This window comes from Oryza sativa, chromosome 10 (assembly GCF_034140825.1).
Source record: "Oryza sativa Japonica Group chromosome 10, ASM3414082v1".
NCBI lineage: Eukaryota > Viridiplantae > Streptophyta > Magnoliopsida > Poales > Poaceae > Oryza > Oryza sativa.
Window position 1 is genome coordinate 3,879,745 of NC_089044.1, and position 143,280 is coordinate 4,023,024.

General features: G+C 42.8%; 7 protein-coding genes, 6 long non-coding RNA genes and 1 other non-coding gene across 27 annotated transcripts; 5 read left to right on the top strand and 9 right to left on the bottom strand.

Moving 5' to 3' along the window:
* The first annotated feature begins 16,117 nt into the window (after positions 1-16,117).
* Positions 16,118-19,050, top strand: LOC4348155 (uncharacterized). The gene is made up of 2 exons (XM_015757480.3): positions 16,118-17,310; positions 18,715-19,050. The coding sequence occupies exon 1, from the start codon at positions 16,262-16,264 to the stop codon at positions 16,760-16,762; it is 501 nt and encodes a 166-aa protein (XP_015612966.1). The 5' UTR covers positions 16,118-16,261; the 3' UTR covers positions 16,763-17,310; positions 18,715-19,050.
* A 19,862-nt stretch (positions 19,051-38,912) lies between these two features.
* On the bottom strand, positions 38,913-40,050 carry LOC9272652 (uncharacterized). The gene is made up of 2 exons (XR_001540417.3): positions 39,664-40,050; positions 38,913-39,329 (listed from the first exon to the last, which is right to left on the bottom strand). It is a non-coding gene; the product is annotated as an uncharacterized lncRNA (long non-coding RNA).
* Positions 40,051-45,025: 4,975 nt separating this feature from the next.
* On the bottom strand, positions 45,026-47,965 carry LOC4348156 (uncharacterized). 2 transcript variants are annotated; one of them, XR_001540393.3, is made up of 4 exons: positions 47,434-47,965; positions 47,174-47,270; positions 46,040-46,140; positions 45,026-45,735 (listed from the first exon to the last, which is right to left on the bottom strand). It is a non-coding gene; the product is annotated as an uncharacterized lncRNA (long non-coding RNA). The 2 variants fall into 2 exon arrangements; XR_001540392.3 differs by lacking the exon at positions 47,174-47,270.
* Positions 47,966-55,857: 7,892 nt separating this feature from the next.
* LOC4348157 (putative disease resistance protein RGA1) lies at positions 55,858-60,313 on the bottom strand. Of its 2 annotated transcripts, none has more exons than XM_015757565.3 (3): positions 60,162-60,313; positions 56,418-58,972; positions 55,858-56,241 (listed from the first exon to the last, which is right to left on the bottom strand). In XM_015757565.3, exon 2 carries the CDS (start codon positions 58,950-58,952, stop codon positions 56,538-56,540), a length of 2,415 nt encoding a protein of 804 aa, XP_015613051.1. In that variant the 5' UTR covers positions 58,953-58,972; positions 60,162-60,313; the 3' UTR covers positions 55,858-56,241; positions 56,418-56,537. The 2 variants fall into 2 exon arrangements, with proteins under 2 accessions (XP_015613051.1, XP_066160578.1); XM_066304481.1 differs by having other exon boundaries at positions 55,891-56,161.
* Positions 60,314-74,161: 13,848 nt separating this feature from the next.
* Positions 74,162-75,052, bottom strand: LOC107278976 (uncharacterized). Its single transcript, XR_001540235.3, has 2 exons — positions 74,678-75,052; positions 74,162-74,527 (listed from the first exon to the last, which is right to left on the bottom strand). It is a non-coding gene; the product is annotated as an uncharacterized lncRNA (long non-coding RNA).
* A 1,622-nt stretch (positions 75,053-76,674) lies between these two features.
* On the top strand, positions 76,675-80,063 carry LOC9266771 (uncharacterized). 3 transcript variants are annotated; one of them, XR_010737098.1, is made up of 4 exons: positions 76,675-76,767; positions 78,458-78,499; positions 79,109-79,196; positions 79,667-80,063. It is a non-coding gene; the product is annotated as an uncharacterized lncRNA (long non-coding RNA). The 3 variants fall into 3 exon arrangements; XR_010737099.1 differs by lacking the exon at positions 76,675-76,767 and adding an exon at positions 76,994-77,342; XR_001540234.2 differs by lacking the exon at positions 76,675-76,767 and having other exon boundaries at positions 78,241-78,499.
* Positions 80,064-80,718: 655 nt separating this feature from the next.
* On the top strand, positions 80,719-83,766 carry LOC4348158 (putative F-box protein At3g25750). Of its 2 annotated transcripts, none has more exons than XM_015757730.3 (2): positions 80,719-81,839; positions 83,044-83,766. In XM_015757730.3, the coding sequence occupies exon 1, from the start codon at positions 80,768-80,770 to the stop codon at positions 81,815-81,817; it is 1,050 nt and encodes a 349-aa protein (XP_015613216.1). In that variant the 5' UTR covers positions 80,719-80,767; the 3' UTR covers positions 81,818-81,839; positions 83,044-83,766. The 2 variants fall into 2 exon arrangements, with proteins under 2 accessions (XP_015613216.1, XP_015613215.1); XM_015757729.3 differs by having other exon boundaries at positions 83,049-83,766.
* A 5,252-nt stretch (positions 83,767-89,018) lies between these two features.
* Positions 89,019-89,858, bottom strand: LOC9270420 (uncharacterized). Its single transcript, XM_015757572.3, has 2 exons — positions 89,550-89,858; positions 89,019-89,463 (listed from the first exon to the last, which is right to left on the bottom strand). The coding sequence occupies exons 1-2, from the start codon at positions 89,712-89,714 to the stop codon at positions 89,329-89,331; spliced, it is 300 nt and encodes a 99-aa protein (XP_015613058.1). The 5' UTR covers positions 89,715-89,858; the 3' UTR covers positions 89,019-89,328.
* An 8,049-nt stretch (positions 89,859-97,907) lies between these two features.
* On the bottom strand, positions 97,908-103,230 carry LOC9266046 (retrovirus-related Pol polyprotein from transposon TNT 1-94). The gene is made up of 2 exons (XM_026020621.2): positions 101,125-103,230; positions 97,908-101,006 (listed from the first exon to the last, which is right to left on the bottom strand). The coding sequence occupies exons 1-2, from the start codon at positions 102,714-102,716 to the stop codon at positions 100,868-100,870; spliced, it is 1,731 nt and encodes a 576-aa protein (XP_025876406.2). The 5' UTR covers positions 102,717-103,230; the 3' UTR covers positions 97,908-100,867.
* Positions 103,231-109,139: 5,909 nt separating this feature from the next.
* On the top strand, positions 109,140-109,877 carry LOC136353758 (uncharacterized). Its single transcript, XR_010737173.1, has 2 exons — positions 109,140-109,324; positions 109,574-109,877. It is a non-coding gene; the product is annotated as an uncharacterized lncRNA (long non-coding RNA).
* LOC4348162 (uncharacterized) lies at positions 109,346-116,463 on the bottom strand. Of its 7 annotated transcripts, XR_010737172.1 has the most exons (7): positions 115,222-116,463; positions 111,580-115,134; positions 111,180-111,499; positions 110,219-110,374; positions 110,062-110,139; positions 109,871-109,991; positions 109,346-109,791 (listed from the first exon to the last, which is right to left on the bottom strand). It is a non-coding gene; the product is annotated as an uncharacterized protein (transcript). The 7 variants fall into 7 exon arrangements; XR_010737170.1 differs by having other exon boundaries at positions 110,062-110,374; XR_010737171.1 differs by having other exon boundaries at positions 110,062-110,386.
* Positions 116,464-123,187: 6,724 nt separating this feature from the next.
* LOC4348163 (filament-like plant protein 4) lies at positions 123,188-131,250 on the top strand. 3 transcript variants are annotated; one of them, XM_015759510.3, is made up of 6 exons: positions 123,188-123,687; positions 125,283-125,422; positions 126,429-126,624; positions 126,908-129,251; positions 129,394-129,454; positions 130,306-131,250. In XM_015759510.3, the coding sequence occupies exons 2-6, from the start codon at positions 125,333-125,335 to the stop codon at positions 130,750-130,752; spliced, it is 3,138 nt and encodes a 1,045-aa protein (XP_015614996.1). In that variant the 5' UTR covers positions 123,188-123,687; positions 125,283-125,332; the 3' UTR covers positions 130,753-131,250. The 3 variants fall into 3 exon arrangements, with proteins under 3 accessions (XP_015614996.1, XP_015614999.1, XP_015615000.1); XM_015759513.3 differs by having other exon boundaries at positions 123,514-123,687; positions 125,292-125,422; XM_015759514.3 differs by having other exon boundaries at positions 123,514-123,687; positions 125,319-125,422.
* Positions 131,251-131,747: 497 nt separating this feature from the next.
* On the bottom strand, positions 131,748-134,672 carry LOC136353614 (uncharacterized). The gene is made up of 2 exons (XR_010736940.1): positions 134,298-134,672; positions 131,748-134,090 (listed from the first exon to the last, which is right to left on the bottom strand). It is a non-coding gene; the product is annotated as an uncharacterized lncRNA (long non-coding RNA).
* Positions 134,673-139,133: 4,461 nt separating this feature from the next.
* LOC9266422 (LOB domain-containing protein 30) lies at positions 139,134-141,456 on the bottom strand. Its single transcript, XM_015758344.2, has 2 exons — positions 140,886-141,456; positions 139,134-140,054 (listed from the first exon to the last, which is right to left on the bottom strand). The coding sequence occupies exons 1-2, from the start codon at positions 141,240-141,242 to the stop codon at positions 139,602-139,604; spliced, it is 810 nt and encodes a 269-aa protein (XP_015613830.1). The 5' UTR covers positions 141,243-141,456; the 3' UTR covers positions 139,134-139,601.
* Between the last annotated feature and the right edge of the window lie 1,824 nt (positions 141,457-143,280).

A 143,280-nucleotide genomic window follows, 5' to 3' on the forward strand; every position in this document is an offset into this window, starting at 1 on the left:
AAATAAATTTTTCAAATTTGGAAATATGACTATCAAAAATAGATGGAGGAAGTATTTGGTTGGGTCTGATTAGTGTATATATTACTCTCTCCATTCCAAATTGATCTACAAATTTCATAGGCACACCAATACCAAGAAAAGCTAATACTATAACTCTCTAATACTATATTTACTCTAGCAACAAACTCGATACATGCACCATCCCCACTATTTCCTAGCCAATAGCAAATCAAGATATTGCACGTTGGTTATAAATACTTGTGTGCATGGATGCATGCATCAATGTCCATTTACTCCAATGCACAAATAACGAATAGACTTAATGAATGAACACAAATATGATGATCATTTATAAATAACCTAAAAAAAACTATATGTAGATCAATTTGGAATGGAGGGAGTAGTAAGCACTATATTTTTTTTATTTTTAATTACTATATGCAGGTTTATGTGTCGTAGTGTTTCTTTGAGATGGACTCAAGAATAGGGTCTGTCACGACCGAAAATAACCCAACAGGTTTTCCATTCGTGCATGTATTATTCCTCTTCTCACGAGGCGAGGTACACAACAGTTGATACAATATCAGAGTTTAACAAGCGGAAGCGTAAATAATACTTTTATTACATGGGCGACCAAAGGCCAAACACACATAGATAAACGAAAAAGCACAAATGACTAGGACAAAGACCATAGACACTTGACGGCAGGCACGAGCTAGACACTGAAGCCATCCTCTTCCAAGAACTCCTTTTCTAGGTTGGGGGAAAAATTGAGCAAGATTGAGTATAATCACCGTGCTCAACAAGTCACACCGATAAATGCACAATAAATGCAAGGGATACAAAGCTATAATAATAAAGGGTTAGATTTTGCAGTAAAACAACATTTTAAACCACTTAGTTGCTCAAAGCCATTTGGTAAATTCGAACACAGGTCTACAAAGTATTATAATTATTCACGGTCGTGAACCCACACGAACCTGCCTTAACCCAAGGCCTACGAAGAGTCGGACCAAACTGGTAGCCTTAAAGCCGAGCTCCAGCTCATACCAAGCCAACCCAGGCCAACCATTCCAGGTTTTAGTTGATTAATATGTTTTAAGAGTGAAATCACTAACTTGGGTATATTACTAGGCTTGCTCATAATCGAGGGCACGGCTACGTACTCGAATAGGTTATACTCTTATCAGAGGTGTACATATTTACCCACAAGACACAGCTTCCTCACGAGTCATCACGCGCCACATACCACCACAATATATGGATGGAGGGCGTGACATAGTTCTTCACTCACCCTAGCCCTGAACAAAAGTACCGACTCAACGCCCACCTACGGCCGGGGTTCCCGGGACAGGTAGGTTATGGTCGAGCCCTACGGCATCAGGATACCCTTGGGGAGTGGCCACCCGGATGCCCGTCCTGTGCCACAACATCTCGACTACCGAACACTCGCCCATGTAGCCTTCATTTGCCTCAGAGATATCCATCACCCGACTTCATCCATCTTTATCAGTGTCCTTTTGTTCACGACCAGACTAGGCTACAAACTAAGCCTTACCCATTAGACATGTGGACTTATGATAGTGCTTTGTAACAGAGGTCCGAAGACTGGTCCTTATAGTGGCCGAGGTGCTACTGTCAAAACCATGCACTCCGAGCCCAGCCTAAAACCATTTTGGGGGTTTTGAATAGAGAGAAAGGTGTATGTCCAATTCCAGCATATGCCAACCAATCACGAACATAAATATTTTTTTCATCATATCATAATCATGTAAGATCTTGTTGTACAGTTTTAATTGCAATGAACACAACAGTGTAATCGGATCGTAGATCAGATAAGTAATTTAAGAGAAAATTTTATTTGAAATTTAGATGGGTAATGAGGATGCAAGTGGCAGGTGCTACTACTTTCAGTAAGAAGGGTAATGAGTTGATACAAACTGTGACTATTTTTGGTAAAAAGGATGGTCGCTGGTTAGCACTAATGAGTGCATGCGCTCCCTGTAGTCGCGTCCTAATATTTAGAGGCCAAAAATCTAGATTTTACCCAAAAGTTGTGATGGGCAAATATATTTTTATTGCATTATTTAAATGAGGTTTAATCCTTAGCCTAGATAATTTGGAGGCGTTGATATATCTTAAAAGTTTTTTTTAAAAAAATATTCTAAGTAGACATAATGATACTTTGTTGCTCCATTTCTTTACATGACCATTTATTTTACATGAGTGGATTTTATGCCATGAAATGCTTGATGAAATGTTCTAAATATTAGTTTGAATATTCCAATGAAACACTCTTTTGGTCATTGTAGTGGTGACCATTATTTCATGACACTCATCAACATGGTTAAAGCATTTAATATTTGATTTGTAATTTGTATTAAAGAATTAATAATAAGTAAATTTCACTTCGGGCCACCTTTTGTTACCTATGTTTCATTTTGGACCACCCTTTAAGCAATATTTTCACTTTGGACTGGGTAAACTTACCTTTGTTTCACTTTGGACCATCCAACTCTCTTCTCAAGCATATGAACGATCTTGATTACGCCGTCTCCTACTCGTCGATGAACTGCCACAGTTATATGTAAGACTATTTCTTCGACATATTACAAGTTTGATGTAGATGGATAAAAGAGTAAGGGTGGTCCAATGTGAAACAAAGGTAAAAATACCCGGTCCAAAGTGAAAACATTGGTCCTAAGGTGGTCCAAAGCGAAACATCGGTAATAAAAGGTGGCCCAAAGTAAAATTAACTAATATAATAATTAACTTGTACTTTATTTGGCTTTGCTTTTTGTGCATAAATATTTACAGGGTTAATAATAAATAATGTATTCTCGTATATTATATTTATTACTCAAGCGTAGGTCTCTACTTTACTTTGTGATCATTTATGGTTTGGCAAGCAATAGCAATCATAACAACTAGCATGATGCAAAAGTTTTAAAATGTTCGAAATTTTAGTGATTTTTATTATTAGGAATTTTCAGGATGTTACGCATTCTTTTAGAGGTGAATCTCCTATGTGTCCACTACCTCATCAATTATTATCCTAACATCTGTCTGGGCTATGGTGAATTAATTTTAATTGATTAAAGAGATATAAGCATGTCATCATACCACCGCATTCCTTGTGAAAATATAAATACGATACCCTTGGGAATACTCATGGGTGAAATGCTACAGCGGTATCCGTGCGCTTGCGGATTTATATGTGATAGTAAGAAATACCAATAGCAGCATTGTTGGAGGCAGGGAAGTGTAGCTGGAGGACAGGGAAGTGTAGCTAGAGGACGTAACATAGCTTTTCTCCCTTGGGAGAGATTAGGAGGCCTGCTGGTGTACCCGGTTGTTGTTCTTCCGTCCATTCAGTGATGAAGTCAGAGAGCACTTGAGACTTGATGGCTACCCGAAGTTGGAAGGAGATGTCAAACGCCATCAGCTGTGCCCACTTGGCGATGCGTCCGGTGGCCTCTTTGTTAAACATGACATAGCGGAGGGGGTGAGAGGTGACGACTGACACCGGATGAGCTTGAAAACAGTGGCTGAGTTTGCGGACCGTGATGAATATTGCGTGGCGTAGTTTCTGAATCTGCGTGTATCGCGTCTTCGACTCACTAAGGACTTCACTAATGAAGTAGACTGATCGTTGTATCTTCTTGATCGATCCATCTTCTTCTCTTCGACACCTAGGACTGTGCTGACAACGCTTGAGGTGGCGGTAATCTATAACAGAATCGGCTCTTTTGGGAGTGTTGTGAGGATGGGTGGACTTGTTAGGTACCGCTTAAAGTCGTTGAAGGCTGCTTGGGCTTCTGGAGTCCAGGTGAAGTCATCAGACTTTTTGAGGAGCATGAAGAATGGCATGCCACGTTCGCCTAGTTGGGACGTGAAGCGGTTAAGTGACACCATGCACCCAGTCAGCTTGTGCAGCTTCTTCAAGTCGGCAAGCGGCTCCATTGAGTGGATGACGGCTATTTTGCCAGGATTTGCCTCAAAGCCGTGGTTGGACACCATGAAGCCAATGTTGGAATTTTCTACGCACATAGATAAATCCGCAAGCGCACGGATACCGTTATAGCACTTCCCCTTAGAGTGACCCAAGGGTATCGAACATAAGGACATGTGTGTACTATATACGAACGGGATTCTATCCAAGGGCAACAATAAATGCTAGGCTTAAGCTAGAGAGGATTCCTATGGACTTAATTAACTAACTTAAGTTAAAGGTAAAACTCTATCGAATGCTTCGGGCACCGGGCCTCCCCTGGTCTGCCAAGCTGAGTCCGACCTTGAGCTCTATGATGTACCCGAACATGGAGGAATACAAGGGACGGACAAGCTATCACCACTTGCCGTCTACCTCACTTTCCCTGGAGCACACAACAAACGAAGCTAATGTTGATGTGAAAACACGGTGGCCTGGGAGATCTGCTTAACTCCAGTGCAGGTCCAATGCTAGCCTCGAGTGTGTCAAGCGCGTGCCAACTGATTTGATACTGCAATCATCAAGTGTTGGCGGCTGTTAAATGCCAATTCTATGCTGCCAATGCCTGCATAAAACATCATGAATAACACATTCAACATAGTGGTAGGGTTTAATTCTAACATATTCCATGAGTGTTGGTGTATATTTGGATGCAGGTAATAAACCGTCAAAGTTGGGATGAAAACCAGACTTCAATGAAGGATTTCTTTTATCCATCTAAGAGTGGGCCTTAAACTTTGTAGAATTATTAGAAAATAGGCCCATCGCTCCTCGAATTGGATAAGACAGAGCAAGGGGAAGGCCCAGGCTGAGGCAACAGGCCATCTAGCCCAGCCTAGGTGGTGACAACCGTTTGATTCATGTTTTGGTATGTACGTTCCTGATTTGCTCCTGATGGCGGTTGGAGGGCAGATTAGACATTTCGCATCATCATACCTACCCTATAAATAGAATTCACTTCACTCATTTCAACACGCACTTGGAAGCTTGAGCTGAATTATAAGAGGCTCTATTGTACTATATTGTATACTAAAATGAAGGAGAGAGTAGAGTACAGGAAGTCGGAGGAATTCCGGAGTTATCGGTAATCCTCTTCTTGTTTCTTTTACTCTGATAAGTATTCTGCTTTAATTAAATATCATTACGAGTATTTAAAATTTATTCTATGAGAGTTACCTCTTAGTTAGTTCCTAATGAACGTACGGGATCACTGATCACTATAATCCAGTAATTTATAGTGGTTGCTTTAGTGTTTAGCTAACATTAAAGTAGTTATTAAACTGCGTAGACGTAGTGTCTGGGTAGTTAATTTCCGGTGTTTGCTTTGTATCTCACAGTAGGTTTGAGGGGGTGTAGAGGTGGTGACAGCCCTCGAAACACTAAAGTCATCCCTGTCCGGTACGTTGTAGAGTCATATCTGGGAGCCAGACTTTACAGGCAACGGTTCGATGTCGGGGCCAATAGACCACGAGCATCCCCATGGAAGGCGTAAAGTTCCAACTGGCGGCTTTTTAGTGGCAAAGGGTATTTTGGAGTAAAAGGAGATATTTGAAAAGCAAATAACATTTAAATAAATTAAGAAAATTCAAATAAAATAGCAAATTGGGTATCAAAATGTAGATTTTGAATTTATATGAATTTAGGTCCAAGTTTCACTAGAATCGGATCTACGGTTTAGGAGATATGTGCTTCTAAAGAATTGGATTTGAATTAAATAGGGAAAATAGGAAGAGTTACTGTGCTGGGGTCCACCTGTCAGGGAATATTCTTAATTTCTTCTCCTTCCCGTCTCCGTCTTTTTTTTCTCCTCCTTCCAGCCGGGTAACAGAGGAGAGAGAGGGAGTAGGGCGTCGGTGCTCCGGTGAGTGAACGGCCTCGACGGCGGCGGCCAAGCGTGTTCCTGCTTGCTGCGTATCCGGGGAGGTCGGTGGAAGGAAGAGGGAGAGAGGAGGATGGCTGGAACGGCAGTGGCAAGAGTTTGGTTGCGGTTACCACAAGGAGGGGCGATGGTGGCCAAGCTAGGGGTGGAGGGAGAGGGGAAGGTGGGAAAATGGACTCTCCTCAGTGAGGCAAGGTCGGTGGTGAAAGGTAGTAGGAAGGGGATCAATGGAGGAGGAGATCGTCCAGTGGTGGGTGGCGGCCGAACATGGCAGGAGAGAGAAAGGAAGAGCTCGAGGCTCTGTTGATGTGTGGAGAAAAGGGGAGGGCTCGCCTTCTATTTATAGGCGGCGAGAGGCGGTGGCTAATGGCGGTTCGGAGGAGAAGGACGACGAGGATACGGCTGCAGCGACGTGGAGAAAAGAACGGCGGCGCCGGCTCTGTCCTCTGATTGGCTGACGATGGCGGTTCGTCCCTGCTGCTGACGTCGGCGTGATGAAGTGTAGCTGACGTCGGGCGGCGATTCCTTCGCGTCGACGGCAAGATAGCAGCGGCGGCGGGAAAGCCGCGGGCGACGGCGCAAGACTACAAAGCGGCGGCGCCATGGCTGTGGGCGGCGGCAGCGGCGGCGTGCGCGCCCACAGAGAGAGGAAGAGCGGCTCAGCTGGGTTGGGCCGGCTTGGGCTGAAGAGGAAGATGAGCCGAAAAGGAGGGAGAAAGGAATTTCGGCCCAAAATATATTTCGTGGATTCTAGAGAATTACTTGTGGCTAAAAGAAAATTAATTTGGAAGAGGAGGATTAAATAAAAATATCATTCTAATATTTATAATATTGCTATTCTTGTGCCGAGAAGACTTAGTTGAGGAAATTGGAATGGGAGGCTAGATCAAAATAGGAGCATGACCAAAGAGTTAATGATACCCCAACTAAAAGAACAATTGAGAGAAATGGTGGAACTTTTGTATGAAGGTAAACTGGACATGAGGAGATTAAACTATGGAGTCATAACTTTGATCCCCAAGGTTAAAGATGCTAATACTATCAAATCGTTTAGACCAATATGCCTCCTCAATGTGTGTTTCAAATTTCTCACCAAGATCCTAACAAGGAGGTTGTCTGAAATTGCTCAGAAGGTAATAGGGGAGAGTCAAACTGCCTTTATTCCAGGAAGGCAGAATCTGGATGGGGTGGTTATCCTACATGAAGTTTTACATGAACTAAAAAAAGAGAAGAAATCAGGTATCATCTTCAAGCTCGATTTTGAAAAGGCATACGACAAGGTGCAATGGAGTTTTTTGTTTGATGTTCTGCATAAGAAAGGTTTCAGTGATAGATGGATTCAGTGGGTTAAAATGGCAACCATAGGAGGGAAGATGGCAGTCAATATTAATGGGGAGGTGAAAGACTTCTTTAAGACTTATAGGGGAGTAAGACAGGGGGATCCACTTTCCCCTCTTTTATTCAACTTGGTTGCTGATGCTTTATCCGAAATGTTGAATAATGCTAAACAAGCAGTACCACATTTAGTTCCTGGTGGCTTGACACACTTACAATATGCTGATGATACCATACTTTTCATGACCAACACAGAGGAGAACATTGTTACTGTGAAATTTCTGCTATACTGCTATGAGGCTATGTCTGGTCTTAAGATTAACTACCAAAAGAGTGAGATCATGGTCATAGGTGGAGATGAGATGGAAACTCAAAGAGTGGCTGATCTGTTTAACTGTCAAGCTGGAAAGATGCCTTTTACTTACCTAGGGATCCCAATCAGTATGAATAAACTGACCAACGCTGATTTAGATATTCCTCCCAACAAGATTGAGAAAAGGCTTGCTACTTGGAAATGTGGTTACTTATCTTATGGGGGAAAAGCAATCTTAATAAACTCATGTCTTAGCAGCATTCCTTTATATATGATGGGAGTTTACCTATTACCTGAGGGAGTGCACAATAAGATGGATTCTATTAGAGCGAGATTTTTTTGGGAGGGATTGGAAAAGAAGAGAAAGTACCATATGATTAAATGGGAGGCCTTATGCAGACCTAAAGAGTTTGGAGGACTTGGCTTCATTGACACAAGGAAAATGAACATTGCTTTGTTATGTAAATGGATCTATAGACTTGAATCTGGGAAAGAAGATCCCTGTTGTGTGTTGTTGAGGAATAAATACATGAAGGATGGGGGAGGTTTTTTCCAGTCTAAAGCTGAGGAGAGCTCACAGTTTTGGAAAGGCTTACATGAGGTGAAGAAATGGATGGATTTGGGGAGTTCTTACAAAGTGGGAAATGGTAAAGCAACCAACTTTTGGAGTGATGTTTGGATTGGGGAGACTCCTTTAAAAACTCAGTATCCCAACATTTACAGAATGTGTGCGGATAAAGAGAAGACTGTCTCTCAAATGTGTTTAGAGGGGGACTGGTACATAGAACTGAGAAGATCTCTGGGGGAGAGGGATTTGAATGAGTGGAATGACCTTCATAACACACCAAGGGAGATCCATTTAAAGGAGGAAAGAGACTGTATAATCTGGAAACTAACCAAAAATGGCTTTTACAAAGCGAAAACCTTGTATCAAGCTCTAAGTTTTGGAGGAGTCAAGGACAAAGTGATGCAGGACCTGTGGAGGTCCTCCATCCCCTTGAAAGTCAAAATTTTATTCTGGTTAATGTTAAAGGGGAGAATACAAGCTGCTGGGCAGCTGAAGAAAATGAAATGGTCTGGAAGTCCAAATTGTAAACTGTGTGGGCAGACTGAAGATGTAGATCATTTGATGTTTAGATGCCATATCTCTCAATTTATGTGGTGCTGCTATAGAGACGCCTTTGGTTGGGATAATATTCCTAGTTCTAGGGAAGATCTTTTAGAGAAGTTAAACATTCAAAAAGATGGACAAAAATCTGTTTTGCTTGCATGCTTAGCTGCAGGCACATGGGCGATTTGGCTGATGCGAAACGATTGGGTTTTCAATGGAAAACTAACCTCTGATCCCTCTCATTTGCCTCCAAAGCTGTTTCTTTTCTTCTACAGTGGAGACAACTGGCGCCGCAGATCCAGCGGAGCGATTTGGACGCCTCAAGGGCCTTACTGCTTGCCAGTACTCGAAGGGCAACAGGCTCAAACCCCTGATGAAGACCTGAATGATTTTCAGCTTATACTCCAGGGATGTCTTTTTGGTTGTTCACTCTGAGTAGTTATTTCTGGCTTGTCTTTTGGGCTGTGCCAGCAGCCATTGCGCTCTATCACTTACTGGGTAGTCTCCAGCCCCTTTTATCTTCATGTCTTGTTTTACTTTCTGTATGAACCTTGTTGGCTTTTTAATGAAAGCTGGGCAATGCCTTTTCTCCAAAAAGAGTTAATGATACTGTAGAAGATTTTGGATGGAGAAGAACTAAGGAATTTTAGAGGCAAACCTAGATTATGGGTTTGTCAAAGAAATAATTCCAATAGAATTGGAATTATGGTGGTTTGAGTTCAAAGGATAATATTGGAGGGTTTCTTGGACCATAATTCATAAAAGGTTTTTCAAATAATTTGAATAGAGGAATTTTGTCAAAAGAAGGTGTTAAACCAAATCAAGAAATACCTCAAGATAAATTTTAAATGAAAAATCATAAAATAAATTAAATACAGAGAGAGATTTTATGCAGGTTAGTTTTAGGAGGTTCCTTTGATTATATTTTCCAAGGTTTAGAAGGTTATTAAAAACATAAGAATCGGCATGATGCAAAATTAGCATATGGCTAATTTTTGGGATGTTAGGGGGGGGGGGGGCTGCCCACCCAGCTTAAGGGTGGGGGGGGTGAAACCTCAGCGTGGTGTGATTGGTTAGGGGGAGTTAAGCGAAGGGTCTTGTCACACTCGCATGGTGACGTGTCAGGTATAGCACGGTGAAAAATGGTGGATTGTGTCTTGTCTCTTATGGGTACAGTTGTGCACCTTTGGTAAGAGTAAAACTATTCGAATAGTCATGCTCGCGATTATAGGCGATCGACTAGATGCACCGTGATTAGTTTCACACCATTAATTAATTTGACTTAATGAACTAGTGTAGTTCATGTGGTATGGTTAGATCTGTTCAACATGGTGTAGCGTTGTTCAGTGGAGGTTTAATCTTGCCTTAATTAATCAACAATTTTATTGTTTTCAACTATAAATGTTTACAACCGCCTTTATGCAAATAGCCACAAACCTCACTTGTTTCCCCTTGCACGATTGTGTCATTGGTGTGGCTTGCGTCATACGGTGGTTATACTTAGCCTTGCTATAATTACCATTTTTCAGAAGTGTAGTGCTACTGAGTTGAAAACGAAGTTAAAGTACCAAGGCTTATACTCCAGTTGTGTTTACTAGGATCACCTCTTTTCCGTTGCTGCCTTCTTTTGGTGTGATGACTAAATGCCTATTCTGTAAGTATTTACACTTTATTTACATTTGGATCTATATATTAATTTGTTATTTTGTGTACCCTAGCTTGATTCTTGGACAAGGATTTATACACAGAATAGTTTGAAAATTTGGCTAAATTTCTGGTCGTGACAGCAGAGTTCTTCACAAATGCACTATAGGTAGAGATCCAAAAACCGCGCACTATACACATTTTGTGAACCTTAAGCCTTACTCGTTCTCTTGGTTGTGGACTCTATGCCAGCGATTTAGGAAAATGGCGGCATGGCTAGGATGTGCCGATGATGCCGTCGAACCAGCTCGACGAGACAATGAGGGGGTGGGGGTGGGGGGGGAGAGGGGTGGAGGAAGGAAAGTCGGAAGGAGGGAGAGGGAGAGGGAGAGGAAAAGGACGAGGAGCAAGTGGAAGTCGGACCCTCCCCTCCTCCCCACAATTATCAAGGGGGTCCATCTCGATCACAGTATAAGAGGGCTCAGTTCAGGGATCGGAAGAATACCCTGGACCATCCTAGTGCTCCTATGGGTAGGAAGAGGTAAGTTAGTTGGCATATCTATGTTCGAACTTGTGCGAACCTTTATTTTGGCTTCTTGTATGCTGTAAAGGGTATGGATGGATGTGGCAAGGGATGTGGATGTAGTGCTGTGTATGGATTTTGGATGGATGGATGTGAATTGATTTCGGATGGATGGATGTGTGCTAGGGGTGTATTTGCAGGTGGTGATGACTGGATATAGAGCTGGTTGTTAGTTCCTGCTTGGGGCCATACTTCATAGCTAAGGAAGATGGCGCTGAAGAGTCCAAACTTAGCTCCATATAGCTTAGCGCTAAGGTATGGCCTCTAGGCAGCCAACTGCAAGCCTAGCTCAGAGCAGGTGCATCGGCACTGAGCTTGAAAACCTTGGCGCCACGTGCATTGGCGCTGAGTTTGAACACCTCAGCGCTCTACAGCCTCGCATGACTATGTTCCAAACCGCAAAGGTAGATGGTGCTGAGGCCTTTTAGTCCGACGCCGAGGTTGGCGGCTTAGCGCCTCATGGCTGCACAACACAGGAGCTGTGTTGGACGAGATGACCTCGCGCGGCAATGTCCCGAAGGAGGTCTTTCCTTCTGGCCCCATCTACATTGGTGCTTAAGTCTTTCCTTTCAGCGGCAATATGGTTGGTGAAGAGCCCCTGCCATGTAAGTGAGGTGATTGGCTCGGGTTCCATGTGAACACGGGAGTCAGCGCCAACGGACCCGGTGTTGACGCGTACAACCTCCACAACAAGGTGGTGGGGCTGAGGTCGTGGATCATTTTTGGTTGATTTTTTTTTGCATGGTGTAATTTCAAAATAAGTTTTTAGAAAGGATCAATTTGTCAAAAAAAAGATATATTCATTCTCCGATTTTGCTAAACATCACACGGGTGATTTTTCGTTGATATTTGACAGATTTTTGCCCCTACAATTATGCGCCGAGATCAGTACACGATTCTGCGTCAATGTTGTCGTGAGGTGGAGAGGAGACCTCGTGGGTCCCACGTTTGCCGCTGATCACGATTCACAAGAAATTTACATCCTAGCTACGTGTAAATATCCTATATAACTAAAATAAAATATAAAATTACAGTCCTATTTAACTAAAATTACATATGTAAATTCAGTTGATATTAATTATAATCCTATTTAACTAAATCTACATTTGTAAATTCAGTTGATTTGACATGTAAGTGCACTGTAATTTTGATAAAAATAATGTGTAAGTAAATATGTACTTATTATTTTCTTTAAAATATAAAATTACAATCCTATATAACTAAAATTACATTTGTAAATTTAGTTGATTTGACATGTAAGTGCACTTTAATTTTGATAAAAATAATGTGTAAGTAAATATGTACTTATTATTTTCTTTAAAATATAAAATTACAGTCTTATATAACTAAAATTACATATGTAAATTTAGTTGATATGACATGTAAGTGCACTGTAATTTTGATGACATGTAAGTGCACTGTAATTTTGATGAAAATATTGTGTAAGTAAATTTGCATTAGTTATTTTATTTCAAATATAAAATTACAGTCCTATATAACTAAAATTACATTGTAAATTTAGTTGATATGACATGTAAGTGCACTGTAATTTTGATAAAAATGTTGTGTAAGTAAATTTGTATTAGTTATTTTATTTTGTAGTCCGTTGGATGCAAATCCAAGGGAGGAAAAAATCTGGGTGATTAATCACCCGAGTGATGCATAAGCTGTCCCTTCATTCTCTCAATCCAAATTTCATCGGAGTTATAGTTGATAATAGCTCGCTGCGGTTAACGGCTTTGGGTGGGGAACAGGGGAAGGCAAAACCTCTGCTTGCAAACTCCAAAACCTTCTGGAACGTTTCGTCGTTCGAATCGCCCGCACCAAAATCCCACCCCTCCTCTTCCTCCTTCCTCTGCAAGCAAAGCAACCCGGTGGAACACCACGCGCCGCACCCCTCCTCCACCTCGCTCCTCCGCTCCCGCTCCCCGCCGCCGGCCATGGTGCTCGAGCTCCAGGTCCACCCCACCCCCTCCTCTCCCCCATTTCCTCCCTCCTCTCGCTTCCCCCATTCGGCGCTCGCTCCGCGGCTACCCGCGAGTTCGCTACGGTGATTAATTTCTGAAGGTTTTTATTGTTGGCTGGAACCCAATGCATTCGCAGAGGAGCATGCAGGCAACTATGATATGCGTCGACGACTCGGTGTGGATGCTGAAGGAGGACTACCCGCCGACGCGGCTCCAGGCGCAGGCCGACGCCGCCAACCTCGTGTTCGCCACGAAAATGGCGGTTCGACTGCAACCTCGTGTTCACACAATTTTTGGGGTTTTTTTTTTTGACTCCGGGAGTTTTTGGGGGCGTCGTGTTCGTTGCAGTCGAATCAGGCGAACACGGCCGGGTGCCGGCCATGGCTGGGGACAGAGTGCGCGTGCTCCTCGCGCTCACCAGCGACCCCGTCAAGTTCCTCGCCTGCATGCGCGGTGCGTGACTGGCCCCCAATCTCCATATAGGGTGTGTTTGGTTCCCGGTCAAGGTTGGATGGGATATGGCGGTCCATATTTTCCTGGATATGGCGATCCAGTTTTTTGTTTGGTGGAGTGAATATGGTGATCCAGTTTTTTGTTTGGTTGTAGGGATGAAAGTGGATATGGTGATCCATTTTTTTGTTTGGTTGGAGGAGTGGGATGGATGAGTGGGTACAATCACTCTTCCATTAGAAGTGGTGAGTTTACCCCTATTTCAACCTACTAAAAAAATAAATAGAAATAAAAAACAGAACGAAATAAAAGGGGAAGGAGAAAAAAAGAAAAAAGAAAAAAAAATCTTCCTCTCTCGAAATCGCCGGCCGCCCCTCGCCTCCTCTCTCGTCCTCGTCGGCCGCCCTTCGCCTCATCTCTCGCCCTCGCCGGCCGCCGCCGCGCCTCCTCCGGCCGCCGCCGCTCCAGATCCGGCCGTCGTCAGCGCCTCCTCTCTCACCGGCCACCGCTGCGCCTCCTCTCTCACCGGCCACCGCTGCGCCTCTTCTCTCACCCACCGCCACCCCGTCTCCTCTCTCCCCGACCGCCGCCGTGCGTCCTCTCTCGCCGGCGCGGCACGCCGCCCCCAGATCCAGTTGCCGTCGGCGCATCCTCTTCCCGTCTCCTCTCTCACCGGCCGCCGAGCTCGCGTCCCACTGCCGCCGCGCTCGTCGCCCACGCCGGCCGCCGAGCTCGCTGCCCACCGTCGTCGCCTCCTCTCTCGTCGCCTGGCCTGGCTGCCGCCGAGCTCACGTCGTCACTCACCCTAGCCGCCGCCAAGCTCGCACTGTGGTGAGAGGGGTGACGCGACCCACTATCGCTCGCCCCCGCTCGCCCGGGCGCTCGGGCGGCTGCATCCGGCCGAATCGGCCGGATCCCCCCATCCAGCATCTGGGGGGAATATTCCCCTCCGGGCCGCCCTATCCCACCTCCGACCAGGAACCAAACACCCACAAAAAATGGGCCGCCATGTCCTATCCACCCATATCCCTCCATCCAAACACATCCATAATTGTGTGATTTCGCCTGTTCCTCCCACTATTCCAGAATGTGGGATAGTTCCTTGATCAATCCATGATCACTTTGGTTTGGTTTGGTAACTTTGATAAATGATGGTTGGTTGGTTAGCGTGCAGTCGTGCATATGGTTTATTGATCAATCCATGATGTTGTTTGCAAAAAAATGTAGTGTTAAATGAACGCTAAGTTGCCAAGGAACCATCAACTTTGCTTATCCTCCTGGAATTCAATTCTGAATATATGGTTCTGTCTTGTCCAGGATTATCAGTTCAGTTAGAAATGATGTTAGTTACTGCACAATAGTAGTTCACTGATCAATCCATCACGTTATTTGCCAAATGGTGACAAGCACACTGATCTCTTTATTTTGTAGGGTAGTGCTAAGCGCAAGGAACCATTAAATTAGCTTATACTACTGGAATGCAATTCTAAACATATATGGGTCTGATCACTTAGTCAAATATGATCAAGGATTAAGTAGGAAGATTTGTGGTTTCTGTGTTGCTTATGGAATATGTAACCACATTCTGTTGTTGTACGACTTAGCAAAATCCATACGAAGAAATGATGCTGATATATGTCTCCCATGTATGGTTCACTTGTTTTTAAAGGCAGTGTGGTAGTAATTGTACATTCGTACTGTCATAAACTCGTCATCTATATTTGCTTTCATTTTTTTTGTACCATTCTAAAATATTACTACCTCCGTTTCAGGTTATAAGACTTTCTAGGCACACATATATGTATAGACTCATTAACATATATATATAAATATGGGCAATAATAAAAAGTCTTATAATATGAAACGGAGGAAATATCTATATTACAAGGAAGAGAGGATATGTATGGAATGAGAACCGCAAAATGTTAAGTCTTCTTGTGATCGATCAGATACTTGATAGTTGATAATACTGCTGCTTTAAAGAAATCATGTGCCACATATATTCCTATAACTGAAATACTTATCTTTGCAGGGCTGAAAGTTAGTGGTGAAGCAAATTTGACTGCTGCTTTAGAGGTTGCCGAACTGGCACTGAGAAATCATGCCGACAAAACACTGAGCCAGAGGATAGTTGTTTTTGTTGGCAGGTATCTATCTATCTATCTATCTATTATCTATCTTCTATTATATACTGTCCATAAGACTTCCTACAAACGCTCTCAAGCCGCCAAGTGGCGCTCTAATAAAATAGAGAAAATCCTAGAAATTCTAAGAAAAAAGCAAAAAATCTACCCCTTGATTTTCACTTAAATTGGTGGATCCAATATTATACACCATTAGATAAAATTGATCTTAAAACAAACTAAATACTATGGGTCCCACCTATCCTCCTCCTGCGCGTTGGCAGGTGGCAGGTTCGTACGTACATGTACGTATGCTTCCTTCCTTTCTTTTCCTTTTTTTTCTTTTTTCCATATATATATATATATATATATATATATATATATATATATATATATATATATACACACATACTATACTAAACCCAGGGTGCGTAATAACTAAAATGCTCCTCCTCACATCCTACCCCCCACCCCACGCACCCCCCCCCCCTCCCGCCGGTGCACCCCAGCTCTCCCCTCCCATATTTACGGAGTAAATTGTTTACTATCAAATCTATCTGCTGCCTATATTACTCACTCCCTGTCTTGTAGTAGAAACCGTCCACCCACTTTCTCCTTTCTCTCCACTTTTTACGGATCTGGTGCTCCTCCCCTGCCCCACCGCCGCCTACGGCCAAGGAGTGGCGGTGTGCAGGCGACGGGCGGCCGACCTAATCACCGCCCACTCCCACCGGGGGTCGTCGTCGGGTCGTGGCCGTATCGGCGTGCGGCTCCGGCAGCGGCAGTTCAGGGATGAGGAGGAGCGGCGGCGAGGCGCATCCAGCCACGGCTCGGAGACGAGGAGGTTCGGGCGGTGAATCCGGTGATGGCGAGGCGTGTGGGCGGCGTGCGGCTATTGGCTCGGGCTTCCTCCGGTAGCCAGCGATGGCGACGCTTTGCGGAAGCGGCGGGCGCGGCCGGCGACGACGACGGCCTGCGACGGCGACGGCTTGCGGCAGCGGCAGGCGACCGTCCTCCACCCGGATCCGGCGGTGGCGGCCCGGTGGCGGCGGGAGGAGAGCCCAGCGGCGTAGTCGGCAATGGCGTGGCCGGCGACGGCGACGGCTTGCGACGGTGGAGGATGGGGGAGGCGAGGGGGAAGAGGCTTCGTGCTCCTCCAATCGGGCGCATTCGCCGCCATTCCGCCCGCGCTCGCCGAGGCCATCGGCGCCGCTGGGTAGGGCGCGAGCGTCTTGGAGGTGATGGGCGGGGCGCGCAGACTGCTCGTGCCGGACCCGACCGGGACCTGCTCCCAACTCCCGTGGCATGCGAGTTGAGTGGTGCCAGATCCGTTGGCTACGACTGGGCAACGGCTGATCCGGGGTAGGCTTCGTGCTCACTGGTGCTGCCTTCTCCCATGACTCCGACCTCCCTCTCTAGCCGTCGCCGGCGTCCCCTGCTGGATGCAGTCAATGTAGGCTCGGGACTCGCCTGATCTGGGGTGGATCGACGACCATTGGGCTGTCGAAGCATAGCAGAGACCCAGGCAGAGATGTACTCCCTCCGTACCAAAAAAAGACAAACCCTGGTTTCCGTGCCCAATGTTTTACCGTCCGTCTTATTTGAAAAAATTATGAAAAAAATTAAAAAGACAAGTCACGCACAAAGTATTAATCATGTTTTATCATCTAACAACAATAAAAATACGAATTATAAAAAAATTTTATATAAGACGGACAGTCAAAGTTGGATACGCAAACCCAGGATTTGCCTTTTTTTGGGACGGAGGGAGTAGGTTGCTGCTTGCAGGTCCGCCACTGCCCGTGGACAGACAGTGCTCGTCGATCGCATTTGCTGTAGGCGCCAGCGACTAGTCCTGCCAGGCCTGACTGGAGAACGGTGGGATTTGGTGCTGCTGCACCCTCAGCGGCGCTGGTTAGTTCCTTTTTTTTTTTATTGGATCGATGGAAGTTCTGAGCTGAGCTTGTTACTATTGTGCTTTTGGCTTTTTGTGGTCTCGATCTAGTTGAACAGAGCTGTTCTAAGAGCATCTTAATATTATTCCCTTGCTTAGCAGTAACCAAGTATTACAAATCAATAGCGATAAGTGTATGAAATAAAAAATTTGCCCCTTTATATCTTTGTAGTTTGTAATAAGCCTGCTAAATTCTCAATGTTCATGTGTTCTGTTCAAAATTTATATGATTCAGAAATTATCCAAACCACTTGTGCTAGCGTTATTCATAAATTAAGATGTCATGGCTGATATGATCTGTGTATGTTTGAATTTCGACAGTAATCTCAAATTTATACAACTCAAAACTTGTATAAACCACCGGTGCTATCTGTTAGAGCTTGCATTTTCAGAAATAGCTGTAATTGGACATATTTTCATAAATGATCATGTATTCTTAGTGAATTTGGTTCTATGTATTGTTGTGATGATTGCTGCTTTTGCTGGATCAAGCATCATGAGTGAATAGCCCTGATACCAGAGGTTTTTTTTTTTTGCAACGCATGAAGAACCATGCTCTCATCTTAATTTTCATTTGTTCAGTCATGAATTGTTTGTGCAATATATTCAGAAAAGTGTTCCCATGTGAATTTCATTTGTTTAGTGATATATTTGTGCGTGCAATATTTGGATAACTGCCAATAGCATCATCATCAGGTTCTCTGATATGTTTGATAAATGAAAACTCTAGAAGCTCAATTAGGTAGCAGTTCTATGAAGTTTTGTGGTTCAACAGAGCATATCAATTGATTTTCTCTGAACTACTCTCTGAAATTTTGTGGTTCAACAGAGCAAAGGTGTTTGAATAAAATAATCTACAACCTATTAACGTGATGATGGTAACGTTTTTTATCAGTGAAGGATTAAAACTCCTTGATTCCCATTTATTTATGCGAAGGAAAAAATGAGCCATTTTTTATCCCAGTTTTGCATCGCGGAGGAAAAAAAAATCTATTTTTCAAATGTTATTTACTGATGTGTCATGATTCATGATCTGAGAATTTATCATTGTTTTAGACGGATCTATTTGGTTTTACTTAAATGCTCACCCTCTAGTTTTAACCCTTCTAGAACTGTGCCATCTGCCCATCTGTAATATAGTGTAGTGGAATGATTCATTCGGCTCAGTTGAACTAGAAAATCTAGAAAATGAACCTTGCAGCTGAATGATTTATTCCGATCATCTTGACCAAATAGATTTATTTCTGGATTTGGTATTTGCTTTCTCATTCTGCTGAGTTGCACAATGTTCAATTGTAGGCTGGGAGTAAGGCGAGCCCAAGAACATTATAGTCCGGATTTAATTTTTGCTTTCTCATTTTCAGGTATAGCAGAGTACATTATGCTCATGTGAATACAACCAAGTACATTTTCAGATCCGGTTGCTAGCTAGTGCCATGGAGGAGCAGCAACGGCCACCTCCATGACGCGACTCCGTCAATGTCCAGCCAGCGCCAGCCATCTCCGCCACCAACCACCGGCCGGTGTCTAGATCTATGTTATATTGTCATGGAGTAAAATGTTTACTCACACCATATGATTGTTTCATGCCGTGTAGGCTTATTGTAAAAAAGTTACTATTCTCATATTTCTCATTGTATTCATATCGTGTAGGTTTATTGTAAAACATTTACCATGTGCTAATAAGTGTCCGTGAAAAATACTTGAGTCTATTTAACTATATTTAACTAGATAGTAAAATTATTACTCAACAATAACGAATTAATCTAACATTATGTTCACGAGTAATTGATTTACTTAGTGAGGCTCTAGTGTGAAAAAAACCAATAACTTATTGACGAAAACAATATTGGGCGCGGACGTAATCTCCTAGTAATTCTTTTACTTATGGTTCCACGTTAGAAGGAAAACAACATAAATTAATTGGGTGTGCGGGAGTGTTAGTAACTCGTTTACTCATAGGTTGATAGGCTCTTTTACTACTATAAGTAATTTACTTACTAAAAGATGGTCGCGAAAAAAAAAGAACGTGGCATCAAAAAGGTGCGGGTGTGGGGCGGTTGGGGGTGGGGGAGGAGAGAGAAAGGTGGTTTTTCTGGGTGGGAGTGGGGGTGGGGTGGGGGTGGGGGGTGGGTAGGGGGGCATGTGAGGGGAGCATTTTAGTTATTACGCACCCTGGATATTTTTTTAAACAATCATAATTTTACAAAACAAAGAATCTACCGTCATATAACAAAGAAACTTCCTTTCAAATATTGCACTATTTTAAAATAAATTTTACACATTTATATTCTGTACCTATTAAACGCACTCAAGCCGCCAAGTGATGCTCTAATAAAATAGAGAAAATCCTAGAAATTCTAAGAAAAAAACAAAACATCTACCCCTTGATTTTCACTTAAATTGGTGAGTCCAATATTATACACCATTAGATATATCGATCTTAAAACAAACTAAATATCATGGGTCCCACCTATCCTCCTCCCGCGCGTTGGTAGGTGGCAGGTGGAGTATATACGTACGTACATGTATGTATGCTTCCTTTCTTTTCCTTTTTTTCCTTTTTACATTTATATATATATAATGGATATATTTTTTAAATAATCATAATTTTACAAAACAAAGAATCTACCATCATATAACAAAGAATCTTCCTTTCAAATAATGCACTATTTTAAAATAAATTTTACACAATTATATTGATATGTACCTATTAAATAAACAATATCTATATTAATTAATTTATACATGCACATAAACTGATGGCCCCATTACATAAATCATCAGATCTACTTTTCATTACCTTGGTCTATTATTCACTGTTTCAAAATAAGGTCTACACCATTATATTGTGTACCCATTAAATTAACAATTTAAAATCTATATTAACTAATTTAACTTACACTAGAACTGGTGGACTTATTATTATAATCATCGGATCTATTGTTTGCTAATAAATAAAGTGTCCGAAATTCTCTTTTTGCCCGCTGCACAATACACGTCTGCACCTTTGCCTTTCCCATGTGTGACAAAGTGTAGTGTCTGAGACATATAAGGTGATCACAACCGCTGTAAAGCTTCCACCTTGCCACAAATCAAATCATATATGGAGATGATTAATTTTGTTATAACATGAAAAGAAAATTAAATGTGTGATGCAGTGAGAGAATAATTAAGTACCATGGATTGTGTTTTTCTCAACACTAATTAGCTCTATTTAAATTGAAACCGAGAGTTGATTACATAATAATTATAATGTATCTGTGTTATGTCGTATTTGGATTTTGTACTATTTGTTCGTATAGGTGAAAGGAATCATTATGTTATAAATATGAGCGCAATATTGACGAATATTAATAGAACTCTTACTACGACAAGGGTGATAAAGGGAGTTTAAGGCCCTCTCTTTTTTTCCCGATTCCATATTTTGGAATTTTGTTTGCATGCTTTCTAAGTTTCTAAATAGTGCCTTCTTTAAATTAACAACATTCTAACTTTTTAGAAGTCAATTCATTCATTTATACCCTCAAAAAAAATATCACATAAATTATATAATTCATCAATTTCAAAAAAACTATCACATAAATTATATAATTCATCAATTTCAGCTATCCTAAACCTTAAGTACTACATATTTTTTTTCATGCGAGTCATGGTGATAAATTATTAAAGTCGTAAGATGAATATGTAAGAGTTACTCTGAACAATTGTAAATAGGTGTCAAAATTAATTGCTATTAATTAGACATCTAATGGCTTGCAAGCCACAAAATTAATTTCACTCTACATGTATATAATCATGGACGAAGCTGGAACAAATATTACCATATGTCCCATACATATATATTGCACAGTTAATATTCTAATTACATGTGTTAAGTCATTTAAAATTTCTTAAAATGCTCTCAAGCTGCGACGTGGTGCTCTAATAAATTAGGGAAAATATTAGAAATTCTAAGAAAAAAACAAAGTATCTATTTCTTGATTTTCACTTAAATCGGTAGGTCCAATATTACAAACCGTTAGATTAAATTGATCTTAGAACAAACTAAATAGTACGAGGTCCCATCTCTCCTCCCGCGGCATAGGTACGCACCTACGTGCATGGGTACGTACGCTTCCCCTCCCTTTTTCATTTTTTCTCCTTCTTCCTTTTTTTCCCATGCATATGCTTCCCTCTCTTTATTACTATATCATGCGCCTTCATGAGACGATTTAATCAAAAGAATTTTGAGTATCTTGCACTCGTATTTTTCATTTGCGGTCGTACTACACGGTATGCGTATAGATGGATTATATGATAATTAACTAGCAATAGTTTTTTATTTACTCGAGAAAAAAGAAACATGATTCAAAAATCGTAAGTACTTAATCCATCTCCTACTTAAGTTTGTGAATGGTTTTTTAAGATACGTTAAGAAAAATAGAACCCTTAAATTATTATAAAATAACATTATCCAAACTTTAGTTTGCCCTTAATCTATGAGACAAAATTTCTGAACAAACAATAATCTTACCTTTTAATAATATAAGTGCCCGCGCATACGCGCGAGCCACCTTCCTAGTTGCAAAAAAAGTTGCATGATAGATTCTGTTCCAAACTTCTCCTGTCACAATTCTATGCTGATGTGAATTGGATGCTGTGGATTTGTGACTGGAAGGAGCAATAACAATTTGAAATTTTTATCTGAGCTGAAATTATGCTACATTGTCCCTTGCAGCCCTGTAAAAGATGAAAGGTTAGGGGACATCGGAACAGTTCTGAAGAAGAATAATGTTTCTCTTGATGTTGTTGAATTTGGTGAATCTGAAAACTAGAAGCTCTTGTTGCTGCAGTTGGTGGCAACAGCCACATAGTTCACATCCCACCTGGGGAAGATCTTTGTGTCGTCCTTTCGAAGTGAACATCTATTATGTTATCTGCTGGTTCTTACCCAAATTCCTAGTGCTAGAATATGCTATCACTAATCAGTAATAACCCTATTCCTTTCAAAGGTCACCAATAATTACTGGAGATGAAGGAGGGGGTGCTGCGTTACTATCCTTATTGAGATCACCTCTGCTGTCAAAAAAGGATTATGAGGTAGATTACAAGAAGGAGGCGGAATCTACCTCAGATACACCTACTGACAATGAGAAGGCAAAGGTATGCTACTGCGTTACTATCCTTATTGAGATCACTGGCTTTCTTTGTGCACAAGTTTAACTACTATCAGATCATGAACTCTGTGACTGCAGAATTCCATCAGGGATATATTTGTATTTGTGGTATTGTCTATCTGTTTATTGCTTCGGAGCACCCATCCCTCAAAATATCCCAAATCACTGTTCACCCTTGTAAGTTAGTGCCTATAGCTACACACTATGAACTTCACTAACTTAACTGCCCTTGGGAGTGGTAGTCCTGTCCTGTCTAGTATTCTCCAGGACAAAAAAAAAAAAAAACAACAACAACAACTCCAGCAACAATCTATTTCCATGTCAATTTTTAGTAAATAGTAACTGAATTATATGAATATGAATAAACAGGAACTGCATTTAGACTTGTAATCTTGGATCTGTTTAGAATTTTATATTAACATTTTCTTATCTGGGAACTTAATTTTCTTTTGAGGCTGGCCTTGAATGTGTTGCTAGGAACCTGAGCCACTTCCTCATTTGTTTTCTTCACCTTCTAACGATGCAAGTTGTCTTGAAAAAAGATCGGAATGATCATGATACTAACCATCATTATTTGATTGCTTTTGTGCTATTTTAGTGGCACTGTGGCAGGACAACGTTAACAGTGTAATTGGTGAGATAACTATAAATATTATTATCAATGATTTTTAAGCTTTGAAATCTATAACATATGGTTATCACCATCTTTGTAATATGCAAAATGTAGTAACACTAAGTCAGGATTACTTTTATGGCTTCCTTGCCTTTTATTTTTTAGATAATGGAAGCTTTATTAAGACTCAGTTAAATACATCAAGATGATACATTCCAACTGAGTCCACCCGGGGCCTCTGCATAGAATGCACACAGCCAAAACACTGGATCTAAGAAGACTTCCCCATCACAAAACACAAAAACTAGTGGCTATCAATCCATAGACTAGATCGCCACCCATGCTCCTGGGTAAAAAATTCTTGTACCACCTAGTCCAACTGTTGCAATACCACCGCAATAGTATCCCGAAGTCCCGGTTTGTGGAGGATGGCCCAGGTGCGTAGCCACCGGGTGACTAAAGTAGTAACCTGCAAAGGAGAAGACAACACTTTGTTATAAAAAATTACCCCGTTTCTGCTTAGCCATATGGACCAACAAAGAGACGTTGCACACATCAAAAGCAGATTTCTCATGTCTTTAGGAACACAAGTAACCCAATGCCCAAACAAGTGAGTAATATTTTGAGGAGGTTGTATGTTCGAAGCCATATGAACAACATACCATACCAAGCGAGAAACACTACATTGAAAGAACAAATGTTGAATGGTCTCTTCCTTGTGACAAAAGCAACATTTTTTACTACCTTTCCAGTTTCGCTTGGCTAGGTTATCCTTGGTTAGTATTACTCCCCGACGTAAGTACCATAGGAAAATCTTAACTTTGAGCGGTATTTTTACCTTCTAAATACGTCTATTGATATTTGGGATCTTTTGTGTGTTGTGAGGTTGGTGGTGTAATTTTGTTTTATCTTCTATTGGTCGTTACAATGTTATCAAACAAGCTAGTTATTTATGTCATGCATGAAGAAGGGCTCCATACGATACAAGAAGCTCTTTCAAGGTTTGAAAATGCAGAACATGCAGGAATATCCGACGATTCCTCATCCGGGCAGGAGTTGGAATTAGGTTAGTTATTGGCTTATACTACGTATTTTCTGATTTTACAATATCGTTTTCCTCTTCAGCCTTGCTCTCTTGGTGCTATATACGTTGGAATACGCGTAGGCTACGATAGCATAATCAAAATTTTTCTACTGCGTAAACCTGGTGTTTACACCCAAATTTGGCACCTATGAACGAAATAGGGGAAAATTGGCAAAGTTTGGAAAGTGACGGGTTTACTTACTCGAGAAGGCAGGTTTCGTGTTTCCTTTGGTTTCTATCCCGAGTTGGATGTGGAGAAGGGCCTGTAGAGGGCAAGACCAACCCCTATTTAAGGGACAAGGCCGGTTCATTGTAAAACCCTCCGAATACAATATACTTGAATCGTTCTTTTACTATGTTTTCTATTTTACCCTAGTTTAGTCCATCTTTGTCGGTTTGCGCCGTAAACCGTCCACCGCCGCTGCGAGAGTGCGACACCCCTTTGTAGGTTTGTCCTGAAAACCTTCTGTTTTGCCCACGAGACGGGTAGTTATCCTCATATCGACTTAAATCGGCCTAGAGGCTGATTTTGATCTCTAAATCGGCTCCGCTAGCTGGTTTATCTTTTCTTTTTGTAAAGCCCATCTTGATTTGGCCCTTTGGCTAGATCGAGGTGGTTAGCGACTCCATATCACCGCAAGGCGTTTAGGTGTTGCGATCGTGCTTGTCGACTTGTCAAAAAAGTTGCCAACACCAGGAACCATACAAGTATTAGACCATAGATCGTTATCACTCGACGTGCGACCCTATAGGTTCATGTACACTCGGCTGTAACCTGAAAACTCCTTTTCGGTCCACGTGTCAACAACGGCCCCTAGCAGAACGTATTGACCACCGGGCATACATAAAGATTATATCGCCTAAACCTCTAGTGCATACTTGTATGAACTCCTTTGCCTCACGATATCGATTAAGCTCAAGGCTAGATATGTGCCATCCTCTATTAGCTCAATCATTCACTCGAACCTATGATAGATTATATAACTTGTGATAGACTCATCAATCACCTTTGGCATGGCCATGCACTTCCATAATCTATGACATCGAGGGGCCCAGAGATATCTCTCCATAGGAGGGGCAAATCCCATCTTGATTATTCATATCCCATTACATGTTTCATAGCATACCCCAAAACTACTTTTATAGCTACCCAATTACGGAGTAGCGTTTAGCAGTCCCTAAGTAAGCTACTACAAATGTTGGGAACCATGATAATCTCGGGTCTAAGAATTCAACACCAACACTAAATGAGATCACTGATGACACAACACATATGGCTCTTGCAGTGTCTCATGTTGGGTCTATCCAACAACATGTTCCCCAACATGTGTCCACATTATCAATTTGGTATCTCTATACCATAATGCATGAGACATGATCATCAATTAATACATGTGCTGATCATTTAAACATTTTTTGTTCCACATATTATATTTGATCAGGGATCCTTTAGAAATAGTAACATACAACATAAAGAGTCTCATGAAAGAATCACATATTCATTAACCAATAATGAGTTATCTATTTCAAGGAACAATGTTGGATAAATATGAAAACATAGTATGTGATAACAATCATCTCTATGATTGCTTCTAGGGCATATCACCAACAATATATTGAGCAAGAAGTGAGGAGATTTACTACCATCTTCTTTCTCTCCTCTCTCTTCTCTTCTTGCACTCAGCTCTCGTCCTCTCCTGTGCTATATATCTGCCTCCTTTCGTTCCGATTCTACTTCAGCAAGATTTCAGTCTTGAGTGCTTCAGTAGATTATTCTGTTCACATTGCCTGAGTGACGTATGTGGGCTCTGCTGCCCAGAGCACGTGCCCACCCACCATGCCGACGGGAATGCCGTCGTTATTGAGGTGAGTGGATCAAGAGCGCTTCTTGTCTTCAATTTACTCTTTCTTGCTTCTGAATTGACCTTTTTTGCTTTCTTAGAAGGTACATATGGTGGAAGGTTCCTCTGCTCTAAGCCACCACACGGTCAGGAGTAATGGACTTGGCTATAACTGGATAAAAATACGGAGAGTAGACTATCAAGATAATACGTGGGTCATGATCGGACAAGGCCGACCAAGAAGCACTCGCTCTAGCATGAGAGGGTAATGCAAGGGATGTCATGGTCTTATTTCTCTGAGGAATGAATATTGTAGCCCTGCATGCAAGGTAATACCAACACAGATGATTTCTATCGCAGTATTCTTGTTATTGAGTTGAACACTAACGAATTGCAGTTCAGTTTTTGCCGGAAAAAATAATTTGCATTGTCTATCGCATTATTCTTGTGATTGAGTCCCAAATTTCAGTTTCATTGGTTGAAGTTATTGTTGAGTCTACAGAGGAGTCATAAATTAAATTTCCATTGTATGACACTGACAGATTGTTGTTTGCTTTAAGTAATGGTTGTATAAACCTGCCGTAGCAGGAACATAATGCAAAGCCTTGTGAGCATTGACTTCCATGGTTCACATACCAGAGATAGATTCTGTACCATTTGTTTGAGAGCATTTTCATCTGAAAGGTGTCTAGACCACTCAATGCATCATCCTGTTGCTGAGCAACCGAACGTTTATGTCCTTCACGTTATTCGACGTGATGGATGGCTTCTGATACCATATCAACAACTACCTTCAGACATGATAATTGGGATTAGGGTAAGTACCCTTCTAATGCTATTTGTGCTTGAAATTGAGATAACTTCTACTATTGTATGTATGACTAAAATTGATATTTGCTAATTATAGAAGGTACAACTCGAGGATGGAAGTTTTGGTGTACCACTAAGGCCACGTCTACCCCCAATTCAAGATGGAGAATACATATGTAGCAGATTGGATTGTGAAGAGGGGGTCCAATTTGCTGCTGACATATGTAGCATTTTGTGCAAGCATCATGTCCCAGATTAGGACGTCAAATCACTGATGATGAAGGACAACATTAACATTCTCGGGACTTATCACAAGCTGTTTATCTGATTACAACAAGATATATAATTTCTCTCTTTACTCTTTACCGTCAGGAATTAGCATTGTGTGCAAATACATACTCAACTTTTGAAATTCTGAATCCAAATACATACATTTCAATACTATTAAACATTTCAATACTATTAAAAGCACATCCTTGAACAGATCCAGTGCAATCTCAGGCCAACTCTCGTGAGGGTATGTTTGAGAAAACTTATTGTAATAGATGCAAGAATGTTGGTCACCTAAATAGAGATTGTGTTGCTTTTGTGTTTTGATTAACTGCCAACACATAATACTGAGGACTGCATCTTTGATAAACAACCTAGACCCATAGGAAAACTTGTGGGATATGGAGCTCCTGGGTTATATTGCATCATGATTCAGAATACCAAACCTATCTCTTTAATGGAACACTCTCAATCATTTCTGATGGAGAGATGTCCGATCCTATGGCTTATATCAATCATTTCTGGTGGGGAGCTAGACATGGAAGATTTCCCAATAGGTTGAGATTTGAGGAGCTCTCTAATTTTGATCATTTCACTGTAAAATGGACTAATGTGTATGAGAGAATGGATTTCCCAATAGGTTGAGATTTGAGTAGCTCTCTAATTATCATTTCACTGTGAAAGGGAGAATGGACACAACAATGCTGTGCATTTAGTTTGGGTTAATGTGGGTGGAATCCCTAACGAGATGAAAAATTACCAAGCTCTTTTTAAAATAGATTCAAATTTGGGGCTGGTAATGGAAGTAGGTTTAAATTTGGGGCCAGTAATGAAAGTAGATATGAAGCTAGCAATACCATTAGAGTCAAAGTAGGAATGATGGAGTTGGGTGTGCTAGCTTTGAAGTTGGTGCTTACAACCCTAAAAGGTTTTTTTTGTATTAATCTGTTTTTACTCTGAATGAAGTGTTAGAAAAAGGATGGTTCAAGGATGAATGTTTTGAGGAGGGACATACATAAAGGAACTTCAAACATAAGACAGAATTAGAGAGAAGGTAAGCAGCCAGTCAATGAGGAGAATAAGAGAGAAGACAAGCAGCCAGTCAATAAGGATTGTGACATGGATGCAAGAAGTCTCAGAGTATATATATGTCAGGGAGGGAGGTTACTTGCGAGTCTGTTTCCAGAACTGATGAACAAATAAAACAGTGAGAAGTGTGTGAAGATACTTCAAGACAAGGAGTTGGCTATAAGATTGTAAAAAGCATAAACATGAGGGAGCAGTCAGGAAGCTTTGAATAGACAGAAGATGACTGAAAAGATCCATATGCAAGATAAAATGGAAACACATGGTAGATGCATGATGGGTAAGGAATTCAGTCACAGGACATGGTGAGAAAAAGGTTCTGACATGCAGGAGACACACAAGGATATAAATATTGAGGTTAGTGTGCAAATGAGGAAGACAGAGAAAAGGTAGATTTTGGGGAGAGTGAGGTGTTTCTTGATTTACAAGATTCTGAATATAAAACTAACTCTGAACATTTCTGGCAGTAGTAGAAAGAAAAACAAAAGAGAAAACCTTGAAATTATGAAGGTCACTTCTAAAGTTGTTAAGAGAAATGGGAGAATATGAAAAAAAAAGAGTTGAAATGTTTGTTCTAGAATATTAGAGGAATGGGTGCTATAGAAAAGGAATATTAGAGAAATGGTGCTATAGAATAGAAAAGGTTGGAATGTTACAAAATCTGATTAGAGAAAATAATGTGATTTTGTTGGTATAATGGAAACAGTGAAACAAGACTTTTTCCCTACAATGCTGAGGGGATTAGTGGTCATGAATCTTTGTGCTGGAACTGGATGCCAGCTTCTGGCAAATCTGGAGGTATTCAGTTCGCATTAATACTAAAACATTTGATATCTTGGAAGTTACTAAAAAAAATTTGTTTCAAAGTAAAGCTGATGAATATTACTACCAAGTTTAAATGGGATTTGATGGTAATTTATGGAGCAGCCTAGAAAGAGGAAAAGAGTAGTTTCTAAACTCATTTGGCAAATCTTTTACAACAACCAAAAAATGGAAGTAAAGAAAGTGAAAAAAAACAAAGCTAGTGGCTATAACAAATGGAGTTTCATTTTCAATGCGATTATTGAACAAGCTAGTCTAAGAGAACTTTGTTTGGGAGGAAGGCAATTTACTTGGAGTAATAGCCAGGACAGCCCAACCCTAGAAAAATTGGACAGAGTTTTTATAAGCAATGAATGGGAGGTTCAATTCCCACTCACTGCTGTTAGATCTTTGCCAAGGGGCTTGTCTGATCATAACCCTCTGATAGTTACCACTGGAGAAAACACAGTCAGTCAATCCATTTTTCATTTTGAACAGAGCTCATTCCTTAGGGAAGACTTAAATAAAGTAGTGGAGGAGGTCTGGAACAAGAATTATTCTGGGACCAGTATAGAAAAATGGCAATTGAGGCTTAAAGCCCTTAGGAAAAAACTAAATAGGTGGAACAAAAACTGGGAAAGCTTATATAAGGGAGAAAAGAAGGACATTCTAGAAAGAATTGATGCCATTGACATTAGAGTAGAAAGCATGGGTATGAGTGGTTCTGATAGAGAGGAGAGAAAGGAACTTGAAAATAGACTCAAATTTGTTATTAGGGAAGAGAAACTGAAGTGGATTCAAAGAAGTAAAGGAAGTATTACAAGGGGATTGTAATACTATGTTCTTCTATGCTAAGGCAAATGGGAGGAAGAGGAAGAGTCAGATTCATAGTTTGGTGCATGAAGGAGAGGTGATTGAAGGATAAGATAAGTTTGTTGCTTCATATTAGAAATTTTTACAAAGATCTCTTTGGACATTCAAAGGAAAACATGTTTTCAATTGATATGGCAAATGTATCTAAGGTGGCAAAGGAAGATATGAAGATGTTAACCATTCCTATCACTTTAGAGGAACTCAAAACAATGATTTTTGAACTAAAAAAGAACAAAGCCCCAGGTCCCGATGGAATAACAGGAGAATTTTACATGCATTTTTGGGACTTGGTCAAACATGACATGATTGACTTGATAAATGATTTTATCAAGGGTTTAATAAATATTGATAGATTGAACTTTGGAGTGATTACATTGATTCCCAAAACAAAAGATGCCTCTCAAATACAAAAATTTCGTCCCATATGTCTGCTGAATGTAAGCTTTAAGATAATAACTAAAGTCCTCATGAATAGACTCAACACAATCATGGCATACATTATCTCTAAACAACAAACAACTTTTCTGAAAAATCGTTTCATCATGGAAGGAATGGTGATATTACATGAAGTATTGAATTCAGTACATCAAAAAAATGCAGAGTGGGATCTTGTTTAAAGTTTTATTCGAAGAAACATACGATAAGGTGGACTGGGTCTTTATCTATCGAATTCTGAAAGCAAAGGGATCCCCAGATCAATGGTGTGAGTGGAGCATGAAGGTGATTATGGGAGGGAATGTGCATGAGCAAATTGGTCCTTATTTCAAAACTCACAAAGGGTTAAGGCAGGGAGATCCCCTTCCCCCCTACTTTTCAATTTGGCAGCAGAAGCTTTGACTTTGTTAATTCAGAGAGCTGAGGAGAATGGTCTGATTGAAGGTTTGGGGACTAGTGGAGATAACAAAATTGTTATCTTGCAATATGCAGATGACACAATTTTCCTTATTGATGATAATCTGGAGCATGCAAAAAATTTGAAGTACATCTTGTGTCTGTTTGAGCAACTTGCTGGACTTAAGATAAAGTGAGGTTTTTTTTTTTTTTTGCTTTGGGAAGCTAAGGAAAAACAACATGTATATAGCAATATTTTCACCTGCAATGTGGTTGATTTACCTCTGAAATATTTGGATATTCCCATTGACCAAAAAAGAATACTAAACAAGGACTGGAAGGTGGCTGAGAACAAAATGGAGCATAAATTGGGTTGCTGGCCAGGTAAGCTGCAATCTATTGGAGGAAGGCTGGTGCTGCTTAATTCAAGTTTAAGTAGTGTTCCTATGTACATGCTCTCTTTTTATGAACTGCCAAAAGGGGTGAAAGATAGAATGGATTACTTCAGAAAAAGATTTCTATGGCAAGAAGATCAAGGTATTAGAAAGTACCATCTAGTTAATTGGCCCCTAGTTTGTTCACCCAGAGACTAAGGAGGTCTTGGGGTGATTGATTTGTAAGCAATGAACAAAGCTTTGCTGGGAAAGTGGATCTGGAAATTAGAGAATGAAGAGGGTTGGTGGCAAGAGATCATTATTGAGAAATATTACAAAAACAAACCACTATCTGGTCTGAAACTCAAACCTGGTAATTCACATTTTTGGCAATGGATTATAGAGGTGAAAGATGTTTTCTTCAGTCTGTGAATAAAAAAGTGGGAAATAGAGAAAATATTCTTCTTTTTTTTTTGGGAAGATAGCTGGATAGGTGGTAGACCTTTGGCCTTGCAATTCCCTGAGATTCATAACATAGCCTTGACAAAAAAAAAAAAGATCACCATTGCTGACTTGAACAAAAAAGGTATTGGTTCTATAAAATTCAGAAGGGATCTGTATGGAGCCAAACTGAGATATTGGAGAAAAATTATACACAACTGGGAAGAGTTGAATTTGAAAGAAAATTGTAGAGACAAACTCTGATGGACCTTGTCCAAAGATGGGAAATTCACTGTGAAATCTTTCTGTAATGCACTTAAAATTAAGCAAGTGAATTACCCTCATAAAAAAATCTGGAAGTTCAAAAGTACCTTTGAAAATCAAAGTGTTTCTTTGGCTCTTTACCAATAATAAAATCTTGACAAAATGACAATCTTTTCAAGAGGGGCTGGAGGAAAGGTGATAATAAATGTCAGTTTTGTGATAAGGAAGAAACAATTCAACACTTTTTCTTTGCTTGTCCCACGGCTAGATTGATTTGGAAGATTATTTCTTGTGCTCTAAATTTGAAACCTGTTTTGAACAGGCATGAACTGTTTGGTTCCTAGATTAAGAATGCTGACAAATTCATAAAAAATCTCATTGTGGTTGGGATTGCTGTTGTGATATGGTCTAAATGGAAATGTAGAAATAAAGCTTGCTTTGAGAAAAAACTTCCAAATGATCCCACTGATTTAATTCACATGGCCTATAATTGGATGGATGCATGGTCAATTTTGCAGAAGCAGGAAGCAACAAAGAGGCTGGTGGTGCGAGCAGACGACGATCGGTGGCCTGCGGCGGCGGATCGGCGGATGACCACGGCAGCGTGGCTTGAAGAAATTGAAGACAGAAAGTGATTTGGGAAAAGGATGAGCACAGCTACCTTGCCTGCTTAAATAGTTGGGCAGCGGGAGATTGACGGTAGCAGTGGTGCTTGCTCGGTTTTAAGATTTGTGCGACAACGTCGGCACCATCTGATCGAGTTCCTTCGAGCGACTTCAAGCGCGTGTGTCGTGCGCGTGGCGGCACGCGGAGCAGAGCAGGCAGGTGCGAGGCGGCACGCGGCTAGCGCGGGCCAAGCGCATGCGGGCAGCGGGCGCAAGCAAGGCGCAGGGAGGTGCGAGGCGAAACGCGCGTAACGCGAGCGGTGGCTGGAGCGAGCGAAACGAGCAGCGTGTCAGTTGGAGGCTCGGCCAGCAACGGCAATGGGCTGCTAGCTGGGTGGTTGTGCGGGAGATGGGTTAGAACAGCCCAATACAGAGGAGCAATGGAAAGTAAATTGGGAATATGGGCTAGATTGCAAAGAATTCGGCCTGAGGAGAATCATAGTGATCTATTTAAATTTTTGAAGAGATTTTTTAATCGAATTCTTGTAAAATATTTCCGAATAGGAATCTTTGGGATTGGGGATCTTAGAATATTTGCATGATGACTTCGGGCTAACTTAAAAATAAACACGAGAACTTAAAAATAAACACGAGCTCTTCGGATGGTTTTGGGAATTTTTTTTTGTGATATCTTGGATTTGGTTTGGAGGGAAAACTAAACGAAGTTACGAGGGAGTTGGAAAATTAAAAGGAAACAAAAGGAATGTAAGGATTGGGAGGCTTCAATTCGAAAGAACAAAGAACAACGACTTTAAAGATTTTCGTAAAAAAATTACCCTGAAAAATATAGTATGTTACAGGGGCAGTAGATAGAGAACTACCTCAACCTAAGCACTTTGAATCGCAATAAAGAGAGGCTCCCAGCAAAAAGAGGTGCCCAACTCACATGACAAGCTCACACTCCCTGGCTGGATGTCATATATTTCAGAAAGACATTGTATAATATACTCATCAATGATTTACTAATATTATTAAATTTTCATATTTTTTAACGCGAATTTGTTCCTTAGCACAATGTAGGATAAAAATGAAATTTTCTCATGGTATTCTTCCACTCTTCCATCTCCTTGTTATCTCATTTTTCTTTATTATTGATGATGATACTGATAGCTTTAGCCAATAAACACTGCCAGTTGGTTTGTGTGCCCATGCTTTGTATTATATTATTTGTAATTTTTACAGGAGTTAGTAGTAATTACCGTGACATATTAATTACACTGTATGCTTCCAAGTTGATTAATTAGATTTTAGAATTTGAGAGATATTTTTTCTTAAATATCATCTAGAATGCTCTTAACTAATATATATATAATTGGTAAGTAACATTTGTTGTAAATCTGATGATCATAGTGCGCTATAAATATTGTTCAACTGATTTATGACTTTCACTATGTATAAGTATATATTATGTTATATTATATAGTTTAAAATTAGTTATCTCTAAAAGTTAATTTCCTATTCAACTGGGTGGTGGGACATATATTTCAAGGAGTGCTGGCTCGAAAAACTCCACACAAAAGTTGATTAAAATTTACGTTGACAATTGCCACCTTCGACCGTGTTGTACTGCCGATACCTAAAAAAACAGCAAACATAATTTAGTCACGCTCTCATGTCACACAACGGAATTCAGCAGACATCAACCAAATCATGGAAGAAATTAAGTAGGGAATTAGGCACTTTGATCCAAACTTTGCGAGGAAGTAGGTATATTAACGCAGTTATCGCATTAGTAATCAAACTCATGATTCGACCATAAAACGTGATTATTCCAGTGTTCCATGCTCATCCATATACACTATATCACTAGAGGGATTAAAACACAGCCAATTATCTTCCAATATTAGAAGGATTTCCTGTCACTAGAGGGGTGTTGGATTTTCTGTCACTATAGGGGATTAAAACACTTACTGCTAATTTAATCATGTGATGATTAAGTAGATATATTTGATAATTACAATTTTATTTTGTTATGGGAGACCAGGCCTCTCCCTTCTCCCCTCCCTATGCCACTAATCCAAACCTGCCACTGATCCAAACCAAATACAAATAAAACCATGTGAGACAGTAAATCTTGGTAACGCACTATACAAAACCCAGTGCTGCAACGACACAAGTTTTCCTCGTATGAGGAAATTCCACACAAGAATCATAACAAAAAAAATCGTCTAAGTCCATCTAAAAATGAGGACTCAGAGTTCAATCAATAAATCGCACACAAGAACCATCTAAGTCCATCAAATAAGGCTCAAACACGGACAATGATCTATTCGGCATATCCCTCCGGAACATCTTGCATCATTTTTGGTACTCTGAACGTGGTTACAGTCATACTCATCCCGTTGGTGCGTAAGGGCGGGAAAACTCTCCATCATGACTAGATGTGAACAAGCAAAAATAAATAAATAAATAAAATATAAATCCAATAAAGATAGCGCATGGAGCAATGTTAATCCAAAAGATGGCGCATAGAGAGGAAAAAATAGAGGATAGTTTGATCAATCCTTCGACCAAAACCGTATTTGTGTCAGGGTGATGGGCAACGGCGTGGTTTGGGCAGCAATATACACAAACCTAAAAAAAGCTTGCGGTATGCAAGGCATGGCAAAATCCTCTGCTAAGAAATAGTCTAGTAATGGTTGAGATCATCCATGATTGGAGAGGACAAAGAGCAACACGAGAGCAATAGAAAGAGAGGGGTGGGCGCCTGGGCGGGAGGGATAGGGCAAGGCATGAAATTTGGGGTCTTTCTGTTAAAAGGGATGACATATAAGATGTGAGTCTTATAGGAGGTCAAAGGGTGGGCGCCTGGGCGAGAGGGATAGGGCAAGGCAAGAAATTACACTAATGCTAATAAAAAAGAGTATAACTCTCTACTAGGTGGAGTCTTTATGTTAAAAGGGATGACATGTAAGTTGTGAGTCTTATAGGAGGGCCCAAATGTAATGCGTCTTCTTCTCGATGAAGACAAAGTCCGTCTGCACGCTCGCCAAGTGTTTGACGCGGGTGTTGACGGTTCTTAAATCATGATATCTGACCGTCAATGCTTGCATATAATGGAATAAAATATGGTATCCAACTTAGTGGTAGGGATTATTACTAATCGTATCCACTAGTATTGGTGAAATATGTTGCTGATGGTTGTTATCAATCAGTTTTGACCGTCAATATTACCAAAATAGAGGAGAACTAGTGATACTTGCAATGCATAAATATGTTAGAATAATAATATTACACTAGTATTATGTATACCAACCTTTTGCAGAGAATGACACTAAAGTGGAGGAGAATCGACATCAACATAGACGATAAATCAATCGGACGGTGTCGAGAATTAAACTTATGCATGAATGGGCAAAGAACTCAGAATTGACACGATGAATTGGGCCAAAATTCACAAGTCTACGAAGTGAAGCAACGGAGGAGGCCACCTGCCGATTTTGGGCTAGGTTGGGCTGGCCTTGGATGTGGGGTTGGCAGTGACGCTCCAGATCTTCTCTTGATGACGGTTGCGGGGCACTTCAGACATTTTGCAGCGGTTACAACCGTCATACCTGCCTATAAAAAGACTTCGCCTTCTCACTTCACTCACACACCTCAAGCAATATCTCTCTCATTTCTCTCAAGTTCAGTTTACTAGTATCTAGCTGGTGGAATAGGAATAGAGTAGGAATCAGGAGTCCGGAAGCCTTTGTAAAATCAAAGGTGTTTTTGATTATTATTCTATGATGAACAATTGGGCATTGGAGATTATTGGTTTTGATATTTGGAATTTATTCACGAAGTGGTTTTGGAGATGATTGGATTTCATAGATGAATCTGCAGGATTTTATCATTTTGTGCGGACCGGTCAGACCGGGCTCTGGTAGCCGGTCAGACCGGCGGTGATCGAGCGGTCGGACCGGTCAGCCCACGGTCTGACCGGCCGACACTGTGTCGGTTTCGGTTTCGTGTTGTTTATTTGGATATCCGAGTTTATTCCATGATTATGACTTCTAGATGGATACTATACGTATGTAATACTATTGTTTGCTGCTAATGAGTCAAGTGGTTTTGGAGATGATTGGATTTCATAGATGAATCTGCAGGATTTTATCATTTTGTGCGGACCGGTCAGACCGGGCTCTGGTAGCCGGTCAGACCGGCGGTGATCGAGCGGTCGGACCGGTCAGCCCACGGTCTGACCGGCCGACACTGTGTCGGTTTCGGTTTCGTGTTGTTTATTTGGATATCCGAGTTTATTCCATGATTATGACTTCTAGATGGATACTATACGTATGTAATACTATTGTTTGCTGCTAATGAGTCAAGTTGGAGATAGCTTGGTCTTGGAATATGGTTTCTTTGTTTGTTCCATGTGTAGGTGACTCGATGTCTCGGGAGAGTATTTGCGGTGATGGACCGGGAGTCGGCTTGGGGATAAGACGACGTCCGTGGTGGTCAGAGATCATGCGGGATACTTAGGCTAGAGTTGATGCACGTGGTTGATGGAGTTTCCATATGGCATACGATAGAGTTATTGTGTGCGTGTGGGATGCGGAGTCGAATTTGGAAGGAGTCCAAATTTGGTACGTTTGGTTATGTAAAGTTTCTTTCTTGTACTAGAGGGTTTCCTAAGGTGTTTAGGACTCCTAGTATGAGTTTGGTTCGTGGCTTTAGGCTACCTACCTCACGTATAAATAGAGAGGGAGCGTGAGGATTCCCGGCATCGCTTTTGAGAGCAATATAGTTAAGTTTTGAGTTAGGGTTTCGAGTTTAGTCGAAATTTTTGTAAGGAGTGTTGTTGGTGCACTTTGTAAACACAGAGAGAATCAATAAAGTCGTCATCCACTTTAAGAGTTCTTCGATTTGTGTTTCACCGGGTTTCGGCGGTCTAACCGGCGGCGCACCGGCGGTCAGACCGGAGGCATCTCGGTGGTCCGACTGGCGGGCACACGGCGGTCAGACCGGCGGCGACAGGAATCGGCGGCAGGATTTCTCGGCGGTTCGACCGATCGATCTACATCGGTCAGACTGACGTTCATCAGGCGGTCAGACCGGCGCAACTACTTCGGTCAGACCGCGATCCATCGATTTCGAGGGTAACTTTTATTTCCGCTAAAAGTTTTCGGTTTTTGGGTATACCAACCATTCAACCCCCATCTGGTTGGCTTAGTTCTTGTGATTCGATCCTACAGCCTTCGGAATAGTTCGGGTATGGCTCTAGTAGCTTTTCTCTTCTCTTTTGTAAGCTTTGTACTTTTATTAGAATACTCTTCTAAATACATTTATGGTATTGAAATACTTTCCAAGTATATAAGTACCTACTTTACATTATGTTCTTGTTATACTGAATATACAGCTAGCTTATCTGGGAGATGCATTGGTGCGGGTATAATGTTTGCATATGCAATTACTCTATGTCATGACGATGATATTAGAGTAGTATCTGGTAGTTTAGACGTGGTGTCTAGCTTACGGGATATTATTATTTGGGGTTATATATTGCGGATGAGAGGTGGGCCGCTGATGGTGACAGCTCAGTACGGGTATTCCTCCGTGCCGGTATATAATCCTAAGTTAATTCCCTGGGGAGGGTATTTCTTCGTATTTAGTCCCGTTTGTATGGTCATGACGGGCTGTCGTAAGGAACTCGGCAGTCAGGGGTGACTTCCCGAAGTACCAGGAGGGCATCGGATAGAGGGTCTTAGCTAGTATATCGGTTAACTAGAATGTATGTATACTATGTATATTAGAAGTATAGGAATAGATTATATTTCTCTTTTCCATCCACTTAGCTTAGATAATATATTATGATAATGAGTAGTTGATGCTTGTGTGTCATTCTACCCTTGGATTATCTTAACCCCTGCTTAGAATGTGATTATCACAAGTAATATATAAATTATTAGTCAAGTTCTCTCTACATGATCTTCCCACGGGATAAAATAAATACGATATCCTTGGAATACTCTCGGGTGAAATGCTACAATGGTATATCTGTGCGCTTACGGATGAACTCTAGAGTTGCGGCTTTGGTATATAGCCGCCTATCGCCGCTCGGGGGAGGGGGAGGGGGGCGCCGCTCGCCGGTCGTTGCTCCGTGTCGCCGCAGTCGCTCGGGGGAAGGAGGGTGGTGGGCGCCGCCGCCGCCTCCGCTCGAGGAGATTGGGGGCGGGGGAGAGGGGGAGAATGAATCCTAGGGTTAGGGTTAGGGTTTAGGTGTATTTATTTAGGTTAGGATTAATCTAGACCGTCCATTCGATCGGACGGCTCCAGCTGCTCCCGCGTCATGCCGCCGGCATATTGGGCCACCGAATGGAGGACACAAAATGGACTTCAACGGAGAAAGGAAACAGGCCAGGCACATTGAATAGACAAAAGGGAGAAAATATAAACTTTTCTATATTCGGCCCAAACCTAGAATGAAGGATTTTAATTCTTTTTCCAATTAAATAATTGTTAAATGATGTTTGTATTATTAAACATTAGCAATTAAGCTTTGATAATTCCAATAAAATTTCAAAGAGCGTAACTAATCGTGGAGAATTTAGTAAAATTAAATTTAACAATGTCATTTTATTTCTCACACTGGCTTTACTTGTAAATTGATTTAATTATACACTTACCTACTTAAAAATACCAAATATTTTAGCAAATTTGTATTTTAATTAATTACATAATGTAAATTTTTCTTAAATTTTTCTTAATTTTCTAGTCTGTACACTTTCCGTTGCAACCCACGGACACTTTTTGCTAGTAATATATTTTTCCGGTCGTCGCATCTTTTCACCCGCGTGATTTTTCGTCACATCTTTTTCACCCACGTGATTTTTCGTCCGTCACTTCTTCGTCCGTCATTCATCACCGCGTCGTTCATCACCGCGCCTGCAATGCCGGTGTCCGATTCAGAAATTTCGAAGAATCGGACTCTAATTCACCCAAACAAAATCAGTAGACGGATTCATGGGAGAAACCAGGAATCAAATTCTAATCCACCCTAATAAAATCAGCATAGGGATCCATGAGGAACTCCAATCCACCCAATAAAATTTGTCCGTCACAACACCCCCAAATCCCATCCCAATCGGAATTCAATCAACCCCCGAAAAAATCCCAATTGGAATTCAATCGCACAAATAAAATTGGAATAGCGGTGCATCCACGAATCATGTGCAGCAAGCAAGCCCACCAAGCCCACCAGTTGCAGATCGATGCTAACCACTTCTAGATCGAAGAAGTGGCGTGGGGAAGGAGGTCTTCTATCTGCCCGCCAACGTCACGCCCTTCCTTCCCGAGCGCCGCCGAGCCGCCCGACGCCGCCCCCATCCTCCTTCTGGCTCCTGGACGCCACGCGTGCGTCGAGCTCGCACCACGCCATCGCCGAAGCCGAACCAAGCTGCGCCGCCGGCCCAAAGCCACCGCGGTCCTATCGTTGCCGCGCCCGCCGAGCACAGCCGCTCTCGTCGCATCCCCAACCGTGCCGGAGCTCCCTCCCTCTACCCTGGCGCACCCCGGTGCCCTGCCCTCCGGCGCCCTCCTGCCTACGCCATTTGGATCGCTGCCGGCGCTCTCCTGCCTGCAAGCAGCCGAGAGAGAAGAAAAAAGCGAGAGAAGGAAGGGAAAGTGTGAGAGAGAAGATAAGAAGAGGAAAAGGAAAGAGAGAAAAACGGTGGGACTGGGACCTACCAGGGGACCCACTGCTCTAACCCCATCTCCGTGGGACCCACCATTCTACCGCTCAGCTCGAAAAATAATTTCCAAAGTCCACATAGCCTCCCTCTTCCTTCATTTGGCCAAGCCCAGTAGATCAATCAATCTCTACAAAAGTTTATAATATGTCTCACGTCCAAGCTCTAGGCCAAAGCCCATCAGCAGCCCCTCCCCTCCACCAAAGTCCAAATTGAATCCTTCTACATCCAAATTAACTAAATCGACCGTACAAATCAAATTAACTAAAACTTGTATAGGAGATTAGATCAAGTAGCAACTCGTGGCATGCTATTTTATCAATATATATTGCCCATGATCAACGTCTTGTTGTAGGAACCAGAGCACTTGTTAGGTTGGCGCGTCATACCCATGGGCATCGGCTTCTGGCAGTAATATTGTGCACCACTTTAATTCAGCCACGGCACATGCCTCACACAACCATGTTCCCATTTCGTTGATCAACTCAATGATCTCCTTACACTCTCAGCGCGCACACACACCACGCCGACCACCATCTTGGAGTCACCTCTCCAAACGCATCATCACGGCATTGCACACACCTCATCTCCAGCTTTGTGGTCATGTCCGAGCACCGTAAATTAATTATTGTTGTGCTGATCAGCTCCGTATGTGTGGCTCGTGGCCGTAGTACACACTGATATGGTTATGATCCCGGTCGAGTTCTTATAACATCAAACTTCAAGCCTCATTCACCAAAGTCTTCGTCCGTTGCAGCCAGACGCGGCTGCTACCTACCATGCTACGGTCATCGTTCGGCCGTCAATTGGTCTAAGGGTGCTTGCTGATTTGCTAGTCGATCGTGCTACTGAGCCACCCCATAGATCTACCTATATCTTCAGAGTCCATGTTGACTCGCGTCGTGTAAAGGTGGAAATCAAACCGGCTTTGTCTTTTTTTATCTCCCTTTCTTCAGAATAATAATTTATTATGAGCTACTATATTTCTCTCTATCATTTGATACTTTTTCTAGCGAGCAAAAGTACAGAAGCAGTGCGAAAATAACTTCGGTTAAGAACAAATATTTTTAGTTTTAATACACCGTGCGAAGCACGGGCATTTTGATAGTAAGAATTAAAAGATTAGTATTTTTACTTCCGTCACCCTTTGATTTTCGTCCGTAGCAGCATCATCTGCACGATGCGACTGCCAAGGACTCCGCTTCCTTAGTTGCTTTCCCTCCTATCGCGCGTGCGCACGCTTGACGCGCCTCTGTGCGACTGGATTTGAATACGAGTGCAAATACAATATGGAACAAACAACACGCGCTTCCTAAGCAGGCCGGGTTGCTGACACTAAGTTTTTGATTGTTGGGGTTAGGGGAAGGGTGCTGCCGGCGAGGATTTGATCCGATGGGCTTAAAGGAGAGTTGACATCGGCCGATGGGGAGGAGGTGTGGGCATAAGACGGTGATGGGGACGCCGCTCGGCGCGGTGCTGTGTAAGATAGCCGGTGTGGTGGTGCTGGTGCATGGATTGAGCGATGTCCTGCCAATCGAGGACAGGAGTTGCCACTTGTCAGGCGAGAGATGGGGGAGCTTGCCCTAGCAGGAGAACGAAAATAGAGAGAGAGAAAAAAGAGGCGAGAGGAAGAAGACGATGTGGAAGTCGTTTGATCAACATCCAACGGCTGAGATCGTCGACCGATAATAATGAAAAGAGAAAAGAATCCTCCGCAGCGTCGCAGCTGAAGACCGGATTCGCTGCGTCGGGCTCATTCGGTGCCGTGACCCGTGATAGTCGACGTGTTGTGCTGGTATGGATACACACTCACAAATTGTCACAATTTCGGACTCGACATGCCGGCCTATATATATACCCTAACATGCACGTACGTCATCCATTAACGATCGAAGCGCATCCTTTTAGCAGGCACAACTACAATTGGGGAAACCCTCCAGGCTCTAGCTAGTCATGCCGCCGCTGCGACGAGCCCGCGCACGTCGCGACGCCACGCCGTACACCGGCGGGTGGCTGTCGCGCCGGCGTTGCCACCAGAGAGGCCGAAACGACGGCGCGCTTCTGACCACTCTGCCAGACCGCGTGTTCTCCGACGCCACCGACGTCGCGCGCTTCGCGTCGACGTGTCCCCGCTAGCTGGGGCAGGTTCGTGGCCACGCACGTACGCCGCTACAATCTCCCGCGCACTGCCGCGGCCAGCTCGGTTCCCCACTCGGTTCCTCCCAAGCCTCGCCCTTGGCTGCTTCCACCAGGAGAACGACGTCGGCCGCTGCGCGTGGGGGCGGAAGTGGCTCGCGGCTTCGAGCTCGCGGCAGCCGCGCTTCTTTCCGGCGGCATCCGCCTCGCGGTTCCTAGGCCCGTTCTAGCTCCCGGACGGCGAGGCCTTGCTGCTCGACTACGCCCAGCCAGTGGCGTCCCGCAAGGCCGCAACGGCCGCGTCATTGGAGCTCCGGCGCGACGCGCGCCCGCGCCAGCAACGGCCTCACGCTCGTCGTCTCCAACCCCATGACCGGCGGCGACTGTCCAGGCTACTACAGTACTACGCGTGTGCGCAATACTCACCGGTGACGACCTCGACACGCCGCCATCGCGCTCCTTCTTCCGCCTGCTCATCATCTACAACCGCCCCGGCTTCACGGCTATGCGGTGCTACTCGTCTGACGACAGTAGCTGGGGCCCGGAACGAAGGAAACCATACTGCGCCCGGCTAGGCCATGCCTTGGCGGCGGCGTGGCCTACTGGCCCTTCCACTGGGAGGCGTTCGTCGGCGCGCGCTATCGGACTCAGCCATGGACGTGTGTTCGGTGCCTTACACGTATGGGGCAATGTTCAAAATAGCCGGCTAAGGCTTTTAGCGGCTAGTATCTAGGGAGGCTAAGAAAGGCTATAGCGGGCTATAGCCCAGCTAACCCTATTTAGCGGTTTTGTAATTGCCAGACAGAAATCAGTCAACAATTATGCATATGAACATGGAATCAAGAAAAAATCACGGACTGAAACAAATTAAGTGTTCTTTCATGCCTTCATTACAGTCTAGACAACACAGATTGCTGGCTTGATCTTCTACCTCCCCTTTGGGCCACTGGCGAAGGCCCAAGGCCTGCTCTGATTTTGGCCCAGGAGCTAAACTACAAAGTGAGTGGCGCTAAATGATCTGCAGTTTAGCGGATTTAGCCGGTTAATTGCCGCTATGAGCGGAAAAAATCGTTTAGCGCAAAAGGCTAACTATCCTAGCTCCAACCCTGCCCAAACGCTATAGCCCGCTATAGCGGTGGCTATAGCCGGCTATTTTGAACATTGGTATGGGGGATACTGGCCGGTTCTCCGCATACTTGGGGGTGTTGGCGGACAGGACGGAGTTGCGCTACATCAACGTGGGGACTTCTCGCCGAGTGTCCCAGCTTGTATTCTGCTCGTTGAAGACACAATTAGACGACACTGATGCATGGAGAGTACAGACACGACGTACGTGCACTGTGTACGTCCGAGTACCAGACCTCAGGCCGGCGAGGACGACCCCGATCGAGCTCCGGTGGTTCGGTGAGAAGAGCGGTACGGTGGTGTACACCGTTGGGGAGGCCAATGGCGGTCTTCGCGGTGAACATGGCGGATGGGACAGTCCAGAAGCTAGCAGACGGTGGCGGCTACAACACATGCAGGAATATTTAAGGTTACTAGAAAAAATACCCGTGCGTTGCAACGGGTACAACAGTACACGAGTTACAATTCCGAATAGGACTCCAGCACCAAGCTGGAGACGGACTCCGTCTCGGACTCGCCTTGCACTCGCACTCGCAGGGTAGCCGGGTAGGGCCGCAGGGGTGAGGTTTTATTATATTTATTTATTTGTAAGAACTCATGCATTTAAGAACTCACGAGGTGGATCCTGTTTGAGAGAGTTTGGTTTGTTATTTTAGGATGGATGGCGCCGAACGCGTCACAACAGCCTCCGCATCCGCCTCTGGCTCCTCCCTCGCCTATAAATTGAGCAAGCGCGCCAGCTAACTCCCCACACCACACTCGTTCTCCACCATGCATAGCCGAAGCTCAAACCCCTCTGGGTAGCCGGGAACGGCCGCACCACCACCACGGTCTGCGCCGAACAGAGCACCGCCCCCCAACCCACGCCAATCAAATCTCCACCACGGTGATTTCCCTTCCATCTCCTTGCGCCAGAATGACCCTAGGAGACCCTTCAACCCATTTCATCAACTAATTATAGGGCCCCCTCTCTAGAGCGCCGTCATGTCACCACCGTCACCGACCTCTGCCGCCATGGGAGCTCGTCGTCACGCCGCCTCAGACCGCCTCAACTCTAACCGAGCACTGCACAGGGTAAGTCTCCTAGTAGTCCTTCCTTAGGCCATCCCCTATCCCTTAATCGAATCTCCATAGACCGTGGCACACCGCCCGCCCGTCATCTAGAACCGCTGGCACCACCGGCCATGGCGCTCGCCGACTCCAGCCTTCCCCGGCCTTAGGCCGAGCCATCCCCTCCACCGCTCATCGCCGGCGAGCCATTCCCGAGCCGTTGTGCCTCTCTGCCTATCGAGCTGCCTGTAGGTTGAAGAAGAAGGACCTAGTCCTGTTATTAGGGTAAAAGGGGTTCTTTCTGCAAAGCGCCAGACACTGACAGTTAGGCCTAGGACTTATATGTAATTTATGAAAACTTTAGTGCTTGGCTGAAAGTTTAGAGGAGTGCCCCTCACTGAGAGATGGACCCCACAGTTTTAAAATGAATACAACCGTGTGAAATGATGTTAAATAATCATTGAGTGTAAATCGGCTGTAACAAAAAATCTTAATATAGAACTAATAATAATTACGTCACATATTTATAATTTTCACATCTTTATAGTATTCACATGCTAGTACCACATATAACAAAATTAATGAATGGAACAGCACATTATTGGCCACATATTGATACTACTTTGGAAAGTTTGTCTATAGTTTCATCTGATTCTCATTCCTAATGCTTATAGACAATTGCTAATCATATGTGTAAAAATTAAAAGAAATGGTAACTAATCCTTTTGGAAAGGAATGGATCTGCATTTGCATGCAGAGAAGCAATGGTTAAAGTTGTTTACAAAATTCTACACAATGGTTCTCATTACATAGCAAAAGAAATACTCCCTCCTTCCCAAATTGATCATCATATATGTTTATGCACCAAGACCAATGATAATTTAAATCACATCAATCAAGATACCATGCACACATTCTCCCACAATACATGCATCGATTAACACCATGCCAATTACACCTTAGCATGCACACATTCTTCCATGTTGTATTAATGGTATTCTGATGAAATCCGTGTCCATGCGGTTATATGATGATCAATTTGAGAAATCTTGAATTTCATAGTGTGATGATCAATTTGGGAAGGAGGGAGTAACGGAATGGTTACCATGGAAGACAGGGTTGTTGTGGAAGAAGTTAGTGCTTGACACTTGCCTCAACACAGTCATTTCCTTACAGTGCTAGCTCTGCATTGCCAGGAACTAACACATACAACAACCCAACAAGTCAGAGGCTTCATATATTTGTATCCTTTTCTCTTCATGCCAATATACATATCTCAAAAGTTTGAGTCCCTGGACAAATAAGACAACTTTGAGCTTAAGGTGTAAAAGTCATAGTAATGTTCATGCAAAGCATTTTAGTATGTCAACCTCTTTAGTTCTTCAAATTTTGAAAATACAATATGCAACTAATACCATTGTCAAACAATATGTGCTTTCTAATATAGTTAAATGAAAAAAGAGAAACATTTCAGTTCATTCTGAGACCAAGTAAAGAAATATGCAATCCCATTGTTGACCCATCTAGAGTAGGTTTTAAGTCATAATGAAAAATCATGTATTGTTTAGGAAAAAAAACTAGTTATTTGTTGCATACCCATGAGGCTCTGTTGTTCCGTCTAATTCATCTCTTCATGAAAATGATCGGTTGACTTGCTCTCATTTCACCCAAGAGCCACCGGTGTCTGCCCAGCCATTCTGTCAGGGGTGCAACAACCATAAGTTGATGACCGAACGTGGAAATATTATCATGTAAAATAATTAACCAAATTGATAAAAACAAAAAAAAAGTATTTTGGTTAGTATTTTCAGGAAAACCAATCAAATTATATATACCTATAGGCTTGCATGCTATTTATAAGGCTATGTTCAAGTCATCTAACTATTGGGTTGCTCTCTAGCTTATCTTGATCTAGCTATGCACTTCTGTCCGAACATGAAGAAGAAATTCACTTTGACGTGTTTAACTTGGTTGTAGTGGAACCACAATGAAATTTTTGGGTCACCTAGTGGGAGTTGCATGTTGCTCTGGAACTGAATTTGGCAAGGGCACTACTTTGATCAGATATATGAACCTGAAACTTGTCTCTACTTTGGTCAGATATATTATGAACATCTGAATATCGAGGCTGGAAACCTCTTATATTGGTATATTTTCATTCCAAATTACTATTGCTCACTTTGGAACAGCAGTGAACCAATAGCAGTTATGCACAGGGAGCACCCGATCAGACCCTGCTCCTACTGTGCTGGCCAAACAATTGTAAACAAGCTTGCAGTCAAGGTTTTTTTTTTATAGAATTTGGAGCTTGCAAACAAAAGGTGCAGACAGTATTAAGAAATATAGATTATCATCAAATGTGCAACATTTGATAACAAAAACAAAAATTCTTTTGGTACATTCTCTAATTGACAGTAAATAGATTAGTGTAAGGATTGAAATACCCCTGGGCAAAAGATTATAGTTAGTTGTTATAAAGATTGAAGAGTACAATTTCATCTGTGGATTGCAAATAAATTATGAAAATTCCTCAGTGGATTTTCTTGAAAAATCATCATTTGATACTGTTAGACAATCAAATTAAAGGGTCTGTTTGCACAAACGTATGCTGAAATCACATCCAGATTGTTTCAGAGGCATTTAATAAAAACATCTACTGGGCATGCATTTTTAATCTAACATTCTAATAGTAATATCATCATGGCCTTTCTGGAACAACTTAGAACTTACAGTGAAAATGGAAAGTGATTGAAATTAACTGTGCATTATGCCTCTCTATGAATGAACAATATTCTGCCCCGTATGCCTCCTCTGAACAGGAATGGATCTATTTAAAAAAATAAGGAACAGCAAATTAAATAACAAAGCAAAGCAGACCAAGCCTCCAAAGTCTAAATCAACAAATTGAGGATGGAGTAATCAGCCACTCCTTGCACACAGGATCCCAAATCATAGCTGAGAAAACAGCAGTGGCGCTGCAGCCGCGGTACCTCGTGTCGGTGTGGGACCGAAGCGAAGCCTCGAAGGCCAAAAGGGGAGGAGAGGGTGGGATGTGGCGCTGGGGGTAAGGGCACGACATTGGTCAGTTGAGATCGGGGAGTGGCGTCGGCAGCGTGATCTGGGCAGGCGTGGATGCGGGCGCTGGCGGTGGCGGAGAGGAGCAGATTAGCGATGAGCGTCGACGGCAGGTGATGCGGGGTGGAGAAACGCCGGGGACGGGGATGTGGGGCGGGGGACTCCACAACGGTGGAGGTGGATATGACGACAACGCTCGATCCAATGATGGGCGCGCGGCAAAGGGGATTCAGCGACGGTGGAGGACGCGGTATCGGTGGCGGCGATCTAGGAGGAGGTGCGGGACGGGAGGGAGGTGTGGTGCCGCGGCGTATTGCGGAGGCCGAGGGGACTCGCGACGAGGAGGATGAGCCGTGGCGAAGGGGGAGCGGCGCGGCGATGTGGGGCGGCGCTAGCGTGTTTTTTTTTCCCGCTGATTGCGGATTGCGAGCAATCCGTAGGAATCGCGCGTGGGTGGTGCAGAGGGATGCGGAGGAGTAGTGTGCCGCTCTGAAGCGTGTCGATGTACATTATGTTGGATCGCATGTCGGGAAAATATGTGCTTCACCATCACCACTACGAATTTTTTAAATAAAAGTAGAGTAGAGATATACAGAACAGAAATGCGTCTTCTCTTCCCTATAGGAAAACGTACTTCAAGCAGTGCCCTTTAGTTTCTTTTATAAACAAATTATTAAATCTGAGAAAAGATTTTCTGTTAATTATTTATGCACTATAAAATGCTGAAAATTTGGAAAATCATAGAAAATTCATTTTAGCTCCGATTGAGGTGAACCAGATTTTGTTAGTTTCCAACTCTCTTTTTAATACTGCACACTCAAACTTAGAATCACTGTTGTAAAAAAATTCACTAATTTAAATTCGAATAGTACGTACCGTATTTTAATATCTTAGAAACGTGATAACTTGCACATTCAACATCGGATTTAGGCGAATCTTTCTCCTAAATTTATATTAAACCATCATCTATACACTGAACATGTTCATGCACCGTGCATGATATTTTATCTTGGAGTTTTATTGGATTTTCATTTGAATATAGGTTTAAATTTAAATAGAGGACAGATCGATTGTTGCCGTTGATGGGAGTGTGCAGGATCAAGAAATATTCGAGTAACTCTTGAGCAAGCAAGTACTATTAGATCAATTCCTCCTTCGATCATGTTGAATCATATATTTTCGCAAATGCTTTATTATGTTTAAAATTGCATGCGGTGTTTGCAAAAATGTGGGACTTTGGTAGAACAACTCCTAATTGTTGCATTATCCACCTTGATTATTGATCACCCTATTGTTGATGGACCTAGGATGGGTTGTGGTCCTATCCAAGCACCAATATGGGTATATTCGAGCTACTACTATAGCTATTGCTTAGCCATGCTTAGAAAATTTGCTATGGTTATAAATGACATGATATTAACTCTTTCAAATGGGTTATTTTAAAATGTTGTACAGAGCGGTTGCCTCTGTTATTATGTGAAAATTGGAAACTGAAAATGATGATTTCAAACTTGGGCGGCAAGTGGTGTGCATATGGTGATAGTTCTACGCTGATAGGGGGAGTGTTCGCCCGAGTCAATTAAGGACCGAACTATGTGTCACCAACTAAGCTTACCGTGCAACCACATCTGTCGGTTATGGGGCAACCTTGGCTTACTAAGTTGTTTACTGTTTAGCATTGCATTGGAAGGCCGTTGTAGTAGGGACTAGTCTGAGCGATAGCTCATAGGAGCTACCCATGTGACCCTCTATGGGAACGATCGTGTTCTCCATATGGCATGGGCATCTAAGCATATCCAATATAATGGATAGTGCCTTGTTGAGGGAATAGATGTGTTACAACATTAGTATTAGGATGGGGCCCACCTTTCCTAGCGGCATTGGTTCATGGCCAATGTGGAGAAACACTCTCCATGCTCATGCAAGGCTAGACTTTACGCAATGTAACGGCTTCGTTGTGACCTCTAGACCGTGCTCAATGTGTAGAGTGTGGGTTACCGACGGGTACCGAAACAACTAGAGTGTAGCCTTTTGGCTTCTATCACATCATGTGGGTAAAGTTGTACAAACTCTGCAGAGTTTAAAACTAATCGATTAGCCGGTGCTCACGGTCATGAGCGACTTGGTGAAATGATACAAGTATAGTGTTGGTGATTTGTTAAATGAATTGCGATATGGGTATGGTGAATAATGGTGATGATTTTGCCTGGTGTGGGCTGATAATATAATGATTACTTGCTACCATGGAGGGGGCACAAGGATGATATGATGATACTTATATTACTATTATTATGCTTTACTCTTTGATTTAAAAATTCCGTTTCAATATGTTATATTTATATTGCGAAACAAAAATTGTTTTACACTGAAAATGAGCTACAAATATAGCCATCTTTGGGGAGAATTTACTATTTGCCACTCTCTCAAAATGCCAGTGCTCAAATGCCACTCTCCCAAATTTTCATTCCCAAATGCCATCCGGACCCACATGTCAGCCTCACTCTCCATTCAAACAAAAGTGATGCGGGACCCGATGATGAGTGAGGCTGACATGTGGGCCTGGGTGGCATTTGGGAATGAAAATTTGGGAGAGTGGCATTTGAGCACTGGCATTTTGAGAGAGTAGCAAATAGTAAATTCCCCCGTGTATTGACCCACCGCTCATTTTGATCTCAGCTTGCAATAGTCCTAGGTTTCCCAAGGTTTGGGTAGGACTTGCCAGTACCTCGTGTATTGACCCACCGCTCATTGTTGTTTTTAGTCTTGTTTACAGGAATCGGGTGTTTGCGCTGCTAACCGACGTTTCCTTGGATAGTTCTTTCTAGGGTGATTATTAGTCGGTTGCCTGTGTCATTTGGTAGATGGGTATACTGAACAATTTATGTATCTTTTCCGCTGCGTTTTAAACTCATTTCAGTGGTCAGTTGGCCTAACCACTTTGCATGACTCTTACACTGCTAAGTTATAAGAGCTACATTTTTTTTACTTGTGTGCCATGTACATGGTATGGATGTGGTAACAATATATATTGTGGATGCGTGTACTACGCACTGATCATGGGACTAGTACAGTGTACGCTCCAGGTATTCGGGAATTCAATCCCTGGGTGCCGACAGATTTTTAGGAATTGGCTGCACGACATGTGATTATAATCAAGGGGGTCCAAGACGGTATCGGTCCGTACTTCAGGTAGAGCAATAAACATATGTAATGATCGCTATGACGGTTCAATTAGTCACAAACCAAAAAAATACAGATATATACATTGAAATTTATCAGACTTACTTAAAGTTGTATGCGGTCATTATGACTCTTTTTTTTTTTTTGAAATCTTAGGAATGCGTATCCAATATATTGTGTCACAGTAAGAAACTTGGTCTTGTACAAGCTCTTCTTATATTCCGTTATATGTTCAGGCGTTTTGTTCTTTAGCTGCTCAGACTTTTCTGATAGAGTTACGATATGATCAAGGGTTGTTGCTTTTCGGAGGTTTCTTCTGGTTCAATAATGTTGCAATCGATTGAACCAGAAGAAACCTCCGAAAAGCAGGAACCCTTGATCATTCTAGCACTAGGAAGGATGTGATTTTGCCTAGCTGATATTGACTGCATCATTCTGGGGGAGAAGGAGCCTACCTGCATGTGCGTCTAATGAGATCGGCACTTCTGTATTGGATGAGAAGGCATGCATGGACAAATCCACCCGAACGAAGTCACCAGCCACTACCATTGTGCTCACCACCGGTCGATGGTGTCAGCCATTGGGCAAGCAGATCAGCTACTACTAAGCTTCTGCCTGGCCAGATCTGCCACTCCTGATGACCGCCATCTCCCCACATGTGAAGAGGATGAACAGTGGAATCACCAGCGTAGTAATCACCAGAAGGTAGCATTGGCAACTACTGACCTTGTCAATCTGCCATGGCTAGAGATCGGAGCAGATTAATCGACCGCCTCCGGAACTTGCCACCATCAGATCCATTATTAGCAAGTCCAGATTCCATAGGAACGACTCCGGCGACCTCAGTCAAAACAGGACATTGCACGAAGATACGGGAAAAAGCCCAAGAATGGGTGGAACCCAACACTATACTGGCTAAACTACTACTAGTAGGAAGGGGCTTGACCCCTCTTTCAGCCATCACTGGCAGTGAGCTGCCGGAACCGAGTAAGAGGGATCGAGAGAAGGGGATTTTTCTGTTTGTCGCCTTTCTTATTGTTTCCAGAGAGCTCCCCAACCTCCCTATCTTGGGAGAGCGCCAGAAGAGCACATTGTGATGAGGACATCACTCCTTTGGATATACACAACAATCATCCATCGGTCATTCAAGAACCAATCACAAGAGCTCGCACGCAACAATTGAATTTAGATGTGAGCTCGTTCCTATGTTTATCTTTATATGATTTTGAGAACAGATTGCTACCTAATGATTATATTATGATTAGGAATAATGGAGAGGACAAGGAGACACTTAGAGAGGGACTTAGAGGTGTGGAGGATCAGCAAGGAGGTCCAAGTCAATATGGAGGCCCAAACCAAGTCAACTTCAAGTACGTTTCGTAGTCTAGGACCAGTCTGCACTAAAATGGGTGCCTAGGTCGCATACGTGCTCGGATTGGGGCTTTCTTTATATGGATGGAAAGCTAAGAAGATAACATTTCCAATGGTTTGGTCCCATATCCAAATTCTTTCCGAGTCATTGGGAATCGACCAAACAAGTTGACATCTAGAATCTGTTTCGGTGTTGCGTCGCCGTATTTTGGTCTTTGGGCTATGTATCGTGTTGGAGCCCATTAGGGTTGCGTCAAGGGGTATTTGCATGACCCTAAACTCTATATATTAGTAGCTGCTGCCACCTTTAGGGTTTGGGTTTTGCTTAGATTAATCTGTCAAGAATAGTTTCGCTGATCCTTCAGTTTGTAAGACCCCAACTTGTGAGCTTAATCATTCATATACATTTTGAATGTATTCTTTCTTGTTCTTGTTTGTGTTCTTCGATTCACAAATAGGGATTAGCCTTCTCGGTGAGGTCAACCGGGTTTCGACACGTACGGTTGATAACCAGAGTAGACGTGGTGCTGCGGTTGCGGGGCTCAAGAGCATGTTCGTTCAGAAGCCAGATCAATTTGTGCTGTGACTCCATAAAATCGACTGTTTATCAAAACCTTTCAGAAGATCAGGAACCCTTGTCCGCATCACATTGGTTACTAGGAAAGTATAGTGGAAACTATATCTTACATGAAAACTTGAACAAGATATTTTATAAATGTTCGCAAAAAATTAAAAAAAATCACACATGCTATATGTAAATAAACAACCATACGAATAACACTATTATTGTTTTTGTCTTTTTCTCCTATGTTTTGGTCTTTTGAGTTTATCCATCAGTGTTACCAGTCTATGTGGGAGATTCTGATTCTCAAATTGGACTTTGAAAATGCTTTTGATACAATTGAACACTCTACAATTTTGGAAATAATGAAGCATATGGGTTTCCCTGCAAAATGGATAAACTGGGTGAAGATGGTTTTTAGTTCTGCAAGTTCATCTGTTTTGTCAAATGGAGTCCCTGGGAAAATTTTCAAGTGCAAGAGAGGGGTTAGGCAAGGTGATCCCCTTTCTCCTTTGCTTTTTGTGCTTGGTATTGAATTACTTAAAACAGTCTTAAATAAAGCTATGAGAATCGGACTGTTATCTAAACCTATAAATGTGCAAGATGAGGGGGACTTTCCAGTGGTTCAATATGCTGATGATACCCTCATTTTCATAAACGCATCCTAGAGAGATTTTTTTTTTCCTTAAGGATCTTTTACACACTTTCACTCAAGACACTGGTTTGGAAATCCATTATCATAAGGCCAGTATTTACCCCTTGAATGTTCCTAAGGATAAATTAGAAAATTTGCTCTGTTGCTGGGATGTAAAGGTGGGCACCATGCCTTTTACTTACTTAGGTTTGCCAATGGGTATACTACAAACTAAGAGCGGTTGACATGGCACCAATGGTGGATAGAGTGTAAAGGAGATTAACTGCTAATGCTTCTTTAAAGCATCTGCATAAATTTTACACTGTGCAAGACTTTCCTTGGGTTAGACTTATATGGACTTCTTACAGCAGAACAAAAGTGCCTCACATGATCTTTAATAAAGGATCTTTTTGGTGGAGGGATATTATTCAATTGGTTAATATATACAGAGCTATCTCTAAATGCTCAATCCAGTCTGGTACTACAATATTGTTTTGGGATGATATCTGGAATGGGGAAGACAGAAAACTTAAGTTCTAAGCTCTCTTTTCCCAAACCACAGTGAGATGGGAATCTGTAAGAAATTTTTCTGGCTTCCATCTAGAAGATTGTTTCAATCTTCCTCTAGAAGCGCAGGCTTATGGGCAGTTCCTTCAGTTGCAATGAGTAGTTTATCTTTCAAAACTCAAAGAGGAGATTCTTGGTCTTTCATTTGGAATTCTCAAGTGTACTCTACTCAGAAGTTTTATCCATCTAACTTTTTGGGAATTTCGATTCCAAGGCTTTTCATTTGGATCTGTAAATCAAAGTGCATCAAAAAGAATAAGGTTTTCGTGTAGTTACTTCTGTGGGATAGACTCAACACTAGAGATGTGTTGGACAGGAGGCATTGTGCCCCTGAAGATGTTGTTTTGTGTTGTGGTGTTTGTGGAGGACCAAGAGAAACCTTGCTTCACTTATTCTTCATTTGTCCTTTCAGTAAGATGTGTTGGGAGCGTCTGGGAATCAGGTGGAATACTAATTTGAAAATTTGCCAAATGCAGGTTTTGGCTAAGGAGGAAAGGTTTCTTGGACTTTATATGTTTTGCTTGTTGGCGCATTTGGAAGCAGCGAAATAGCCATGTTTTTTAACAATGTTCAGCCAGATCTTAATAGGTGGTTTGTTGCTTTAAAAAATGAAATTCTTCTGCATGTTTGCAGAATAAAGGATTCTCTTAGCATTCTCATTCTTAGCTTTTTTTTTTGGTTTTTTTGTTCTGGGGCCTTTGTTTTATGTTCTCTGTACACGCGTTCTTTTATTTTAATATATAGCTACTGGGCAAAGCCCTGGTAATATTTTCCATAAAACTTTGTATGGTTGTCTAATTTTACCTTCGCTATTTTGTGACCACCATTCTTCGGCAATAAAACAGGGAAAACAATGCCTCGACCAACTAGGCATTTTGCAAGTATCATTCAAATAAAGAAGAAAATATAAGACTTAGCACAAACTTTTAGCCTCTTCCTGAAATACTAACCTATGCAGGTAATATCAGAAATCTGAACATTGGACATAAACATTCTGCTAGCACAAACTACTACTACGTACAGAAACTACAAAAGAACAAAGGTTACAGTCACCTACAGAAAACATAAACTAATCTATAATAAAATTACTACGCATATGAAATTCCACGGTAAATTCAATAACATTATGATGTAAGACATACAAAAATTTGGCTATGAATTCAATTTTGTCAGCTGCCAAATGTGTGAGCATCATGTAGAACATCGTATGGAAGGTGCAAAATTAAGGTCTCACTACCACACAAATACACAAAGAGGACGACACTATAGGTGACGGATGTACTAAAACTGGCATATATAAACCTTTCCCTGTCTCCAAGGGCTGAAACATTAAATAACCAACACATTTGAGCAATTATAAGTAACAGTTCTAGAGAAAAACCAGTACTGTATGTGCTGATTTTTTCTAAAAAAAGGAACCTTTAATTTATCATAGGTACCATTTCATTAAAAAAATCAACATCTATAATATATTATAGGTGATGGTTTTTTAATAAACCGACGCCCGTAAAACCGAGCCGAGCCGAACCGGTGGGTGGGAGGGAGATACTTTTTGCCGAACCCATGAGTACTTGTACTCGGCCTTATCCTCTCCTCTCTCTCTCTCTCTATCTCTGTCTCTTCCTTCCCTTCCCCACCCTCCCATTCTCCTCCACCAACACCCGCCGCCGATCACCACCGGGATCCACGAGGCGATCTGACGTGCATTGGATTGGGATCTCCTACATCCTTCCTTTCCCCTATCCTTCGAGCTGATCAAGCCGCCTTTTTTTTTTATTTCTGGAACCTCAAAGCTACCGGTTCCTAAACTGGCACCTTTGACTACCTCAAAGGTGCCCCCTGTTATGTTATGTGTCATTTGGGAAATTTAGCATCCATGGGGTTTTCCCAACCGGTACACATTGTTGTTTCTGTAGCAGTGTTTGAATTAATAAAACATATAAAAATGAGAAACTAAAAAACTTGTACGGATATGGAATATTTAATCAGCTGGCAATATATGAGTATAATAAAATTTCAAGCTCGGGAATTAAACTGAAATTTCTATACAAACAGGACTTCGAACGACCATATAAGTTCAATTAAGGTCTGAAATAATTAAACATGTGAAAAACATAAACTGAATTAGACATGGCACATTTGAAATGCATCATTACAATTTAGAAACAGGGACATGGTATTCAGAGCATCACTATACATTTCAAAAAGAGCAACCTTACAATCACCCTAATGAGCATCGTAATTCAAACTTGTGGCCTATTCGGTTAACAAATTATGAGCAGTCTCAGTTATTGTTTTTCATCCCAGCTAGTGTGTACTTTGGTCCTCTCTGCAACAAAAGGAAATCCATTGAATTGGTGCCTAAAAGGGATTTCTTAGCTTCACTGGTTGCTATACTTCCATACATACCTATAATGCAAAAAAAATAAAAATGAAAAATCCATCTCCCAAACTGAACTGAATTATATTAGACAAAGTAATCATACAAGTGTGGAAGCTTAACACCCAAACCTAAAATCTAGCAAACACTGCAATTCGTATTAAATTATAAAGATTTAAATTTCTGAGAGAACAATGCAACTTACCTATTTCACTTCCTGTGGGGCTTTTCTTTTAGCATAAGCTCTATACCTCCATGAAGATTTTATGGGGAGATAGTAATCAACTAATTGTCATCCCTTTATATAATTATGCTCGGGAAATCCTTAATGAATACCCCCCTGCCTCTGATGGTTAGTGAGATCTTGCATGAAGCTTGGAAGCTCCCTTAGATTGGGGCATTGCTCAATCAATAAATACCGAAGAGAACCCGAGGCAGAACAAAGAGTGTCAGGAAGACGCTCTAGCTTTGGAAGTCCAATGATCTGCAATGATCGAAGACTCCATAGCCCATCCATGGCCTCCTCTGGATGCATCAAATCCAGCTCCGGGCAATTGTCGATGAACAGCTCTCGCAGACTGGAGAGGTGTGTCATGCTGGCTGGGAGAGAAGGAAGCTTTGGGCAATCACTGATCCACAGCATCTGTAGGGCAGTCAACGAGCCAATCCCTTCTGACAGTGATGTTAGTTCACTACATGAGTGAAGCTGCAGGGATGTTAGTGAAGCCCAGCCACGAAGTCCTGCTTCTGGCAACTGCTTTTGCTTCGATGTCAAACTCAGGTACCTGAGGCTGATTAACTTGTTTACATCTCTCGGCAACTCGATTAGTTGGTCACTTCGATAAAGATCAAGTGTCTGAAGGTTTATGAGCTTGCATAGGGAATTGGGAAGGTATTTTATGGTTTTGTTCCAGGTGAGGTCAAGATACCTCAAGTGCTTCAAATTTCCAATTGAATCTGGGAGTTCGTCAATTCTAACTCCGGATATAATCAATACACGTAGAAGCAATAACTTGGACAGCAGCACTTCCAGAAATTTTTTGCTTAAAGAACCATGATTACACGAACTAATAAAAGTTCGAGCTTTTCTTGCTTTGATTAAATGCCTGGGAAATTCTTGCTCGTGTGTGAAATCCTTAAGGTCCCATACTAGATGCCTGACTGTTTCTGAGACTTGTTGCCCTTCACAGTTCACAACAGCTAGGTCTGTGTCCAAAACATATCTACCAAGATCATGTACAATGTCATGTAACTTGCAATGTGGCATGCTTCCATCAAAAGTAATTAGAGAGTCTTGAAAAAGGGAACTTCCTATCAATTCAATAATGTACTGATTACCAACATCTATTTCTTCACTCAATTTGTTCGAGTTCAGTAGCCCATGTGCCATCCAAAACATGATTATGCATCTTCTGTAATATTCGAAGTCCTTAGGAAATATGGATAAATAGGAAAGACATGGTTTAAGGGCAGCTGGAAGAGCATTGTAACTTAACTTTAGCACTGGCATTATATCTCTGTCACCTTGTACAATTTTGCACAAGTGGTCTTCTTTAACACGTAGCCATTGAGTTTCATCACGCATGGTAAATAGTAGAGAACCCAATGATTTTATTGCCAGTGGTACTCCAGCACACTTCTTCACAATGGACTCTCCAATTTTCAACAACCACGGATATTTATTTTCCTCACCTTGTCTGAATGCAACTCTGGTAAAAATTTGCATGCACTCATGAAAAGGGAGTGCACCCACCTTGTACGGGTCTGAGGTACCAACCATAGATGCAACAACATTTTCGCGTGTAGTAACAATTATCACACTACCCCTTGCACCACTTGACAACAAATTCCTCAGCTCTCTCCATTCATTTACATCACGAGTCCACAGATCATCCAATACCAGGAAATAATTTCCATTCTGCAGAATTCCCCTGAGCTTATTTTGTAAATGTTCCAAGTTTAGATGCTTGCAACTCTCACCACTGGCAGACTCGATTATATCTTGTAGTATATTTTTCAGATTAAATTTATTAGAGACACAGGCCCACATCATCTTGCTGAACCTCTCCCTGATTTGTTGATCATGATACACCATATTTGCTAGTTCAGTTTTCCCAATGCCTCCAAGCCCAAGCAGAGGAAGCACAAAAATATCATGATGTTCTGCTGCTCTTAGTATCTTACTAACAATCTCATCTCTAGCATCATCCCTTCCAATTATATCAGGTTGATACACAAAAGAATATGATTCTCTTTCTGGTTCTTCAGAACACTGACCACCCACTGTCCAATCGGTCAGTCCAAAGTCCTTTTTACTAGCGGCTATTTCGTTAAGCTTTTCATGAACTTCTCTTATTCTGCTGCTCCATTTCTTCTTCCTTTTGAGCAATTTTCTTCTCAATTTCAATCGAGAAATATGTACACAATTGGTTTGAGTAACCACATCTTTGCTAACTCTGCGCTTCAAAGTTTCAGTTGACGCATCGTCCAAAATGTCATCTATGTCATACATGACATCTTTCAGTTTTCGCAGCCATTCCTTGAGTGCACTAGAAGTACTCTGCTTCCTCTCTGCGTCTAGAAGAACTCCACTAATAGCTTGCAACGAATTCTGTAGCTTCCCCAGTTCTTGATGCACACTCCTGTCTGATTTAATCCCCATCAAACCGTGTTCACTAACAAACAAAATTATTTTTCCAATAATTGACACGGCAAAACTTGACAGAAGTACTTCGGCCATAGTTGTAAGAACTGAGCCTTCTGAAAAAAAGTAAAATATGTGACAGACCTGTGGATGCCATACAATATAGGCCACTCGATAAGGAAGGAAAATGAATCAGCACATGACTTTTAAGGCTAAATAGTGAACTTTTGTTAGAAATGGGTGATTTCATAGAAAAAGATATTATATAAGATTCAAGAACACTTGCGTTATATTTGTGAAGATTAATTGATTGACACAAAAACAAATACTAAAAAGGAACTTGGTATCAAATTAATAGAGAAGAAATAGAGACCCAAGTTGAGTCCAAGAGGTTTCTGAACTTTGGTGATGGTGGTGTACATCCACACCTCTCACCAATTGATCTGGGCTTAGTCCCTATCTGCATGCCTTATGGCAAATATATACTATGAACTAAATTACCTGTTACCTGTGCCATGTAGCTGCTAGTGGTCAAAATTTGTTAGGGGATGATGACTGTTATATTATGATCCGAATTAGACTGGTAATTCCACTTCCAAATATGAAGTTCTACTTCTAGTCCAATTCTGGATGATGTAACTCGTATAATATAACCCTTAAGAGACATAGTGCAAGACAATGCTAAATATAAAGAGCAAACAAGTTCCATTTAACATCCTCAACATAGTGATTATTATTTTGTAAACATCAGCCCCCAAACGCACACAAGGGCACGAATTTCCTTATTGCATAGTCACCTAAAATCCTGTATCACTAAACCAGAAATTGCAATTCAATAAAGCAGAATCTGATTACAGTAGAGCTTTACTGAAACTTCTGTTATATATGTATGAAAATCATGCTCTAATAGTATACCTTTTGGTGTTTGCAGGTGCTCATAGTGCAGTTAGCCAAAAGAAATATGATTTAGAAAATGAATGCCTCAATTACAAGAGAATTAGGTGGTAAATAATCTAAATTCTCCAATTACAAATACAAAAAAAGAAATACTCTAAAAAAACTCAGATTCATCCTCCTCCCTCTTCCATGTTGCTTTTCACCTGGGAACCTAGAATCCTGCCCCTGTGAGCTGTGATATCTTTTTGAGGCATTTCCACAAACAGGTCACAGGCAATAGAAAAATCCTAAATGGCTTTAACAGCAAAGGTAACAAGAAAAGCCTACCAGCAATACAATTTACAGGAATGATCGACTTAGAGATAGGGAGAAAGATAGCAAGACGGAGAGATGAGAGATCGATCTCACCAGTCACCAGCCCTGAACCCCTCGCCTGCTTCCGCAGCCTCGCTGTCAGCAATCTCCAGAGAGAAACGGAAGAAGATTTTCAGGGATCGAGCGGGCAGGTGATGCAGATTGGCCTCGCCGTGGAAGCCTGATGCCAAATTGCTCCATCCTCTGATGTCAAATCGCGTAAAAATTATATATAAGGAAGAGAATTGGCCTACGGTAAGATGAGAAAAGCCGAGAGCGGACAGCGGTGGGTTTAGCACAATTCTATGTGCGCATGCCCTTGGTAAGTTGGTATGTCGTAATTGGAATTTGACAACGGACAATTCATGGAATACCTGTTGACATCACAATTTTTGTCACTGGGAATTAATACTCTGGTTGGTTAGATTATTTTAGTTAGTAGCGTGATCCCACGAAAGTGAATATATCTTTACTTTCTAACTAGCATGGTGGCCCGCGCAGATTGCGCGGCTAGTATCATTATATTTTCTCTCATATAATAGCATATATGATTTTTATTATATTATTCAAATATATTAAAATGACAACATAATTTTAAATTTTGCAATAACTTTACAAAACTACTAATGTGTAATATTCATATTGTATTTTATATACGTGTTAGTTATTAATTATTTTTAATATCAAATTTTAGTTATTTGTAAATTATATATATTCCTATATGGACTCTAGACTCGTCTTTCAATATTTCTTTTTTTTAATTTCGAATTTTCTGTAAATTGTATTTCTATATAGACTCTATACTCTTCTTCCAACATTATTTATTTTTATTTCTGAATTTTTATTATTTCTAATTGTATTTCTACGTGGACTCTAAACTCATATTTCAATATTCTTTAATTTTTAATTTCGAATTTCAGTTACTTCTAAATTGCATTCTTATATTGACTTTAAATTCTTCTTCCCATGTTTTTCTTAATTTCGAATTTTAGTTATTTATAAATATATTGTATTTTTATACGGGCTCTAAACTCTACTTTTAATTTCATTATATTTTTTCAAATTTTAGTTAGTTTTAAATTCCTATATGGACTCTATACTCTACTTCTAATAATCCTTTTTTTAATTCTGAATTTCAGTTATTTCCTAATTGTATTTCTATATGGACTCCATACTCTACTTCTAATATTCCTTGTTTTTAATTCCGAATTTCAGTTATTTCCTAACTGTATTTCTATATGGACCCTATCCTCTACTTCTAATATTCCTTATTTTTAATTCCGAATTTCAGCTATTTCCTAATTGTATTTCTATATAGACTCTAGTCTCCTCTTCTAATATTCCTTATTTTTTAATTCCGAATTTCAGTTATTTCTAAATTGTATTTCTATATGGACTCTGTCTTTTCTTTTTCTCCGATTAATGTGAGAATTTCTAGGCCATGAGAGCGAACGTGAATGCTCCTTTTTCTACTAATTTTATTTCTATATGGACTCTATACTCTACTTCTAATAATCCTTATTTTTAATTCCAAATTTAAGCTATTTCCTAATTGTATTTCTATATGGACTCTATACTCTACTTCTAATATTCCTTATTTTTAATTCCGAATTTCAGCTATTTCCTAATTGTATTTCTATATGGACTCTATCCTCTACTTATAATATTCCTTATTTTTAATTCCGAATTTCAGCTATTTCCTAATTGTATTTCTATATGGACTCTAGTCTCCTCATCTAATATTCCTTATTTTTTAATTCCGAATTTCAGTTATTTGTAAATTGTATTTCTATATGGACTCTAGTCTCCTCTTCTAATATTCCTTTTTTTTTAATTCCGAATTTCAGCTATTTCTAAATTGTATTTCTATATGGACTCTGTCTTTTTTTTTCTCCGATTAATGTGAGAATTTCTAGGCCATGAGAGCGAACGTGAGGGCTCCTTTTTCTATTCCTTTAATAATATAATAGATAGATTTACTTTTGAGTTAATTGGATCCATATGCCATTGCAACTCTACCAACTCTAATTTACTTTTGAGTTAATTGGATCCATATGCCATTGCTGCCAAAGTGCCACTCCCTCGCCCAGGCTACCGCCGCCGTGTGAGGGTAGGGGCAAAATCGTACTCTCACCAGTGTTTCTCTCTCTCCAAATTAACAAGAAATAATAAAATAAGGCCCTGAGTGTCCAGGAGCTAATTACACGACTTTTGTGATGCCCGACGGCAAATTCTCGTTTTTGTGGTGTCCACGAGCTAATTACACGTTTTTTCAATGTCCTGTAGCAAATTTTGCCATTAAACAAATATCACTACTATTCGTAATATTGGTTCAATGTCATTAGTATTTTGTAAAATTTAAACAATGCGACTGTATACATCTCGGATGCGGATAGACTAGATATTTTCATGCCTTACAGCCTCATCTTCTGGCCTTATGGTTATAAGTCAAAATTTGAATTTTCAATCTTAAATTTCGAGTTGATTTTGAGGTATTTTTTCGTTGTAGTTTATTTTCCAGTCTTTTCGTTTCTTTTCGATTGCTAAGAACACGTATATAAAAGTTTAATTTACAAATTATTTTCTTTTTGCAAATATGTCGTTTCGCTTATTCCGCCAATAAGCGAAAGGATGGAGTCTTTATTGTCGTACAAACCAAAATGCACACAACCCACCTCCTCGTGTTCTACGTGCATGCTTTTCAAAATGCTAGACGGTACGTTTTTTGCAGAAAGTTTTTATATGAAAGTTGCTTAAAAAAATCATAATAACCTTGCACGCTAATGGACCTCTATGTTTTCCGTGAATGGGAAATGAGTTCCCAGCACACAGAAACAAACACAGCCTTAGAGGTTAACAAGTGGGACCCGTATGTTACACTTATATTCTTCCTCGACTCTTCTTGCTCGGTGATTCTAGCCGTGGTAGGGCAGCAGTGGTGGAGCGGTCGGCAATGGGGCTCGCCGACGACGATGCCCCCGTGGCTGGCTTCCTGACAGCGTGGTGGCGAAATCGAGGGGGGGCCAGGCGAGTGTAGGATCACACAAGACCAAACAAACCTAACAAACCTACCAGAGGAGGGTGAATGGTAGGGAAAACCGAAAACCCAAAAATCTTTTTCGGAATTAAAGATTACCCTCAAAACGAATTAGACGTCGAAGCCCTATCACCGCTGGTCGAACCGCCCTCCTACCGCCGGTCAAACCACCGAAGCCTCGCCGGTCAGACCGCCCGTAGACCTGCGGTCAGACCGCCGCTATCCCACCGGTCAGACCGCACGCACACCTGCGGTTAGACCGTCGGGACCCATAAACACCGGTAGATGACAAACTCGAAGATGTAGATTGAAACTTTTTGACATTATTGCATCAACTAGTGTTTACAAAGTGCACCAACAACACTCCTCACCAAAATCTCGAACTAAACTCGAAACCCTAACTTTCTCTCAACTCTAGTATCTCTAAAATCGATACCGGGAGGCCTCATCTTCCCTCTCTATTTATACATGAGGTAGGCTGTGCATAGCCCACGAATCTAACACAACTTAGAACTCCTAACCCACATAGGAAACCCTCTCTTGCAAGTATCCAACTTATCTCTTTCCTTATCTTAATCAATCTTCCTGAATTCGGACTCCCTTCCAAATTTGACTCCTCTTACCATATGTACACAATCCCTCTTGTATACCATATGAATTTCTTCATCACCATATGCATTGTCCTCTAGCCTTTAATATCCCTCATGATCTCTTGATCTCTGGACATCAACTTGTCCCAAGTTGACTCCAATCTATCACCGGCAACACTCTCCCGAGGCCTCAAGCAACACCTGCACATGCAACAACCAAGAAACCATATTCCGAGCCCAAGTTCGTCCCAACTTGACTCACATTAGTATAACAATAGTATCCATACGCATAGAAACCATCTAGAAGCCAAATCCCCGAAGGAAACATCCAAATCCAACAAGACAACCCGAAACCGACATCGAACATGATCCTGCCGGTTAGACCGTCGAGCCGGCTGGTCTGACCGCCGCAACATCTGTGGTCTGACTGGCGGCACGCGACCAGTCAGACCGCTAGGGTCAACCGAAACTGCACACTTCACAAAATCAACCGTCTTATAAAATCTCCAAAATAACATTAGCAAACCACCAATATTTTCATCACAAAATCTAAATCAACTCCTTGATTTTACAGCGAGTTCAGGGCGCCGAGGAACAACAGAAGCAGCGGTGCACTCCTGCTCGAACTTTGAGCAGCATGCAGTAGCAGCAACAACAGCAACAGCCTAGGGTCGCTCCTTGTCTCGTCGTTGCACCTAGAAGTGGCACGCGGTCAAGGAGTACCTACATGCCATGAGGTAGAAAAATGGCATGTCATTGTAAGACTTTATAGGATTTTCAATGAATGTCATAACAAAATCCTTGAGATCACTGATGCATCTGTCATACGAGCCTTCAAGGTAGGCGTCCGAGTTCAGTACACCATCCAAGAGTTGGCGACACAAAACACACCCTTAGCAATGAGGCTTTTCCAGATTGCCGACATATGTGTCCATGTTGAGAAAGCTATTCGACACAATGATGGTAAGATAAAAGCAGGGGAGGACAATGCGCCGAGCACAAAAATAGAAGCAAGCTACTCAATGAAGCTGAAGCAGCTAGCCCATGAATAATAATAGGAAGCGCATGATAGATAGAGTGGTATTGCAGTGGATACAAAACTACCTCAACCTAGGCACTTCGAATCTCAATAAAGATAGGCTCCCAGCAAAAAGATGTGCCCAACTCACATGACAAGCTCACACTCTCTGCTGGAAGTCATATCTTTCACAAAGACATTGTATAATATACACATCAATGATTTACAAATATTATTAAATTTTCATATTTTTCAACGTGGATTTGTTCTTTAGCACAATGTAGGGTAAAACTGCAATTTTCTCATGGTATTCTTCCACTCTTCCATCTCCTTGTTATCTCATTCTTCTTTATTATTGATGATGATACTGATAGCTTTAGCCACTAAAAACTCCCGGTTGGTTTGTGTGCCCATGGTTTGTATTATATTATTTGTAATTTTTACATGAGTTAGTAGTAATTATGTATGCTTCCAAGTTGATTAATTAGTTTTTAGAATTTGAGAGATATTTTTTCCTAAATATAATCTAGAATGTTCTTAACTAATAACATATATAGGTGAGTAACATTTGTTGTAAATCTAATGATCATAGTGCGCTATAAATATTGTTCAACTGAGTTGTGTCTTTCACTATGTATAAGTATATCATATGTTATATTATATAGCGTAAAATTAGTGATCATGGTGTAACATATATACTACCTCCGTTTTAGGTTATAAGACTTTCTAGCATTACCCACATTCATATAGATGTTAATGAATCTAGGCACACATATATGTCTAGATTCATTAACATATATATGAATGTGGACAATGCTAGAAAGTCTTATAATATGAAACGGAGAAAGTATTTATTTATTGGAATAGATGTCAATGCATTTTTCTCTAACTTTGGTTAAAGTTAATTTCCTGCTAAACTGGGCGGTTTGGTTAAAGTTAATTTCCTGCTAAACTGGGTAGTGGGACATATGTCTCAAGCAGTGATGCACGAAAAATTCCTCATATAGGCAGCTCAATTGATTAAAATTTATGTTGACAAGTTCTGCACCAATTGCCAGCTTTGGTCGCATTGTACCACCGCTACCTAAACAAACAACTAATAGAATTTAGTGATGCTTTTACGTCATACAGCGGAATTCAGCGGACATCCAAATCATAGAAGAAATCAAGAAGTATGACATTAGTAATAATACTTTGATCCAAACTTTACAGTAGCGAAGCTAGAATATCAATTTGAAAGGGGTAACTTACTGAGTAATAATAATACTTATAAGTTTTAACTAGTTAGTTTAACATTTTATAATAGTTTTTTTCTCGTCTCTGCCGATAGACTCTTTTCTTCTTCCTCGCCTCTCCTTCTTCCTCCCGTCCACCCCGATCGTCTTTCTTAATTTCTTCACCTCCTCTTCAACAAAAATGGATCTTTCTCCCTTCATAGAACAGATTTTGCATGAGGATTTCGTGTCATGAGAGGTTTTGTTCCCGCTACTCAGCCATGGTTTGTTTGTCCTGTTGTCCGGAACACGCCGCCATCCTTCACCCTGGCACCAATGCTGTTACAGTGGAGGTAGTTGCGTTGCGGCAAGAATCTTTCTTTCAATCATCTACATGTCCTGTCTCATGCATCTGAACTAACTCCACATGTTTCCTTCTTTTTGACATATTTTCATTGTTAATGGTTTTCCTGTACTGAGCCATCGAGATGCCAAAAATAAGAGGATGGGTTGTAATTGGACAAGATTCAAAGGGTCAAGCACGAAGCAAACACCTAGATAATGCTAGGAAGAGATAGGCTGAGGAAAACACTTTCGGGTCTGAGGGAGAAATGCCGCTGCGATTACCAATAGCGTCAAGATACAACTTTTGTAGCCCGAAATCCAAGGTGGGAATAAATTGTTTGTTTCTGTTGTTTCTAACTGTTTTGTGAGTTCGATGATTGATCATTTTCTGTTATTGCCTTTTCTTGCGGGCATTTCCTTTGCTCTGAAATTGGATTCGTTGAATCGAGTTCAATTTCTTCTGCAAAGAGTCCTGATTTCATTTTGTGAGTTCGATGATTGATTATTTTATGTTATTGCCTTTTCTTGCAGGCATTTCTTTTGCTTGGAAATTGGAATCGTTGAATCGAGTTCAATTTGTTGTAGAAAGAGTCCTGATTTCATTCTGTGAGTTTCGATAATTGATTATTTTCTGTTCTTACCTTTTCTTGTGGACATTTCTTTGGCTTGGAAATTGGAATCGTTGAATCGAGTTCAATTCGTGCTACAAAAGAGTCCAGATTTAATTTTGTGAGTTCTTGATTTCTCTCCCATATAGGTTGCGGAGGTACAACGGGGCCGGAGCTGGCAGACAGTGCAAAAACTCGTAAACTCGAGTTATAATCAAGAACATTTAAAAGACCGGTTCTGTTTGACATGCAAGCTCAGCTTCAGCTCACAGAAGTGTTTGGACCATAGGCTTCATCATCCAGTTAAAGAGCGAGATAACCTTGTGGTGTTGGAGATTGTGATGGAAGATGGATGGAGTGTCAATGTCTTATCTCTGGGGAACAACTCCCAATAGGTTCTTGTGATAGCATAGATGTAAATTTTTAAGACCAGTTTCAGTTCACTGGTAACTTTTCTATGCAATGCAGAAACAAAAAAAAAAAAAAAACTAGTTCTGGATTGATTTGCTCAATTTCACCGCGCGTCAAGCTTGTGGACGGCCAGTGGCGGAGGACCCGGTATGGCGAGGTCTGGCGCTCGCCATACCTTAGGCTGCCTGCGAGTACCCCCTGCTCCGGCCTTCAGCTCCAGGGTCAAGCCGGGCAGCGGCCATGCGCGGCGTCCAGCCGACGTGTGACGCGATGGCGTCGGCGTGGTGTTGACGAAAAACACGAGGCCTGGGAGATCTGCTTAACTCCAGTGCAGGTCCAAAGCTCGCCTTCGGGTGTGTTAGCGTGCCAGTTGATTTGATCCTGTAATCAACAAGAAATAGAGACAAAGAAACCACGGTTAAACCTATAAATGATAGCCGGTCGGCTAAGTGCCGATGACATATCATTTATCTTTGAGCCGATGTCATATGTAAATCGATCGGCGGTTGTAAATAGGTAATAAAGAACTAAATCTACCCGATCGGTTGTAGATATTAACAATATGTAGTTCTTATATCGGTATATACTTAAATCAAGTGATTGGGATAGATCGGTCGCCATGCCGAAACAGTATAAATCACTTAGATCGAAATATATATTAATAAAAGGACTATATATGTTCATGGCATAGCCGATCAGATTGATCTAGCATGTATCGGCTAATACTCCGATACAACTCTATGTTTAGATGTTAAAACAAGCAGAATATGCTAAACAGAAGCTTAGTATACTTAGATGCAATAATATCTTGACATAAAGGGTGGATTTAACATGTCAATGAAGCATATAGAGCAAATATAGTTAAATCAGATAAGGTAGGCTGAAACTCCGATACTACCCTAATTGGCAACCAGAAGGCATGCTAGAGATTGATATGCTAAGCACGACTTAATAGATCAAACTCAACTGATGCAGCATTAAGTATGAAAAGAAGAACAACATCTAAACAATCAAGCCGCTGGAAATTTCATAGAGTGGTAGATATCTTATATAATTTAAATCAACGTTGAAATCTAACCTAATCGACTGCCCTTTACCGATAGATGTTAGCCGATTGTAGGTTAGATAACGATATTGCCAGAAATTATGTAAGATATATGATAACTCGACGAATTACATAAGCAAGATTAGAATATCATAAAGATGGAAGCACTAATCCCGAGAACGCAAGCCGTCATAACAAGTTTTATCTTTTGTTGAAGATCGAAACCGATGCAGCTCAACCCGAAAGCAAGAACTCGTCGAAATAAAACTAAAGCAAAAGGGTGGTGATGCGCCGAAATTGTAGTGAACATGTGTGTTAATTGATTACACGGGGTTCGGGGTCTATTTATACCCGAAAATTACAAACTATGTCCATATCGGACACGACTCTTATCTCTAACATACTCTAAGATACCATAAGTCTTTGCGGCAGACTTTTGCCCAAACATATCTCTATGGAAATTACATAAAATATCCAAATTAATAGATACAATTGCCTTCTCAGGACTCTATCCATGTGCGGCAATCATCTTGAAGTACCTCAATTCAACCCGATGTCATACACCAAGTCGTATTGTCGGAATTGGCTGTATCGGCTTACCTAGTCCGACTCAGACCCAGCCGATCCTATTCGTAGCCGATCTGGACTCCAGCCGATTCTTGCTCTGTTCTCGAATCGATCTCCGCCTTCGACTCCACTTCGATCTAATCTTCTTTTCCGATGCCGATATTACCAAATTTGGTTGTTAACACGTGGGCAATGCATCTAGGCTAGGCGGCGAGCATCTGCAGGCTGCAGGCCGGCATGGCGGTGCTCGTCTGCTCCTAGTGTCGCGGTGCCACCTGGCATGCACGGCTGCGCCAGGGGTGAACCTAGCATGGGACATGGGGGTACATCTGTACCCCCAAAATTTTTGACTAATAATCTTTGAATTAATAGGTATATTACCTATATATATCATTAGTTGGGTCAAAACAGCTATTCTTTAGCCTAAAATCACAATACAACTCATAGAAAACGGCTCTGGCAGAACAACACAAGCTCCTCGATCTCGTCTCATGACCCTGAATCTCTGGTTTGTCTATGGGGCTTACAACCAGAATACCGAGCATATTGCATGCCTTCCTATGGTTTGGGACAACCAACCAATGGCAGCCGTGTGCAGGCGCTGCTCGTGGTCACGGAGAGAAGCCGAGAACAAGCAGCTGATCGACAAGCCACTGCACTGGAGAAGCAACCTCATGGCTCAATGGGTTGAATGTGTTCGTATCATATATATTTTTAGGCTCCTAACTCATCTTTCTGTAGTTAATGTTTGATTCAATTGATGGTTGCTTTTAGGAAATTTGATTAATGTGCATATCTGAATTTATATGGTAGAGCAGTCAAAAAGTTAAATGGTAGTGCAAAAATCTCTATGGAGTGTTTGGGATGAAAACATACTATCTCTTCTCCAAGATTTAATTTTTCTTTAGCTATTTTGCAATGTTTCTATTTTTATTTGTTCTAGCAAGAAAAACTTTCTCATTACTTTTCCTACTATTAAGCTTTAGTTTCTTTATGGAACAACGATTTGATAACTCTGTACACCATCTTCAAAATCCTGTGTCCGCCACTGGGCTGCACGCAGCAACCCAGCTCTAAGCCGAGCAGGGCAGCTACACCAACAAGTCAGCAAGGGCAAGGCAGCAAAGCAACTGGCCCGATTCAGCACAAATGGATAGAAAGGGGAAAGGAAAGGCTTTGGCATCTTAAAAAGATAACATTTGTTGAGTATTTGACAAATGACAAGTGAAAACATTGCAATTTGCAAAAGTTAATGCACAATTTGTCATTGATTCACATGTGTGTAATTTTGTTTGTAGATTTGAAGAGCTATTTCACCAGGTAGTCTAGTAGTTGTCGAGCAGTATGCTTTTACTGTTTTACGTTTCATTCAACTTGTTTTTAAAGTCGCATAAGTGGTGATGCCAATTTAAAGTCACATATTACCACTTATTATAAAGGTCTTTTTGGCCCTCTTGATGAGTCTGACCTTCAGTTTGATGAGAATTATGTTACTGACATTCCTCAAGTTTCACAATTGGAGAATGAAGCCTTAACTAAGGATTTTACTGAAAATGAGGTTAAGGATGCTATTTTCCAAATGGAACACAACAAAGCTCCGGGTCCAGATGGATTTCCTGCTGAGTTTTACCAAGTTTTCTGGAATGTCATTAAATTCGACCTCTTAGAACTGTTTAAGGACTTTCATTCTGGGAGTTTTCCCTTATATTCGCTGAACTTTGGTACTATCATTCTTTTGCCTAAGTGTGTTAAGGCTATGAAGATTCAACAGTATAGACCTATATGCTTACTTAATGTTAGCTTTAAGATTTTTACCAAAATTGCTACAAATAGAACAATGGATATCGCTCAAAAGGTAATTAGTCCTACTCAAACAGCGTTCATTCCTGGGAGAAATATTATGGAAGGGGTGCTTATTTTACATGAGACTTTACATGAATTACATCGCAAAGATAAAAGCGGTGTAATTTTTAAGATTGATTTTGAGAAAGCTTATGACAAAGTTAAATGGCCTTTTGTACAACAAAAAACTTTGAGAATGAAAGGCTTTTCTCCTAGATGGTGTGAGTGGATAGCATCTTTTATTCAAGGCGATGATGTTGGTATAAAGGTTAACGATCAAATTGGTAATTGTTTTCAAACTTACAAAGGTTTTAGGCAAGGGGATCCTTTATCTCCTATTCTTTTTAATATAGTAGCTGACATGCTTACTCTATTGATCAAGATGGCTAAAGAGGTGGGACTATTGAATGGGATTATTCCCCATCTTGTTGACGATGGTTTGTCTATCTTGCAATACGCATATGATACTATCATCTTTTTGGAGCATGACTTGCAACAGGCAAAGAATCTGAAATTGATTTAATCTGTCTTTGAAAAGTTACCTAGCCTAAAAATAAATTTTCACAAGAGTGAATTATTTTGTTTTGGTCAGGCAAAGGAATGTTATGAGCAATATTCTGGTATCTTTGGTTGTAAGTTAGGTGCCTTTCCTTTTAAATATCTTGGAATTCCGATGCACTTTAGGAAGCTTACTAGTAAAGATTGGAAACTTATTGAAGAGAGAATTGAGAAAAAGCTTAGTAGTTGGAAAGGCAAGCATTTATCTGTTGGTGGTAGATTGGTGTTGATTAATTCTGTTCTTTTAAGTTTAGCCATATTTATGATATCTTTTTTTAGGTGCCGAAAGGGGTTCTTCGTAAAATTGATTATTACAGATCGCGGTTCTTTTGACAAGGGGATGATCATAAGAAAAATTACAGGCTCACTAGGTGGGATGTTGTTTGTCAACCCAAGGACCGGGGGGTCTTGGGATTCATAATCTGGAGATACAAAATAAATGTTTTTTAAGTAAATGATTGTTTAAGTTAATTAATGAGGAAGGGGTTTGGCATGACTTATTGAAGAGGAAATATCTTTATAATAAGTCTATAACCCAAGTTGATAGGAAACAAGGGGATTCCTATTTTTTGCCTGGTCTTATGAATGTCAAAAGTACTTTCTTAAATATGGGCTCTTGGATTGTTAATAATGGGGAACAAATTAGATTTTGGGAAGATAAATGGCTAGGCAACTTGGCTTTCAAGGATAAATATCCGTCGTTATACACTATTGTCCGAAGGAAAACATACTCTATTGCCACTGTTATGGGATCTGTTCCGCTTAATGTTTCTTTTAGGAGAGCTTTAGTTTATCAGAATCTTGTTTGTTGGCATGAGTTGTGTGCCTCTATAGTACATATCCAGTTGAATAATTCGTCTGATAGTTTCATATGGAATTCCCATCAGAATGGCTTGTTCTTGGTGAGGTCTATATACCTAGCTTTAATTAATAATGGCTATATCGAGAGAAATAAGTGTATTTGGAAGCTTAAGTTGCCACTTAAGATTAAAATTTTCATGTGGTACTTGCTTAAAGGGGTTGTGTTAACTAAGGATAATTTGGCAAGGCGTAACTGGAATGGCAGCTTGAGGTATTCTTTTTGTTTGAAGAATGAGTCTATTCAACATCTCTATGTGAATTGTCATTTTGCGAAGTTCATATGGATAGCAGTTCAGTTCTCTTTTGGTTTTTAATCTTCCAGTTAGCATATCTCATATTTTTAAGAAATAAGTTCATCTGAGGTCCCTTAACTTGTCAACGAATCCGATTTTCGTCCCTAATTCAGAAAACCAGACACAACGGGTCCCTCAACTATCAAAACCGGTGCAGATTAGATCCCTCGGCGTTTTTGAGAGTGGTTTTGGCTGACGTGGCTCCTACGTGGCTAATTTGACTCGGTCTTCATCTGATGTGGATTGACGTGGCGCTTACGTGGCAATTCGATCCCGAAAAATAATAAAACCCGTGGGACCCACATGTCAATCTCACACATAAATAATAAAAATGGGGGACCCACGTGGGCCCCACATGTCAGTAGAACTCACCCTTCCTGTTCTTCCTCCTCCCTCCCAGGGCGCTACAAGATAATTGAGCTATTGCCACCAAATTATTACAACAAAAAATAATTCGTAGCAATATATTATAGTATTGCAATGATAATTTTTCTGTGGCAAATAATTATTTTTTATTGCAACGATCTACAATCGTTGTTTTATTTAGTACTTTTGTTGCAATAGAAAATGAGATATTGCCACGAAAAATCGTACTGTTGCAAAAAAACATGTTCTATCGCCACAATTTTTATTTTTGTGGCAATTTATATAGTACACAGTACTTTTCACTATTTTTTGTTGCCATGATCAACAAAATTGTTGCAATAAAAAAATTGCCATCTCATAATTTAACTTTATTTTTTCATATGGACACGGATTGAGACAAATTTTATATGGAAATTATAGCTCTCGACGAGATCTACAATTTTATAGGTGATAACTTTTTCATTTGAAATCTTTTAGATATCAAATCTATGATTCAAATCTCAGTTAGCTAGGCTCAAATAGAACTATATGCATTTTCGAACAGAATTGATGTGTAGTTGAGTTGGTAAAGGAGAGCACACCTGAAGGACAGGTCTTGGGTTCGAATCCTAGCCAAGACACAAAATCAAAAAAAAAGAGTAGATAAATAGATAGGATGATAGACTAATATTTGAACTTTTAACTTGGTACGTAAAACTAATGCTACATATGGAGTGGTGGCAATAATTTTTATTACAACGATGTGAAGTGTTGCAATATGACTTTTTGCCACATCCATTCCGTGGCAACATCTAAATTTATTACCACAAAATAAAAATCGTTGCAATAACCTATTACCACGCTGTTTATTACTACGGCTAGCAACGATTTTACAATTGTGGCAACATGTATCTATTTCCACAATTTTAGTATTGATGCCACGATTTTTTTCGTGGCAACAAATGATTTATCTAGTCGCGATGTGCTCCAGTAGGACATGGCGGCGCGAGCACATGGTGCAAGAGGAGCGGAGGAAGACGTCGGGAGCCGCGAAGACGGTGATCGACCCTGGCCACGCCGCGAGCAACGTTGAGTTGGCGAGGAGCGGCGCCGCGGAGGCCATCTCGTTGTACCACAGCGAGGAGAGCACCCTCGCCAGCTGCTCCAGTTGCTGCTCGTCGCCCAAGCCCGCGACCCCGGCGTGGACTGGAGGCGGAGGGCTCGCTACGTGGCAGTATCTCGGGAGCGGAAGTGTCGTCGTGGACTCGTGGTCGTGGCCGTGGCCGCAGCAGGTTCGTCGAGAACAAAAATGCCTGGATCTCTATCAACTGGTTCACTCAGCTCATTCACTGTACTTTTTATTAAGCATTCGACTGTCTCCAGAGCTTCAGACTCAATACAGCAAGAAGAGAAGGCTCTAAGTCTGTCTTTCCCACAACACCCTCCTCGGCCAAAATAGCCTTTACACGATATAAGTTGAGAAACACAGTCCTGCACTTCATCCACTGACATAGCACCACCAAGGATGACCTTGATGAGCACTGGATTTACTTCAAATTTGTATTCTGATTCCAGACCAGCAATCAGGTTTGTCAGAGCTGCCTCAATGTGTTGGTCAGTTAAATCGTACATTCGTATCCCAAGAGAAGGCATTTCCATGGCCCCAGCCATGATTCCTCCATGTCTCTGTTCAAAAGGAACATAACATACCAGAACCAAAAAGTTATTAAAAATATGATCGATTTCAACAACAGAAAATTCAAACATTTTTTTAAGGAATGCATCAAGCGTTGTGGAATCAATTTTCAGTTTTTGCCATAACATGAGAAATCTTACTTCAGCATCTTATCAAGGTGGTTGTTGAGCTTGCTGAGGCGTCGATCAGCGTCGGGGTTGCCTCCTCCGCCGCCGCTCCGACAGCGGCGATGGCGGCCTCCCCGGACGGAGCCTCGGCAGCGGCGGGCGCGGCAGCGGCCGCGAAGGGGTCGAGCATGTGCAGCGACCGCGGCCGCCGCAGCCAGAGCCACTTCCCGCCGCCGATTCCTCTTCTGCCCACAACCGCCGGAGCCGTGCCTCCGCCGCTGCGCGCCGCTCCCTTCTCTCCCGCCGGCCGCCGGCCGCCGGCCGCCGCTGCCTCTCCGTCGCCTGGAGAGAGCAGAGGAGAGAGACGAAGAGAGGAGAGATGGGGAGGGAGGAGGAAGAAGAGGAGGGGTGAGCATGATATGTGGGGCCCACGTAGGCCCCACCATTTTTATTAATTTGTGTGTGAAACTGACATGTGGGTCCTACCGGTTTTATTATTTTTCCTGATCGAATTGCCACGTAAGCGCCACGTCAATGCCACGTCAGATGAAGACCGAGTCAAATTAGCCACGTAGGCGCCACGTCAGCCAAAACCACTCTCAAAACTGCCAAGGGATCTAATCTGCACCAGTTTTAATAGTTGAGGGACCCGTTGTGTCTAGTTTTCCGATTGAGGGACGAAAGTCGGATTCCTTAACAAGTTAAGGGACCTCGGATGAACTTACCTCTATTTTTAATGGGTGGCTTTTGGGAATTGATAAGAAAAAGAGTAAACTGATACTTGTTGGAGCTTCTGCCATTTGTTGGGCAATATGGCTAAGTAGGAACGATATGGTTTTTGAAAAATCACCATCATTTTCCTATATGCAGGTTATTTTCAGGGCAACATATTGACTCCGGTTTCGGGCACAACTACAAAAGTGTGATGAAGATGAAGAGTTTCTGAAAGTTGCACGTCGAAAGTTAGAGACTACGGTTATGCAACTTTTTATCAATTATGGTTGGAGATTTACAAATAGACTTCAATAATTGTGATCTCCTTACGTTAGGCTGGATTCTTTGTTATTCTCTAGATTTACACTCTGTTTTTGATTGCTACTATGTAATAATTGGTTGTAGCTCTTTTGAGTAAAGGCCATCTAAAAAATTCAACTTGTTTTTTTTTAAGTTAATCCATGTTAAAGGTAGTCTTTTAATCCATCTTTACTCTTTCTTTTGCATATTCTATATATATTTATCATATCTATCGATTATATATGTATTGCTAAAAGTCTGAAACATTATTCTTTCAAGTATTTTTCAGTGCCTACCCTTTTATTTATGCATTTATGTAGATGAATTGTGGTTTAGTGGTTGTTTCCAGGTTGAATTTACCGTTTTGACAACTTGACATAATCACATAACGTAGACTTGCTGAAATTCTTGTGTGTCCTCTCGGTCTCAAGACCTAGTCCATATGCCACACCACTTTTTTTTCCGTCCTCCTGCAGGGCGCTAACCACCCACGACGGACACGGATGCAGGCACATCGATTGCCAGGAGGAGGTGACAGTTTACGCCCATTCGATTTTGCTATATATTTGTCGACAAATTTTCCCTCAAAAATTTGACAGATGTAATTACAGTACAATCGTAGTGTAATTACACTGTAACTTGCATGTAATTACACTGTAACTATAGTGTAACTTATATATAACTTTCAAAAATCTCTCCGTAACATGTTATTTCGGTAAAATGGAGGTCGTGGGAACAAATTCTTTCATATATGTGTGTGCTATGATTTGTTTTCTTCCTCACCAAAACAAATCTTGTAATAAATCTAATAATTCAAAATTATGTGAAACTTATATATAAGTTACAATGTAGTTACATGCAAGTTACAGTGTAATTATATATAAGTTACAGCGTAATTACATTATGATTGTACAATAATTACATCTATCAAATTTTTAGGGAAAAATTTATCGACAAATGTATAGGCAGTCCAACGGCCATTATATTGGTGCAGCATCTCCTGAAGAAGGAATATTGCCGCACCGGTGGTGGCAGGTGATTGAATCGATCTTCTCATCTTCCCTGCACTGCAGCAGACGGTCTTCCTCGACGACGCCCATGGAGTCTAGGTGAGTACTTGCGCTCAGACATCCTCGTCCCCTTCCCTCACTTTCTACGATTCTACTCGGCCATCACCGGCAGCAAGCCGGGAAGAAGTCGCTCGCGGTCGCACCGCGCCATGGAAGTCAAGCAGAGTCAGAGAGGATGACAGGTGGGCTCGTGCCCTTTACTTCCACTGGCACGTGGGTCCCACCTGTATCCTATAATATCAGCCCTTCTTCTTCCTTGGCCAGTAGCCTCTGACCGCGCCGCCGCCACTCCACTCCACTCCTCTCCACCGATGGGTTTCAGCCACCGCCACATGCAGGCAGCTGCGGCCTCCCCTCCTCCGATCCCTTCCAGTTCCAGCACACCACCCGCCCCTCCCTCTCCTTCTACACCCCGCGCTGCCTCCTCCGCCACAGGCCACCAGCCTAACCCCCGCCGACGGCCACCGCCTCTACCCTCTTCATCTCATCCAGCGTCTCCTTGCTCCTAGCCGAAGACGCCGAGCACCAGCACCCCAAGCCCTAGATCCGCCGCCACCTGCGGGATGTGTTTGTGCGGTGGCACTATCTTTGCATTTCCTTCCCATGGAGGCTTTGTGCGTTGTACTTTTGGGGGCTTCAATTTGGTGGGGGTTCAGGGGGAATTTAACTATTTGCCATTTTTACGTTTACCAATTATCCAAATACCCTTCTTTCTTAGGTTTGTCCTTAATTTTTTTTTGCCCCTATAATGTGGTGGCATCTTAACTATTTGCCACTGTGGCATGCCAACATGGCAACACAGTGTAAAAATCGATGTGGGACCCACTTGTTAGCCGCACAGCTATCCTCTTTCCCCCTCTCTCGCTCTCCGACATACCCATCGGCTTCCGTCGCTACTCCTCTCTTTCCCAGCGGCGGCGGTGGCGATGCGCCGGCTCGCGGCTGCGGAGGAGGAGGGGGAGCCGAGCGCTGCTCCTCTCTTTCCCAGAGGCGAACCATGTCGGCAGCGGCGACGGCGTGCCGGCTCGCGGCGGCGGAGGAGGGGGAGCCGAGCGCCACCGTAGTCGAGGATGTACGCACTAGACTGGACGTGCGAGGTCATGCTCACGTTGTTTGCACCGACGGTGGTCGCCGTCCTCGCCGAGCGCCTGTCTCTCTCACCATGGAGCCATGGAAGGAGGAGGGGGAGCCGAGTGCCGTTGCGAGTCTGACCTCCACCTCGTTGTGCTCGGCCGCAACCACGGCTTTCAATCGGCCGACGACGGCGTCCCTCCCTCCTCGGCCATCCACTGACAACGCGGACGGCTCCGCGGATCTTGGCGAATCCTGCGGTTGCAGCTGAGCGCGGTGAAGCGAGGTCGGACTCTCGGCGGCGCTCGGCTCCCCCTCCTCCTCCGCAACTGCAAGCCGGTGCACCGCCGTCGCCGAGAGGAGCAACGCTGGCAGCCGACGGGTAGGCCGGAGAGCGAGAGGAAGGGGATAGCTGTGCGGCTCACAAGTGTGTCCCACGTCGATTTTTACACTGTGTTGCCATGTTGGCATGCCACATGGGCAAAAGTGGCAAATAGTTAAGATGCCACCACCTTAAAAGGGCAAAAAAAATTAAGGACAAACCTAATAAGGGCATTTGGATAATTGGCAAACCTAAAGTGGCAAATAGTTAAATTTCTCGTTTCAGAGAGATTCATTTCCTTATCATCTGAAACAAATTGTGAACTTTTCTTTGCAGGCAACAAAAGGATCTAGAGAATAAGAAACAGTAACCTCTGAGGTATGCATCTTCAGATGGGAAACATCTATGTTTTCTTCTGATAGGTGTCATAATTTAGAGATACTACTATGTCTGATTTTATCCAAGAGCATTGCTTCAGAAGTTGTTTAATTATATTTTACAGTGTTGCTGTGCTCTTCTTATTTCCTAGTCCTCTGCATGACACTTGTTTTAGAACTCTGATCCAACAGAACTATGTGTGTGCTGTTTTATGCTATGCTCTTTGTTTTTTCCCTGGGGAAAACTACGGACTTTGCTTGATATATATGTTGCATTGTTCTCCTGTTAAATTTGACAATGCCATGTTATCACTGAATCCTAATTTCACACACTACTATAACATTTTTTTTTTGCTTGCCAATATTCTTGCTCTAATGATATTTTGATTAATGTTCTCCTTGCATAAATCATGGCTTTTCATCTCAACATATTTAGATGCAAATGGTAACTTAATCTGAGGGATGCTTCATCTTCTAGCATATATTCACTTTGTTAGCATTTTACTTTTGTTACAAACTGAGGAACTGAGAGGTCTTATTATAGAGGATTCCGACTTCCTATGTTGCTTGACAATGATGCCAAAGCACAATAAGCTGATCTCTTTCACAGCTATGTGCAGCCATTGGCCTTGATTTCAAAGTTGAAGGAGGAGAAGAGTTCTGCCATTCAACAGAACATGAAGCTTCAAGAAGAACTGGTTAGCTTGATTATGCAAACATTTAATGACCCATTATATTTTTTAACTTTGGCAGTAAGAACTAGATTAACTTACCCCCCCCCCCCCCCAAAAAAAAAAAAACTAGTTAGGTTTGAGTAACAGCTTTGTCGCTAAATTTGCATCTCCAATAAATAATCACCACATGATTTACTCATTCCCTGTTCTTTTACTGTGGCCAGCAGTGACCAGTCCACCGGAAAAAAACACTAATACAATTTTTAGCTTTGAGTTAGATAGATAGAATAAGCAGTTTACATGCGCTTTATTTATTTTTTTTTAACTTTTTTGTCAAGTTTATTTGCAACCCACTAATTTCTACAAGTACAGATGTATTTCGTTATCTACAAATATCATCTTGTTTGTCTATTATGGCTTTGTGCATCAATGAAATCTGAATCTGAACTGCAACACTCACGTAGTTTCATTTATCTTCTATTGGAATTGAACAGGATCTTCTAAGGAGGCAAATGGGGAGTCAGAACGGTGGTTTCTCACTAGTTTTTGTGCTGGTTATTGCTATTCTGAGAATCCTGCTTGGTTTTCTCATTAAGAGATGAGCGTCTGTGATCATATATCTTTGTTCCACTTTTCTGTGAAAGAGTTGATAGTCGTGGGTCTTGTCTGTTGTGTTAGCCATTTGTACCAACTCATGATCGTCTTATCTTAGGACCTGATTCATCTTGTAATTTCTGACTATCAAATTCCAATCAGTGGCTGCTGCATCCAGTCAATAAGTCGTCTGTCCATTATCCTGTTCGAGTATAAGCTTTTTTTTGGTCAATTGTATTCATCTTTTGACACCTGTAAATATGACACTTCCCCTAATATTGTGGCTTGCGATATGTATATGCTGGATCCTTGTGAATCTTACGGAGCAGGATTTTCGTTACTGTTGGTTTTCAATATATATGAACAATGTTGCTTCAACATTATGGTCCCAGCTTTTGTCATTTGTATGTGTTTGTTCAACTGGTTAGCTTTATACCAAGAGGGTTTCTCTGTATAACAAACAAAACAATGGCTGTGTTTAGATCTAAAATTTGGATCCAAACTTCAGTCCTTTTTCATCACATCAACCTGTCATACACACATAACTTTTCAGTTACATCATCTCTAATTTCAATTGAAATCCAAACTTTACGCTGAACTAAACACAGCCAATGGGTTAAAGCATAAAATGGCCATGCTAAGCTGTCAATTCCTCCTTTCCAAAATACAAGCATCTCAGCTTTAATGGTCCCTCTGGCTCGTTAATTGATGAGACAAGTATAGCCGAGTTTAGTTCCAAAATTTTTTCTTCAAACATCTAACTTTTTTATCACATCAAAATTTTTCTACATAAATAAACTTTTAACTTTTTCGTCACATCGTTTTAATTTTAACATATTTTTAATTTTAGTGTGAACTAAACACATCCTATCATCAAAACAAATCACGCGACAGATTCGTAGCAAAATGGAAAAAAAGAAACAAAAAATAGGAGCCATTTCGCCGTCTCCCCAATCTGAAACATTCAAGACGCGCTGCCGCCGTAGCCTCCGCCGCCGCGAATGGACTGGTCAGGCCTCCCCGGCGACCTCCTCCGCCTCTTCTCCGGCCGCCTCCACGACCCACTCGACTTCCTCCGCTTCCGCGCCGTCTGCCGCGCGTGGCGCGCCGCCACCGCCGCCGCAGCGGCCTCCCCTCCTCCCTTCCTCCCATGGCTCCTTGCCCGCCCCGCCCCCATCAACCCCACCGCCGGCCCCGGCCCCTCCCTCTCCTTCTACTCCCTCTCCTCCGCCGCCCTCCGCTCCGTCGCCGCCCCCTCCGCCACCTGCTCCCTCCTCGGCCACACAAACTCCCACCTCCTCTTCTCCGACCACGGCCCCCTCCTCCTCCTCGTCAACCCCCTCACCGGCGCCGACCTCCCCCTCCCGCCTTCCCCCTTCGACGCCTTCTCCCCCATCACCCAGGGCTACTACCTCCCCGGTCCCGACTCGCCGGTGGTGCTCTACGACACCAGGAGGATCTTCTTCCACCACCCCGCCGGCGGCGGCGGCGGGTGGACGACGGTGCCGGTGGTGGACCTCGTCGCCGAGAACATGTACCACGCCGGGAAGGTGTTCGTCTGCAACGACCGCGGCCACCTCACCATCTTCGACGCCGCCACGCTTGCCGTGCTCGGTGACGCTGCGCCGCCGCCACCACCGCCGGTGACCCTGCACAGGGATGCCTTCAAGTGCTCATCCTTCGTCCCGTCCGGCGATGATCTCCTGTGCGTGATTCGGTACTTCAGGCGCAAGAACACAGAACAAGCAGGAGAATTGCTGGAGGATTGCCGTGCATTGGAGGTTCACCGGCTAGAGATTGCGGGGGAGAAATCGCGGTGGGTTCAGATGAGGAGCATTGGAGACAGAATGCTGTTCGTTGGTCTCTACCAGGGATTCTCGCTCCGCGCCGCGGATTTCGCGGGGCTTGAGGGGAATTGTGTTTACTTCTTCAAGATGGACAGAGCCAGCAGGTCTTTCATCTACCGGTTCAGCATGGAGGATGGTCAAATCGAAGAGTTGCCTGGCCCCTCAATGCATGCTTGCACTTGGTTTGTGCCAAGTTTGTCATAGCCCTCATTCGTGGACTTATAAGGTAATCTTCAGATAGTTTTGGTCAGGCGTTCCTCTTTTTGGTTTGAATACATTGCTCCAAAATAATTCATGAAAATGCTGCTTTAAGACATGCAATTTTCTTGTGATATGTTAATCGAATGAAATGTTGGCTGATAATTTGCAAGTTTGCATCATAAATTAGAATAGCTAGCTGATTAGCTGTGTGATTGGAATGTAAAGTTTGGGTACTGCTAATCAGACTGATAATTGCCTTCATTCTCTTCACAAATGTGTAGAATTGTGGATACTTCTTGGAGTTCGAGATAGTCAGTTATTTTCATTACCTGTGAATTCTTCTTGATATCAGTGCCAACCTTGCGACATTGAAGCAAATTCATGTATGCAAATATCTATGATTAGATAAATGGGCAGAGGAACCTAACTTCTGACACAGTGTTAACTTGTGTTAGATAGTTGCTTATTGAGTTATTCCCGCTGTCATTTTGTGATTTTGAATTAAAAATTATGAGATCTCTGTTCACTTAAACTTGTTAAGAAGTCCTATACTTTCATTCAAATTTTACCGATATGACCATAATTTCCGAAATAATTTGAATTCTTGAACAAAATTTGGTCAAATATGAACATTTCTTTTTATCAAATTCACAAAAAATTCCAAAAGTTTTAGTTGAAATCATTTCGTGTTGGGGGGTTCACAATTTCGAATCCTGCTTTAATGTTAAAATGAAGTGATTTGCCATGGTGAAATTTGGCAACATCTCTAAACTATAGTTTAGTTTATTTATTGTACAATACATATTGCCATATTCCCTATCAGAATTAATCAAGAGCTGACACTCCATATTTAATCATTATTAATCTTGTGGCACTATCTTTGCTGTGACACTCTTCTTGTAGCATATGTGTGGTCTAGGACCTCAAGGTCCAACCTATTGATGCCAAAATAAAACTTTCCAAATTTTGGTAAGTTACCAACATGGTAGGCTATTTTTTATGTGTTTAGTTTAGTGCCCAGATATACATTACCAAATTTTGGCAACATTTGGCCTGTCCAGATTTTGGTAACTTACTATGATGTTGCCAAATTTCATAAACATTAGTGCATAACCAATGTCTGGTAGCAAACCTAATGCATCCACATGTTAGATTTTATCAAAAAGATGGTATGGATTAAAATGGCATCAATCTGAATGGGTCCTGAATGTTTTTATATGCTATGTCAGCACAGATAGTGCCTATTCCCGTCCGGCGATGATCTCCTGTGCGTGATTCGGTACTTCAGGAGCAAGAACAGTGAACAAGCAGGAGAATTGCTGGAGGATTGCTGTGCATTGGAGGTTCACCGGCTAGAGATTGCGGGGGAGAAATCGCGGTGGGTTCAGATGAGGAGCATTAGAGACAGAATGCTGTTCGTTGGTCTCTACCAGGGATTCTCGCTCCGCGCCGCGGATTTCGCGGGGCTTGAGGGGAATTGTGTTTACTTCTTCAAGATGGACAGAGCCAGCAGGTCTTTCATCTACCGGTTCAGGATGGAGGATGGCCAAATCGAAGAGTTGCCTGGCCCCTCGATGCATGCTTGCACTTGGTTTGTGCCAAGTTTGTCATAGCCGGGCTATGATAGCCCTCGTTCGTATAGACTTATAAGGTAATCTTCAGATAGTTTGGGTCAGGCGTTCCTCTTTTCGGTTTGAATGCATTGCTCCAAAATAATTCATGAAAATGCTGCTTTAAGACATGCAATTTTCTTGTGATATGTTAATCGAATGAAATGTTGGCTGATAATTTGCAAGTTTGCATCATAAATTAGAATAGCTAGCTGATTAGCTGTGTGATTAGAATGTGAAGTGTGGGTACTGCTAATCAGACTGATAATAGCCTTCATTCTCTTCACAAATGTGTAGAATTGTGGATACTTGATAATGGGCAGAGGAACCTAACTTCTGGCACAGTGTTAACTTGTGTTAGATAGTTGCTTATTGAGTTTTTCCCGCTGTCATTTTATGATTTTGAATTAAAAGTTATGAGGTCTCTGTTCACTTAAACTTTTTAGGAAACCCTATACTTTAATTCAGGATTCAAATATTTGTTTTCGCTATTTTTATCGGGATCACCGATATGACCATAATTTCCGAAATAATTTGAATTCTTGAATTTGAACATTTCTTTTCATCAAATTCACAAAATCCAAAAGTTTTAGTTGAAATCATTTCATGTTGTGGGGGGGGGGGGTGGTTTCAAAATTTCGAATCCTGCTTTAATGTTAAAATGAAGTGATTTGCTATGGTGAAATTCGGCGACATCTCTAAACTATAGTTTAGTTTATTTATTGTATAGTACACAACTACACATTGCCTTATTCCCTATCAGAATTAATCAAGAGCTGACACTCCAGATTTAATCATTATTAATCTTGTGGCACTATCTTTGCTGTGACACTCTTCTTGTAGCATATGTGTGGTCTAGGACCTCAAGCCTCAAGGTCGAATCTATTGATGTCAAACAATGGCTGAAATTTGATAGCCTGTTCAGATTGATGCCAAAATAAACATTTCCAAATTTGGTATGTTACCAACATGGTAGGCTGTTGTTTATCTGTTTAGTTTAGTGCCCACATATACATTACCAAATTTTGGCAACATTTGACCTGCCCAGATTTTGGTAACTTACTATGATGTTGCCAAGTTTCATAAGCATTAGTGCATAACCAATGTTTGGTAACAAACCTAATGCATCCACATGTTAGATTTTATCAAAAAGATGGTATGGTTTAAAATGGCATCAATATGAATAGGTTCTGAATGTTTTTATATGCTATGTCAGCACAGATAGTGCCTATTCCTGTTTGAGCTGAATATTTTATGTTGAATGATGGCCAGTTATGATATACTGTATATCTGAAATCAAGATTGCTGCAGCTACTCTTCTACTTGCTTGCCCAAGGTCCATAACCTATGTCCTAGGAACAAAATTCTGAAGTCAAACACAAGAAATAAGTCACAGGTAGGTCTAAACATGCTATTATAGGCATATAGAGTTTGTCATGTTCAGAAATTTAGCATATAGAGTTTGTCATGCTCAGAAATTTAGCCCACATTTTCAGTCTATTGTGTATAAACCTTTGTCCAGGAAACTATGTCAGGGTACATAAAACGACAAATTAATATACAGATCTAAATGTAAACAAAGAGTAAAGGGGGACTCATGTGAAAACTCCTTTTTATTAGCGTGTTAGGCTGAAATCATCTCTTGGGCTTGGCGAGCGTGCGGAAGATGAATCAAACCCCACCCCTATACATTAAGAAAACAAAATGTATTACCTCTCTTTCATATTTTAAGTCGTTTTGATTTTTTTCTAAGTCAATTTTTTTATTGATTTCACCAAGTTTATAGAAAAATATACCAATATTTTCAACACAACACAAAAAAAATATATGTTCAACCTTAGATGTAATGAAACTAATTAGTTCTATAAGTGTTGCTATATTTTTCTATAAATTTGGTCAAACTTTCAATAAGTTTATCTTAGAAAGTCAAAATGACTTATGATATAAAACGGAGGAAGTATCTCCTATTTTTTTTTAAGAAAACGAACTATTACGTATGCAACTAGTGAATCAATGAAACAAAAATAATTAATAGCTAAAGGTGGTTGAGTGAAAAAAAATAATATGAAATGAAGGGAATAATCACAGTCATAAAATTTATATACACTTGAAGGCAGATTCATGGAACCCACTAGAAAAAGATCTTTGTTAGCTCAAAAGGCAACTGACCGCCATGGGTCTCGTTTTTATGACAAGGGAGACGCAGGTCGCAGCTTGGGATCAGGATCCTCTGCAGTCACTGCACCGTGCCTTTATAATTGACATGTGGTCCCGATGTGTCGTCAGGCAGGATCTCAATCCTGCGGCTTGAGGCCACAGGTAGCGGTTGTGGTGTTGCCGTGCTCAGATTGGAAACGAGTTTTTTTTATTACTCCATCCGTCCTAAAATAAGTGCAGCTATGGGTTTCAGTGTCCAACTTTGATTGATCGTCTTATTTAAAAAAAATTTATGATTAGTATTTTTGTTGTTATTAGATTATAAAACATGAATATTATTTTATGTTTGACTTATGTTTTTTATTTTTTAAAAAAAATTAAATAAGATGGACGAATAAAGTTAGAAACGGAAACTCATGATTGCGCTTATTTTGGAACGGAGGGAGTAAGTGATTGTTTCGTTTCACATGTGAGACACGTTTTTCTAGGCAAAATTTGCTCTAGGACACTCAAAAAATGTGTAATTAGCTGTCGGACACCGTAAAGACGTGAATTTACTCTAGGACACTCCAAAAATGTGGTAATTTGCTGCAGGACACTGGGCGCATTAAAATATAATATATGCCCAACTAATGAGAGAGAAACCACGTGAAATGACTATTTTGCCCTTATCTTCTTCCTTCTCCTAGTCTTCTTTTGTTGTCGGAGGGTGTGAGGTGCCAGCACACGGGGGTCTATGAGCCCTGCCTACGGGAGCACACAGCAAGGAGGAGGAGGAGAAGGCGTGTTGCTTCTCGAGGAGTCCTCGGCGTAGCATCCAGTGGCGGCCGGCTGCCACCGAAGCCGACGTGCACGAGATGCAGCAGGTGGTATCCATGGATGCGCTCTGTGTGGTGTGCTACGCCGACGATCGCCACCATCGTTACCCGCCACCGCAATGCTCCTCGCCGCTGTCAAGCCCGCACTCGTCGAGCCGCTCCTTCTCCCGGAGAAGGTTCGAATTAAATTTGAAAATATACTGTTTATTTAATTTTTTCTCAATAATATTCGAGATGCAAAACTTTTTACACAAATATACCATCGGTCTCGCTCAACCGTTGCGCGAGAGTGATGTGGGAATGACGTCGCGAGCGGTATCGCGCAGAGAAAGCGCGAGACCGCGCGGTCTCGCGCTGCAGCGGCGCGAGACCGCGCGGTCTCGCGGAATGGAAGAGAGAGACCGAACGGTCTCGCAAAATCAAACAGCGACACAGTCGGACGGCTCGATTTGATTAGTGATTAATTACTTAATTAACAATTAACTAATAATAATTAGTGATTAATTATCCTAATTAATGATTAATTAATAATTAATTAATCACTAATTAGAATCATTAATCACTAATTACATCGGCACTGGACCGGTATCGCTCGTGCAATGAGCGAGACCGCGAGATGTCTCTTTTAGTCCGCTCGGTCTCGCTATTCCAATCCGCGAGACCGTGCGGTCTCATGCTTTCCCTGCGCGATACCGTCCACGACGTCTTTCCTATGTCACTTTCGCGCAACGGTTGTGCGAGACCGACGGTATATTTCTGTAAAATATTTTGCATCCCGAATATTTGTGAGAAAAAATCGAATGAACAGTATATTTTCAAATTTAATTCGAGAAGGTTCTCCATCGTCTTCGACTACTCCGTCTAAAAATTTTTGGAGGCCTAGTAAAACTAGCAAGGAGTAATTAGTTAATCAACACCATAATCTGTTAATTAGCCAAGAAATCAGCAGCATCATCAATTCTGTACTTAGGTGTAATTTCCCTCACTGTACGTTAATCTAAGAAATTTGCACACGTGAGAGGAGCGACGGAAAAAGACAGGAAGAAGAGATAAGAAGATGAGAGTAAAACTGTCATTTTATTTGGTTTCTCTCTCATCAATTGGGTGGATATTATATTTTAATGCGCCTAGTGTCCTGCAGCAAATTACCACACTTTTGGAGTGTACTAGAGCAAATTCACGTCTTTGCGGTGTCCGACAACTAATTACATATTTTTTGAGTGTCCTGTAGCAAATTTTGCCGTTTTTCTATTACCGACGGTGAAAATACTATTAATAAGATAAATATTTGCTTGTCTTTTCCCGCAGTTATGAATAGTAGATTTTGAAAATACCTGAATAGGTTCTCTTTGCTGTTCTTTTTTTTTAAAAGAAAAAACTCATACAGCACGAGAGGCATGTGTTATAAAATCGATTCCGTCATACTGGTTTGTAATTTACAATAGAAAAAAATACAATCAATTCTCCAGCCAAAAATAAATTAAATCATGTGCACATGCGGGCATGGCTAGGGTTTCCCAAACCGCCGGGGCCAGGGTTACCGCGTCCCAGCGGTAAGTACGGTTACCGCGCGGTAACCGTGAAAAATCGTATAAAACCGTGCAAAATTTATCAAAAATTCAATTTTTTTTAAATTTATTTGAATTTAAGAAGGTTACCGTGATATTTATATTACCGTACCCCGCGGTAAGCCCGGTAACCACGCGGTTATCGGCGGTAAGGTAAACCCGGGCAGGGCAACTTCATCCTTGGATATTCCTTTTCAGGCCAGCCAATTTGTTTGTACAGTGTAAAGAACTGTCCAGTTTTTGTGCTTCCACATGTACCAGGCTGTTATAATCAATAACTATGAAAAAAAAAAGTTTGGACACTACAAATATGAAAAAAAAAAAGTTTGGACACTACAAATATGAAAAAAAAAGTTTGGACACTACAAAATTTGTCCAATTTTCTTGCCTTCCACTACATGTGTCATGCTGGTACAATAAACAACGAAAGAAAGGGTTTGGAAAAAGGAAGTTGGGAGGAACATGCTCCAGAGTCCCTTCCGTGATCCTGTCCCATTCATTTGCACATAAAACGCAGCCCTAATCATCTCCAGTACTGTACTTCCTTTCCAGCAATGCCTCCTGCATCCATTCTGCCCATCAATGTCACCAGCTTGCTGATAAACGGTTCAATTCGGACATCCTGCTCAGGTTGATCCCATCCATTCGAAATCTTGATCACATACAAATCCAATCAAGAAAAGCAGGAGTAGAAATGGAAAGCATGGAGAGCAAGCAGCCACATCACATGGCCCCTTGCCACAATAACATCACAATCACAGGTGCCAATAGCATCACAACTCTTGATGAGTGATGACAAAGCACCAATTTGTTGCCACACACACATGCAGCAATTCAATCCACCAACATGGAGGGAAAGAGATCACATCAAGAAAATAATTAAAAAAAAAGAAACCATATCAAAGAAGAAAAAGAAGGGAAAAGAAACAAGCTGAGAATAAGGACAGACATGGGTAAGCAAGGTACAGCAGAGACACCCACATCCCTTGGGATGCTAAGATAGAGGAGGCGGATATCAACATCATATCATGAACAGTCCTAAGAAATTGGATGAAGAATCAATCATGGCTCGCAATTTACATAAATCATCACAATTATCGCCTCAGCTTAACAAGGATCACCATAATTGTCAACAGCAATAGCAGTAACAATAGAAAGGGGGGAAAATAAGAAGAAATTAGAAAGAAAAGCAAACAGAAAGAAGAGGAAAGATTTCAAAGCCTCAATTTCTCAATTGTCCTAACAAAACTTCTTGGCGCTGCATCTAAATCGCCGAAGGATCACGCGCGCATCTGGCGTCTCCTCCTCCTCTTCCTCCGCCGAATCACGGGAGGAAGGAAGGAAGGAATCTCAGCCCCAGTTCAGCGGTGCGCCGTGACGAGCGTCTCGATGAATCGGAGGCCGTCGAACCGCGGCGCGAACTTCTTCCCCTCCACACGCTGCTCCCCCGCCGCCGCCGCCGCCGCGCGTTCCGCGTCCCTTGACAACGACGAACCCTGACGAGCCAAAAGGAGAAAAGGGGATCAGAGGAGATCGAGGAAGAAGAGAGGGGGAGAAGAAGAAGGGGATCGGGGAGGCAAACCTGGTTGTGGCGGACGAGGAAGGCGTCGCACCTCCCGACGGCGGCGGCGGCGGCCTCCTGCTGCTGCGGCGGCTGATCGGCGCAGTCGCAGGCGAGCAGCTCGGCCCCTGACGCGGCGGCCACGGCGGCGGCGGACGCGACGGCGGCGGCGATCCCCCACTTCATGGCAACGAGACGGCTCCTCCTCCTTCCTCCGGCGACGCGCCGACCGAAGCGCGGCGTGGCCCACCGGCGTCCGGTAGGCGCGGAAGATTCGGGTGCGTGGTGTGAACGCGAGGAGATGCGGTAGGCGGTGGAGGAGGAAATGGCGGAGTGCGCCGTCGGCTAGTCGCGTTTTAATTATAGCGGAGGAGGGGCGGATGTGGCGTGTTGGGGGAATTAATCGGATTGGAGTTTTTTCCGCGTCGCGTCCGGTGGGGCCCACCCGCTCGGCGCCCGGAGCTCGTCTGTGCGGGTGGTTGAGACAGAGAGCGGCGATCCGCAGACGAGCGGAGCGGAGCGGAACCTCGGTGAATGTGATGGCTGCCTGCCACGCCACGGCCGGTCTGCATTTGCTGCTCCTCCACGTACTGTACTGTACATTTCGTTGGGTCAACTGCTCGTCCACTCCCACCTCGCGTTGACGAGCTCTGCCTCGGGGGAAAAATCTTTCCACCTGTACTGTTACCCTTTGTACTGTGGCTATAAGGTTGTCCATGCGAACGTTTCTTTTAGGACCGGATCCATCTCTCGTAAGAGGGGCACGACTTCTCTATGAGACACACACCTCACTGTGCTACTCGGCCCCTTTTCATCAAGCCACGGAGCTAGGCTCCATGTTGGACGATGTCGTGGCTAAGTCTTTCATGGTCTCTGCTCCGCATATGTATCTTTCCCTTCTACCCTTGGCCGGAGGTGGTGAGGTAGTGGACGAGCTGGAGGCGGTGCAACAGCGACAACCTAGCGACAACGCAGCAACCCACTAGATCCAGCCTCCCGACCAACCGTGGAGAGAGAGAGAGAGGCGGTGACTGGCGGAGGAAGAAGGGAACCAGCAACCAGCACTGTCAGCCACCCCGCGCTGCCAGCCACCTCGTGCACCGCTCGCCCCTCTCGTTGTGAGGAGGGAGAGAGACAGCGGTGAGCGGCTGGAGAGAGAGGCAAGCGGTGGCGAAAGAGATAGAGAGATAGGCGACGGGTGACGGAGAAAAAGAGGCCGGGCTAAAATAAAACGTAGGGGTAGGATAGTAAAATGCACATGGGCTCCATGGGCTAGAGAACACACGTTGTGGGACATTGTGGGCTAGTGTGTCTTCGGACACTTGCCTCAGATTTTTTGTAGGGGCATTTGGAGTGTCTTCTATTGGGAGATATGTTTCTCATGTGTGGTCTCAGCTTGTATGACCCATGTGAGGCCACTGATAGGTGTGGCTTCTATTGGGATACCCTAACAGCCCCATCGTTTGACATACTGGAGGAAAATGCGAAACGGTATATTTGTAAATAAAAAAATAATTTATGAATAAAACTTTTATATACGTGTTTTTAGTGATCTTAAAGCAAAGACCGAAAATAAACTATGATTGAAAAATCCCAAAATTAACTTTAAATTTAAGGGTGAAAATTTAAATTTTGGCTGATTAGTATAAGCAAAAGCGAAAAGATGATGTTGCAAGTTTTTTCAGACTAGGATATAACCTCGGTTTGTGTTATTATACTTTTCAAATAAATGATGTGGTTTTTTTAAAAGAAAACTATATAAAACTTGTCTTAAAATATTAAATAAATATATTTTTAAATTTATATTAGTTAAAATCCAATTAATCATGCCTTAATAATTTTTTAGTTTATCTTTCCCTTAATCTTTCTCAAACACCGTCGTTTGTTTGCACGATACATTGAAACATTGAAAATTTGTGGGCTTTAAACATGTATTTGGTCTGAGGACCAAGTAGGGTATAATGGAACCATCACTGTTTTTGGATCGAATTAGACTTTTTTTTTTTTGTTGGAGAGACAGGGATGGACTGGAGCTACTTCGATCAGTGATTTGTGAATGGAAAGAAACTAACGTCCGTGACCAACTTCTCTGTGGTTTTCGATAAACCCATACCTATTTCTGATCAAGTGATCGATCATATTAGGTTGGATCCAATGATGCCAAAGTCGGGAGCGGCAAATGGCAGAAATGGATGAAGTGCTCGAGGAAGAAGTTGAATGTGTGCGGTAAGGAAGAGAAAGCGGAGACCGCCTCCATCTGCGACGCGCCACTGCCTTCACTCGCCGTCCTACCTTTCCGACGCCACTGACTGCCCCCCGCCTCCGCTCGCCGTCTGCGTTCGTTCGTGACGCATCCCAGCTGAGATGAATTGAATAGAAGAGAAAATCTAATCGGCTAATCAATAAGGGTCTATTCGGTTCACAGGATTTTAAAATCATAGGAATATGAAAAACGTAAAAATAATTTAGGAATGCACGTGCAAAACAAAGGATTGGAACACAGAAATTTTTCCTATACTTAGCTAAACAAAAAAGGATGGAGTGGATGTTGTCATTTCTGTGGAATTAGTATATTTTGGAGGATTTTTGGAGGATTGGCATAGCGTTTCTATGGAAAATTTTTCTTTGAATCCTACAAACCGAATGCATGGATAGTGCTTATTGCATAGGAATTGAGATTTCCTTTAGGAATCCTTCGAAACGAATAAGGCCTAATCATCTGCCCTGCCTTGCTTCCTTGGCTCGGTGCCACTTTCCGCCGGCCAACCACCGTACGTGCGCCCGTGCCGGTGCCGGCTTGCCGCCGCCGCCGTTGTCCTCTACATATGCACGTCGCGTGGCCACCCCTTGCTGCGGCCTTGCCGTCGCCACTCGATCGTCGGCCCCGATCACCGCACGTGGACGCTGGTCACCGAGAAGGATCAGGCATGCCAACCAGGCCACCAGGAGCCCTAACAGTAACAAGTAGGCCGATACGCGAGGCGAGCAGATGATACGCGGAAAAGCTAATTAGCACGCACGCACGCACCGCTAACGCGCATTTTGATGAGTTAAGTAGCTAGTTAGTTAGTTAAGAATAATGACAAAATTAAGAGGATACTATTTTTTTGGAGAAATTTTTTACTAACAAATTGAAAACTTTCAAGTTAGATTTGAAAATTTTGGACTTAAGATTTAAACTTTAAAGTCAAATTTTAAAAACTTTCAACTCAAACTTTAAAAATTTTCAACTCTGTCGGAGATATGGGCCCGGGGGTATGCGGAGTAAAGGAGTATGCGGAGTAAAGGAGAGCTGCTTCCCTTTCCAGCCACGTGGCTCTGCGAGCTGGTCCCACCTGTATACCTCGTGAGTCACTAAGGCGATGGGGAGAGCCTCGGGGGTCGACGACATCCCCTCGGGGGTGACGTCACCCCCTCGGGCTCTCTCGTCGTTTTAGCCCGAGGCCCTCTCTCGGGGGGAAGTGTGAGAGGGGAGTCCAGGCTAGGCGGCCATAAATGTGCAGCGCCCCAACCGTCCCTTGCTGCATTCAATGCGGCGAGGGCAGACGTGCGGCGTGCCCGACCGACTCCTGTCAGTCGGATGCGACCGGTCTGTGACCAGTCTATTGCCGGTCATGGTCGATTGAACGGGTGGTCGTGCCCCCACGTCGCCTCTGTCTCCGCGGAGTGGCGGTAGGTACGCCCCGTCACATCCGGGCGTCGGTCGATGCAGGGCTACCGCAAGTCCTCATTCATTTATGAGGGAATGACAGGGCTGCCCCCCGTGTCAGGCGGGAGACGGCGCTGGGCCCCACTCAAGGACCGACCGATGCTTAGCTTCCAGCAAAAGGCACGGGTTGAAACCCGGTGGCAGTAGGGAGAAGGGCCCCCTCCCCTCCCTCCGATGGAGGGGAAGGGTAGAAACGGCGCATGTGGTATCCCCTTAAGCTATAAAAGGAGGACCTTGCCCACCAAAAGAGGGGGGCTAGAGAGAGAGGAAGAGAAGGAGGCAAGGGGAACCTTGTAAAAAAGTTCATTGATAATCCCAAACGCAGGAGTAGGGTGTTACACTCCAGAGCGGCCTGAACCTGGGTAATCGACTTGTGTGCTTTCTAACCGGGAATCGGAGGGACGAACACGCGACTTCGGAGAGATGAGTCTCTGACCTCGGCCGAACTCACGAAAGGGGGGTCACGCGACTCCCCGCGATCGGGGGTCTTCCCTCGACAAACTCGAAATTTAAATTTGTAACACAAATTTTGAAAACTTTCAACTCGGATTTGAAAATTTTCAGCTCGAGATTTGAAAACTTTCGAAACCAGATCTGAAAACTTTCAACTTCAAATCTAAAAACTTTCAACCCAAAGATCTAAAAATACATGTGCTGAAGATTAAAAAAAATAAAAAAAAACACCAAAAAAGTGAAAATCACAAAAGGGAAAAAAAAAAGAAACAGAAGGTACCAGCTAGGGCGCGCGAGACCTCCGTTGCTGACGTGCGCGCGCCAGTTAGCAACCCACATGATACGGCAATATATTTTATGGGATTTTTTTTTTGCCGTACCTACCTACATGGGCCTTGGGTCGGCAATTTTTTAGGTGGTCCGGGGACCACCAGACCATCCATCAGATCCGTCGGTGATTACATTTCCTAATAATACGAATCTAGACAGATAATGTCCCATTCATCTAAAATTCCTTATATTTCGAGAAGGGGAGCGTAATTAATATGTCTATAGCACAGCAGACCCGCCTAACCTCAAAGACCAAGGGAGGATGTCGGCAATTGGCAATTTAGCATGTTTCATGGGCCACAGTTCAGTGAGACCCGCTAGCTGAACATCATCTTCGGAGAAAAAAGAAGACGGGGAAAGCGAGGGGAAGTAACGTCGTCGTCGCCGTGGAATGTACGCATGGCTGGGAGCATCGCGTGGGGAGAAAGCAGTCCCCAGCCGAGGAAGGCGCCCAACCGATAGTAGATATGCTCCATATTTGCATCATACGCATACTTCCCCGTTATGTTAATGTTAGTGCCGTTCCATTCGATTGATCCATTCACCCGGCGCCTCACGCAAGCGCTTGCGTCGCCACGGATTGTGACAACCGGCCTCATCCAAATTGCCAGTTCCATGGGAGTTATTTTTATATACAGTTTCAGTTTTAGCTTCTTTCGCTTTTGTTATATATTTTTTTTCAAGCTTGATGAGTGGACCACACATGCATCATGGCTAGATAAATGAACGACCTAATAATCATAAAGAAATGAAATTAAGGCCCTATTTAGTTTACAAACAAAATCTTTTCACCAAACAAAACTAATTACACAGATTATATGTAAATTGCGAGACGAATCTTTTAAGCCTAAGCGTTCTATGATTTGATAATGTGGTGCTACAGTAAACATTTGCTAATGACAGATTAATTAGGCTTAATAAATTCGTCTCGTAATTTACACGCAATATGTGTAATTAGTTTTTTCTATGTTTAATACTTTAAATGTGTGTCTGTATATCCGATGTGACACGCCAAAACTTTTCGTCTAGCGAAATAAACAGAGCCTAAAAGTTGTTGAATATAAATATGTAAGGATCATGCATCGATCAACCGGGGCCGTCGCTGTTGTTCCGTCATGCTGTCCCTCCCTCGTCGGCTTTCTGGTTTGGTTGGACGTGCTTTTCGGAGATAGGGGCAGTGCGTGTGCGTCGAGAATATACCTCCCTCCAAAATGCATTCCTGTACACATTTTTTATGTGCAAAAGATGGAGTACTAGATTAATTAAAGGAGAGGAAAAACAAGATGAGGCTGCATGAGAGATGCTATATGTCCATTCAAAAGTGCGTGTTGGGATGAATTATCCAAAATATATGGTGCACCTCGATCGATCGCCTTGCACCTTTGTGATGCGTTGTGATGGATAATTGGATACTGTGTACATTGTCATCGCTAGCTTATGTATGGTCGAACTGATTAGACATGCATATGCATCCGCCGGTTCTATATCCAATTTAGGATATCCAGAGATTAGGGATAAGATTCAACCAGATGTTATTCATGTATAACTAGAAAAATATCCGGGGAAAACCATTAAACATAAAAACTGAACCTAACGGTTTCTCTAAATTCATGGAAAAAATATTAGTATAGGCATGTATACTAGATAACCAACTAATCAATACTAAGTTAATGTCAACTTTATTTGGTAGGAAAATAAATTAGATTAAGTAACATGACACTATTAAATAATCATCACTGTACTGCTGTTAATTTCTAATTGTCGATGAAAGACTTGTCGAAAACAACTATTACGGGCGAGGAAAATAGGTGTGCTCGCTTTGACTTGAGCAAACAACTATTATCCTTTTCTTTTCAAATTCCTTTACAGTAGACAATCATATAAAAATTTTAGAGAAAAATCAGTAAGAGCTGGTACCTTTTGAAAAATTTTCTTTAAAGTCTATCCCTTTTATTTGATTCCTTCATTTTTTATGTGATATACTCAAATATTATTTCTGTAATTTTTTATGTTTTCTATTTCTCTATTTTATAGTCGTATTTCTGTTAAAATTATATGTTGTTCTTTTAGTTTCTATGGTTTTTTCAATCCTAAATTCGAAGAACCACCCAAAAACAAACTGAGAGGCTGTTTTGGTACAGCTCCAACTCCTAAATTTAACTCCAGGAGTTGGGTATAGAGTGGAGTTGTGGAGCTGCCTAAACCCAGCTCCACAACTCTAGTTCATTTTGTGAGAGAGTTTTACCCAGCTTCATTCCCAGTTTTGATAGAGCTAAAACTGTTTAGCTGAGCTCCAGTTCTAGGAGGGATGGAGCTGGAGCTGTGCCAAACTCGCCCTGAATTCCAAATTCGTGTGGAGAAGAACCGCGGGGAAAGTAGGCAAGGCAATTTGCAGAGTTCCAGTGGTGGGAACAGCGCAAACGTGGACAGAGAAAGAGGCATAGGAATACAGTGGATCACGGGGCAGAGAATCTGTCTGCGTTCACACTCACTTGTGAAGATTTGGCTCTCTTTGCGTGGTCGGCGCGAGATGCCCCACATCCATTTTCACCTTGGGTTACTTTATTTTTCACACTGTTACCATTAGTATTACTCGCTCTCTTGCCAAATAGTACTAAGTTGTTTAATTTTTTCTTCTTCTGTTTATTCCAAATACTAGTAAATTAAAGTTAGTGAAAATAAAAATAATAAATGTATTAGAAGCTGATAAAATAAGAAATAGTTAATTTAATAAAGTGAGCATCTTTTTAGTTTTATAATGAACGGACGGGAGTAGTATTCACTTTACTAGCAGGCGAGGCGACCATGTCATGTGTACTTGAAGCCTGACATTTAGCGGAAAGTCAACTTTAAGTAATTACTCCGAAAAAAACAAACCCTGAGTTTCCGTATCTCTCCGTAAAAAAAAAGGCAAAACCCTGGGTTTCCGTGTCCAATTTTGACTGTCCGTCTTATATGAAATTTTTTTATAATTCATATTTTCATTTTGTTAGATGATAAAACATGATTAATATTTTATGCGTGACTTGTCTTTTTATTTTTTTTTATAATTTTTTTAAATAAAATAAATGGTCAAACGTTGGACACGAAAACCAGGTTTGTCTTTTTTTTGACCGGAGGTTTGTCTTTTTTTTTTTTTTTTTTTTTTTTTGACCGGAGGGAGTAGGCAGCAGTACTTCTACTAGGCATCGAATACTCGAAATGCGACGCGAGCCAAATCAATATACCTGCCCAAGAAAAAAAACGTTTGCCAAAATTTGCACAAAATTCAAACTCAGATTAAGCAGGAAGAACAGCACAGTCAATTAATGATGGTAGTAGTAACTAATTCGTTCATCTTTCACCCATCCTGAGGCTAACTGAAATCCATTCTGCTCTTCGCGAATGCTAATCTAGCTACCTAACTAAGCCATGAATCCTGCTCTGCCATGGCGGTTCAACGGTGAGCGGTGACGAGGGTCTCGATGAAGCGCAGCCCGTCGAACCGCGGCGCGAACCGGTCCTCCGCCGCGCTCCTCCGCCCATTCCCCCTCGACGCCGGCGACCCCTGCAGAAGTAACAAACAAACACGCGCGAGCGTGAGCAATCCACACCCAGCCACAAGGAACAAAGGTCTCGGGATGGAGCGTGCCGTGGGATTGGAGCATGGGGTGACGCAGCGCTCGGTGGCGGCGGCGGTGGCGGCGGACGCGACGGCGGTGGCCGCGGCCGAGGCAGTGGCGGCGGCGGCGGCGGCCCACTTCATCTCCGGCAGACGGCGAGGGGGGGAGGAGAGACCGCCGCCTCCTCTGGAGAAGAGCGAGTGAGCTGAGACTGTGATGGCGGCTGCTGCTGCTGCAGTGCTCACACACAGTCACACTTGCGGCTATTTATGGCGGGGGAATTCGGCGGCGGAATCTTGCGGGGCGGATTCGGGCGGATTGGATGGCGTGGCGTCACGGGCGGTCGGTCGGTGGCGCCGGCGCCGGCCACGTGGGGGCGGCGGTACAGTCGAGGCAGTGGACTAGTGGTGGAGTGGGCGGCTGTTAGCGGCAAAACGAAATGTAGCTTGTCTAGCAAAACAGAAAGGCAGCTTTTCTGGATTAGAGCTTAACATTAAATAGCAAGTTACAAGAAAGTTAAACGTGGCCATAGTGGCCTCCTAATTGTGCGTGCCACACTCCTTGCCACTTCGCGCCATCCCACGAACTGGAGCACACCACGCACGACACCACGGACTCCGCACGAACGCAGCGTGCGTCAAGCCCACTATGAACACAAACAGGATGAACAGATCATGTACAAGACTCAACGTAAAAACGGAGGGAAACTAACTACTCTGAGCAGCTAGACTTATTACTAACAAATCACCCCCTTAAGTCTGACCGCTCTTGTCAAGAGAACAGACACCGATCTTTAAACGAAGCTCCTGAAACCTGGTTCTGCCCAGAGATTTGGTGAATATATCACCGAGCTGCTCCGCAGTTCCCACGAACATCATTTCGATCAGTTTCTTTTCTGCACACTCCCGGATATAATGATATTTGACATCGATATGCTTACTCCGGTCATGATGCACTGGATTTTTTATCAATGATATTGTGGACTGGTTGTCCACCTTCAGCAGCGGTGCGGCGATCTCGTCGCCCAGCACCTCCGCTAACAGCCGCGCGAGCCATACTCCTTGACATGTTGCGGCGGCTGCGGCGATGTACTCGGCCTCACAGGAGGACAATGCCACCACCTTCTGCTTGGAGGACTGCCAAGTGATAGGCCCGCCATTGACGAAGAAAATCTGGCCGGACGTGCTCTTTCGCTCATCTGGATCGCCAGCCAGATCACTGTCAGAGTAACCAACCAACATTGGCAAAGCGCACCGTGCACCTGGGCCAAATCGAATTCCCCAGCAGCGAGTGCCTGCCACATAGCGCAGTATGCGCCGAACGGCTGCGAGATGATCTTCCCTGGGTGACTCCATGAAGCGACTGACATACCCAACAGAGAATGCCAGGTCGGGTCGCGTGTTGACGAGATAGCGCAGACTCCCAACCAAGCTGCGATACAATGTAGCATCCACAAGTGGAAAATCTGAACCCTTTCTCAATTTCAAACGTACCTCCATGGGAGTCTGACAGGGATTGCAGTCCTTGAGTCCTGCCTTCTCAAGAATCTTGCCGGCATATGCGGCTTGCCCCAGCGTGATCCCATCACTGTCCTGGGTAACCTCGATGCCGAGGTAGTATCTGAGTGCCCCAAATCACTCATCTTGAAGAGCTTCATCATCTCTCCCTTGAAGCTGCGGATCTCGTCGTCGTGATCGCCGGTGATGATGAGGTCATCGACGTAGACGCCCACCGTCAGTCGTCTTCCTCCCCTGGTGCGTGTGTACACACCATGCTCGGAGCTGCTGCGGTGAAAGCCGAGTGACAGCAAGGAGCTATCAAGTTTGGCATTCCACGCGCGAGGCGCCTGGCGCAAGCCGTAAAGAGCTTTGTGCAGGCGATACACCTTGTTCTTGTGGTTGTCGTCGACGAAACCCAGCGGCTGCGAGACATAAACTTCCTCGAGCAGCTCGCCGTTGAGGAATGCCGACTTGACGTCCATGTGGTGGACTTGCCACCCTTGGTGCGCGGCGACGGCGAGAAGGAGGCGCACCGATTCCAGCCGGGCGACAGGTGCGAAGACCTCGTCGAAGTCCACCCCCTGTCATTGGACGTACCCCTTAGCGACGAGGCGCGCCTTGTAGCGCACGATCGCCCCCTGTTCGTCACGTTTCAGCTTGTAGACCCATTTTAGCCCAATTGCACGGTGGCCATGGGGTAGGTCAGTGAGCGACCAAGTGTCGTTGTCGACGATCGCGTTAAGCTCGTCTTGCATGGCGCCACGCCAGTTTGGATCCGCCTCAGCCAGTGAAGCAGGTTCGTCGGCGCTCACAACATGGAGCTCGAGCTATTCCAGCACCCGCGGAGCGTGTCCAGGCGGTGAGGCATTCCCCAGCAGGTTATCCACCAGGCGGTAGCGAGGCACGACGTCGTCATCTGCGTCGGCGTCCAGGATGGAATCCTGGGTAGGCGGCATGACAAACTCAACCGCCTCCGGCAACGGAGGCGACGGAGGTGCCGGCGTCGTGGGGGCCGACGGAGCCGGCGATGGTGGCGAGGGCGGAGTCGGCAACGAAGCAGGTGCCGTCCCGATGGTGGTCGTCACCACCTATTCGACGGTGAACGGCTCGAGCTGGGGAGCACCATCGGGCGTCACTGGTCCCCAGTCCCAGGCGGCGTCTTCATCAAACACCACGTCCCTGACACATGGACGCGCTCGCTGACTGGATCATAGAGCCGGTAGGCCTTCGAGCCTTGCACGTAGCCGAGGAGCACCATTGGCGCACTCCGGTCATCGAGTTTCTTCAGCCCGGGCTTGGTGATCTTGACGTGCCCCCTGCACCCGAAAGTGCGCCGGAAATGCATAGCGGGCCGTTGGCCATACCATGCTTCATAGGGCGTTTGGTTGTCCAAGCTTTTCGTCGGCGAACGATTCAAGAGAAAGACCGCTGTGGACATGGCCTCTCCCCAGAACCGCCCAGGAACACCCTTCGCCTTCAACATGCTGCGGGCAGTGGCGACGATGGTTTGGTTTCGATGCTCCACTACTCCGTTCTGCTGCGGGGAGTAGGGCGCCGTCAACTGCCGACCAACTCCGAGATTGGCGCAGTATTCCCCAAATTCGATTGAGGTGAATTCGCCGCCACGATCCGTGCGCAGTGCACGGAGTTTGCGCCCGGACTCCACCTCTGCACGGGCCTGAAAGTGCTTGATGGCGTTCGCGGCCTCATCCTTGCTCCTGATCAAGGTTAGCCACATATAGCGGCTCATGTCATCGACAAGCAACAAAAAATACCAATTACCAGCCGGCGTTGCAGGTTCGATCGGCCCACAGAGATCGCCGTGGACGAGCTCCAGGTGTTCGTCAGCGCGGTACTTGGACTACGTCGGGAACGCCGCTCGCCGCTGCTTCCCGAGCAAACAGCCATCGCAGACTTGAGTGACTTGTTGCAGCAGCGGCAGCCCACGAACCATTTCCTGTTGCGCGAGCTTGCGGAGAGCAGGAAAGTTGAGGTGGCCGTACCTGGCGTGCCACCGCCACGCCGGCTCGGCGCTCCTTGCCGCGAGGCAGACCGGACGGTCGATGTACAGATTGATGGTGTAGAGGCAGTCGTCGGAGCGTCGGACACGGACGAGTAGGTGCCCTCGAGGATCCCACACGCGCAGGACGCCGTGATGAATCAGTACCTTGCTGCCGGAACGATCCAGCTGTCCAAGGCTGACGATGTTCGCCATGAGCCGCGGGATGTAGTAGACCCCGGCGATGCCGCGGTGTTCCCCGAACCTGCAGGAGAACAGGACGGTGCCGCGGCCCTCGATGCGAACCACCGAGCCGTCGCCAAACCTGACAGTGCCGGTGACCACCGTGTCGAGCTCGGCGAAAGCGGAGCGGGACCCGGTCATATGGTTGGTTGCGCCAGTATCCAGGATCCACATTGCCGGATCATGTTCGCCACCGTCGTCTAGCTGCGCGAAGACCCTTGCCTCGACTACGGCGAGTTCGCCCATCGGCGAAGGCGCCCTCGGCGCGCTCGGTGGCGAGACGACGTTTGTCGGTGCAGCGACGCGAGGACGCGGCGGATCCAGCTGCACCTTGGCTAGGAGCAGAGCAGGCTCTTCGTCCTCCTCCTGGGCTACGTAAGCTTGCTGGGCCTTGGGCTTGCTGCGACAGTCTTTGGCCCAATGTCCCCTCTTGCCGCAATTCTTGCAATTTCCCGGGTTACGGCCTCCCGGGTTGGCTGGCTTGGGCTGGGCCTCCTTCGGGGCTCCACCGTCCTTCTTCCCACGCCCTCGACCCCGGTGGTCGCCGTTGCCGCCGGAGGAGTGAGCGGCGTCTTGCAGAGAGGCCGCCTTGCGGAATTTCGCCAGCCATTCTTCCTCGGTGAAGAGGAGACGGCCATTGGCGTCGACCTGACTCGATGCCGCCGCAGTCTTGCGCTGCTTGCGTTGCTCGACGGAGCGCAGACGCCCAGTAACCTCCTCGAGAGACACCTCATTGACGTCGAGCAAGGTCTCAATCGAGATGGCTATTTGCTGGAGATGTTCTGGGACAACCTGCAACAATTTCTGAACGACCTCAGCTTCAGTGATATTATCACCTAAGGTGCGAAGGTTGTTGGCGAGGCCGCCGATCCGCATCGAGAAGTCGTCGACGGTTTCACCGTCCTTGAAGAGGATATCACCGAATTCTCGGCGCAGCTGCTGTGCATTCACCTCACGCACGCGCTGCACACCGATACGGCGAGTCTTGATCGCTTCCCACGCCTCCTGCGCCGTCTCCTTGACAGCGAGCGTGGCGAGCATCTCGGCGGGCACGGCGCGAAGTATCGCGGCGAGCGCCTGCCGGTCCTGCCGATAGTCGACGAGATCATCGCCCTCCGGCTCCACCGCGCCCCACAGACCTTGGGCCTGCATGTTCACCCACATTACCAGCGCCCAGTCTTGGTAATTTGTGTGGGTGAGTGTCGGGTAGACGACGCTGCTCGTGGTCGCCTCGCGGACGACGCGTTCCACCACGACTTGGCCGCGGCTGCCATGACGGCCACGGCGCGGAGACGGCGAGCGCCAGCGACGACGCGGTGGTGAGTGGGAGACGCGTGGCGTTGGTAGCGACATCAGGAACCCCGGCGATCACCGAAGGCTCTGATACCAATTGTTAGCGGCAAAACGAAAAACTGTAGCTTGTCTGGCAAAACAGAAACAGAGCAACACAGAGTATTTTGGCGCTGCATTAACTGGCAGCTTTTCTGGATTAGAGCTTAACCTTAAATAGCAAATTACAAGAAAGTTAAACGTGGCCATAGTGGCCTCCTAATTGTGCGTGCCACACTCCTTGCCACTTCGCGCCATCCCACGAACTGGAGCACACCATGCACGACACCACGGACTCCGCACGAACGCAGCGTGCGTCAAGCCCACTATGCACACAAACAGGATGAACAGATCATGTGCAAGACTCAACGTAAAAACAGAGGGAAACTAACTACTCTGAGCAGCTAGACTTATTACTAACAGCGGCAGCGGTGGGTGGCGTCGGGAAGCCGCGGGCGCGAGCACCGCCGTGGGCTGGACTTCACTTGACTTTGGGCTCTCTCTCTCTCTCTCTCTGGGCCCTGTTCACTTAGATGGTCGTGTGGGCTCGGACTACGAGGGCCCGTCAGATAAAACTCCCTCAACTGTCGTCCGAGTAGCATTCATGTTCTCCAGCCATAAAATTAGATATATCAACTCCTTCAATTATTAAAATATGTGCAAACAATATTCCTAGATGGTTTTGGAGGTGGTTTCGGCTGACATGGCGGTCTTGACCGATTCTTTGTCCTACGTGGCGCTTACGTGGTATTAAAATAAAAACAAAAATCTTATCTTTACTATAGAGTTATAACCTACTAATTCTAAAGCTCAACATGCCACCTCATCATCCACTAGCAATAATACATACAAAACTTATCATAGTGTAACATGCAAGCATGCAACATCATCTATAATTCATTGAATTCTACAAATCAATATCCAATCATCTTCCTTCACATTATTTTTCACAATATTTTTAACATATATATATCCATTATTTTTATAATACTTAACAAATATTCATCCATATAATCAAAGTGCGGAATATTATATTTCATACAGAGTCTACTAAATTTATTTCTCTATTAACATAGTTTCACAAATCAGTTTTATTTGTTTTTAATAACTAATAGAATTTTTATTTTTAGCTAGATTATTACAAAATATAAAAGTTACTTAGTAATTTCCGCAGCAAAGCGCAGGGAATCACCTAAGTTAAAAAAAAATGTGGGACCCGTATGTCATTCACACAAAAAAGTATTGTGGGACCCACATGTCATCCTCCCTCTCGCTCTCCCTTATCTCTCTCTCGGTAGCTGCGGCGGTGATGGTGGGGACGAGGCGGAGGGGAGCGACGGCTGCGGCGGTCAGGAGGAGGAGGAGAAGGCAGAAGAGGTGGTTTTGCGGGGACGATGCGGCGGAGGCGGAGGAGGAGGAGGACGGTGTGCTTCTGGGAGGAGCTCGTGCTTCGACCGCTCCCGACCGCCGCTGCTGCCGCTCCCCTCGGCCTCGTCCTCACCTCCACTGCCGCCACTCCCGACCGCCGCCGCCACCGTTGCCACCGGTCCCCTCCACCTCGTCCCCACCACCACCGCTGCTGCTCCCGAGAGAGAGAGAGGAGAGAGAGAGAGAGGGAGGGAGATAAGGGAGAGAGAGGGGGAGGAAGAAGGGAAGGAGAGGGAGGATGACATGTGAGTCCCACAATACTCTTTTTTGTGAATGACATGTGTCGCACATATTTTTTATTTTTGTTTTTATTCTAATGCCACATAAGCACCACGTAGGACAAATACTCGGTCAAGACTGCCACGTAGGCGCCACGTCAGCTAAAACCACCTCCAAAACCACTTAGGGACATTGTTTGCACCGGTTTTGTGGTTGGAGGACATGAATCATACTCGGGCGATAGTTGAGGGAGTCCAAGTATACTTTTTCCTTAGATAAAATCATAAAAGGTGGTCTTTAGGACTTGGCAAACTCTTCTTGGAAAAAGTAGACCGAAGGTCCCTCAACTTGTCATCGAGTTACAAAATCGTCCCCCAACCGCAAAACCAGATATCCGGCGTCTCTTAACTAATCAAAACCAATCACAATAGGTCATTCTGTGGTTTTGACCCCGGTTTTGTCCTACGTGGCGGCTGAGTCAGCGTGGGACCCACGTGGGACCCACATGTATGGATGCCACATCATCCTTCTCTCTCCCTTCCTCCTCTCTCTCACTCTTGTCACGTTCTCTAGGCAAAGCCGGCCGGTGGCAAGGGAGGAGGCGCCGGGGAGAGGCGGGAGAGGAGGAGGTGGCGGGCGACATGGCGGCGGCGGGTCCTAGATGATAGTGCCAACTCTTTTATCTTCTTTCTGTCTCGGCAATGGTTGCCGACAGAGAGGGGCTGTTGCCGGCCTCCTTCCCCTTCTCTTCTCTCCCTAAATGAAATCGACGGCTGGCAGAAGATGAAGAAGATGACGCCGGCCTCATCGCCGACCTTCCCTCCTCCTTCCTTGAGCTCCTCGCCGGCGCCCATGGCCACCCCGCCTTCCTCTTCCTTCAAGGCGCAGCTCGCGTCCGTGCTCGGCTGAGCGTCGGCTGGCTCTGTGTGGCGGCAGCAATGAAAAGGTGGGGCCGGCGCCGGGGTGGTCGTGGAGGCGGCGCCCGTGCGGGCCGGCCTGGCCACGCGCGGGGGGGGGGGGCGCTTTTTCAAGCCCCACATTAGTCCTACGAGGTGATCAAATAAAATATAAGAAAAAAGTACGAATTACCCCCTGAACAATTACGGTCGACCTAATTATTACCTCCCTGAACTTGAAACCAGACATAGCTCACCCTAAATTTTCAACACCGGACGAATTACCCCCCTATGCAATTTAGAGTGGTTTTATCCTACGTGGCGTACGCGTGGCAATCCAGTCAGCATTTTCTTTTTTTTAAAAAATGATGTGACCCACATAACATACCTCCTCTTCCCCAATTCCCCCCTCTTTCTCTCTCCTTGCGTCGTCTGGCGCGGGTGCAAGTCGGCGGTGGGCGGGTCACGGTCGGGCCAATCGACACGCTGAATCAGGGGGTAGCAGGATCAGCTAGAGTTAGTCATCCTGCTTCTTGAGCTTGTTGACACGCTGCTAGAGCTGGTCAAGCCTGACGACGAGGAAGGTGACAGGGAAGAAGGATCCAGTAGAGGACCAGCGCAGTGGCGATGAGGAGCGCGCTGCGCTGCGGCTTCATGATGGATTTCTGGTGGCGGAGGTGCTCGGACGGGGTGCAGTGGTGCTCGTCATTGTAGGTGGGCCGCACCTCGTACTTCCAGTAGATGTCCATCAGCAGGAAGAGGCAGAAGAGCACCATCAACATCATCGTCTTCAGCGCGCTCCGCACCACGGAGATCATCCCGCACCGGGAGCCTGTCCAGCACTGGCAGCGTCAGAAGCAGCACCATGATCGCCTCAAGCACCACCCACTCCAACGTCGTCGCTGCCGAATCGAAACTCTCGGATTCGAGCTCGTGGAGGAAAAGGAGGCGAGGGATATGGGGTGAGCGCCGCGTCATCGGCATGGGCGCAAGTCGAGCGGCGCGCGGCCCCATCCCCTACACCTCCCCGCGCGCCGCCCTCCGCTCCTCCTCTCTCCCTCCCGCCCCCATCCCCTCCTCCTCCATCTCCACCTCCTCCGACTCCCTCCACCACCGCGCACTCCTGGCCACCCACTCTGTCCTGGCCTTCTCCACCTCTGCCTCGGCAGCGGCGGTGGCAGCCGAGGGGCCCACCGCCTCCGTGTCTTGTGCGTCGACCGCCCGCTTTCGCGCGCTGCCGTGCGCCGCTGTGCGCGCCGGCGCGAGGAGAGAGAAAAAGAGGGGTAGAGGAGGTATTACACGTGGGTCTCACCATTTTTTAAAAAGAAAATATTGATTAGATCGCCACGCGTACTTCACGTGGGACAAAACCGCTTTGGATTAGATTGAGGGGGGTAATTCATCCGGTATTGAAAGTTTAGAGTGAGTGACGTCTGGTTTTTAGGTTCAGGGGTAATTGGGTCGACTAGAATAGTTTATGGGGCAATTCATACTTTTTTTCAAAAAAATAACTTTATTCCCAATCTACATTAAAACAATATACTAACAGATAAGATTATATCCTCGAATCTGTACTAACGTGACAACAAATTTCCTCGAAACTGTGAGGAATATTTGATACAATATAAACTATCACTAATACAATATGTCTTATCTAGTTGATGAAAAATGCCACTAAAAATAATAAGAGGATGATACTAATAGGATGAAGATGGAGGAAAGAAGACAAAAAGAAATACCATGACTTACATATCCTAGCACGTTTGCTTTATAGACAGAGAAATTACTATATTAGCAAAATATCATAGTTAGTTGAGTCATTTTTTTACTAATCACACTAAAGTTTGGTTCAAAAGCTTAAATATGCATAATATTTATAGGCACCAGATTTGAATTCTGCTAGGTGGAGTCATGCAGCCACAACTCCACCACCACGCCACCACGGTCATTTGAGACAAAAGTTTAAAATTATATTGCCATTTTAAAATGTTAAATTATATATGCTATTATATGAGAAAAATATAACGATGCTAGCCGCACAATCTGCGCGGGTCCTATACTATTTTAGTCGGTTTCCTCTCCACATGATGAAACAAGTAGCGTCATCTGTTGACTGCCCTGCCACGGGCACCTCCCCCGCGCGCACGTCACGCTTTTGTGCGAGTTTATTCAAATTCTGAGGCTTGCCGATTTGTTCGTCAACAAAACAAGCCCATCAACACACAATCGTTAAAATGGTAGCCCAACTACCTGATAGCGTCACACCTGTGCCTCCTTGTCTCCTAATCACATCATCCTTTTATTCAGAGCAAGCAACATCAATGGGGATCAATCTATATACACACAACAAGCATACCTTGTTTGTAGAAGATCTGCAAACATTACAGAAATTAACCTACTGTACTAAGCTTGTCAGCCTCTTTACTTCTTTAGTTCTTCCCTCATTCTGATAGGCTGCTCCAATCGATCCCGCAAAGCCAGTCCGCAGTGTCCTCTTCCGACTATCGTCTTTAGCCTTCTGTGTCTTTTGTTCAGAGCATTAGCAATGGTCAGCTCAGATGTGGTACTTTCTTGTAGAAAAGAATTAGTTACTCGGTTGACAAAACTAACATAACCTTGATTAACTGTTACTAACTGACAAATTTCTCCATCAGGTTAGCATATGAGGGTAATGGGGATTGTTTTGTTCAGTTTTTACTATCCACAGACATTCCAATTGAATCACCATGCATGGGTGCTGTTAAGGCTATCAATGGACATTTTGCCCTCTATATAAGCTGTTAGAATGCGCAGCCCGACCCATCAACCGTAGGCCACCCAGATCATATTGGGCCTGTTCTACCACAGGCCCAACTAGCCACAACTTTAGTGGTGCTGGGCCTACACAATCCAAAAAAACTAGTCGATATAGGTGAGGACTGTCCCCACCTTTTAAGTCATGCTTCCCATCATCAATTACCAATTACAACGTAGCTTCCTTTATGGATTAATACTTACACTGACAAAACTGGCATTGTTGATTTCGGTTAGTTTAAAAGGTACTTAGTGACATATGCTGCTACATGCTTCTACTAATACTTTACTAGTTCAGGAATCTAAAGTGCCTAACCTAGAAAACTGCAAGCTGAAACTTTAATCAAAACTACAAGAACTAGTGAAATGTTGAAATAGGTAGCCGACAAATCTAGACTTTAAATAAAAAGGAAAACAAAGTATTGTTGCTAAAAACTAGGTGCTGTTCATACGAAAAAGGACAAAACTAATACGGCTAGATGAGAGCTGTGGTACAGCTGATCCTAACTTGAATTAAATTTAAAAATATACTTTTTTTAATAATTTGCATTTATATACCTGGGTGGTAAAGTTTAGCAAACATATACCTCCTCCACGCGCTGGAAATGCGGGAGTAAGATAGTAACACAGGGCACGGCGCGGGAACGCGGTACCGTAGCCTGGGAGTGCAGGACCGGCACGGTCGCGCAGACCGGGGGTGCGGAACCGAGCCGGTCCCGCGTCACGGCTGTGCGAGTTGGTGTTGCACGCGGGACCGGCCACCGGCCCGACCGGTCACACAGAACGCAGCCCCAAACGGTAGCACCGAGCCGGTCCCGTGGGGCATCGATGCCACATTCCTAGCGCGCGGGATCGCACTACTACTCCGCACCTCCATTCTGCGGGACCGCATCGAAAGTTGTTTTGTCCACCGAAAGTTCTTTTGTCCTCTTGCTCCATTTGGCATTCTCAGCCAGAAATAAAGGAGAGAGTGATTCTCTTCTCTAGTCCTAGCATTTTTCAGGGGATGTCCGCCAAAAGTTTGTTGTCGTCTGGTTACAGAGCCTACTCGTTGAGTGCCTATAAAATGAAAGTTACGAAATGAAAGAAACAGACTCAAGTATAGCATATAATTCATATTCGTAGAGTCTATCATTGGTGTAAGCTTCAATAAGTTAGTGCGCTTTGCGAATTCACAGGCCCTATCTTGTGGTATGAACTGAGTACGCGATGATTTATGGCGCATATTGGGGGCTTACCAAAAGATAATGCTGTGAATTTGCAAAGCGCTCAAACCCACTGAAGTGTTGTGTAAAGGTAAATATCTGTAAGTGTTCGTGAAGGGAAAGCGGGTAAATATTTCGAATTTATTTCTTTAGAAATGTAGCTGACACATTAGAAAGTTTGAACACACAACATTACATATTAGTTCGAAAGAGCAAAATATAAAATCGTTCCACTCATTAGCCTCATCATCAAAATTTCGTGATGTGCTAGTGTCCTTTTTCTTTCCCTTTCTTCTAGCACTAGCTGGAGGTCTGCGTCTTGACAAAGATAATCTTTCAGGTGAATGTCACTCGCGGACAGACCTATGTGCCACCTTAACACCGCTGAAATCAACATGCCCGTAGTCTTGGGTCAGCTGAGTTATTGGAGGTGGTTCATCAATATGCGACGGTCCTATCTCGTGTAGTGCTGTTGACGACCCCCACCGTAGCTACATGGTTCTCTGTAGGACTGTGTGCTGTCGGCATATCCTATCATTTGGTCGGCAGTGTACATTCCTACAAAACATGGAATCCAAAGTTGTAGCCCACTAACATACTGGAGCTAAAATATTTTAAAGTATATTGTAATTTGTACATGTTGTTTGTGGTTGCATGATAGGTGATTGACTGAACAACCAATCTCCTTGGCCTAACATGTCCAAAAAGCTTGGTCCTTGTGGTTGTACATTTTCAGTTATGGACATTTGGTAGATCCCCTGCAGGTGCAGCGCTAATTTAATATCGCAATATAAGGATCGTCAAAAATGAAACACATTATGTACGAACCAGTGTTGTATGTGGAAGCTCCATACCACTGATCGTTCATACCCGTTGGAAACATGAGCATGTTAACTTAAGGTACACCTGCAAAATTAAGCAAATATGTTTGTGACTAACTAAATTACAAAATGATGAACATTAACATGCGTGTTTATTGAACTACCGGAAAACGCTACGTGCCCTGGAAAGAACTGTAAGCTTCCATCTTCTGTACACATCAGAGGGACCATTTGGCTGGATCCTGCGAACCACACAAACCCTCCCTGCCATTCACTGGAGGTACTTACACGCAGAATAGAAGGGATCACTGCTATACTACCTGCAATAATCTCTATAGGTGAACATTGAATTTAAAAATAGCACCAGTTGATCCATGTCGGAAAAAAAAATAGGACCATCTAATGGACAACAAATAATTAAGCTTGGTTTTTCTAGAGCTTTTCAACTCCTGCCTCACATATATGAGAGAGCAAAGAAAAAAAATGCATAGGGAATAGAACTTGCAATAGAACTATAGAAATAAAAGGCTTTCCAAGCAATCCATTGTCCCACACAGCGCATGGCTGTAGAAAGGTTTGCAAAGTTCAGAAAATAAATGGTAAAACGACCACCTAATTTCAGTATATTCTGAAAATTAGTCCATAAAAATAGTGTGTATTGTACTTTTAAGTCCATAGATTAAATTAGCATTAGGCGGAACAATTAATTCTATAAGTTAGGCCACTTGTACTTAAAAAAACTGTGCATGAAATGAGCTAAATTTTAGGACGATTTTCATAATAATGCGTAGAGCTTTTGGTTTAATTTAGAGAAAGGTTACCATAAGTATAATGATTAAAAACAATTCGTGCATCTAATATAATTCATATATTTTCATATACATAGCTTGTAACATGTTGATTAAAGTAGTGTGAATGCTAGACTATATACAGTTGTACTAGATGAGAAGTTAACAAGTCATCCATGCAAAAATATTTTGTGAAACAGTTTCTACCCGGTACCGATGTGAACCCTTGATGCCACTGTGATCCTCCTGTTATTGTTGGTATAGGCCTAACCACTTGCGTGCTAACAAGTTAACAAGTAGTATGCTCGAAAACTATTTGTATCATAATAGGCTTTACCTGCATTGTCCGATCGGTTTATCGTAGACGGTGCCACAGGCCTTGCCGACGTCCAGGACGTGTGGAAGCTGAGGGTCTTGCCGATGTGGAAGGCCTAGAAGAGGTAGACGGTTGTTCCGGTAGGGGGTCCGCAAACCTGTGTCCTGTGGGACGGTGGACTTCTGATGCATGCCTGTACTATGCCCCCGCATAATACGTTTGCATTTCTGTCGCATTCGGTCTAGAGCAGACATCATCTCCTCGAGGGACCCAGCTATATTGTCACGCAGCTTCTCCCACAGTGAGGTTGTGTCAGAATATAGTTCCTCCACAATATCGCCCTACGAAAATAAATGTTACAATGATTACAGGTTGCGGTAAGATTATTGTTTCATTAAAAATTTAGTGGATAATATGTTACCGTCAGGTGGGTAACTGGCGCTGACTGCATAGGGTACAGCGTGTCCACGTTGGCTATTTCAGGAATATCTGGATCCTCTATTGTCACAAGACGTACATGTGTTTGTGCGATGTACCACTTGGACATACCACTTGGACAGCTGGAAGACATCAGCCGTGCACGGTGCCGTGCATCGATGCCGTGCACCGTGCATGGCTGATGTCTTCCAGAATCCTACCCGTTACTCAGTAGAGACATCGATGCATGGCACCATGCATGGCTAATGTCTTCCAGTCGTCCAAGTGGTATGTCGGTCTTCATAACGCGGACTTTCCCAATGTGGGGAGTCGACGAACGTTGGTTACCAAGGTAACTAATTTTTTTACACACTTACATGAATTTTTGTTAATTTTTTTGCTGCAATTATTGTAAATTTTGTCTGACGCAACAACTCGTTATGCAAGGATGTCTTGTTGCAGGCATTCTTCTTTTTGTTAGGATGTTGCAGGCTAGAGGGCATTACGATTACATGGTAGCAAGACAACAAAGTGCACGCCGACGGAAAGCAAATAAAAGGGAAGACACTGACGAGGAAGATGAAGATGTGTCATCTAGAGACACACGCCGATAGATTATACACAAGGGACTTCTAACTGCATTGGTCGACAGATGGAGGCCGGAGACTCACACTTTCCACCTCCCGTGTGGAGAGATGGCAATTACACTGCGAGATGTATCCATGCTTATAGGGCTACCACTTGCAGGACAGACAATTGTCCTCCCCGACCCACCTGTGGAATGGAGGGATGATATTATTGGAAGATATGCTTACATTGTTCCAGAGGATGATAGAGACATGAAAGGACTTTTCTATAAAGATGAAGCGCGCGGCCCTACGTTACACTGGCTCATCCAGTTCGAGGAAAAACTAATTCATACAAAAAACTTCCATTGATGATATTATGTTTTGTTATTGAAATTTTCTGTGTACCTTTGTAGGTTTCTTTCACGAGAGAGGACGTAGAAAATTACCATGTGGAATTGCATTTGGAGGCTTACCTTCTATGGCTTTTTGGATGGGTTATGTTCACAAGTGGACACGGATACATAGTGGATGCGAGAATGATTTCCATAGCAAGATTTATTGTGCAGGGCAACATAGAAAGTTTTCCCTAGTGGAGTTGGGGATCAGCAGTTTTGGCTACAACTTACCGAGATCTATGTGAAGCATGCACAAAGACAAGCTTTAAGCAACCTATGTTTACTGGTTGTCCGTTGTTGTTCATGCTATGGTCTTAAGAACGCTTCCCATTGGGACGACCATACGTGCCTGGAACTGTGGCATATTCTAGCTTATTTGGTAACACTACAGATGATAGGCCTACTTATGGCATGCGTTGGTGCTAGGGACCGGTACGTAGAAATTTTTTTTTGTACATTTGCATTTAGTTCGTACAGCTATAATCTTACTATTTATTTAATAACATGCAACCACAGTGGACGAACGTTCAGGCTCGAAGCGTGTACGAGTACTTCACTGAGGCGTTCGATCTACTTAAGGAGGATACGTTCAGTGGTGTCCATACACGGAAGAGGAGACACAACGTCGTGCCCCTGCCGACCTCAGTATACTCTACTTGCGTGACTCGTCTTACTGGCTGATGAAAAAGATGCTTGTCTACGATATAGCCGTTGAGGCGTACAATCTACAGCGTGTAATGAGGCAATTCAGCCTTTACCAAGAAGTGCCTCTCCTGCTTGGTGAAACAGTCCCCCCCTCCAAAAAAATACACTTATAAGTTAAATTCAATTGGATTCCCATTAATTACCGTGTGTCCGAATTATACTACTTAACTCAACACCTAATGATGAGTTTTTTTGTTAGAAAAGAGGAAGGGAGATGCTAGCGTGTGGCGAAATATCGTTGGTAAGATGACCCCTTGGGTCGAACAATGTTCGAGGGCAACATTCGATATATTAACGAATCCAGACCGTACGACCGTCGTATGTACGCGTTGTACATGCGGTGGTACATCGCATAAACACGCGTATGCCTTGTGACAATAGAGGATCCATATATTCCTGAAATAGCCGACGTGGACACGCTGTACCCTATGCAGTCAGCGCCAGTTACCCACCTGACGGTAACATATTATCCACTAAATTTTTAATGAAACAATAATCTTACCGCAACCTGTAATCATTGTAACATTTATTTTCGTAGGGCGATATTGCGGAGGAACTATATTCTGACACAACCTCACTGTGGGAGAAGCTGCGTGACAATATAGCTGGGTCCCTTGAGGAGATGATGTCTGCTCTGGACCGAATGCGACAGAAATGCAAACGTATTATGCGGGGGGCATCGTGCAGGCGTGCATCAGAAGTCCACCGTCCCACAGGACACAGGTTTGCGGACCCCCTACTGGAACAACCGTCTACCTCTTCTACCTCTTCTAGGCCTTCGACATAGGCAAGACCCTCAGCTTCCACACGTCCTAGGTCGTCGGCAAGGCCTGTGGCACCGTCTACGATAAACTGACCGGACAATGCAGGTAAAGCCTATTATGATACAAATAGTTTTCGAGCATACTACTTGTTAACTTGTTAGCATGCAGTTGGTTAGGCCTATACCAACAACAAAAGGAGGATCACAGTGGCATCAAGGGTTTACATCGGTACCGGTAGAAACTGTTTCACAAAATATTTTTGTATGGATGACTTGTTAACTTCTCTAGTACTATTGTATATAGTATAGCATTCACACGACTCTAATCAACCTGTTACAAGCTATGTATATGAAAACATATTAATTATATTAGGTGCACGAATTATTTTAAATCATTATAGTTATGGTAACCTTTCTCTAAATTAAACCAAAAGCTTTACACATTATTATGAAAATCGTCCTAAAATTTAGCTCTTTTTCATGCACAGTTTTTTTACGTACAAGTGGCATAACTTATAGAATTAATTGTTCCACCCCATGCTAATTTAATCTAGGGACTTAAAAGTACAATACACACTATTTTTATGGACTAATTTTCAGAATATACCAAAATTAGGTGGTCATTTTACCATTTATTTTCTGAACTTTGCAAACCTTTCTACAGTCATGCGCTGTGTGGGACCATGGATTGCTTGGAAAGCCTTTTATTTCTGTAGTTCTATTGCAAGTTCTATTCCCTATGCATTTTTTTTCTTTGCTCTCTCGTACATGTGAGGCAGGAGTTGAAAAGCTCCAGAAAAACCAAGCTTGATTATTTTTCCCCATCATATGGTCCTTTTTTTTTGCTGGCATGGATCAACTGGTGCTATTTTTGAATTCAATGTTTACCTATAGAGATTATTGCAGGTAGTACAGAGTGATCCCTTCTATTCCGCATACAACTACCACCAGTGAATGGCAGGGAGGGTTTGCACGGTTCGTAGGATCCAGCCAAATGGTCCCTCCGATGTGTACAGAAGATGGAAGCTCGTAGTTCCTTCCGGGGCACGTATCGTTTTTCGGTAGTTCAATAAACACACATGTTAATGTTCATCATTGTGTAATTTAGTGAGTCACAAACATATTTGCTTAATGGATTTTTCATTAATCCGGCAGCCCCCACATGAACAGATGTGATAAATTTCAACGCATAAATCTCCATGGGGAATACTCACCTTGGGGATCGATGTGGCCTCGTTGTTCATTGATGGTCCAAGATTCAACTCTTCAGCGGCGAGATCCAACAGAAACACCTCTGCTGCCTGGCCCTGGCTGCGCCACAAGCCCACAACCAGGAGCTCCAACCGGCGGAGAAGACGCCGACAACATCGAGGTCGCTGCTTCTTGCTTCGCCGCATCCTCTCTCGATCTCTCTCTCACCGACAGCTTCTCTTGCTTTCCTCCCATTCATGCAGGAGAAATTGGAAGATGAGGATTTATGTTTTTGAACTGTAGCTTGGGCTCGTTTGTGGCTGAAGGGAGGACACGCCTTGGGCTGGCTTGTGCACAAATCTTGAAGAAAAATCCCATGGCCACAAATCCAGCTGACAAAAGCGCAAAAAAAAAAAAAACAGCAGGCAGCTGTCTAACAAATCCCTAATTTTGTAATCTGCTCCCGGTAATAAACCCTTTACTAAACTAGCGGTGAAGATGCAGCTCTAGATCCAATCCGTCCATCTGGGCTTTCCCCTTCTTCCTACCATGATCACAGCCGTCCATCCCCCTCGCCCTCGTGCCTTCGCGACCCTGCTCTCCTCGGTGACCGTGTAGGCTTGCCGCCGGCACCATCAGTGACTCGACCAGAGGCTTCTCGTTCCCGCGCTTGCCACCGGAGCCCAGCCGGAGCGTCACATCAACCGTGGCACTCGCCGGCTCACCCGTCGTCGGCGAGGACGATGGCGACGGCGACAACAAGCTGCTCTTTGGAAAGAGGGATCCCGGCGGCCACCTGTGACCAATCTGCGACGGCGGCAGCGGCAAGAAGCTGAGTCGCACAGGTGTAAGACGCCAGAAGAGCACCGCAAGTTGCACGGTTAGAGCAACCACCGGAAGCGGTGGCGGTGGCGACAACGACGACTGCGGCGGCGGTGGCAGCAGCTGCCTCGCGGACGTGATCCTCGTGGCGGCGGCAGTGATCCTCGTGGCCGGCCATGGCTTGCTGCGACGGGAACCTCTTGCCGCACACCCTGCACGCGAACGACGACGACCTTCCCTTGGGCGGATCGCGAGCACCACCACCAGCTGGCTTCGTCGCCGTCTTCTCCTTCTTCCCCGCCACCGGCGACGTCGAGCTCGCGCTGGAGGAGCGCGGCCTCATCGGAGACATGGCTGCCGGCCGCGATGGATCGATGAAAATGGGTAGTCGTAGTGTAGTAGAGTACAGGAGGGGATTTCGAGGCGATCATCGTGATCTACGTGTCATACGATGTGGTGGTGCTAGCTGCTTGTCATGCATGCCACGCGAGAATTGGCGGTCGGATCCGCTGGTCCTTGCGTACGTGCGTGTACGCGTGTGCAGTCAGGGAGGCCATCTGCAACGTACGTTGGCACGCATCGGTGCATGCATCTGAGCATATATATACGTGTACGGAGAGCCAGAGGCTGCAAGCGTATCTACGGTTATCAACAGGCGTCACCAGTCAGCGCCTAGCGGCAAGCATGCATCTCATGTTTAGTGGTGGCATGAGACAGCTAAGCTAGTGTGGCATGCATGCTTGTGGGCTAGGCCGAGCTCGACGCTGCCCGCAAACACCAGTGATTCTGTTGGGCTTTCACTTGGCAGTCAGCATACTTGTTTGGGGGAATAAGTTCACTTTGAGTCCCTCAAATATAGGTTCAATTTGATACGCATCCCTCAACAGTAGTACCAGATATATTGATCCTTCAACTATTAAAATCGGTGTAATTTAACTTCCTCCTCGATTTCGAGAGTGGTTTTCATGAACGAGGCATGTTGACTTGTCTACCGGTGTTGGTGTGGTAGCCCCATCACAAAATATCAGTGGGTTCCACATATAAGTGACTAGTGAAAAATTTAAAAACTGGCGGGGCCCACTTGTTAGGTCCCTTCTCCCCTCCTAATCTTTTCTTGGAGAAGTGGGACGGGCGGCAGCTAGCAGCGGTAGGGCGACGGTGGCAAACATTGTCATATGCCTCCTCCGCATGCACCGTGGCTATCGTGACACATCTGATACGTGCTTGATTCGACACAGTGTGGTGGGCCCATCGTCGCACATGGGGACGCTGCAGAGGTGGCGGAACAGCGATGACGTGTCGTGATGTCTCCTGGTTGGTGTATCTATCAGCCACGACGAGGACAGCCTGTTCGGCAACTATGGCATAACGACAGGAAAATATAAGTGGAAGGAGGAGGAGATGATGAAGATGTTGCGGCCAATCGCCCACCTTGTTGGATTTGCTCCCTTGCCCACGACAAAATCTACGACGGCCTCAAGCCAGTTGACGACCTAAGTCGGCAAGAGCATGATTTGTCCTACCTCCTCGCCGTCACCACTGGCCTACTGAAGGGACCCCCACAACGCCACGGTGAAATACGAGCTTGAGGAAGTTGGGCGGCTTTAGGGTTTTCTTCTCGACAGTATGATTATGGCTGTTAGGGTCTGCTCACCAGGGTGTTGCCAAGTGGTGGTCACCATGGAACCTGCCCCCTTCTTCCTTATCCTACTCCACGCCTTGCGCGCTCGCGCCCGCTCTCCTTCTACGTGTCATCACCATCGTCGTTCGTTTGTGTCCACCGACCACGTCATCTGCCATCATGACGAACCGCTCCCTCTCCCACAGCTGCAGCGATGCTAGGACGAGGCCACCGGTGCTAGACATGAGCTGCACTGAGTGTGGAGGATTTGGGAAAAATATAGAGGGGAGGATTTGGGAAAAAAGATATTAAGTGGAGAAAGAGCCTGACAAGTAGGCCCTATAATTTTTATTTTATTTTGTCCCCAGTCACTTACACATGGGCCTCACTTCTATTTTGTGATTGGGATGCCATGTCAACACAAGCGGACCAAGTCTAGTTTGCATCCCTCAACCAGAGACGGAGGCTCCTTGACTTATGTCGTGATGCTCCTTTCTCCTCTCCTCCCCCAAACTGTTATGTTGTAGGAGTTTGTCGGCGCCTCAGCTTCTATTTCCAGCTTTACTCTATTTGGGCAACACCTACATGGCTCGAGCATAACCTATTATCGGCTCCGCGTCATCACATTGAAGCTCTTACACCATTGAGCCTCGCCCCGAATCTTGCTATAGACGCTGACCAAACGCACACCACTCCCTGCTCCTCTCTACTCACCGTTGTAAGTCTCGGTGCCACAGCATTGGCTTCGAGGAGCCACACACCAACAGGTCCTCCTCACCTCCAAGATAGTGGAACTTGCATTCTCTCGTTCGATCCACGGTCTCCTCCTAATACTGTGCTGAAAGAAGTTAAGAAAAAAAAATTTATATATGGCTAGAAATGAAAACAATAAAAAACGATATTATTTTCTTACGAAAACTATATTGGTACGGGAGGAATTTCCCTACAGTTCTCATCACGAATCTAAACACCGTTTTAGATAAGGATGAAAACGGCTCGAAAACAAATAGAAATCACATCTACCACAGTATGGATTGTCTCTCGCAGGAAGTTAAAAACAGTCCCACCACCAACTCTATGTTGGCAAAAGAATGCGACCAGCACAGGATGAGTTAACGAGCTTAGGTGGTGTACTACTACTAACTCTTCTCTAATCTTATCCGTATCTGTATATTTGCAAGTGGTGGAGAGACAAAATTAAACGGTACAGGTCCCTGTATAACCCCCTCCGATGCTAACAATAAATTAGGTAGGTGTCGAACTGTCGACCGATATATGGATCCGATCACGTGTCACGCGATGCACGATTGTACCAACACACAGACACAGTTACGGGTAGTACACAAGTTAGTTAGCTAGATGTGAGAGCTGAGATCTGCATATTGCCTTGGTGAGCCAGCGACCGTACCCTGGAAAGCTGAGGCCAACACATGCATCTGCAAAAGCTTTGTGCAGCATATGCAGCTGTGTGTGGGCGCGTCGCGTATATGCGATGCGAGGCGTGCAAGACGCTTCGGGCCAATCAAGGGCAAATCTTTAGTTATGCTCTGAGCTGGGGTTCGTTTCTACCGTTGATGAAATAGTATGAGGTTAGGTGGTAGAAAACAAAATAAAAATCATTAAGATATGATTAATTAAGTTTTAATTGTTATAAATTTAAAAGTGGTTTATCAGATATTTTAAAGCAACTTGTATATTAGAAAGTTTTCGCACGAAATATACTGTTTAGCAGTTTAAAAAGCGTGCTAACGGAAACTAAGATAAAATCCATATCTTAATGAAAAAGAGACAACCTTATCAAATTTAGACAATACCAAATTTTTTTATAAGTTTTGACGTTACCTAAATTTTGATAGTGTTGTATGTGTTTAGTCTGTGCCTTTTCAAAATCTACCTCCGTTTTAGGTTATAAAATGTTTTAACCAAACTGCTTCAAGTTTGACTAAGTTTATAAACAAATATAGTAATATTTACATTAACAAATTAGTTTTATTAAATTAATAATTAAATATATTTTTAGTAAATTTATCTTGGATAAAAATATTACTATTTTTTTCTATAAACTTTATCATACTTAAAACAATTTGATTTTGACCAAACTTAAAACATCTTATAACCTGAAACGGAGGGAGTAGTGGCTTTGTGAGAGAAAAGTTTGGGAACTACTATCAATTTTTTGATATGGACATCTGTTTAATTTATTAGCTTATTAAAACTTAGTAACATAAAATTTTCGTTTGGTTGAATGAAACAATAATAAAGTGAACAAGTCCTGCGTATCTGAATGCCGGTGACCCCTCTTCGTGGTAGCAGTCATGATTACGCCCCTGGCTGGCCACCATATGGGCCATGGCCGGTGCAAGCAGGGTGGACAGCACAGCAGCAACAAGCTTGAGAGAAAAAGCTTCAGGATGCACGTTGCAATGTATGGTAGATGGTGACTGCTTGGTGATTGGCAATTTCCTTGGTATTTTTAGATCCTAACCAACCAATAATATTTATAAAAGTAAGATATTTTAAATAAAAATAATTATATATTATGATATTTTGTTTAATGATAAATCTAGTAACATCAATTTTACATGATTGATCTTTTTTATTTCTTTGCAATTAATAGTTAAAGTTAAAAATATTTGACTTGTCACTATGCTACAAATGTTTATATTTTAGGACGGAGTTAGCTCCGTGGGGAATTCCGATTAGTTATTTTGAGAAATAATCTCTCTGTCCCAAAATAAGCGCGACCATAAGTTTCCGTATCCATTTTTTATAATTAGTTTTTTTATTGTTATTATATTATAAAACATGAATAGTATTTTATGCGTGACTTATATTTTTTTAGTTTTTTAAAAAATGAATTTAAATAAGACGGATGATTACAGTTGGATACAGAAACTTATGGCTGCGCTTATTTTGGGATTGAGGGAGTAATACTACTACCGTACAGCTGTATTTTCCAATTACATGGGAAAACATAAATGCATGTACGCTTTCATTCGACCAGGGGATGTCCTGGCCGCTTCGTTTGTTAGAAACCATCCTAATATTTATGAAAATTAGCAAAAATATATATGTACTCTCCTCGGCCCATAATACACTAATCTATGATTAAATGTGTTATTATTTAGGACAACGGATCTAGACATGAGAGCATGTCCACCACCACTACTAGAGACTTTTAAAGAAGTATAAAACATCTTTCTTTTAAATTTTTTTTGATGACATATACTACATATACCACTTCACAAAATCCTAAATCGACAATTAACTCACACATATGGAGTGAAAAAAATAAATTCATCATATCCAAATTTATCTTTTCTTTTCTCAAACTTGTTTTTTTTAAAAAATAATAGATGCCACTTATATTCTATATTGTCAATTGTTTTAAATTTTTTGTAAATATTTATATTGAGTTTGGAGAAAAAAATACCCATGGAATATCTGCTCGAGGATTAGTAGAATCCATTCCCCATCATTCACACTATGTCAGTTTAGTTTGCAAGTTTAAGTTGTGTGTATAAGTTTAGATGACAAGAAGTGAATTAAATTGGCATAAGCGCAATGTGCACATATGCTGTACAGCTGCCTTAATTCGTTGGCTAGCTTAATTAGCTTGCTCCTCAGTAATATAATTAAAGTGAGTAACATCTAGCTGCACATTTTTGGTTTCTGCCGGTTGTTCGATTCTTCCTCGTCCATAATGATAACGACAATCCTAGTGCTTAATTAAACGATCCCCAAACTTTGTCAATTAATTAATGATGAAACCAAACAAATTTTAAGAAATCTAGTACTCCGTACTTACTAAAACTACTAGTAAAGCAACATTTCACAGTAATTACCTGCTGACGCGTGAGGGAAGAAGTGTCATAGTCGTTTGGCACCCTACATGGATGATTAAATTCCTCCCATGGCTGACGGCTGTATCACACTTACACACAACTGGAATATAACTATATTTACTTTTTTGGCAGTATCACACTTACACACAATTGGAATATAACTATATTTATATTTTTGGCATTTTCTAGCTGTCCTGACATCCCTTAATCTAACATAATGCTTTTCTGGTCACAGTGTATTGCATGGGTTTCTTGCATGAGTAGCCGATTTGTGATGGCAGCATGTGGTGGAATTTTTCGTGTTAACAGTTGTGGACCTACTGTGGACTTTGAGTGCATACTCACTACCTTTTTTTCCTTGTTATGATATAGTGGCCAAATCCGAGTAGAAAAGAATCTGGGTACTACTCCATAGCATGGTTGTTCAAACCTTCCAAGGAAATAGTTTACACTAGGAATAACTTTGTTAGTCATGATGAACCAGGATTTTCTTCGCTATATGTGTCTTGGTACCCATCATATACATGTGACTCAAATAGTTATAAAAATATAAAAAAAAGTAATACTAATTGTGATGATATAAGTTTATATACAAACATGCAAGACTATATTTGATCTATAACTAGAGAAACAAAATAATAAAATTAGATAGTGAATAGTGCCCGTACAACGCAGATAAAAATTGTTATTTTTTTCTTCATGTGTAGATCGCATTTAGAATTGCATGTTTTGTAAAGTGTTTTATATTATCATCGTCTATATTATTAAATTTTACGAAATTTTTATATAACTGGTTAAACTATATGCATTTACCTAGTTGCCAATACTTCTGTAGTCATGATGCCGAGTTTGAAACTTGTCTTAACGACTCAGGTTTAGTCTGAAATAAATTATTAATTAAGTGAATTGTTACGTTGAATTATCTACTTTATTATGGGGAATAATTTAATATTTAATAAATAAAATTAAGAAATAATATAAAACAACTGGTCCTATATTGGAAGAATTTTTTTTTTTCGAGAAAATGTATTTTTCAAAGCGTAGAGTAGTAGATAATTTATTTAAATAATTTAAGTAAGTAATCCAACAAGAACTAAGCCTTAAACTTTCTAAATTTCAAGTGTTATTGCACCCGAGTGTGTCTAATTGCAGTCATCAAAATCTAAAGTTATGTACTTATGATGGACGCAAACATGCAGTCATGTATTCACGACTTCTTCCATGTGGAGGCTTCCTTCCCCTTTTATTGAACAAGCTTATTGTTTTTAGCAGTAGAATCAGACGTAGACGTATAGTGTGGTTGCCTTGTTCTTTTTTCTGACTATAGTCTTCAAAGATTGTAGAATTGTATTTTTTTTCCTGTATCAATGGAAACGTATATTGTTTACACTTAACTGCTACACGCAGACAATGTCAATGGGACAGTGAGATCACAACCAGCATTACCACCTAATACCACAGCAAAATTCCAAAGGTAAAACCCACAAGCAATTAACCCAGCAATAATCACCAACCATCAGCAGCAGCAGCAGCAGTGCCAAAGCCAGTGAGAGTCAGTGACCATGTGGCCACACACACCATCATCATGAGCAATTGAGCTTCAACAACAATTCACTCCACTTTTCCTTGCATTCTCTCTCTCTCTCTCTTTCCCTCTCCACCTTTCCCCTTGCTTTTCTCTCTCACCTTCCTTGAGCCGCTGAGCCCCACTCCTCCTCCATTGATCCATCCACTGCTGTTGAGCTATTTTATCACTCATAGAGAAGGCACAAGAAGCTTGAGGAGGAGACAGATGGGGAGGGTGGGGGAAGGTGCATTGCATTGCCAATTTGCACACCAAGATTGATCGATTGATTGGCATTAGGGAGATGAGATGAGATTAGATTAGAGAGAAGAGGGAGAAGAAAGGGTGGGAGACAGGTGGACAAAAAGGGTAAAGCGAGAGGAGGAGTAAAGGTGGTGGAGGAGAGTGAAGGAATCCAATCCAATCCAGTCTTGATCGATCCGTCGCGCGTGCGTGCGTGTGCGTGCGTCGTCTCGTCCTCCTCCCCAGATTGGGAGCAGAGCAGAGTAGAGCAGGAGTGCGCGCGAAGCAAAGCGGGAGGAGGCGCCACCGACACCGATCGGATCCCGCATTCCGCCGCCGCCGCGCACGCCCGGAGTGGGTGGTTCGAAGCTTCTTCAAGCTCGCTTGCTAAGCGGTAAGCATCGCTCTCCGTGTTCTTCGCTGATGGTTTGATGGTTTCTTGGGGGGTTTTCTTTGCTCTTCTTGCTGCGCGGTTTCTTGGGGAGGTTTAGCTGCGGCCTGCGGGTTGCAGCAATCTTGATTCTTGAAGTTGAATTCGAGGTTCTTTTCTTGATTCACCTATGCGATTTCTTGTGTCAGTTTCTTGGCCGATTCTTTTTTTTCTCTCCTGCGAAATTGATTCAGTCTCATCAGAATTTCGTGCTGTTGGCTCCGCAAAAACCTTGATGAAATCCCTCCATTTTACTGAAAATCTTCCGATTGTTAGATACAAGTGCAACGCCAAATCCCGTTAATCTCCCCAAATCGACAAATGAATTAACCAGAAATGGCCATTAATCCCTGCCATTGACGGCCGTACATGCGGGTTTTACTCCAATCCTACGCTTTCCTGCTGCTGCTGCTGCCGGTGGCAATTGATGCATTGCCTCCCCAGCAGAGCAATCACCAGTAATGGAGGGTGCAAGTACAGGAGAAAGTGGCCGGAGCAAGGAGGAACACATGGGGGCATGTTCTACATTTACTCATCCATGCCATGGCCCCCGGCAACTGTGGCTGTGGTCTCTTCCATTGGCTGCGTCTGCACCCATGGTGTCCTTCCCTGTGGGATGCAGCCTGTTCTTGCCATGATCTGATGAAAGTGTGTGTGTGGTTGTACAATTGATACTTTGATGCGGTTGCGGCTAATTGACGCGACAATGCCCGCACGCTCGTGTCGTTGTCAATCTTGTGGCGATGATCGGATCAATGTGGCTGCTAATCGATTGAGAAATTGATTTAAGGTAGGCTGGATGATGGTGACATGCCTGTCTTGTTTTGTTGTTAAAGGCCACATTCTCTGTGTGCCTTTCAGGGTTTAGGAGGAACAGTGTGGTGTTGGTGTACTAGTGACAAATGAATGATCCGTGCCGCGTGACCAAACCGCGGATCAGTACACATTGACAGACAGATGCATTGCCAGTTTGATTGCTCATGGTGTTTGCTTTAAGGATCAGTTTTTAGGGGGGGGGGGGGGGGGTTACTTTGCTTTAAGAAGGTGGCTAATTGTTGTCATGTATAGGCGTACTATATGATTGTGGGTGCAATTTGACTAAAGTATTAACCACTTGTTTAATTACATCTGCTTTGGATGCGTGTGCTTCCTCCTGCAAGGTCATCTGTCCTATGTCTGAAGGTGTATGCTTGTGGACGAGGCAGAAGTTGTTGAGTCGATTATCTGCATGTCCTTGTCTTGATGGTAGTGAATTGGATGCCATGCGTGCCCAGCAATAAACCAGGTCTTGACTGAAGGACTTGTATATGCAAATTGATTTCCTGCTGCGGTGTCTTCCGTAGAATCCGAGTCGCCTAAAATTATAGTAGCTTGTTTGGTGCTTGCCAACTTGTTTGGACTTATATGTCAGTTGCATTGGTTGTTTATTCCTTCGTTTCTGTTTTCTGTACAGTTGGTTGCTGGTTACTGGATAGGTTAGTTTTACTTACTTTTGTAGCCTTCTGAATCCTGCATCGTTATCTTGCCGCCATCATGTGATAGATCTTCATTTTCTTTAGTTTGGCTAGCTGAAGGTATTGAACATACTTGATCAGAGAGATAGCGGGGGATGGATCGAAGAAGCTGGCCTTGGAAAAAGAAGTCTTCTGATAAATCATCAGCTGGAGATGTGTTGAAGAGTTCCGGTCAAGCAGAGCAGGTTTGTGTCCATTCTTTGGCTTTCCTTCCTTGCAATCTTGATCAGTTGATATGCTGATTCATTCAGTCTATGCATCACTCATGAGAAAAAAATAGCTTCTTTCTTGTCTTCCTTTTTTTTAAGTCAATGATCTTCGTAAATCTAAACAACATATTTTGTTTTTATTCTTTTATTTAATCTGGTCATCAGTGGCTACTATGAAAGGGTTCATTTATTCGCCAACTGTACTCACTTTTTTTAACAAGAATCCTTTTGTAAACACATATATACAACTGATGGCTCTTCTTTAATCTGCCCTTTTTCTTCCAAAGAATTATACTGTGCTCCCTTATACTCTGTACTTTGTGAAATTGATAAGCATCCTACTACACATGGTGTGTGTGGCTTTGTTGGGAAAATTGTGCTTCTTTGTTATATATCTACTTGATACTTTTCATGCTTTTATTTTTCCGAAATGAATATATTGCGCATCAACCCAAATAATTATGCTTGTTTTTATTTGCTATCCAGTATATTGACTTGTTTTCTATTTCAGTATCTCTGCATATTAATATGCTATGGTTACACAGCTTTGTCCTGCATTAGTACCAAATCATCACCTGCCTGTCCATAGGAAAATAGAGGGAACTAGTCACAAACTTTACTAAGAGATGCTCTTTTTCAATTTGATTTTTAACTTTATGTGATACTGATACCCAACTGATGTACTCAAATTTAAGTCTGTGTCATGTACCACTTTTGTTATGGTAATGTGTCATGTACCTTAGATTGTGAACTAACATAAAATTGCTTTTTGGTCAAGCCTGCTGTTACCCTTTAAGTAGCAGGCAGTGCATTTACTCGTTAGACTTAAGGTACACTGATTTTATCGTTAGTGCTAAATGCCATCAATTACATCCATTCATTTAATATGTCAAAAACTAATGCTGTTTGTTTGATCAACATGGTGGTTAAATACTCATCTTGATTGATTATCCTTTTCTTAAACTATTTTCCTGTTTTTCAGGATGAACAAGTACCAAAATTTGTGCAGATTTCACCAGAAAGATACACAAATCTTACTGAATCAGAAGAGCAAGTGAAGATTCTATGTGATAAGGTGAATGTGTTGAATGAAAAACTATCTGCAGCACAATCAGATATTACTACCAAAGATAGCCTAGTAAAGCAGCATGTCAAAGTGGCAGAAGAGGCTGTATCAGGTTTGAAGCTGATTGCTGCTATTCTTTACTTTTTTTTTTGTTGGATAGACTATTGAGTAAATTGTACTGTATCATGATTTCTCCCCAGGATCTTGAACTTGGTCATTTCTATTATATACCTTAGTAACTACTGGAGGTGTGCAACATAACATTTTATTTGATGCAATAAAATCTGTAGTAACCATAACTAGTAATCTAGTAGTAAGACTCCCATAATAAAAGTAGTAAGACTGAATTTTCTCCAGGAGCATTTTGTAAATTAATGCGTGTACCATCATTGTAGGTTGGGAGAAAGCTGAAGCAGAGGCCTTGGCGTTGAAACATCAACTAGAAACTGTTACATTATCTAAGCTAGCCGCTGAGGAAAGAGCTGCCCATCTGGATGGTGCTCTCAAGGAATGTATGAAGCAAGTGAGGACAGTGAAGGAGGAAAGCGAGCAAAAGCTGCAAGATGTTGTCTTTGCAAAAACCAAGCAGTGGGAGATGATGAAGGCCGAACTAGAAGCAAAATTAGCTTCTTTTGAACATGAGCTTATTAGAGCAGGTGCTGAGAATGACGCACTCTCAAGATCTCTTGAAGAGCGGGAACACTTAATGATGAAGGTTGGTGGGGAAAAAGAGCAAGCAGAATCTCAGATCGAAGTGTTGAAAGGCACTATTCAATCTGGTGAAAAAGAGATAAGTTCATTGAAGTATGAACTACATGTTCTTTCCAAAGAATTTGAAATTCGCAATGAAGAAAAGAACATGAGTGTGCGTTCAGCTGATGTAGCAACCAAGCAACATGTAGAGGATGTCAAGAAAATATCAAAACTGGAAGCGGAGTGCCAAAGGTTACGTGGTCTTGTTCGGAAAAAGTTACCCGGGCCAGCTGCATTAGCTCAAATGAAGCTGGAAGTGGATAGCTGGGGCAGAGACCATGCTGATAACAGATTGCGACGCTCCCCTTCAAGGAGTTCTAATTTCCATCATCCTTTGTCACCATCCCCTGATAATTCTCTTGAAAACTTGCAGCACATGCAGAAAGAGAATGAATTTCTGACTGCACGCTTGTTATCGATGGAGGATGAAACAAAGATGTTAAAAGAGGCGCTGTCAAAGCGTAATAATGAGTTGCAGGTGTCAAGAAACACATGTGCTAAGACAGCAGGCAAGCTCCGCAGCATGGATGTTCATATGGTGAGTGCTAGGCAGTATAAGAATCCAACAAATTCAAACCTTGATGTTCACCATGATGGTGCACTGAGCCTGAATGGAAGTAACCCACCAAGTCTGACTTCCATGTCCGAAGACGGAGTTGATGATGCAACAAGTTGTGCCGAATCTTGGGCCAATGCTTTGATATCTGAGCTCTCACACATCAAGAAAGATAATGGAGGTAAGGGCAGTTTGACAGAAAATTCCAATCAGATGGTACTCATGGATGACTTTCTAGAGATGGAGAGGTTGGCGTGTTTATCTCCTGAAGGAAAAGAATGTGGAAGCTTTATTGACAAGAAGAAGGCCACTAAAGTTCACACAACTCTCACTACCATCACTAAACGGGAAAGTGATAGAGATTCATGGCCATCCTCGCAGTTCCCAGATACACCATCCAGCAGTGAGCATCTGCCTGAGAACTCCCCACTTTCAAAATTGCACTCAAGAATTTCTTCTCTCTTAGGTTCTCATTCACCACAGAACAATGTTGGCAAGGTCCTAGAGGGTATCAGAAATATCCTAAGAGATATCAAGGAAGAAGCAGAATCAGTGAGTGCAAAAAAGAATCAGCCTGATAACATGAATGGACTTGCTGATAATGGATCTTTGACAAAGCAATCCAAGAACCTGAGGGATGTGGATCATGGTCTAAGACATGCTATTTTGGAAATTCTTGATTTTTTCCAGCCATTTAAAAGACAACTATCTGAGGTCCAAGGTAAAAGTTCCCACCAAAACACAATCCTTGAGAAAATAGAAAAGTTCTCCACTATAGCTGACAAAGTTGTGCTAAACGAAAATGCTCTTGCCGAAATGGTGATTGCATTAGCGGAAATTTTGGCAGGAAATTCTGCTATTAAACTCACATTGCCGAGAGACAGCATCACTGAAACCGAGAGCAATAATCTGGACTATGTTGATAAAGTGACCTTATTGGAAAACAAAGTGCATCATGAGCCAATTAAAGATAGCCTTGCTGATATTTGTTCACTTGCGCCTCATTCGTCTTCTGATCCTGACTTTGAGGGTTCTAGGGATGCATTTGTTGTCAAAACCACAGTGCAGATGTGCTCAATGGAGGAATATGAACAACTGAAATCGGAGAAGAGGAAATTGGAGATGGAATTAGCAAAGTGCAATGAAACTATCGAATGTAGAAAGCTTGAGTTTAGTCTGATGGAGAAAAACATGGAAGAGCTTACGTCAAAGTTATCTGCATGCGAGAAATCGAATAGCTTGACTGAGACACAGCTGAAGTGTATGGCTGAATCATACAAATCACTTGAGTTACACAAGTTGAAATTAGAAAGTGAAATAGAAGTTATGCATAGACAAATAAATACTTTGAGAACTGAACTTGCTGATGAAAGACAAAACCATCAGGACGATTTGGCGAAGTACAGAGATCTTAAGGAGAAGATTGAAAGGTGAAATACCTGTCTTTCCATTTTGGTATTTCCTTAGTTTTTCTTTGTTGAAAGGACTTAGATAGACTATTTTATCATCTTGTTTCCTTTAGTTTGTTGCATGTTTAACAGATTCTTCGTTGACTTTGTTTATGTCATGAAGGTATGAGAATGAGAAGAATACTTCATCTGTAGATGAGGATGCAGGTGTTAAAATAAAGCAGGTAAAAATTACTAAGCCTAAACTTCATGTTCGTAACTGATTATAAACCTATGTAGTTTGTTTACTCCAGCTTCTTTCATTAAATATAGAATAAGCTGGTCGAGCATTGATACCACGAGAAATTCACCTATGTAGCGAGCTGGCTGCTTGCAGTTAGGGGGACCTTGTACTGCTGAAACTTCCTTCTCAATACAAAGATACGCGAGTCTTTTGCGTATTCCCCAAAAATTAAATATGGAATAAATTTCATAAATGTACAGGCATAACTATTAACGCTCATTTCTCTGAACTTTAATATTCCTTGTTAAAGTTGCAATTGGTTCTAATAGACCTGGCCACTGACAGCCTCAAATCATGCGTCCCAGTGCATCCAACAGCCTATAGAAAAGTGTCCATGTGTGTCTATGGTGTTGAGTGATGAGAGGCAACATTAGACCCTTTTTAGCTGATCTATGTGCCCAATACTTATGACATGCGTGTGTCTGTGTCAGCAGCCTGCTATGCACAAGCCAACATTTCAACAAATTGGTGAAAACTTAGAAGGTGCCAAATAGTGCCAAGACCAATTGCTTGTTGCATGGGCTCTAAATCTATAGTTATGCACAAAACATTGCACCCAAATCTATAGTTTCGTAGAATTGGTTCTTAGAAATCTGTGATAATCTCTTATACTATATCAGCTCATATAGTGCCAAACACATGAATTACACATTTATTCCCTTGTGCTCTCCGAATAAATACTTCCTGGACAATAAACGCTTCAGTGTCCTTCAAATTCTTTCTTTTAAACATTATTTTTTTTCTGGTCATGTTGTGTATTCCATAATATATTCTTGGTTAAAATAATGGCAGGACAAAGAGATCGCAGCAGCAGCAGAGAAGCTTGCAGAATGCCAGGAGACAATATTGCTTCTTGGCCGTCAGCTGCAGACTCTTCGCCCCCCTCCAGCAGAACCACTGGGTTCTGTGTTAAACCAACAACCTGTGGGGGTGTTTTCTGAAGATCAAGCTAGAACAACCCAAGGCTTGCATTTTAAGAAGCTGTCAGGTCAATTTGATACAGATCACACATTCTCAAGTGCACCGGGAACAGGAAACGTATCTCCGCTAAATGGATATAGAACACACAAAAGCCCCTCCAATCTTGATGGAAACACTTACTTCGCTTCTCCAAACAACTCCAAGCGTCCAAAGCACAGATCAAGGTCTTCTTCCTCTTCCTCATTTACTAACCAGTTCACAGAGAAACAGAGCCGAGGTTTCAGTCGGTTATTTTCGAAGAGCAAGAGCGAATACTAACCGACTTTTGAGCTTGTTTTGCTTGTCGTGGCAAGCACTGCAGGTGTATATTTTTGCCAACAAAACCTACCACCTATTTGTGTATTATGTAGATGATGCCTGCACTTACCAGATTCTAGTAGTTTTTGCTTGAGATTTTAGCTGTATCCATATTCAGTGTGGTTGTCAGCCGTCAGTACTAAGAACCATCCTTTGCCCTGGATTTTTTTGGGTTGCTGTTACTGCTTATACCTCATGGAACCTCACTGTAAATTTGCCTAGCTACCTCGATGAAGATTGAGAAGGTAATGTTGTTAGCGTGAAGAGATTTCTCTTGCCAAGGTTCAGTTAACCGCTAGCTTGTGTTGTGGTTGGTTAGTTCTCTGTACAGATAACCTGAAAAAAGTTTGGAGTTTGCTGTCAAGTTTTTGATTGTAAAGTATTTGGATACTCTGTGTGCTAACAGTTTGGAATGTAATGTGTTGCCCCAGTTCAAACAATATCAGTTTTATGCTGCAACCGAGTTCAGTTTTGTATATTTTCCCCCTTTTTTTCGAGAACACAAGTTACTTATATATACAACAGACAATCAAGATTTTTTTTTCTCATTTCAGTGCAATATTTATATTTAAATACGTAAGTTTATTGCTCGTGTTTCCCAATGTAGACTTAGAGAATAAAAAATTCAACAACTTTATCGTAAGTTATTATAGTGATGAATTTCTTTTGACCCAAATACAGTGATGAAATTTGAGATACTAATTATTCAGATGCACTTTATTGCTTACTGCTGTACTATCAACAAAATTCTCTTTTTTTTAATCAAGAGACAAACGTTTCTTTTTTTAACTTTGATGTATTATAAATTTAGTTAATAAGGAAAATGATTCGAAATTTCAGTAGAAAAAAAAAGAGAAAAGAATTCGAGATGGCCCAGAAACAAAGTGAGCTAGGTGGCACTGTTGATTTGGGCCAACTTATCCAGGCCATCCCATGCATGCGGAAAAGCAGAGGGCTAAGCGGAAATAAGTCCAATTTTACTCTCTCAATATAGCTCCAATCTAACTTTATAACCCTAAACTGTAATATCAGATATCTTGATCCCTAACTATTAGTAAAACTTTATAATTTAACTCTCTCAACAGTTTTACTAATGTGGCGCTTGATCCGGCCTATCTTGCTAAGTCATCCTGTGTGGCCCACATGTCATTCTCTCTCTCTCCCTCGTTTCTTTCTTCCTCTTCCTGTCTTCTTCTTGATGGTGGTGGTGTCTGCCTCGAACCCCGCCGCGCGTCTCCGGCTCTGCCACGCCTTGGTGTCTTGGTGATCAACACCTCAAACGCCGAGCACCTGGCGACGGCCGCCATGTGTGTACTGGCTCTTGAAGTGGTTGATGTAGTCGGCGGAGATGTCGATGGCATCGGTGGGTCGGGGAGGCTGCTGACGACAGCGGTGGCAAGGGTTCGCGATCGCGTCGCGGCCCCACACGAGCTCAGCGGCGAATCCATCCGCGCTGTGGGCGAGGTTGCCGATGACAGCCATGGATTGCGCCACTTCGGGTCATCCGCCACCGCGCGGCTGAACCGGAACCCGATGACGAAGCTGCAGCACGCGAATGTGGTGACCTGGACGAGCAACATGAGCTCGCACTCCTCCATCGTCGGCGTCGGCGGTAGTAGCTCATTACAGGGGCGGATCCAGGAGGGATTAATAGGAGGATCAGAATAAACTATATAAAATTATAGTCCCTCTTCTAATGAATACTTCCTCCTTCTCTAAATGTTTAACACCGTTGACTTTTTTAAACATGTTTGACCGTTCGTTTTATTCAGAAACTTTTGTGATATGTGTAAAACTATATGTATACATAAAAGTATATTTAATAATAAATCAAATGATAGAAAAAGAATTAACAATTACTTAAATTTTTTTGAATAAGATGAACGGTCAAACATTTTTAAAAAAGTCAATGGCATCAAATATTTCAAGATGAAGGTAGTATATGACAGAAAATTTTAGTGGGGCCTTCATGAGGGATCTTAGGCCATTCCCAACCCAATGACTAAGATGTTGTCCATAGTATTAAATACGCTGCTACATAGGATGAAAAATAACGTGGCAAGTGAATAAATGAGGAAAGAGAAGGAAATCATGTCTTGCATGAGACATGGTTTCTACACAACATCCAAGACATCATGTGAGATAAGTACCATTAAATTTTAGTATAGAATAGTGGTGTTTGCATTGGAAGAGTGGTGTCTACTACTAGTTTCTTGATGATGTGGAGTTTATGGAAACTATGTCTAATGTTTTGGGTTGGAAATGGCCTCATCGTTACAACAGGGGTAGTAGGGGCTCGAAACCCCACAGACCCCATGGTGGATCCACCACTGGTACCAGGTACCAGAAGGGAGCACACGTTCACTACGTGAAATCTCACCTATACAGAAGAAAGGAAAGGGATAAGTCACTTAAAGTATGCCGTAGCAACGGGATCCCGTTGTGTAGCTGCCCTCATTATTAAAGCTAGTGAAATTTGACTCCCTCAGCGGTTTTGATAGTAGTTTTTGTTGACGTGACACATTGACTTGGTCCACTACATTGATGGCAAAAATACAGGTGAGGTCCACATATAAGCCCCCTTCTTCCTTCTCTATCTTTTCCCCAACAAGCAGTAAGTGAAGGCGGCGGCGATGCTGATGGAGGTGCCGCGGGGAGCGGTGGATGCAGCGGGCAAGGCGAGGCAGCTCAGGGACTTCTCCACTAGGATTGGCTCCTCCAGGGTGGCCAGATCTTCTCCCCAGGCTCGTACGTTACCCTCAAGTTCAGGACCTTGTCAGCTGCGTCGCCGCAAGGACTCCACAGCCTATGAGGAGAGGGGGCCCGAGGAGAGGCTAGTGGTGGGGGCCGCCTCATCTCCTTCACGAGACCAGCACTACGTTCTCTCCCCACCCCACCATTGCGTCGGCGCCACGAAGGAGCTTTGTGCGGAGTTGGCCACGTCGACAACACCATCAAGGATCAGCAGTGGTGGATCCACCATGGGGTCTGTGGGGTCTCTAGCCCATGGTGGGGTCTGTGGGGTCTCTAGCCCCCACTACCCGTGTTGTAACCATGAGATCCCTCATGAAGACCTCACTAAATTTTTCTGTCATATATTCATTAGAAGAGGGCCTATAATTTTGTATAGTTTGTTCAGACCCTCCTATTAATCCCTCTTAGATCCGCCCCTGCCTGATACCACGTACCATAGGCGTGCGTGATACCTCGTCACCGGCGTCACTCCTCTGCAACCGGAGTAGCACATCACAGGCTGGTACCTGGTACCAGTATGGTACCAGCTGCATGGTGTGTAGTACCTGGTACATGTGGAATCGGAGAGATTCAAGAGGATAGGACAGGGGAATCGATACTATCCATATAAGCCGGAGAAAAAAATCAGCAAAGGAAATCATCTACCAAAAAAAGAGAAAAGGAATTCAACCGGCGGTGAAGCATTGCCGACCGGGGAGAGAGGGGGGGGGGAGGAATCAGGCAGAGTGGAAGGTAGTGCGAGGGGTACCTACAGGTATCGAAGGAATGGATGCGAGCAGTGGCGCAACACCGCCGCCATGGGGAGGCGGCACGCCGTTGCACCGCCGCACCGCGTGTTCTTGAGTCGGCAGGAGTAGCTCTGCGCGGCGCCGCCTTCCCCGACGCCGGCGAAGGAGAGCGGGCCGAGCGTCCTCCACGCCCAACGTGCAATCCCGTGCAGCTAGCCGCCATCGTTGTGGTAGTCAGAGAGAGAGAGAGAGGGGGGGGACAGGAATGGGAAGAGATAAAGAAGAGGATAAGATGCTAGATATTTAGTGGTAGTAGTTATCCCGTGTGTACAGGATACTGTTGAGTAGTTTTTCTGTTTTATACTTGGGGGTTGAGGTATCCGGTATTGCGGCTGAATGGTACTATGTATCAGATTAGATCTATATTTGAGGGAGTCAAGTAGACTTTTTTCGGGCTAAGTGTGACTGTGTGAACCAAGTTGAGCCAAGTGCGGATCGAAAGAAAATTTATTTTTCAGATTCATTATTTTTATCTCAGCCGAGTTAAATAAATGCTGAAACAAAATTATTCTTTAAGAAAAGTTGAATAAGAAGGGATGGAATATAAAAATTCATTGAAAAAAAAACATCAGAGGTGCATCCAATTGTATTTTTTTCACTAAATAGCAAGGAGGCACAATTAATTCACGCTAATCTCTTATGTTACAACCGTTATAATGATATACTAACACGTTGTTGACTTTTGAATATAGGTTTGACCATTTATCTTATTAAAACTTTTTTACATAATTTCTATTTATTTTGTTGTAAGTTGTTTAATCACGAAAAATACTTTAAGCATGATGTACTCCCTCCGTTTCTAAATATTTTTGACACCGTTGAGTTTTTAACCACATGTTTGACCGTTCATCTTATTAAACTTTTTTTGAAATACGTAAAACTATATGTATACATATACGTATATTTAACAATAAATCAAATAATAGGAAAAGAATTAATAATTACTTAAACTTTTTGAATAAGACTAATGGTCAAACATATTTAAAAAAGTCAACGGCGTCGAATATTTAGAAACGGAGGGAGTATATGTTATGCATTTGCACAAATTTTTAAATAAGATAAATGGTCAAACGTGCATCCAAAAGTCAACGGCGCCATCTATAAAAAAATAGAGGGAGTATTGTTTAAGATAATAAAATAATAGGTTTAAGATTACAACAATTATTATTTTTATGTTTCAAAACTAAGCATTGTACAAGGCCCCGTGTTTAGTTTCTCCCTATTCCCAACTTTCTATCACATCATATCACATCAAAAACTTTTCTACATACATAAACTTTCAACTTTTTTTTTCGAACTGCCAACTTTATTTAAGCTTCCAACTTTTTTCAGGAACTAAACACACCCTAAGTTATATTTATTGTTTAAATTCCAAAATTTTGTTTGGAGTTTGTCAATAAATAGTTATGATGGAAGGAGAATACACCCTTGATATATTAGATATTTCCGAAAATTTGGAAAATACTCCATATTCGGCAACCTAAATAAATCAGGTTTCGGAAAAGTATGGTTGCATCTAAAAGCTTTCTGAAACCTCAATCTATCTACAAGGAAGATCTTTAATAGTATATATATTTTAGAACTCTTACCGGCATCGTGGGAGGTGCTTTGGGTATCCTGAAAATTTTTGTTTTGGTCATAGCGGGTAAAGTTGGAGAATAGGTCTTATAGAGCAGTTATTTTATAGTATACTTTTCTTCTCTCAATTATTATTACAGTCCTTCTACAAAAAAATTATTACAGTCTAATTTTTATTCTCAACTTATATTAAGTATACATTTCTCATCAGTCCAAACAAGACAATTTTAGTACACACGTACACATACCACAATACACACACATAATATCACACTCACACAGGTGTGAATGCATCCTTGATCTCACTAATTTGAGTGTAGTTTGACCATCATGCATCATGGATGGATATATTGTCTAACACTTTGAGATGCCACGTTATCCCTTGAGCAGTGTCTCTCTGGCACCCTCTCACCAGGGTTTACACTTTCGATTTTGGTAGGACCAAAATTTATGAAATTTCATGATTTTCGGTACTTTTTTGGACCCCTTTTTTTTTGGAAATTGTGATAGATTTTGACCGAATTTGAATAAACTTGTACCAACTGCAACAAAAATTTGAGAAATCCCGAAAATTTTGGTTGATATATTGATTTGCCGGTGGGATCCGAAATTTCAAACCGAAATTGCAATAGCCGCCTCCAAAAGCCCTTGGCCCCCACACGGCTAGCTGCTACACCATCTCTGTTTGATCCATTATATTGCCTCCAACGTTATTTGCTCTAGGGCCGATTTCGCCATTGGGCTAACATGTCAGTCTACTGGATACACTACGAAAAAAAAACTTTTTTCACGTGGTTGGCTCACCCGCCTGTCAAAAAGGTATGAAAAACAACAATTTTTTTCCATGCGGGATGTAGCCTGTCCAAACTCGCAATACTTAGATATGCCCCCATTCAACCGAAACTCTTTATATTTTGGGACAGAAGAAGTACTATGTATGGATGCTTCTGACCTACTTAATATAATTTCACACCAAATAGTAGTTTAATTCCGCTACCCCAATGTTTAAACTCCATATCACAAAATTATTTCTCTGATCTCCACTGACCACTGTACTATTGCTTATTGGGGCAGATTACTTTCGTAAGACATCTATATTCTTCCATGATTTACCTTAATTGATTTAGAACCGACTTTTTAATTTCTTCATAGCATTGAGAACTGTGAGGTGGTTACTAGCAGGTTTTAAGGAAACCGCTTCATTAGGACCAGGACCAAGGTCACTTTTTTGTGCAGTGTTAACCCTGACTACCATTATTCTTTTATATTTAAATTAAAGATTACTTAAACTCAACATCGAAAGGCTTCATTTTGAATTGTGTTAAACTTGCGTCTTTAAAAAATATTCCTTTTTTTTTCATCCACAAATTGAACGTCTCTTTTTCTGTTTGGTAAATTGACATGCCAGCAACTAAAAGCTACTTTTGTGCAGCTACAAGCATATATAACACTATAGTGTGTAAATCAAGTCAATGCCAACACTACATATAGAATTTCTAAAACAACATAAGATGGCTCTTCATTAATAAGACATTTACTTCAGTTCAGGGTAGCACTGAACAGTTGGTACCATATATTTGCAGCATGCAGAAATATATTCTTTTCCAGCTAGCTACTCACATTATTCTACTAAAATACTGTCAAATATATATAGATATGCATTTTTTTCACACCAAACTTGAGAAAGGTAACTAATATCTATGAAGTGCTGGAAATCAAGTATTTAATTTGGCATCTAGCTAATATCTTGTGCTTATATATATTAAGAAAAGACGTTCTCATGTGTGATGGTGTCGCTTATGTATCAATTCTAATAGTAGGAGAATCCAATACATTTGATATCACGCACGATAAATTTGCAAAGAATAGTAACAGCTATATGGAACTTTTGCGATCCTTGCACGCAAAATGTACACATTAATGACACGATTCATTGCATATATGACAACTGTTGATTAATGCTCTTATTTCTAAGAAAGCTAATTAAATGCATTACTAATGATCCAACTAATTATTACATTCTTTAGTTTGTACAAATAATACTTGTTTCCTATTAATGTTTATATTCTTACTTGTGCAAAAGTTGCAGAAATAATATTGTTACAAGGAATATTATTGATGCTAGGTACCAGCTAGTTATAATAGTTACTAACTTACCATAGTTACATGTCAAATTTACCCTGCTTTGATAATTTACGGTAGTGACGATCTTCCTTAAGAAAAAAAAGACCTGTCTAATTAATTAACGAATCAAAGAGTAATGTAGAGACACATAATTAACTTACTTAACTAGTAGCAGTATCCCTATTATTATGCATATATAGTACCATGTATTTGCACGCATGGCCGGTCGCCACAGAAACATCATCTTAAATTAGCTTAGAGTACATGCCAAAATTAACTCATATGCATATGCATGTTCATTACGGTAATAATTAGTTACCTACATGGACTAGTAGTAATCATGAAACTTTTCAATGCGGTTTGGACACATTAAAGAGCTAGCTAAACTGAAACATGTACTTTCCTATGGCATCATATTATTCATATCCCAACCGCTTGTCATTTTCCAACAATTGATAACAAAGGAGTCCCTGAATACAAGGGCATATGATATAACTTCAAGAAACATAAGGAGAGAAAACATTGTTGTGTGCATGCTGCATGGTCTTAGTCAAAGATGTCCCACCAAAGCTATGCTTCCTGTCTGTCTCTCACTCATCTATATATCAAACTCTAAAATATAATCCCCTGCCAATCATTTAGCCCCAGATATACCACGACTCTTCATAGAGAAATAAACTAGTTTAATTAGGCTTGTTTTAAATGTACTGTGTCCCATTAGAAATAGCTAGCTAGCTAGCCAGACTGAATCTAAGACTAAGGTTGCACCATATGAATACTTGCATTATTGTAGTTGTAGAAGCACGAAGCAAGTAAAAGGAAACCAACACCTGGCTCTAGCCTCCAAGTACTCACATATGTTCACACTTTATTCAGTTGCCACCATACATATATGTTCAGTTACCATTAACCCCAAAAATGCTCATTTTGCTACTTGCTAGCTGTTGTATATATTATGGCAAAAAAAAAAAGCTCATTTGTCATAGAGAGATCAGAAAGTCCCAAATTAAGACTGACTACACTTCACTTCAGATGTTCAGTTAGAACCTTGAAACAGAAATCAAACAAACTTCAAACACAACCGTAATTAATCTGCGATGAGACAAAGATTTTTTTTTTGTATATTGAACTAAATTAGACCAGGTTTTGTTTTTTGCAATTAGAACTGTTGCAATGGAACAGTGATCAGGGCTACAGCTAAGCTAACAAGAACTCATCCCCAAGCTTCCTCTTTTGGAGCAAACTCCCAAGCATTATAAAATGGTGCAAGTGGGCACCCCTTGCACCCTAGCCCAAGAACAAAGATGATACGCGAAAACCGGGCAATGCCTGTTACCTACCATCTCCATCCCCAACATCACCATCATCGTCTTCCTCGCCATCGTCGTCGTCGTCGTTCGATTTTTCGCCTCAACGACATGGAGGATTTGGTGAAAAAAATTTCACCATTGGGATTAAATTCTCTTCTTGCCTCAACCAATGCATTCATGAATGATTAACACCTGATCAATTAGTCCATGAGCTAGCTAGCTAAGCTGAATTGATGATCACACACAGTGAGGAGGATCACTGTGTGTGAGGTGGCGGCTCCAGCTTGGAGCTCGACGACGACCGTCCATGGCGGTCAAGAAGCTCCCTCGCCAGCGCTTGCAAGTCGCCGCCGTCGCTGCCATCGTCGTCGCCGCCTCTGCTGCTCGACGAGCCGTCGCCCATCCGGTCATAGGGGTGATGATGCAGCTGCTGGTGGTGGTGTTGCTGCTGCTGGTATAGTCCCCACTGCGGCTGCGCCGCCGGCAGTGGGTCAAAGAGGGTGGACAGGTCGGCGGTGACCGGAATGTTGGCCGCCGACGACGATGGCAGGTCGGAGAAGTTGAAGTTGGCGGCGGCGGTCATCGGCATCAGTGGCTGTGGCTGTGGCGGCGCCAGGGTCGGCCCGGCGACGTAGGGCGGCGGCGACGGCAGCTCCATCGTCGAGAGGTGACCTTGCAGGTAGTTCAGCTCGGACTGGAGACCTGCCACCTGAGAGTACATATACACATGGGGAATTGAACCAGATCATCATCAGTAAAATGGACAGAAAATTAGTACTTGGCATAATCAGATCAAGAGAAAATGTAGGTAGCTATACTATATACAAAAAAATCTTAATGAAATGCTGATCATATTAGTAAAGAAAAGGAAGAGGAGAAATGGTTGGGAGCTATACTAGCTGCAGCTTCAAGAACTACTAGAGATTGATGCATCCTAATTCCTAGCTAGGGCTTGCTAAATTACCATTTTTCTTTTGTGGGTGTGAAATCCAAGCATGTATGCATACCCTCCTTGATTTCAGAGCAAGAGAGAGAGAGGGGGGGGGGGGACAACAACCTGATGCATGATATAAAATGATGTGATAAATGGGGATATCATCATGCATCTATCTATCAATCTATCTATCAGAAGATTCAGAGAAAGAATGAAAGAAGAGAAAGCAAGAACAAGAGAGAGAGTAGATGATGGGATTTAATGATGAGATGGATGATGAGATGTGCACATCATCACTGGTAGGCCTGAGTAGTAGTGAGTAGTAACAGAAAGAGAGAAGTCCATTTCTCCAGATTAACTCCCTTGCTTAGCTTGCTAGCCTTCTCTCCTCCCCAAAAAAGGACTCCTTTGCCTTCTTCAAGAAAAAGACATCCATCCTTCCTCCAAAAACCAACCAAATCAAACCCAAGAAACCAAAACCAAAACCAAAACCAAAATAGAAGCTCGATCGATCGCACAACCACCATGACGAACATCTAAATGACTCGCCGCCACCGACGGCGACGATGAGGAGGAGGAGATCGAGTGAGTATGAGTAGTATATACCTGGTGTTGGAGGTGGAAGATGTGGGCGACGCAGCCGTAGACGGGGTCGCGGAGGCGGGCCTGGGCCTCGTAGCAGATGGTGACGACGGCGTCGAGGCGGCGGTGCGCCGGGATCTGCTGCAGCAGCTTGGACACGTTGCTGGCGCCGAACACCTTGTGCACCGCCGCGAAGTGCGCCGCCCCGGCCTCCGAGTCGAAGTAGGGCGCGAAGATGCACCCCTGCACGCACTTCCGCCGCAAGAACTTGCACGCCCCGCACGGCCCACCTCCTCCTCCACCTCCGGCGCCGCCACCTCCTCCTCCTCCTCCGCCGCCGCTGCCGCTGCCGCTCGCGCTCACAACCACCGACGAGCTCATTCTTGGAATGAGCCCCCACCACCTAGTCTCTAGCTCTCTTCTCCTACCTGCTAGATGTTGTTACCTTGGCTTGTGTAGGGTTAAAACTAACTCAAGATCGACCGACTAGTAGCAAGAGAGAGATAGACAGCGAAAATTGTTTGTTTCTCTCTCTAGAACTGAATCGATTTTCTTTCTCACAAATGGTAGAGAGAGAGAGAGTGTGTGTGTGGAGTAAGAATGGAGGAATGAGGTGGGGGCGGCTGTACATATAGGAGGGAAGAAGGGCAAAAGCGTAAATACAGCAGCAAAGTGATAAGTAGGCTGTTTGCAATCCCATTGGTGGAGGCTGGTGTATATATCCATATATTTCTATACTAGTCCCTACTTAATTACTGCCAATTTTGGGCCTAGCTAGCTTTATTTACTTTATTTTTATTTCTTTCTATGTTTTCTTAAATGCATTTTTATTTCTTTATGTTGTTGCTGGAATTATACATATTAATGGAATTTTTTTATTTAGGTCATATATAAATGTATATCAGCTACTAGGTGGTTTTCTATCTCTGTGTTTTCTTTTTGGTGCCGTTGTATTGATGAGACTTTAAAGCCAAGGCAAATGCTTGCAATTGGCCTTGGCAACAAGTACACTTCTCTTTCTCAAAGGGTTAGAATATTGCGTGAAGCAAACTGGCCTGGCTGGGGGAGAACAGCAAAGACCGAAAATTAATGCCAATTGCATCCATCCATTCGCTCTCATCTCTCTTTTTTTGTTTTTTTGGGTTAGTTTCTCTCTCTGTCACCACCATATATATTGATCACATTTCACACCACCTGCACAGACCAACAAGGATGATCTCGTCGCATGCACTCTCTCCCATGTGATCCTAACATGACATTCTTCCACTCAATACGCCACACACAAAATTGTTAGTTTTTTTAATCATACCAGAACTTTTATTTAGATAAATTATAGTGTATGTATATATTATAGTTAAGCACAAAAATAAATTATAATGCAGACAGGGTAACCCCAAATATTGACTAGGATGATGTAAAAATCTTATTTTAGCACAAATTGAGGGTGGATAATCGGGATAATATACCAAATAGAACCGCTAATGCTATCAATGGTAGCTTATCTTGTCCATTCAGTATAAAAGTATACTTCACCGATTTATTACCCCATACAATTTGAGCGAGTAACCGACAAAAGTTTCTAAACATAGATTATCAATTGTAATATATCATTATTTATATTTTTTAATTCATTCCCCAAATAATACTAATGCTACGATTATCGGAGGCATCTTCTAAGTTTAGCGTATTGGCACACTGACATGATGGTGATTGTCCAGATAAACTTCTAAACATAGATAGAACTAATGTTACGAATCGTAACGTAACTATTTAATCTATTTCAATTCATTCCTCACAGAAAAATATATTCATCGTTTAATAATCCCACATAATTAGAGCGATTGTGGATGTAAACTTCTAAATATAGATAGCACTAGTGTTACGAATCGTAACGTAACTAATTATTTAATCTATTCCATACCTCTTAACAACTATATATATCATCATTTAATCGTTCCACATAATTAGAGCCGTGGATATAAACTTCTAAACATAGATGGATAATGACATATATGATACACCAGATCATAATGCTAGTGCTATATGAATTGTAAGATAACAATTTAATCTTTTGCAAAACATGTAGTTAAAAAGAATAAAACGGTAGGTTTATCGGTCACATATTCTAAACTTAGAGCTCTAACACAAATACATTCTATTAATCATGCCATATCTAGATAAACTTCTAAACATAGATATAGTTCTAGTGTCATGAGTCGTAATGTAACTGTGTACGTAATCTATTTCATTCCTGATGAAAAAAATATTATATATCATCGATGGTCCTATAAAATTAGAGCGATTGTGGGTGTAAACTTCTAAATTAACATAGATAGATCAAGATATAATGACATATCATGAGAGCGACTGCATAGATATAGACTCTTTAACATGGATTTCATCTAATATGGAGTGGTTT

What these genes read in the sequence shown, in the direction of transcription:
- LOC9266046 (XM_026020621.2), bottom strand. Translation starts at nt 102,716, where the DNA reads ATGTCGCTACCAACGCCACGCGTCTCCCACTCACCACCGCGTCGTCGC. An exon ending in GCGTGGCGGTGGCACGCCAG is followed by an intron (nt 101,007 to 101,124) that starts GTACGGCCACCT and finishes CTCGGGAAGCAG; the next exon opens with CGGCGAGCGGCGTTCCCGAC.
- LOC4348157 (XM_015757565.3), bottom strand. Translation starts at nt 58,952, where the DNA reads ATGGCCGAAGTACTTCTGTCAAGTTTTGCCGTGTCAATTATTGGAAAA.
- LOC9266422 (XM_015758344.2), bottom strand. Translation starts at nt 141,242, where the DNA reads ATGAGCTCGTCGGTGGTTGTGAGCGCGAGCGGCAGCGGCAGCGGCGGC. An exon ending in TCTTCCACCTCCAACACCAG is followed by an intron (nt 140,055 to 140,885) that starts GTATATACTACT and finishes ATGTACTCTCAG; the next exon opens with GTGGCAGGTCTCCAGTCCGA.
- LOC4348163 (XM_015759510.3), top strand. Translation starts at nt 125,333, where the DNA reads ATGGATCGAAGAAGCTGGCCTTGGAAAAAGAAGTCTTCTGATAAATCA. An exon ending in CTTAAGGAGAAGATTGAAAG is followed by an intron (nt 129,252 to 129,393) that starts GTGAAATACCTG and finishes TATGTCATGAAG; the next exon opens with GTATGAGAATGAGAAGAATA. An exon ending in CAGGTGTTAAAATAAAGCAG is followed by an intron (nt 129,455 to 130,305) that starts GTAAAAATTACT and finishes AAATAATGGCAG; the next exon opens with GACAAAGAGATCGCAGCAGC.
- LOC4348155 (XM_015757480.3), top strand. Translation starts at nt 16,262, where the DNA reads ATGGCGAGGCGTGTGGGCGGCGTGCGGCTATTGGCTCGGGCTTCCTCC.
- LOC4348158 (XM_015757730.3), top strand. Translation starts at nt 80,768, where the DNA reads ATGGACTGGTCAGGCCTCCCCGGCGACCTCCTCCGCCTCTTCTCCGGC.
- LOC9270420 (XM_015757572.3), bottom strand. Translation starts at nt 89,714, where the DNA reads ATGAAGTGGGGGATCGCCGCCGCCGTCGCGTCCGCCGCCGCCGTGGCC. An exon ending in TCCTCGTCCGCCACAACCAG is followed by an intron (nt 89,464 to 89,549) that starts GTTTGCCTCCCC and finishes TTGGCTCGTCAG; the next exon opens with GGTTCGTCGTTGTCAAGGGA.